Here is a 144,179-nt window from a genome sequence, read left to right as displayed (position 1 = left end):
TGGATTTGTGAAAGGGAAATCATGCTTGACAAATCTTCTGGAATTTTTTGAGGATGTTTCCAGTAAAGTGGACAAAGGAGAACCAGTTGATGTGGTATATTTGGACTTTCAGAAGGCTTTCGACAAGGTCCCACACAAGAGATTAATGTGCAAAGTTAAAGCACATGGGATTGGGGGTAGTGTGCTGACGTGGATTGAGAACTGGTTGTCAGACAGGAAGCAAAGAGTAGGAGTAAACGGGTACTTTTCAGAATGGCAGGCAGTGACTAGTGGAGTGCCGCAAGGATCTGTGCTGGGGCCCCAGCTGTTTACATTGTACATTAATGATTTAGACGAGGGGATTAAATGCAGTATCTCCAAATTTGCGGATGATACTAAGTTGGGTGGCAGTGTGAGCTGCGAGGAGGATGCTATTAGGCTGCAGAGTGACTTGGATAGGTTAGGTGAGTGGGCAAATGCATGGCAGATGAAGTATAATGTGGATAAATGTGAAGTTATCCACTTTGGTGGTAAAAAGAGAGAGACAGAATATTATCTGAATGGTGACAGATTAGGAAAAGGGAAGGTGCAACGAGACCTGGGTGTCATGGTACATCAGTCATTGAAGGTTGGCATGCAGGTACAGCAGGCGGTTAAGAAAGCAAATGGCATGTTGGCCTTCATAGCGAGGGGATTTGAATACAGGGGCAGCGAGGTGTTGCTGCAGTTGTACCGTGCCTTGGTGAGGCCACACCTGGAGTATTGTGTACAGTTTTGGTCTCCTAACTTGAGGAAGGGCATTCCTGCTATTGAGGGAGTGCAGCGAAGGTTCACCAGACTGATTCTCGGGATGGCGGGACTGACCTATCAAGAAAGATTGGATCAACTGGGCTTGTATTCACTGGAGTTCAGAAGAATGAGAGGGGACCTCATAGAAACGTTTAAAATTCTGACGGGTTTAGACAGGTTAGATGCAGAAAGAATGTTCCCAATGTTGGGGAAGTCCAGAACCAGGGGTCACAGTCTGAGGATAAGGGGTAAGCCATTTAGGACCGAGATGAGGAGAAACTTCTTCACCCAGAGAGTGGTGAACCTGTGGAATTCTCTGCTACAGAAAGTAGTTGAGGCCAATTCACTAAATATATTCAAAAGGGAGTTAGATGAAGTCCTTACTACTCGGGGGATCAAGGGTTATGGCGAGAAAGCAGGAAGGGGGTACTGAAGTTTCATGTTCAGCCATGAACTCATTGAATGGCGGTGCAGGCTAGAAGGGCTGAATGGCCTGCTCCTGCACCTATTTTCTATGTTTCTATGTTTCTATTGCCCACATCATCCCACACCTCATTCCACACCTCATTCCACACATCATTCCACACAACATTCCAAATATCATCCACTCTTCATTCCACATATCATTCCACGCATCATTCCACATCTCATTCCACACATCATTCCACACATCAATCCACACATCATTCCACACGTCATTCCACACATCATTCCGCACATCATTCCACACGGAATACCACACATCAATTCACACAACATTTCACACATCAATTCATACCTCATTCCAAACGTCATTCCACACCTCATTCCACACATTATTCTACACATCATTTGACATCATTCCACAACTCATTCCACACATCATTCCATTCATCATTCCACACATCTTTACACACATCATTCCACACATTATTCCACACCATATTCCATACCTCATTCCACACATAATTCCAAACATCATTACATACATCATTCCACACATCATTTCACCCATCATTCCACACAGCATTCCACACCTTATTCCACACATCATTCCACACCTCATTCCACAATCCATTCCACATATCATTCCACACATTATTCAACACATTATTCAACACATCATTCTGCATTTCATTCCACACCTCATTCCACGTAACATTCATCACACATTCCACACATCACTCCAGATATCATTCGACACATCATTCCACACAGCATTCCACACATCATTCCACACATAATTCCACATATCATTCGACACATCATTCCACATATCATTCCACACATCATTCCAAACATCATTCCACAATATTTCACACATAATTCCACACATCATTCCACACATCAGTCCATATCTCATTCCCACTTCATTGCACACGTCAATCCATACATCATTCCACACATCATTCCACACATCACTCCACACCTCATTCCTCATATCATTCCACACATCATTCCACACAACATTCCACAAATAATTCCAGACCTCATTCGACACATATTCCAACACATCATTCCACATATCATTCCACACAGATTCAATACATCATTCCACAACTCATTCCACACAGCATTCCACACATCATTGCCCACATCATTCCACACCTCATTCCCACATCATTCCACACAACATTCCACACGTCATTCCACACAACATTCAACACATGATTCCACACATCATTCTACACATCATTCCACACATCATTCCACACATCATTCCACCCATCATTCCACACATCATTCCACACCACATTCCACATATCATTCCACACATCATTCCACACATCATTCCACACTTCATTCCACACATCATTTATCACCGCATTCCACACATAATTTCACACATCAGTCAATATCTCATTTCACACCACATTCCACACTTCATTCCACACATCATTCCACACATCATTCCACACATCATTCCTCACCTCATTCCACTCATCATTCCACACGTCATTCAATACAGAATTCCACAAATCATTCCACACATCATTCACTCATCATACCACACATAATTCCACACAGCATTCCACACATCATTGCACACTTCATTCCACAGCTCATTCTACACCTCATTCCACACATCATTTCACACGGCATTCCACACATCATTCCACACAACTTTCCAAATAACATCCACTCTTTATTCCACATATCATTCACGCATCATTCCACATCTCATTCCACACATCATTCCACACGTGATTTCACACCTCATTCCACACCTTATTCCACAATCATTCCACACATCATTCCACACTTCATTCCACACATCATTCCACACAGCATTAGACACATCATACCCCACATCAATTCACACCTCATTCCAGACCTCATTCCACATCTCACTCCACACTTCGTTCCACACAGCCATTGCACATCTCATTCCAAACATAATTCCACGCGTCCTTCCATACATCATTCCACACATCATTCCACACATCATTCCAAACGTCATTCCACACATCATTCCACACAGCATTACACACATCATTCCACACATTATTCTACACATCATTTGACACATCATTCCACAACTAATTCCACACATCATTCCATTCATCATTCGACACATCTTTGCACACATCATTCCACACATTATTCCACACCATATTCCATACCTCATTCCACACATAATTCCAAACATCATTACATACATCATTCCACACATCATTCCACCCATCATTCCACACAGCATTCCACACCTTATTCCACACATCATGCCACACATCATTCCACACATCATTCCACATATCATTCCACACACTATTCCAAACACAATTCCACACCTCATTCCTCATAACATTTCACGCATCATTCCACATATCGTTCCACACATAATTCCACATATCATTCCACACATCATTCCGCACATCTTTCCATACTTCATTCCAAATATCGTCCACTCCTCATTCCACATCCCTTTCTCACATCATTCGACACATGATTCCATACATCATTCCACACCTGATCCCACACTTCATTCCACACAGCATTTCAAACAACTTTCCACACATTATTCCACACCTCATTCCAAACCTCATTCCACATATCATTCCACGCATCATTCCACACATCATTCCACACATCATTCCAAACATCATTACACACCTCATTCTACACATCATTCCAGACATCTATCCACACACCATTCCACACCTCATTCCACACTTCATTCCACACATCATTCCACGCATCCTTCCACATCGCATTCCACAACTCATTCCACACATCATTCCACACATCATTCCACACATCATTCCACACATCATTCCATACATCATTCCACACATTATTCCAAACATCATTCCACACCTCATTCCACATATCATTCCACGCATCACTCCACACATCATTCCACACAACATTGCACACCTCATTTCACACATCATTCCACGCGTATTTCCACGCGTCGTTCCATACATCATTCCACACATCATTCCACACATCATTCCAAACGTCATTCCACACATCATTCCACACAGCTTACACACCTCATTACACACATCATTCCACACCTCATTCCACAACCCATTCGACATATCATTCCACACATCATTCCACAGATCATTCCACACTTCATTCCACACATCATTTATCACCGCATTCCACACATAATTTCACACATCAGTCAATATCTCATTTCACACCACATTCCACACTTCATTCCACACATCATTCCACACATCATTCCACACATCATTCCTCACCTCATTCCACTCATCATTCCACACGTCATTCAATACAGAATTCCACAAATCATTCCACACATCATTCACTCATCATACCACACATAATTCCACACAGCATTCCACACATCATTGCACACTTCATTCCACAGCTCATTCTACACCTCATTCCACACATCATTTCACACGGCATTCCACACATCATTCCACACAACTTTCCAAATAACATCCACTCTTTATTCCACATATGATTCACGCATCATTCCACATCTCATTCCACACATCATTCCACACGTGATTTCACACCTCATTCCACACCTTATTCCACAATCATTCCACACATCATTCCACACTTCATTCCACACATCATTCCACACAGCATTAGACACATCATACCCCACATCAATTCACACCTCATTCCAGACCTCATTCCACATCTCACTCCACACTTCGTTCCACACAGCCATTGCACATCTCATTCCAAACATAATTCCACGCGTCCTTCCATACATCATTCCACACATCATTCCACACATCATTCCAAACGTCATTCCACACATCATTCCACAGAGCATTACACACATCATTCCACACATTATTCTACACATCATTTGACACATCATTCCACAACTCATTCCACACATCATTCCATTCATCATTCGACACATCTTTGCACACATCATTCCACACATTATTCCACACCATATTCCATACCTCATTCCACACATAATTCCAAACATCATTACATACATCATTCCACACATCATTCCACCCATCATTCCACACAGCATTCCACACCTTATTCCACACATCATGCCACACATCATTCCACACATCATTCCACATATCATTCCACACACTATTCCAAACACAATTCCACACCTCATTCCTCATAACATTTCACGCATCATTCCACACATCGTTCCACACATAATTCCACATATCATTCCACACATCATTCCGCACATCTTTCCATACTTCATTCCAAATATCGTCCACTCCTCATTCCACATCCCTTTCTCACATCATTCGACACATGATTCCACACATCATTCCACACCTGATCCCACACTTCATTCCACACAGCATTTCAAACAACTTTCCACACATTATTCCACACCTCATTCCAAACCTCATTCCACATATCATTCCACGCATCATTCCACACATCATTCCACACATCATTCCAAACATCATTCCACACCTCATTCTACACATCATTCCAGACATCTATCCACACACCATTCCACACCTCATTCCACACTTCATTCCACACATCATTCCACGCATCCTTCCACATCGCATTCCACAACTCATTCCACACATCATTCCACACATCATTCCACACATCATTCCAAACATCATTCCACACCAAATTCCACATATCATTCCACGCATCATTCCACACATCATTCCACACATAATTCCACATATCATTCCACACATTATTCGACACATCATTCCTCACATCATTCCACACTTCATACCACACAACATTCCTCACCTCATTTCACTCATCATTCCACACTTCATTCCACACAACATTCCTCAACTCATTTCACTCATCATTCCACACATCATTCAATACATAATTCCACATATCATTCCAAACATCATTCCACACATCATTCCACTCTTCATTCCACACATCATTCCTCACCTCATTCCACTCATCATTACACACATCATTCAATACAGCATTCCACATATCTTTCCACACATTATTCCACACATCATTCCACACATCATTCCACACGTCATTCCACACTGCATTACACACATCATTCCACACATCAATTCACATCTCATTCCACACCTCATTCCTCATCTCATTCAACACTCATCATTACACACATCATTCAATACAGCATTCCACATATCTTTCCGCACATTATTCCACACATCATTCCACACATCATTCCACACAGCATTCCACACATCATTGCACACACCATTCCACAGCTCATTCCACACCTCATTCCACACATCATTTCACACAGCATTCCACACAGCATTCCACACATTCCAAATATCATCCTCTCCTCATTCCACTTATCATCCACGCATCATTCCACATCTCATTCCACACATCATTCCTCACATCATTCCACACATCATTCCACACATCATTCCAAACGTCATTCCACATATCATTCCAGACAGCATTACACACCTCATTACACACATCATTCCACACCTCATTCCACAACCCATTCCACATATCATTCCACACATCATTCAACACATCATTCCACACATCATTCTAACCTTCATTCCACACATCATTCTACCCTTCATTCCACACATCATTCCACACATCATTCCACACATCAGTCCATGCCTCATTGCACACTTCATTCCACACATCATTCCACATAACATTCCACACAACATTCCACACATCATTCCAGATATCATTCAATACATCATTCCACACATCATTACACACATCAGTCCACAACATTTCACACATCATTCCACACATCATTCAACACATCAGTCCATACCTCATTCCATACATCATTCCACACATTATTCCACACAACATTCAACACATCATTCTAGACATCATTCCACACATCATTCCACATAACATTCCTCACATCATTCCACACATCATTCCACACATCATTCCCCACGTAATTCCAGAAGTCCTTCCAATCAACATTCCACACATCATTCGACACATCATTCTACACATCATTCTTTACATCATTCTACACAACATCATTCTACACAACATTCTACACGTCATTCGACACAGCATTCTACACATCATTCTGCACATCATTCTGCACAACTTCATTCGACACATCATTCTGCACAACTTCATTCGTCACATCATTCTACACAACATTATTCTACACATCATTCGACACATAATTCTACAAATCATTCTACTGATCATTCTACATCATTCTACACATCATTCCACTGAACATTCTACTCATCATTCTAAACATCATTCTACGCAACATAATTCTACACATCATTCTACACATCATTATACACATCATTCTACACATCATTCTACACATTATTCTAAACATCATTCAGCACGTCATTCTACACATCATTTTACACATCATTCTGCACAGCATTGTACACGTCATTCTACACAACATTCTACACATCATTCTGTACATCAATGTACTGATCATTCTACACATCATTCTAAACATCATTCTACACAACCACATTCTACACATCATTCTACACATCATTCTACACATCATTCTACACAGCATTCTACAAATCATTCTAGACATCATTCGACATATCATTCTACACAACTTAATTCGACACATCAATCTACACAACATTATTATCCACTTCATTCTACACATCATTCTGTACATCAATGTACTGATCATTCTACACATCATTCTAAACATCATTCTACACAACCACATTCTACACATCATTCTACACATCATTCTACACATCATTCTACACATCTTTCTCCACATCTTTCTACACATCATTCTACACATCATTCTACACATCATTCTGCACGTTATTCTACAAATCATTCCACACATCATTCTACACAACATCTTTCTACACATCATTCTACACATCATTCTGCACTTCATTGTACACATCATTCTACACATCATTCCACACATCATTCTACGCAACATCTTTCTACACATAATTCTACACATCATTCCACACATCATCCGACACAACTTACTACACATCATTCTACACATCATTCTGCACATCATTCTACACATCATTCTACACATCATTCTACACATCATTCCACACATCATTCGACACAACTTACTACAAATCATTCTACACATCATTCTACACTTCATTCTACACATCATTCTGCGCATCATTCCACACATCATTCGACACAACATCATTCTACACAACTTCATTCTACACATCATTCTACACGTCATTCTACAAAACATTATTATATACATCATTCTACACAGCATTCTACAAAACATCATTCTACACATCATTCTGCACAGTATTCTACATATCATTCCATACATCAATCGACACATCATTCTACACATCATGCTATACATCATTCCACACAACATCATTCTACACAGCATTCTACACGTCATTCTACACAGCATTCTACAAATCATTCTAGACATCATTCGACATATCATTCTACACAACTTCATTCGACACATCAATCTACACAACATTATTCTCCACTTCATTCTACACATCATTTTGTACATCAATGTACTGATCATTCTACACATCATTCTAAACATCATTCTACACAACATCATTCTACACATCATTCTACACATCATTCTACACATCATTCTACACATCTTTCTCCACATCTTTCTGCACATCATTCTACACATCATTCTACACATCATTCTGCACGTTATTCTACACATCATTCCACACATCATTCTACACAACATCTTTCTACACATCATTCTACACATCATTCTGCACTTCATTATACACATCATTCCACACATCGTTCTACGCAACATCTTTCTACACATCATTCTACACATCATTCCACACATCATCCGACACAACTTACTACACATCATTCTACACATCATTCTGCACATCATTCTACACATCATTCTACACATCATTCTACACATCATTCCACACATCATTCGACACAACTTACTACAAATCATTCTACACATTTTTCTGCACGTCATTCTACACATCATTCTACGGGTCATTCGACACATCATTCCACACATCATTGTACACAACATCATTCTACACATCATTCTACACCATTCCGCACATCATTCCACACAACTTCATTCGACACATCATTCTACACAACATTATTCCACACATCATTCTACACGTCATTCTGCACATCATTCTACTGATCATTCTACACATCATTCGACACATCATTCTACACAACATCATTCTCTACATCATTTTACACATCATTCTACACATCATTCTACACATCATTCTGCACATCATTCTACACATCATTCTACACACTATTCTACACATCATTCTACACATCATTCCTCACATCAATCGACACATCATTTTACACATCATTCTACACAGCATTCAACACATCATTCTAAACATCATTCTGCACATCACTGTACACATCATTGTACACATCATTCTACACATCATTCTACACAACATCATTCTACACATCATTCTACACATCATTCTACACATCATTTTACTCGTCATTCTACACAACATTATTATATACATCATTCGACACATCATTCTACACAGCATTCCACACGTCATTCTACACAGCATTCTACAAATCATTCTCGTCATCATTCGACACATCATTCTACACAACTTCATTCGACACATCATTCTACACATCATTCTATACATCAATCTACTGATCATTCTATACATCATTCTAAATATCATTCTACACAACATCATTCTACACATCATTCTACACACCATTCTACACATCATTCCACACATCATTCTGCACGTCATTCTTCACAGCATTCTACACATCATTCTGCACATCATTGTACACATCATTCTGCACAACATCATTCCTCACATCATTCTACACATCATTCTACACAGCATTCTACACATCATTCTGCAAATCATTGTATACATCATTCTGCACATCATTCTACACAACATCATTCTACACATCATTCTACACACCATTCTACACTTCATTCTACACAACATTCTGCGCATCATTCCACACATCATTCGACACAACATCATTCTACACAACATCATTCTACACATCATTCTACACGCCATTCTACACAACATTATTATATACATCATTCTACACAGCATTCTACACAACATCATTCTGCAAATCATTCTATATATCATTCCATACATCATGCGAAACATCATTCTACACATCATTCTACACTTCATTCTACACATCATTCTGCGCATCATTCTGCACATCATTCCACACAACATCATTCTACACAACATCATTGTACACATCATTCTACTCGTCATTCTACACAACATTATTATATACATCATTCTACACAGCATTCTACACAACAACATTCTTCACATTATTCTGCACCTCATTCTACATATCATTCCTACATCATTCGACACATCATTCTACACATCATTCTATACATCATTCTACACATCATTCTATACATCATTCTACACAACATCATTCTACACAGCATTCTGCACGTCATTCTACACAGCTTTCTACACATCATTCTGCACAGTATTCGACACATCATTCTGTACAACAATGTGCAGATCATTCTACACATCATTCTATACAACATCATTCTACACATCATTCTACACATCATTCTACACATCATTCTACTCATCATTCTGCACATCATTCGACACATCATTCAACACATCATTCTACAGATCATTCTACACATCAATCCAGACAACATCATTCTACACAACATCATTCTGCACATCATTATACACGTCATTCTACACAACATTATTCTACACATCATTCTACACAGCATTCTAGATATCATTCTTCACATCATTCTACACAACATCTTTCTACACAGCATTCTGCACATCATTCAACATATCATTCTACACATCATTTTACACATCATTCTACACAACATCATTCTACACAGCATTCTACACATCATTCTACACATTTCTCTGCACAACTTCATTCGACTCATTATTCTACACAACATTATTCTACACATCATTCTACACATAATTCTAAACATCATTCTACACAACTTAATTCTACACATCATTCTACACATCATTCTACACATCATTCTAAACATCATTCTAAACATCATTCAGCACGTCATTCTACACATCATTTTACACATCATTCTGCACATCATTCTACACATCATTCTGCACATCATTCTAATCATCATAGAAACATAGAACCATTGAAAATAGGTGCAGGAGTAGGCCATTTGGCCCTTCTAGCCTGCATCGCCCTTCAATGAGTTCATGTGTGAACATGAAACTTCAGTACCCTATTCCTGCTTTCTCACCATACCCCTTGATTCCCCTAGTAGTAAGGGCTTCATCCAACTCCTTTTTGAATATATTTAGTGAATTGGCCTCAACAACTTTCTGTTGTAGAGATTTCCACAGGTTCACCACTCTCTGGGTGAAGAAATTCATCTTCATATCGGTCCTAAATGGCATCCCCATTATCCTTAGACTGTGTCCCCTGGATCTGGACTTCCCCAACATTGGGAACATTCTTCCTGCATCTAACCTGTCTAACCCCGTCAGAATTTTAAACGTTTCTATGAGGTCCCCTCTCATTCTTCTGAACTTCAGTGAATACAAGCCCAGTTGATCCAGTATTTCTTGATCGGTCAGTGCCGCCATCCCGGGAATCAGTCTGGTGAACCTTCGCTGCACTCGTTCAATAGCAAGAATGTCCTTCCTCAGGTTAGGAGACCAAAACTGTACACAATACTCCAGGTGTGGCCTCACCAAGGCCTTGTACAATTGTAGCAACACCTCCCTGCCCCTGTACTCAAATCCCCTCGCTATGAAGGTCAACATGCCATTTGCTTTCTTAACCGCCTGCTGTACCTGCATGCCAACCTTCAATGACTGAGGTACCATGACACCCAGGTCTCTTTGAACCTCCCCTTTTCCTAATCTGTCACCATTCAGATAATAGTCTGTCTCTCTGTTTTTACCACCAAAGTGGATAACCTCACATTTATCCACATTATACTTCACCTGCATGCATTTGCCCACTCACCTAACCTATGCAAGTCGCTCTGCACCCAACTTAGTGTCATCCGCAAATTTGGAGATATTACATTTAATCCCCTCGTCTAAATCATTAATGTACAGTGTAAACAGCTGGTGCCCCAGCACAGAACCTTGCGGTACCCCACTTGTCAAATCCTGCCATTCTGAAAAGTCCCCATTTACTCCTAGTCTTTGCTTCCTGTCTGACAACCAGTTCTCAATCCATGTCAGCAAACTACACCCAATCCCATGTGCTTTAACTTTGCACATTAATCTCTTGTGTGGGACCTTGTCGAAAGCCTTCTGAAAGTCCAAATATACCACATCAACTCGTTCTCCCTTGTCCACTCGACTGGAAACATCCTCAAAATATTCAAGAAGATTTGTCAAGCATGATTTCCCTTTCACAATTCCATGCTGACTTCGATCTATCATATTACCTCTTTCCAAATGCACTGCTATGACATCCTTATAATTGATTCCATCATTTTACCCACTACCGATATCAGGCTGACCGGTCTATAATTCCCTGTTTTCTCTCTCCCTCCTTTTTAAAAAAGTGGGGTTACATTGGCTACCCTCCACTCCATAGGAACTGATCCAGATTCAATGTAATGTTGGAAAATGACTGTCAATGCATCCACTATTTCCAAGGTCACCTGCTTAGGTACTCTGGGATGCAGTCCATCAGGCCCTTGGGATTTTTCGGCCTTCAATCCCATCAATTTCCCCAACACAGTTTCCCGTTAAATAAGGATTTCCCTCAGTTCCTCCTCCTTACTAGACCCCCCGACCACTTTTATATCCGGAAGGTTGATTTGTGTCCTGCTCAGTGAATACCGAACCAAAGTACTTGTTCAATTGGTCCGCCATTTCTTTGTTCCCCGTTATGACTTCTCCTGATTCTGACTGCAGGGGACCTACGATTGTCTTTACTAACCTTTTTCTCTTTACATATCTACAGACATTTTGCAATACGTCTTAATGTTCCCTTCAAGCTTCTTCTCGTACTCCATTTTCCCTGCCCTAATCAGACCCTTTGTCCTCCTCTGCTGAGTTTTAAATTTCTCCCAGTCCCCGGGTTCGCTGCTATTTCTGGCCAATTTGTATGCCACTTCCTTGGCTTTAATGCTATCCCTGATTTTCTTGATAGCCACCCTTGAGCCACCTTCCCTTTTTTATTTTTATGCCAGACCGGAAAGCACAATTGTTAGAATTCATCCATGCGGTATCTAAATGTCTGCCATTGCCCATCCACAGTCAACCCCTTCACTATCATTCGCCAATCTATCCTAGCCAATTCACGCCTCATAACTTCAAAGTTACCCTTTTTTAAGTTCTGGACCATGGTCTCTGAATTAATTGTTTCATTCTCCATCCTAATGCAGAATTCCACCATATTATGGTCACTCTTCCCCAAGGGGCCTCGCTCAACGAGATTGCTAATTAATTCTCTCTCATTGCACAACACCCAGTCCAAGATGGCCTCCCCCCTAGTTGGTTCCTCGACATATTGGTCTAAAAAACCATCCCTTATGCACTGCTGGAAATCCTCCTCCACCGTATTGCTTCCAGTTTGGTTAACCCAATCTATGTGCATATTAAAGTCACAATGTGCATATTAAAGTACTTGTTCAATTGGTCCGCCATTTCTTTGTTCCCCGTTATGACTTCCCCTGATTCTGACTGCAGGGGACCTACGTTTGTCTTTACTCTTTACATATCTACAGAAACTTTTGCAGTCCGTCTTAATGTCCCCTGCAAGCTTCTTCTCGTACCCCATTTTCCCTGCCCTAATCATGTAAACAACATTATTCGACACATCATTCGACACATCATTCCACACAACATCATTCTACACATCGTTCAACACATCATTCGACACAACATTCTACACATCATTCTACACATCATTCTGCACGGCATTCTGCACTCATTCTACAGATTATTCTACATATCATTCCACACAACATCATTCTGCACAACATCATTCTACACATCATTGTACACGTCATTCTACACAACATTATTCTACACATCATTCAAAACATCATTCTACACATCATTCTACACATCATTCTAAACATCATTCTGCGCGTCATTCTACACATCATTTTACACATCATTCTGCACATCAATGTACGCATCATTCTGCACATCATAATACACATCATTCTACACATCATTCTACACAGCATCATTCTACACATCATTCTACACATAATTCAACATATCATTCGACACAACATTCTACATCATTCTACCCAGCATTCTACACATCATTATACACATCATTCGACACATCATTCTGTTCAACTTCATTCGTCACAGCATTCTACACAACATTATTCTACACATATTCGATACATTATTCTACAAATCATTCTACTGATCAGTCTACACATCATTCTACACATCATTCTGCTGATCATTCTACACATCATTCTACACATCATTATTCTACGCATCATTCTACACAGTATTCTACAGATCATTCTACACATCATTCCACACAACATCATTGTACACAACATCATTCTACACATCATTTTACACGTCATTCTACACAACATTATTCTACACATCATTCGACACAGCATTCTACGCAAAATCATTCTACACATCATTCTGCACAGCTTTCTACATATCATTCGATACATCATTCGACACATAATTCTACACAACATCATACTACATAGCATTCCACAGGTCATTCTACACAGCATTCTACAAATCATTCTAGACATCATTCGACTTATCATTCTACACAACTTCATTCGACATATCATTCTACACAACATTATACTACACTTCATTCTACACATCATTCTATACATCATTCTACTGATCATTCGACACATCATTCTAAACATCATTCTACACAACATCATTCCACACAACATTCTACACAGCATTCTACACATCATTCTACACATCATTCTGCACAACATTCTACACATCATTCTGCACGACATTCTAAACATCATTCTAAACATTATTCTGCACATCATTCTACATGTAATTCTACACATCATTCTACAAATCATTCTTCATAACATCATTCGACACATCATTCTACACATCATTCCACACATCATCCGTCACAACATTCTACACAACATTCTGCACATCATTCTGCACTTCATTCGACACATCATTCTACAGATCATTCTACTCAGCATTCTACACAACATAATTCTACACATAATTCTACACATCATTCTACACATCAATCTACACATCAATCTACACAACATTATTCTGCACATCATTCTACACATCATTCTACACATCATTCTACTCATCATTCTACAAATCATTCTAAACATCATTCTACACATCATTCCACACATCATTCGACACAACATTCTACAAATCGTTCTACCATCATTCTGCACATCATTCTACACGTCATTCTGCACATCATTCTACACATCATTCTGCACATCATTCTACACATCATTCTGCATATCATTCTACACATCATTCTACGCAACATCATTCTACACATCATTCCAGACATTATTCCACACATCATTCGCAACACTTTCTACACATCTTTCTACACATCATTCTGCACATCATTCTACACATCATTCTACAGATCATTCTACACATCATTCCGCACAACATCATTCTACACAACTTCATTGTACACATCATTGTACATGTCATTCTACACAACATTATTCTACACATCATTCGACACAGCATTCTATGCAACACCATTCTACACATCATTCTGCACAGCATTCTACATATCATTCGATACATCATTCGACATATCATTCTACACATCATTCTATACATCATTCTGCTGATCATTCGACACATCATTCCAAACATCATTCTACACAACATTATTCCACACAACATTCTACACAGCATTCTAAACATCATTCTACACATCATTCTGCACATCATTCTACACATCATTCTGCACAACATTGTACATTTCATTCTATACATCATTCTGCATATCATTCTAAACGTCATTCTACACATCATTCCACACATCATCCGACACAACATTTTACACATCATTCTACACATCATTCTGCACATCATTCTACACATCATTCTACAGATCATTCTACACATCATTCTACACTACATCATTCCACAGAAAATCATTCTACATGTCATTCTACACGACATCATTCTACACATCATTCTACTGCTCATTCTACACATCATTCTACACATCAATCAACACTACATTATTCTGCATATCATTCTACACATCATTCTACACATCATTCTACTTACCATTCTACACATCATTCTAAACATCATTCTAAGCAACATCATTCTACACATCATTCTACACATCATTCCACACATCATTCGACACACCATTCTACAAATCATTCAACACATCATTCTACACAGCATTCTACACAACATAATTCTACACATCATTCTACACAGCATTCTACACATCATTCTAATGCTCATTCTACACATCATTTTACACATCATTCTATACATCATTCTGCACAAAAACATTCTACACATCATTCTACACATCATTCTACACATAATTCTCCACATAATTCTACACATCATTCTGCACATCATTCTGCACAACATTCTACACATCATTCTACACATCATTCTACACATCATTCTTCACATCATTCTACACAACATCTTTCTACACAGCATTCTGCACATCATTCCACACATCATTCTACACAATATTATTCTTCACATCATTCTGCACATCATTTGATACATTATTCTACTGATCATTCTACACATCATTCTAAACATCACTCCACACATCATTCGACACACCATTCTACAAATCATTCTACACATCATTCTACACAGCATTCTACAAATCATTCTACACATCATTCTACACAGCATTCTACACAACATTATTCTCCACATCATTCTACGCATCATTCGATACATCATTCTACTGATCATTCTACACATCATTCTACACGTCATTCTACACATCATTCTACACATCATTCTGCGCATCATTGTACATATCATTCCACACATCATTCTACACGTCATTCTGCACAACATTATTCTGCACATAATTCTTCACTGCATTCTACACAACATCATTCTACACATCATTCTGCACAGCATTCCACATATAATTCCACACATCAATCGACACATCATTCTACACATCATTCTATACATCATTCTACGAAACATCATGCTACACAGCATTCTACACAGCATTCTACAAATCATTCTACACAACATCATTCCACACAAATTCTACATATCATTCTACACAGCATTCTACACATCATTCGACACATCAGTCGACACATCAGTCGACACTTCATTCTGCACATCATTCTACACATCATTCTGCACGTCATTCTTCTCATCATTTTGCACATCATTCTATACAACATCATTCGACATAACATTCTATACATCATTCTACACATCATTCTAAACTACATCATTCAACACATCATTCTACACATCATTCCAGACATCATTCGACACAACATTGTACAAATAATTTTACACAGCATTATGCACATCATTCTACACATCATTCTGCACATCATTCTACACATCATTCGACGCAACATCATTCTACACATCATTCCACACATCATTCCACACATCATTCGACACAACTTTCAACACATCTGTCCACACATCATTCTGTACATCATTCTACACATCATTCTACAGATCATTCTACACATCATTCCGCATAACATCATTCAACACAACATCATTCTACACATCATTGTACACGTCATTCTACACAACATTATTCTACACCTCATTCTGCAGAGCATTCTACACAACGTCATTCTACACATCATTCTGCACATCATTCGACATATCATTCCATGGATCATTCGACACATCATTCTACACATCATTCTATGCATCATTCTATGCATCATTCTCCACAAAATCATACTACACAGGATTCTACACCTCATTCTGCCCAATATTCTACACATCATTATTCACATCATTCGACACGTCATTCTGTTCAACTTCATTCGACACATCATTCTACACAACATTATTCAACACATCATTCTACACATCATTCTACAAATCATTCTCCTGGTCAGTCAACACATCATTCTACACATCATTCTACTGATCATTCTACACATCATTCTACACATCATCATTCTACACATCATTCTACACGTCATTCGACACAACATTCTACACATCATTCTGCACATCTTTCTGCACATCATTCGACACATCATTCTACAGATCATTCTACACATCATTCTACACATCATCATTCTACACATCATTCTACACGTCATTCAACACAACATTCTACACATCATTCTGCACATCTTTCTGCACATCATTCTCCTGGTCAGTCAACACATCATTCTACACATCATTCTACTGATCATTCTACACATCATTCTACACATCATCATTCTACACATCATTCTACACGTCATTCGACACAACATTCTACACATCATTCTGCACATCTTTCTGCACATCATTCTACACATCATTCTACAGATCATTCTACACATAATTCCACACAACATCATTCTACACAACATCATTCTACATAACATTAATCTGCACATCATTCTACACATCATTCTACAAATCATTCTCCCGATCAGGCTACACATCATTCTACACATCATTCTACTGATCATTCTACACATCATTCTACACATCATCATTCTACACATCATTCTACACGTCATTCTACACGTCATTCTACACATAATTCTGCACATCATTCTGCACATCATTCTACATGTCATTCTTCACATCATTCTACACATCATTTTATACATCATTCGACACAAGATCATTCTATACATCATTCGACACAATATTCTACACATCATTCTACACATCATTCGACACATCATTCTACAATTAATTCTACTCATCATTCCACACAACATCATTGTACACAACAGCATTCCACACATCATTCTACACATCATTCTTCACAACATTATTCTACACATCATTCTACACAGCATTCTACACATCATTCTGCACAGCATTATACATATCATTCCTTACATCATTCGACACATCATCCTCCACATCATTCTATGCATCATTCTACACAACATCATACTAAACAGCATTCTACACGTCATTCTACAAATCATTCTAGACATCATTCTACGCATCATTCTACACATCATTCTGCACATCATTCTACACATCATTCTAAACATCATTCTACAAATCATTCTACAAAACATCATTCGACACATCATTCTGCACAACATTCTACAAATCATTCTACACATCATTCTGCACTTCATTCTACACATCATTCTACACATCATTCTACAAATCATTCTACAAATCATTCGACAAAACATCATTCGACACATCATTCTACACATCATTCCACATGTCATCCGACACAACATTCTACACGTCATTCGACACATCATTCTGCAAATCGTTCTACACATCATTCTACAGATCATTCTACACATCATTCCACACAACTTCATTCTACACATCATTCTACATGTCATTCTGCACAACATTATTCTACACATCATTCTACACATCATTCTACACAGCATTCTGCAGATCATTTGCAAATCATTCTGCACAGCATTGTACACATCATTCCACACAACATCATTCTACAAATCATTATGCACATCATTCTACACAACATCATTCTACAAAGCATTCTACACATCATTCTACACATGATTCTTACATCATCCTGCACATCATTCTACACAGCATTCAACAAATCATTCTGCACATCATTCTACACATCATTCGACACATCATTCTACACATCATTCTGCACCTCATTCGAAACATCATTCTACACATCATTCGAAACATCATTCTACACAACATCATTCCACACAACATTCTACACAGCATTCTACACATCATTCTATACATCATTCGGCACATCAGTCGACACTTCATTCTGCACATTATTCTACACATCATTCGACACATCATTCTGCACAACATCATTCTACACAACATTCTACACATCATTCTACACATCATTCTTCACATCATTCTACACATCATTCTTCACATCATTCTACACAACATCTTTCTATGCAGCATTCTACACATCATTCTACACATCATTCCACACAACATTATTCTACACATCATTCTACACATCATTCGATACATCATTCTACTGTTCATTCTACACATCATTCGAAACATCATTATACACAACATTTTACACATCATTCTACACATCATTCTACACATCATTCTTCACATCATTCTAAACAACATCTTTCTACACAGCATTCTACACTTCATTCTACACATCATTCGACACGTCATTCCACACATCATTCGACACAACATTCTACACATCATTCTGCACATCTTTCTGCACATCATTCTACACATCATTCTACAGATCATTCTACACATAATTCCACATAACATCATTCTACACAACATCATTCTACATATCATTCTCCACGACGTTCTACACAACGTTATTCTACACATTATGCTACACAGCATTCTAAACAACATCATTCTACACATCATTCTACTGCTCATTCTGCACATCATTCTACACATCAATCTGCACATCATAATTCTACACATCATTCTACACATCATTCTACTCAACATTCTACTGATCATTCTACACATCATTCTACTGATCATTCTACACATCATTCTACGCAACATCATTCTACACATCATTCTACACATCATCCTACACATAATTCTACACATCCTTCTGCCCATCATTCTACACATCATTCTACTGATCATTCTCCACATCATTCTAAATATCATTCTAAACAACATCATTCTATACATCATTCTGCACATCATTCTGCACATCAATCTGCACATCATAATTCTACACAACATTCTACAAATCATTCTACACATCATTCTGCACATCATTCTACACAGCATTCTGTACATCATTCTACACATCATTCTGAGCAACAATCATTCTACACATCATTCCACACATTATTCCACACATCATTTGACACAACTTTCTACACATCTTTCTACACATCATTCTGCACATCATTTTGCACATCATTCTACACATCAATCTGCACATCATAATTCTACACAACATTCTACAAATCATTCTACACATCATTCTGCACATCATTCTACACAGCATTCTGCACATCATTCTACACATCATTCTGAGCAACAATCATTCTACACATCATTCCACACATTATTCCACACATCATTTGACACAACTTTCTACACATCTTTCTACACATCATTCTGCACATCATTTTGCACATCATTCTACACATCATTCTACACACCATTCTGCACAGCATTCGACACAACATCATTCTACACGTAATTCTGCACATCATTCTGCACATTATTCTACACGTCATTCTGCCCATCATTCTACACATCATTCTACACATCATTCTACTGATCATTCTTCACATCATTCTAAATATCATTCTAAACAACATCATTCTACACATCATTCTACACATCATTCCGCACAACATCATTCTACACAACATCATTCTACACATCATTGTACACGTCATTCTACACAAGATTATTCTACACATCATTCTACACAGCATTCTACACAACATAATTCTACACATCATTCTACACAGCATTCTACACATCATTCTACTGATCATTCTACACATCATTCAACACATCATTCTATACATAATTCTGCACAAAATCATTCTGCACATCATTCTACACATCATTCTACACATAATTCTACACATAATTCGACACATCATTCTGCACATCATTCTACACAACATTCTACACATCATTCTACACATCATTCTACACATCATTCTTCACATCATTCTACACAACATCTTTCTATGCAGCTTTCTACACATCATTCTACACATCATTCCACACAACATTATTCTACACATCATTCTACACATCATTCGATACATCATTCTACTGTTCATTCTACACATCATTCGAAACATCATTATACACAACATAATTCTACACATCATCCGACACATCATTCAACACATCATTCTACACATCATTCTGCACATCATTCTACTCAACATTTTAGACATCATTCTACACATCATTCGACACATCATTCTTCACATCATTCTAAACAACATCTTTCTACACAGCATTCTACACATCATTCTACACATCATTCCACACAACATTATTCTACACATCATTCTACACATCATTCGATACATCATTCAACTGATCATTCTACACATCATTGTAAACATCATTCTACACAACATAATTCTACACATCATTCGACACATCATTCTACACATCATTCTACACATCATTCTACACTTCATTCTAAACATCATTCTGCACATCATTCTACACATCATTCTACACATCATTCTACACATCATTCTACACGTCATTCTACACATCATTCAACATATCATTCGACACAACAATCTACACATCATTCTACACATCATTCTGCACAACATGCTACACATCAATCTACAGATTATTCTACACATCATTCCACACAACATCAATCTACACAACTTCTTTCTACACATCATTCTACACGTCATTTTGCACAACATTATTCTGCACATAATTCTACACAGCATTAAACACAACATCATTCTACACATCATTCTGCACAGCATTCTACATATAATTTCATACATCATTCGACACATCATTCTACACATCATTCTAAACATCTTTCTACGAAACATCATGCTGCACAGCATTCTACACAGCATTCTACAAATCATTCTAGACATCATTCTACACATCATTCTAAACATCATTCTACACAATCATTCTGCACATCCTTCTACACATCATTCTGCACGACTTCATTCGACACATCATTCGACACAACATTATTCAATACATCATTCTACTCATCATTCTAAACAACGTCATTCTACACATCATTCTACACATCATTCCACACTTCATTCGACACAACATTGTACAAATCATTTTACACATCATTATGCACTGCATTCTACACATCATTCTGCAGATCATTCTTCACATCATTCGACGCAAAATCATTCTACACATCATTCCACACATCATTCCACTCATCATTCCACACAACTTTCAACACATCTGTCCACACATCATTCTGCACATCATTCTACACAACATCATTCTACACATCATTATACACGTCATTCTACACAACATTATTCTACACAGCATTCTACACGGAATTCTACACAACATAATTCTACAAATCATTCTGCACATCATTCGACATATCATTCCATGCATCATTCGGCACATCATTCCACACACCATTCTATATATCATTCTACACAACATCATTCGACATAGCATTCTACACCTCATTCTACCCAGCATTCTACACATCATTCTACACATCATTCTACAAATCATTCTACTGATCAGTCTACACATCATTCTACACATCATTCTACACATCATCATTCTACACATCATTCTACACGTCATTCTGCACATCATTCTACACATCATTCGACACAACATCATTCTACACATCATTCGACACTATATTCTGCACATAATTCTACACATCATTCTGCACATCATTCTGCACATCATTCTACAATTAATTCTACTCATCATTCCACACAACATCATTGTACACAACAGTATTCATCACATTATTCTACACGTCACTCTGCACAACATTATTCTACACATCATTCGACACAGCATTCTACAAATCATTCTGCACAGCATTCTACATATCATTCCGTACATCATTCGACACCTCATTCCACACATCATTCTATGCATCATTCTACACAACATCATACTACACAGCATTCTACACGTTATTCTACAAAGCATTCTACAAATCATTCGAGACATCATTCGACGCATCATTCTACACAACTTCATTGGACATTCCATTCTACACAACATTATACGACAATTCATTCTACATATCATCCTACATATCATTCTACTGATCATTCTACACATCATTCTAAACATCATTCTAAACAACATCATTCCACACAACATTCTACACAGCATTCTAAACGTTATTCTACACATCATTCGACACATCATTCGACGCATCAGTCGACATATCAGTCGACACTTCATTCTGCACATCATTCTACACATCATTCTGCACATCATTCTACACATCATTCTACACATCATTCTGCACATCATTCTACACATCATTCTACACATCATTCTACAAATCATGCTGCAAATCATTCCACACAACTTCAGTCGACACATCATTCTACACATCATACCACACATCATCCGACACAACATTCTACACATCATTCGACACATCAGTCTGCACATCGTTCTACACATCATTCTACAGATCATTCTACACATCATTCCACGCAACATCATTCAACACATCATCATTCTACACATCATTCTGCACGTCATTCTACACAACATTATTCTACACATCATTCTACACAGCATTGTACACAACATCATTCTACACATCATTCTACTGCGCATTTTATACATCATTCTACACATCAATCTACACAACATTATTCTACACATCATTCTACACATCATTCCACACAACATTATTCTACACATCATTCTACACATCATTCGATACATCATTCTACTGTTCATTCTACACATCATTCGAAACATCATTATACACAACATTCTACACATCATTCTGCACATCATTCTACTCAACATTTTAGACATCATTCTACACATCATTCGACACATCATTCTTCACATCATTCTAAACAACATCTTTCTACACAGCATTCTACACATCATTCTACACATCATTCCACACAACATTATTCTACACATCATTCTACACATCATTCGATACATCATTCAACTGATCATTCTACACATCATTGTAAACATCATTCTACACAACATAATTCTACACATCATTCGACACATCATTCGACACAACAATCTACACATCATTCTACACATCATTCTGCACAACATGCTGCACATCAATCTACAGATTATTCTACACATCATTCCACACAACATCAATCTACACAACTTCTTTCTACACATCATTCTACACGTCATTTTGCACAACATTATTCTGCACATAATTCTACACAGCATTAAACACAACATCATTCTACACATCATTCTGCACATCATTCTACACATCATTCTACACGTCATTCTACACATCATTCAACATATCATTCGACACAACAATCTACACATCATTCTACACATCATTCTGCACAACATGCTACACATCAATCTACAGATTATTCTACACATCATTCCACACAACATCAATCTACACAACTTCTTTCTACACATCATTCTACACGTCATTTTGCACAACATTATTCTGCACATAATTCTACACAGCATTAAACACAACATCATTCTACACATCATTCTGCACAGCATTCTACATATAATTTCATACATCATTCGACACATCATTCTACACATCATTCTAAACATCTTTCTACGAAACATCATGCTGCACAGCATTCTACACAGCATTCTACAAATCATTCTAGACATCATTCTACACATCATTCTAAACATCATTCTACACAATCATTCTGCACATCCTTCTACACATCATTCTGCACGACTTCATTCGACACATCATTCGACACAACATTATTCAATACATCATTCTACTCATCATTCTAAACAACGTCATTCTACACATCATTCTACACATCATTCCACACTTCATTCGACACAACATTGTACAAATCATTTTACACATCATTATGCACTGCATTCTACACATCATTCTGCAGATCATTCTTCACATCATTCGACGCAAAATCATTCTACACATCATTCCACACATCATTCCACTCATCATTCCACACAACTTTCAACACATCTGTCCACACATCATTCTGCACATCATTCTACACAACATCATTCTACACATCATTATACACGTCATTCTACACAACATTATTCTACACAGCATTCTACACGGAATTCTACACAACATAATTCTACAAATCATTCTGCACATCATTCGACATATCATTCCATGCATCATTCGGCACATCATTCCACACACCATTCTATATATCATTCTACACAACATCATTCGACATAGCATTCTACACCTCATTCTACCCAGCATTCTACACATCATTCTACACATCATTCTACAAATCATTCTACTGATCAGTCTACACATCATTCTACACATCATTCTACACATCATCATTCTACACATCATTCTACACGTCATTCTGCACATCATTCTACACATCATTCGACACAACATCATTCTACACATCATTCGACACTATATTCTGCACATAATTCTACACATCATTCTGCACATCATTCTGCACATCATTCTACAATTAATTCTACTCATCATTCCACACAACATCATTGTACACAACAGTATTCATCACATTATTCTACACGTCACTCTGCACAACATTATTCTACACATCATTCGACACAGCATTCTACAAATCATTCTGCACAGCATTCTACATATCATTCCGTACATCATTCGACACCTCATTCCACACATCATTCTATGCATCATTCTACACAACATCATACTACACAGCATTCTACACGTTATTCTACAAAGCATTCTACAAATCATTCGAGACATCATTCGACGCATCATTCTACACAACTTCATTGGACATTCCATTCTACACAACATTATACGACAATTCATTCTACATATCATCCTACATATCATTCTACTGATCATTCTACACATCATTCTAAACATCATTCTAAACAACATCATTCCACACAACATTCTACACAGCATTCTAAACGTTATTCTACACATCATTCGACACATCATTCGACGCATCAGTCGACATATCAGTCGACACTTCATTCTGCACATCATTCTACACATCATTCTGCACATCATTCTACACATCATTCTACACATCATTCTGCACATCATTCTACACATCATTCTACACATCATTCTACAAATCATGCTGCAAATCATTCCACACAACTTCAGTCGACACATCATTCTACACATCATACCACACATCATCCGACACAACATTCTACACATCATTCGACACATCAGTCTGCACATCGTTCTACACATCATTCTACAGATCATTCTACACATCATTCCACGCAACATCATTCAACACATCATCATTCTACACATCATTCTGCACGTCATTCTACACAACATTATTCTACACATCATTCTACACAGCATTGTACACAACATCATTCTACACATCATTCTACTGCGCATTTTATACATCATTCTACACATCAATCTACACAACATTATTCTACACATCATTCTACACATCATTCCACACAACATTATTCTACACATCATTCTACACATCATTCGATACATCATTCTACTGTTCATTCTACACATCATTCGAAACATCATTATACACAACATTCTACACATCATTCTGCACATCATTCTACTCAACATTTTAGACATCATTCTACACATCATTCGACACATCATTCTTCACATCATTCTAAACAACATCTTTCTACACAGCATTCTACACATCATTCTACACATCATTCCACACAACATTATTCTACACATCATTCTACACATCATTCGATACATCATTCAACTGATCATTCTACACATCATTGTAAACATCATTCTACACAACATAATTCTACACATCATTCGACACATCATTCGACACAACAATCTACACATCATTCTACACATCATTCTGCACAACATGCTGCACATCAATCTACAGATTATTCTACACATCATTCCACACAACATCAATCTACACAACTTCTTTCTACACATCATTCTACACGTCATTTTGCACAACATTATTCTGCACATAATTCTACACAGCATTAAACACAACATCATTCTACACATCATTCTGCACAGCATTCTACATATAATTTCATACATCATTCGACACATCATTCTACACATCATTCTATACATCTTTCTACGAAACATCATGCTGCACAGCATTCTACACAGCATTCTACAAATCATTCTAGACATCATTCTACACATCATTCTAAACATCATTCTACACAATCATTCTGCACATCCTTCTACACATCATTCTGCACGACTTCATTCGACACATCATTCGACACAACATTATTCAATACATCATTGTACTCATCATTCTAAACAACGTCATTCTACACATCATTCTACACATCATTCCACACTTCATTCGACACAACATTGTACAAATCATTTTACACATCATTATGCACTGCATTCTACACATCATTCTGCAGATCATTCTTCACATCATTCGACGCAAAATCATTCTACACATCATTCCACACATCATTCCACTCATCATTCCACACAACTTTCAACACATCTGTCCACACATCATTCTGCACATCATTCTACACATCATTCTACAGATCATTCTACACATTACTCCGCACAACATCATTCTACACAACATCATTCTACACATCATTATACACGTCATTCTACACAACATTATTCTACACAGCATTCTACACGGAATTCTACACAACATAATTCTACAAATCATTCTGCACATCATTCGACATATCATTCCATGCATCATTCGGCACATCATTCCACACATCATTCTATATATCATTCTACACAACATCATTCGACATAGCATTCTACACCTCATTCTACCCAGCATTCTACACATCATTCTACACATCATTCTACAAATCATTCTACTGATCAGTCTACACATCATTCTACGCATCATTCTACACATCATCATTCTACACATCATTCTGCACGTCATTCTGCACATCATTCTACACATCATTCGACACAACATCATTTTACACATCATTCGACACTATATTCTGCACATAATTCTACACATCATTCTGCACATCATTCTGCACATCATTCTACAATTAATTCTACTCATCATTCCACACAACATCATTGTACACAACAGCATTCTTCACATTATTCTACACGTCACTCTGAACAACATTATTCTACACATCATTCGACACAGCATTCTACAAATCATTCTGCACAGCATTCTACATATCATTCCGTACATCATTCGACACCTCATTCCACACATCATTCTATGCATCATTCTACACAACATCATACTACACAGCATTCTACAAGTTATTCTACAAAGCATTCTACAAATCATTCGAGACATCATTCGAAGCATCATTCTACACAACTTCATTGGACATTCCATTCTACACAACATTATACGACAATTCATTCTACATATCATCCTACATATCATTCTACTGATCATTCTACACATCATTCTAAACATCATTCTAAACAACATCATTCCACACAACATTCTACACAGCATTCTAAACGTTATTCTACACATCATTCGACACATCATTCGACGCATCAGTCGACATATCAGTCGACACTTCATTCTGCACATCATTCTACACATCATTCTGCACATCATTCTACACATCATTCTGCACAACATTCTACACATCATTCTACACATCATTCTGCACATCATTCTACACATCATTCTACACATCATTCTGCAAATCATGCTGCAAATCATTCTACACAACTTCAGTCGACACATCACTCTACACATCATACCACACATCATCCGACACAACATTCTACACATCATTCGACACATCAGTCTGCACATCGTTCTACACATCATTCTACAGATCATTCTACACATCATTCCACGCAACATCATTCAACACATCATCATTCTACACATCATTCTGCACGTCATTCTACACAACATTATTCTACACATCATTCTACACAGCATTCTACACAACATCATTCTACACATCATTCTACTGCGCATTTTATACATCATTCTACACATCAATCTACACAACATTATTCTACACATCATTCTACACATCATTCTACACATCATTCTACTGATCATTCTACACATCATGCTACAAGTCATTCTACACAGCATTATTCTACACATCATTCTACACTGCATTGCACATAACATCATTCGACACATCATTCTACTGATCATCTACACATCATTCTACACATCATTCTACACATCATTCTACACATCATTCTACATAACATTCTACACATCATTCTACACATAATTCTAAACATCATTCGACATATCATTCTGCACATCATTCTATACATCATTCCACACAACATTATTGTACACAACATCATTCTACACATCATTCTACACGTCCTTCTACGCAACATTATTCTACACATCATTCTACACAGCATTCTACGCAACAGCATTCTACATATCATTCTGCACAGCATTCTACATATCATTCCATACATCATTCGACATATCATTCTGCACATCATTCTATACATCATTCCACACAACATCATACTACACAGCATTCTACACGTCATTCTACACAGCATTCTACGAATCATTCTAGACATCATTCGACGCATCATTCTACACAGCTTCATTCGACATATCATTCGACACAACATTATACTACACTTCATTCTACACATCATTCCACACATCATTCTACTGATCATTCGACACATCATTCTAAACATCATTCTACACAACATCATTCCACACATCTTTCTATACGTCATTCTACACGTCATTCTACACAACATTATACAACACATCATTCTACACAGCATTCTACACAACATCATTCTACACATCATTTTACTGCTCATTCTACACATCGTTCTAGACATCAATCGACACATCATCATTCTACATATCATTCTGCACAACATTCTACACAGCATTCTACACATCATTCTACTGATCATTCTACACATCATTCAACACATCATTCTATACATAATTCTGCACAAATTCATTCTACACATCATTCTACACATCATTCTACACATAATTCTACACATAATTCTACACATCATTCTGCACATCATTCTACACAACATTCTACACATCATTCTACACATCATTCTACACATCATTCTTCACATCATTCTACACAACATCTTTCTATGCAGCTTTCTACACATCATTCTACACATCATTCCACACAACATTATTCTACACATCATTCTACACATCATTCGATACATCATTCTACTGTTCATTCTACACATCATTCGAAACATCATTATACACAACATAATTCTACACATCATCCGACACATCATTCAACACATCATTCTACACATCATTCTGCACATCATTCTACACAACATTTTACACATCATTCTACACATCATTCTACACATCATTCTTCACATCATTCTAAACAACATCTTTCTACACAGCATTCTACACATCATTCTACACATCATTCCACACAACATTATTCTACACATCATTCTACACATCATTCGATACATCATTCAACTGATCATTCTACATATCATTCTAAACATCATTCTACACAACATAATTCTACACATCATTCGACACATCATTCTACACATCATTCTACACATCATTCTGAACATCATTCTGCACATCATTCTACACATCATTCTACACATCATTCTACATATCATTCTACACGTCATTCTACACATCATTCAACATATCATTCGACACAACAATCTACACATCATTCTACACATCATTCTGCACAACATGCTACACATCAATCTACAGATTATTCTACACATCATTCCACACAACATCAATCTACACAACTTCTTTCCACACATCATTCTACACGTCATTTTGCACAACATTATTCTGCACATAATTCTACACAGCATTAAACACAACATCATTCTACACATCATTCTGCACAGCATTCTACATATAATTTCATACATCATTCGACACATCATTCTACACATCATTCTATACATCTTTCTACGAAACATCATGCTGCACAGCATTCTACACAGCATTCTACAAATCATTCTAGACATCATTCTACACATCATTCTAAACATCATTCTACACAATCATTCTGCACATCCTTCTACACATCATTCTGCACGACTTCATTCGACACATGATTCGACACAACATTATTCAACACATCATTCTACTCATCATTCTAAACAACGTCATTCTACACATCATTCTACACATCATTCCACACTTCATTCGACACAACATTTTACAAATCATTTTACACATCATTATGCACTGCATTCTACACATCATTATTCTACACAGCATTCTACACGGAATTCTACACAACATAATTCTACAAATCATTCTGCACATCATTCGACATATCATTCCATGCATCATTCGGCACATCATTCCACACATCATTCTATCTATCATTCTACACAACATCATTCGACACAGCATTCTACACCTCATTCTACCCAGCATTCTACACATCATTCTACACATCATTCTACAAATCATTCTACTGATCAGTCTACACATCATTCTACACATCATTCTACACATCATCATTCTACACATCATTCTACACGTCATTCTACACATCATTCTACACATCATTCTGCACATCATTCTGCACAATTCTACATGTCATTCTTCACGTCATTCTACGCATCATTTTACACATCATTCGACACAACATCATTCTACACATCATTCGACACTATATTCTGCACATAATTCTACACATCATTCTGCACATCATTCTGCACATCATTCTACAATTAATTCTACTCATCATTCCACACAACATCATTGTACACAACAGCATTCTTCACATTATTCTACACGTCACTCTGCACTACATTATTCTACACATCATTCGACACAGCATTCTACAAATCATTCTGCACAGCATTCTACATATCATTCCGTACATCATTCGACACCTCATTCCACACATCATTCTATGCATCATTCTACACAACATCATACTACACAGCATTCGACACGTTATTCTACAAAGCATTCTACAAATCATTCGAGACATCATTCGACGCATCATTCTACACAACTTCATTTCACATTCCATTCGACACAACATTATACGACAATTCATTCTACATATCATCCTGCATATCATTCCACTGATCATTCTACACATCATTCTAAACATCATTCTAAACAACATCATTCCACACAACATTCTACACAGCATTCTAAACGTTATTCTACACATCATTCGACACATCATTCGACGCATCAGTCGACATATCAGTCGACACTTCATTCTGCACATCATTCTACACATCATTCTGCACATCATTCTACAGATCATTCTGCACAACATTCTACACATCATTCTACACATCATTCTGCACATCATTCTACACATCATTCTACACATCATTCTACATATCATGCTGCAAATCATTCTACACAACTTCAGTCGACACATCATTCTACACATCATACCACACATCATCCGACACAACATTCTACACATCATTCGACACATCATTCTTCACATCGTTCTACACATCATTCTACAGATCATTCTACACATCATTCCACGCAACATCATTCAACACATCATCATTCTACACATCACTCTACACGTCATTCTACACATCATTCTACACATCATTCTGCACATCATTCTGCACATCATTCTACATGTCATTCTTCACGTCATTCTGCGCATCATTTTACACATCATTCGACACAACATCATTCTACACATCATTCGACACTATATTCTGCACATAATTCTACACATCATGCTGCACATCATTCTGCACATCATTCTACAATTAATTCTACTCATCATTCCACACAACATCATTGTACACAACAGCATTCTTCACATTATTCTACACGTCACTCTGCACAACATTATTCGACACATCATTCGACACAGCATTCTACACATCATTCTGCACAGCATTCTACATATCATTCCGTACATCATTCGACACCTCATTCCACACATCATTCTATGCATCATTCCACACAACATCATACTACACAGCATTCTACACGTCATTCTACACAGCATTCTACAAATCATTCTAGACATCATTCGACGCATCATTCTACACAGCTTCATTCGACATATCATTCTACACAACATTATACTACACTTCATTCTACACATCATTCCACACATCATTCTACTGATCATTCGACACATCATTCTAAACATCATTCTACACAACATCATTCCACACATCTTTCTATACGTCATTCTACACGTCATTCTACACAACATTATACAACACATCATTCTACACAGCATTCTACACAACATCATTCTACACATCATTTTACTGCTCATTCTACACAACATTCTAGACATCAATCGACACATCATCATTCTACATATCATTCTGCACAACATTCTACACAGCATTCTACACATCATTCTACTGATCATTCTACACATCATTCAACACATCAGTCTATACATAATTCTGCACAAAATCATTCTACACATCTTTCTACACATCATTCTACACATAATTCTACACATAATTCTACACATCATTCTGCACATCATTCTACACAACATTCTACACATCATTCTACACATCATTCTACACATCATTCTTCACATCATTCTACACAACATCTTTCTATGCAGCTTTCTACACATCATTCTACACATCATTCCACACAACATTATTCTACACGTCATTCTACACATCATTCGATACATCATTCTACTGTTCATTCTACACATCATTCGAAACATCATTATACACAACATAATTCTACACATCATCCGACACATCATTCAACACATCATTCTACACATCATTCTGCACATCATTCTACACAACATTTTACACATCATTCTACACATCATTCTACACATCATTCTTCACATCATTCTACACATCATTCTATACATCATTCTGCACATCATTCCACACATCATTCTACACATCATTCTACATATCATTCTACACGTCATTCTACACATCATTCAACATATCATTCTGCACAACATGCTACACATCAATCTGCAGATTATTCTACACATCATTCCACACAACATCAATCTACACAACTTCATTCCACACATCATTCTACACGTCATTTTGCACAACATTATTCTGCACATAATTCTACACAGCATTAAACACAACATCATTCTACACATCATTCTGCACAGCATTCTACATATAATTTCATACATCATTCGACACATCATTCTACACATCATTCTATACATCTTTCTATGAAACATCATGCTGCACAGCATTCTACACAGCATTCTACAAATCATTCTAGACATCATTCTACACATCATTCTAAACATCATTCTACACAATCATTCTGCACATCCTTCTACACATCATTCTGCACGACTTCATTCGACACATCATTCGACACAACATTATTCAATACATCATTCTACTCATCATTCTAAACAACGTCATTCTACAGATCATTCTACACATCATTCGACACTTCATTCGACACAACATTGTACAAATCATTTTACACATCATTATGCACTGCATTCTACACATCATTCTGCAGATCATTCTACACATCATTCGACGCAAAATCATTCTACACATCATTCCACACATCATTCCACTCATCATTCCACACAACGTTCAACACATCTGTCCACACATCATTCTGCACATCATTCTACACATCATTCTACAGATCATTCTACACATTACTCCGCACGACATCATTCTACACAACATCATTCTACACATCATTATACACGTCATTCTACACAACATTATTCTACACAGCATTCTACACGGAATTCTACACAACATAATTCTACAAATCATTCTGCACATCATTCGACATATCATTCCATGCATCATTCGGCACATCATTCCACACATCATTCTATATATCATTCTACACAACATCATTCGACATAGCATTCTACACCTCATTCTACCCAGCATTCTACACATCATTCTACACATCATTCTACAAATCATTCTACTGATCAGTCTACACATCATTCTACACATCATTCTACACAACATCATACTACACAGCATTCTACACGTTATTCTACAAAGCATTCTACAAATCATTCGAGACATCATTCGACGCATCATTCTACACAACTTCATTGGACATTCCATTCTACACAACATTATACGACAATTCATTCTACATATCATCCTACATATCATTCTACTGATCATTCTACACATCATTCTAAACATCATTCTAAACAACATCATTCCACACAACATTCTACACAGCATTCTAAACGTTATTCTACACATCATTCGACACATCATTCGACGCATCAGTCGACATATCAGTCGACACTTCATTCTGCACATCATTCTACACATCATTCTGCACATCATTCTACACATCATTCTACACATCATTCTGCACATCATTCTACACATCATTCTACACATCATTCTACAAATCATGCTGCAAATCATTCCACACAACTTCAGTCGACACATCATTCTACACATCATACCACACATCATCCGACACAACATTCTACACATCATTCGACACATCAGTCTGCACATCGTTCTACACATCATTCTACAGATCATTCTACACATCATTCCACGCAACATCATTCAACACATCATCATTCTACACATCATTCTGCACGTCATTCTACACAACATTATTCTACACATCATTCTACACAGCATTGTACACAACATCATTCTACACATCATTCTACTGCGCATTTTATACATCATTCTACACATCAATCTACACAACATTATTCTACACATCATTCTACACATCATTCCACACAACATTATTCTACACATCATTCTACACATCATTCGATACATCATTCTACTGTTCATTCTACACATCATTCGAAACATCATTATACACAACATTCTACACATCATTCTGCACATCATTCTACTCAACATTTTAGACATCATTCTACACATCATTCGACACATCATTCTTCACATCATTCTAAACAACATCTTTCTACACAGCATTCTACACATCATTCTACACATCATTCCACACAACATTATTCTACACATCATTCTACACATCATTCGATACATCATTCAACTGATCATTCTACACATCATTGTAAACATCATTCTACACAACATAATTCTACACATCATTCGACACATCATTCTACACATCATTCTACACATTATTCTACACATCATTCTACACATCATTCTAAACATCATTCTGCACATCATTCTACACATCATTCTACACATCATTCTACACATCATTCTACACGTCATTCTACACATCATTCAACATATCATTCGACACAACAATCTACACATCATTCTACACATCATTCTGCACAACATGCTGCACATCAATCTACAGATTATTCTACACATCATTCCACACAACATCAATCTACACAACTTCTTTCTACACATCATTCTACACGTCATTTTGCACAACATTATTCTGCACATAATTCTACACAGCATTAAACACAACATCATTCTACACATCATTCTGCACAGCATTCTACATATAATTTCATACATCATTCGACACATCATTCTACACATCATTCTATACATCTTTCTACGAAACATCATGCTGCACAGCATTCTACACAGCATTCTACAAATCATTCTAGACATCATTCTACACATCATTCTAAACATCATTCTACACAATCATTCTGCACATCCTTCTACACATCATTCTGCACGACTTCATTCGACACATCATTCGACACAACATTATTCAATACATCATTGTACTCATCATTCTAAACAACGTCATTCTACACATCATTCTACACATCATTCCACACTTCATTCGACACAACATTGTACAAATCATTTTACACATCATTATGCACTGCATTCTACACATCATTCTGCAGATCATTCTTCACATCATTCGACGCAAAATCATTCTACACATCATTCCACACATCATTCCACTCATCATTCCACACAACTTTCAACACATCTGTCCACACATCATTCTGCACATCATTCTACACATCATTCTACAGATCATTCTACACATTACTCCGCACAACATCATTCTACACAACATCATTCTACACATCATTATACACGTCATTCTACACAACATTATTCTACACAGCATTCTACACGGAATTCTACACAACATAATTCTACAAATCATTCTGCACATCATTCGACATATCATTCCATGCATCATTCGGCACATCATTCCACACATCATTCTATATATCATTCTACACAACATCATTCGACATAGCATTCTACACCTCATTCTACCCAGCATTCTACACATCATTCTACACATCAATCTACAAATCATTCTACTGATCAGTCTACACATCATTCTACGCATCATTCTACACATCATCATTCTACACATCATTCTGCACGTCATTCTGCACATCATTCTACACATCATTCGACACAACATCATTTTACACATCATTCGACACTATATTCTGCACATAATTCTACACATCATTCTGCACATCATTCTGCACATCATTCTACAATTAATTCTACTCATCATTCCACACAACATCATTGTACACAACAGCATTCTTCACATTATTCTACACGTCACTCTGAACAACATTATTCTACACATCATTCGACACAGCATTCTACAAATCATTCTGCACAGCATTCTACATATCATTCCGTACATCATTCGACACCTCATTCCACACATCATTCTATGCATCATTCTACACAACATCATACTACACAGCATTCTACAAGTTATTCTACAAAGCATTCTACAAATCATTCGAGACATCATTCGAAGCATCATTCTACACAACTTCATTGGACATTCCATTCTACACAACATTATACGACAATTCATTCTACATATCATCCTACATATCATTCTACTGATCATTCTACACATCATTCTAAACATCATTCTAAACAACATCATTCCACACAACATTCTACACAGCATTCTAAACGTTATTCTACACATCATTCGACACATCATTCGACGCATCAGTCGACATATCAGTCGACACTTCATTCTGCACATCATTCTACACATCATTCTGCACATCATTCTACACATCATTCTTCACATCATTCTACTGATCATTCTACACATCATTCAACACATCAGTCTATACATAATTCTGCACAAAATCATTCTACACATCTTTCTACACATCATTCTACACATAATTCTACACATAATTCTACACATCATTCTGCACATCATTCTACACAACATTCTACACATCATTCTACACATCATTCTACACATCATTCTTCACATCATTCTACACAACATCTTTCTATGCAGCTTTCTACACATCATTCTACACATCATTCCACACAACATTATTCTACACGTCATTCTACACATCATTCGATACATCATTCTACTGTTCATTCTACACATCATTCGAAACATCATTATACACAACATAATTCTACACATCATCCGACACATCATTCAACACATCATTCTACACATCATTCTGCACATCATTCTACACAACATTTTACACATCATTCTACACATCATTCTACACATCATTCTTCACATCATTCTACACATCATTCTATACATCATTCTGCACATCATTCCACACATCATTCTACACATCATTCTACATATCATTCTACACGTCATTCTACACATCATTCAACATATCATTCTGCACAACATGCTACACATCAATCTGCAGATTATTCTACACATCATTCCACACAACATCAATCTACACAACTTCATTCCACACATCATTCTACACGTCATTTTGCACAACATTATTCTGCACATAATTCTACACAGCATTAAACACAACATCATTCTACACATCATTCTGCACAGCATTCTACATATAATTTCATACATCATTCGACACATCATTCTACACATCATTCTATACATCTTTCTATGAAACATCATGCTGCACAGCATTCTACACAGCATTCTACAAATCATTCTAGACATCATTCTACACATCATTCTAAACATCATTCTACACAATCATTCTGCACATCCTTCTACACATCATTCTGCACGACTTCATTCGACACATCATTCGACACAACATTATTCAATACATCATTCTACTCATCATTCTAAACAACGTCATTCTACAGATCATTCTACACATCATTCGACACTTCATTCGACACAACATTGTACAAATCATTTTACACATCATTATGCACTGCATTCTACACATCATTCTGCAGATCATTCTACACATCATTCGACGCAAAATCATTCTACACATCATTCCACACATCATTCCACTCATCATTCCACACAACGTTCAACACATCTGTCCACACATCATTCTGCACATCATTCTACACATCATTCTACAGATCATTCTACACATTACTCCGCACAACATCATTCTACACAACATCATTCTACACATCATTATACACGTCATTCTACACAACATTATTCTACACAGCATTCTACACGGAATTCTACACAACATAATTCTACAAATCATTCTGCACATCATTCGACATATCATTCCATGCATCATTCGGCACATCATTCCACACATCATTCTATATATCATTCTACACAACATCATTCGACATAGCATTCTACACCTCATTCTACCCAGCATTCTACACATCATTCTACACATCATTCTACAAATCATTCTACTGATCAGTCTACACATCATTCTACACATCATTCTACACATCATCATTCTACACATCATTCTACACATCATTCTACACATCATTCTACACATCATTCTACAAATCATGCTGCAAATCATTCTACACAACTTCAGTCGACACATCATTCTACACATCATACCACACATCATCCGACACAACATTCTACACATCATTCGACACATCATTCTGCACATCGTTCTACACATCATTCTACACATCATTCGATACATCATTCAACTGATCATTCTACACATCATTGTAAACATCATTCTACACAACATAATTCTACACATCATTCGACACATCATTCTACACATCATTCTACACATCATTCTACACTTCATTCTAAACATCATTCTGCACATCATTCTACACATCATTCTACACATCATTCTACACATCATTCTACACGTCATTCTACACATCATTCAACATATCATTCGACACAACAATCTACACATCATTCTACACATCATTCTGCACAACATGCTACACATCAATCTACAGATTATTCTACACATCATTCCACACAACATCAATCTACACAACTTCTTTCTACACATCATTCTACACGTCATTTTGCACAACATTATTCTGCACATAATTCTACACAGCATTAAACACAACATCATTCTACACATCATTCTGCACAGCATTCTACATATAATTTCATACATCATTCGACACATCATTCTACACATCATTCTAAACATCTTTCTACGAAACATCATGCTGCACAGCATTCTACACAGCATTCTACAAATCATTCTAGACATCATTCTACACATCATTCTAAACATCATTCTACACAATCATTCTGCACATCCTTCTACACATCATTCTGCACGACTTCATTCGACACATCATTCGACACAACATTATTCAATACATCATTCTACTCATCATTCTAAACAACGTCATTCTACACATCATTCTACACATCATTCCACACTTCATTCGACACAACATTGTACAAATCATTTTACACATCATTATGCACTGCATTCTACACATCATTCTGCAGATCATTCTTCACATCATTCGACGCAAAATCATTCTACACATCATTCCACACATCATTCCACTCATCATTCCACACAACTTTCAACACATCTGTCCACACATCATTCTGCACATCATTCTACACAACATCATTCTACACATCATTATACACGTCATTCTACACAACATTATTCTACACAGCATTCTACACGGAATTCTACACAACATAATTCTACAAATCATTCTGCACATCATTCGACATATCATTCCATGCATCATTCGGCACATCATTCCACACACCATTCTATATATCATTCTACACAACATCATTCGACATAGCATTCTACACCTCATTCTACCCAGCATTCTACACATCATTCTACACATCATTCTACAAATCATTCTACTGATCAGTCTACACATCATTCTACACATCATTCTACACATCATCATTCTACACATCATTCTACACGTCATTCTGCACATCATTCTACACATCATTCGACACAACATCATTCTACACATCATTCGACACTATATTCTGCACATAATTCTACACATCATTCTGCACATCATTCTGCACATCATTCTACAATTAATTCTACTCATCATTCCACACAACATCATTGTACACAACAGTATTCATCACATTATTCTACACGTCACTCTGCACAACATTATTCTACACTTCATTCGACACAGCATTCTACAAATCATTCTGCACAGCATTCTACATATCATTCCGTACATCATTCGACACCTCATTCCACACATCATTCTATGCATCATTCTACACAACATCATACTACACAGCATTCTACACGTTATTCTACAAAGCATTCTACAAATCATTCGAGACATCATTCGACGCATCATTCTACACAACTTCATTGGACATTCCATTCTACACAACATTATACGACAATTCATTCTACATATCATCCTACATATCATTCTACTGATCATTCTACACATCATTCTAAACATCATTCTAAACAACATCATTCCACACAACATTCTACACAGCATTCTAAACGTTATTCTACACATCATTCGACACATCATTCGACGCATCAGTCGACATATCAGTCGACACTTCATTCTGCACATCATTCTACACATCATTCTGCACATCATTCTACACATCATTCTACACATCATTCTGCACATCATTCTACACATCATTCTACACATCATTCTACAAATCATGCTGCAAATCATTCCACACAACTTCAGTCGACACATCATTCTACACATCATACCACACATCATCCGACACAACATTCTACACATCATTCGACACATCAGTCTGCACATCGTTCTACACATCATTCTACAGATCATTCTACACATCATTCCACGCAACATCATTCAACACATCATCATTCTACACATCATTCTGCACGTCATTCTACACAACATTATTCTACACATCATTCTACACAGCATTGTACACAACATCATTCTACACATCATTCTACTGCGCATTTTATACATCATTCTACACATCAATCTACACAACATTATTCTACACATCATTCTACACATCATTCCACACAACATTATTCTACACATCATTCTACACATCATTCGATACATCATTCTACTGTTCATTCTACACATCATTCGAAACATCATTATACACAACATTCTACACATCATTCTGCACATCATTCTACTCAACATTTTAGACATCATTCTACACATCATTCGACACATCATTCTTCACATCATTCTAAACAACATCTTTCTACACAGCATTCTACACATCATTCTACACATCATTCCACACAACATTATTCTACACATCATTCTACACATCATTCGATACATCATTCAACTGATCATTCTACACATCATTGTAAACATCATTCTACACAACATAATTCTACACATCATTCGACACATCATTCTACACATCATTCTACACATTATTCTACACATCATTCTACACATCATTCTAAACATCATTCTGCACATCATTCTACACATCATTCTACACATCATTCTACACATCATTCTACACGTCATTCTACACATCATTCAACATATCATTCGACACAACAATCTACACATCATTCTACACATCATTCTGCACAACATGCTGCACATCAATCTACAGATTATTCTACACATCATTCCACACAACATCAATCTACACAACTTCTTTCTACACATCATTCTACACGTCATTTTGCACAACATTATTCTGCACATAATTCTACACAGCATTAAACACAACATCATTCTACACATCATTCTGCACAGCATTCTACATATAATTTCATACATCATTCGACACATCATTCTACACATCATTCTATACATCTTTCTACGAAACATCATGCTGCACAGCATTCTACACAGCATTCTACAAATCATTCTAGACATCATTCTACACATCATTCTAAACATCATTCTACACAATCATTCTGCACATCCTTCTACACATCATTCTGCACGACTTCATTCGACACATCATTCGACACAACATTATTCAATACATCATTGTACTCATCATTCTAAACAACGTCATTCTACACATCATTCTACACATCATTCCACACTTCATTCGACACAACATTGTACAAATCATTTTACACATCATTATGCACTGCATTCTACACATCATTCTGCAGATCATTCTTCACATCATTCGACGCAAAATCATTCTACACATCATTCCACACATCATTCCACTCATCATTCCACACAACTTTCAACACATCTGTCCACACATCATTCTGCACATCATTCTACACATCATTCTACAGATCATTCTACACATTACTCCGCACAACATCATTCTACACAACATCATTCTACACATCATTATACACGTCATTCTACACAACATTATTCTACACAGCATTCTACACGGAATTCTACACAACATAATTCTACAAATCATTCTGCACATCATTCGACATATCATTCCATGCATCATTCGGCACATCATTCCACACATCATTCTATATATCATTCTACACAACATCATTCGACATAGCATTCTACACCTCATTCTACCCAGCATTCTACACATCATTCTACACATCATTCTACAAATCATTCTACTGATCAGTCTACACATCATTCTACGCATCATTCTACACATCATCATTCTACACATCATTCTGCACGTCATTCTGCACATCATTCTACACATCATTCGACACAACATCATTTTACACATCATTCGACACTATATTCGGCACATAATTCTACACATCATTCTGCACATCATTCTGCACATCATTCTACAATTAATTCTACTCATCATTCCACACAACATCATTGTACACAACAGCATTCTTCACATTATTCTACACGTCACTCTGAACAACATTATTCTACACATCATTCGACACAGCATTCTACAAATCATTCTGCACAGCATTCTACATATCATTCCGTACATCATTCGACACCTCATTCCACACATCATTCTATGCATCATTCTACACAACATCATACTACACAGCATTCTACAAGTTATTCTACAAAGCATTCTACAAATCATTCGAGACATCATTCGAAGCATCATTCTACACAACTTCATTGGACATTCCATTCTACACAACATTATACGACAATTCATTCTACATATCATCCTACATATCATTCTACTGATCATTCTACACATCATTCTAAACATCATTCTAAACAACATCATTCCACACAACATTCTACACAGCATTCTAAACGTTATTCTACACATCATTCGACACATCATTCGACGCATCAGTCGACATATCAGTCGACACTTCATTCTGCACATCATTCTACACATCATTCTGCACATCATTCTACACATCATTCTGCACAACATTCTACACATCATTCTACACATCATTCTGCACATCATTCTACACATCATTCTACACATCATTCTGCAAATCATGCTGCAAATCATTCTACACAACTTCAGTCGACACATCACTCTACACATCATACCACACATCATCCGACACAACATTCTACACATCATTCGACACATCAGTCTGCACATCGTTCTACACATCATTCTACAGATCATTCTACACATCATTCCACGCAACATCATTCAACACATCATCATTCTACACATCATTCTGCACGTCATTCTACACAACATTATTCTACACATCATTCTACACAGCATTCTACACAACATCATTCTACACATCATTCTACTGCGCATTTTATACATCATTCTACACATCAATCTACACAACATTATTCTACACATCATTCTACACATCATTCTACACATCATTCTACTGATCATTCTACACATCATGCTACAAGTCATTCTACACAGCATTATTCTACACATCATTCTACACTGCATTGCACATAACATCATTCGACACATCATTCTACTGATCATCTACACATCATTCTACACATCATTCTACACATCATTCTACACATCATTCTACATAACATTCTACACATCATTCTACACATAATTCTAAACATCATTCGACATATCATTCTGCACATCATTCTATACATCATTCCACACAACATTATTGTACACAACATCATTCTACACATCATTCTACACGTCCTTCTACGCAACATTATTCTACACATCATTCTACACAGCATTCTACGCAACAGCATTCTACATATCATTCTGCACAGCATTCTACATATCATTCCATACATCATTCGACATATCATTCTGCACATCATTCTATACATCATTCCACACAACATCATACTACACAGCATTCTACACGTCATTCTACACAGCATTCTACGAATCATTCTAGACATCATTCGACGCATCATTCTACACAGCTTCATTCGACATATCATTCGACACAACATTATACTACACTTCATTCTACACATCATTCCACACATCATTCTACTGATCATTCGACACATCATTCTAAACATCATTCTACACAACATCATTCCACACATCTTTCTATACGTCATTCTACACGTCATTCTACACAACATTATACAACACATCATTCTACACAGCATTCTACACAACATCATTCTACACATCATTTTACTGCTCATTCTACACATCGTTCTAGACATCAATCGACACATCATCATTCTACATATCATTCTGCACAACATTCTACACAGCATTCTACACATCATTCTACTGATCATTCTACACATCATTCAACACATCATTCTATACATAATTCTGCACAAATTCATTCTACACATCATTCTACACATCATTCTACACATAATTCTACACATAATTCTACACATCATTCTGCACATCATTCTACACAACATTCTACACATCATTCTACACATCATTCTACACATCATTCTTCACATCATTCTACACAACATCTTTCTATGCAGCTTTCTACACATCATTCTACACATCATTCCACACAACATTATTCTACACATCATTCTACACATCATTCGATACATCATTCTACTGTTCATTCTACACATCATTCGAAACATCATTATACACAACATAATTCTACACATCATCCGACACATCATTCAACACATCATTCTACACATCATTCTGCACATCATTCTACACAACATTTTACACATCATTCTACACATCATTCTACACATCATTCTTCACATCATTCTAAACAACATCTTTCTACACAGCATTCTACACATCATTCTACACATCATTCCACACAACATTATTCTACACATCATTCTACACATCATTCGATACATCATTCAACTGATCATTCTACATATCATTCTAAACATCATTCTACACAACATAATTCTACACATCATTCGACACATCATTCTACACATCATTCTACACATCATTCTGAACATCATTCTGCACATCATTCTACACATCATTCTACACATCATTCTACATATCATTCTACACGTCATTCTACACATCATTCAACATATCATTCGACACAACAATCTACACATCATTCTACACATCATTCTGCACAACATGCTACACATCAATCTACAGATTATTCTACACATCATTCCACACAACATCAATCTACACAACTTCTTTCCACACATCATTCTACACGTCATTTTGCACAACATTATTCTGCACATAATTCTACACAGCATTAAACACAACATCATTCTACACATCATTCTGCACAGCATTCTACATATAATTTCATACATCATTCGACACATCATTCTACACATCATTCTATACATCTTTCTACGAAACATCATGCTGCACAGCATTCTACACAGCATTCTACAAATCATTCTAGACATCATTCTACACATCATTCTAAACATCATTCTACACAATCATTCTGCACATCCTTCTACACATCATTCTGCACGACTTCATTCGACACATGATTCGACACAACATTATTCAACACATCATTCTACTCATCATTCTAAACAACGTCATTCTACACATCATTCTACACATCATTCCACACTTCATTCGACACAACATTTTACAAATCATTTTACACATCATTATGCACTGCATTCTACACATCATTCTGCAGATCATTCTACACATCATTCGACGCAAAATCATTCTACACATCATTCCACACATCATTACACACATCATTCCACACAACTTTCAACACATCTGTCCACACATCATTCTGCACATCATTCTACACATCATTCTACAGATCATTCTACACATTATTCCGCACAACATCATTCTACACAACATCATTCTACACATCATTATACACGTCATTCTACACAACATTATTCTACACAGCATTCTACACGGAATTCTACACAACATAATTCTACAAATCATTCTGCACATCATTCGACATATCATTCCATGCATCATTCGGCACATCATTCCACACATCATTCTATCTATCATTCTACACAACATCATTCGACACAGCATTCTACACCTCATTCTACCCAGCATTCTACACATCATTCTACACATCATTCTACAAATCATTCTACTGATCAGTCTACACATCATTCTACACATCATTCTACACATCATCATTCTACACATCATTCTACACGTCATTCTACACATCATTCTACACATCATTCTGCACATCATTCTGCACAATTCTACATGTCATTCTTCACGTCATTCTACGCATCATTTTACACATCATTCGACACAACATCATTCTACACATCATTCGACACTATATTCTGCACATAATTCTGCACATCATTCTGCACATCATTCTGCACATCATTCTACAATTAATTCTACTCATCATTCCACACAACATCATTGTACACAACAGCATTCTTTACATTATTCTACACGTCACTCTGCACTACATTATTCTACACATCATTCGACACAGCATTCTACAAATCATTCTGCACAGCATTCTACATATCATTCCGTACATCATTCGACACCTCATTCCACACATCATTCTATGCATCATTCTACACAACATCATACTACACAGCATTCGACACGTTATTCTACAAAGCATTCTACAAATCATTCGAGACATCATTCGACGCATCATTCTACACAACTTCATTTCACATTCCATTCGACACAACATTATACGACAATTCATTCTACATATCATCCTGCATATCATTCCACTGATCATTCTACACATCATTCTAAACATCATTCTAAACAACATCATTCCACACAACATTCTACACAGCATTCTAAACGTTATTCTACACATCATTCGACACATCATTCGACGCATCAGTCGACATATCAGTCGACACTTCATTCTGCACATCATTCTACACATCATTCTGCACATCATTCTACAGATCATTCTGCACAACATTCTACACATCATTCTACACATCATTCTGCACATCATTCTACACATCATTCTACACATCATTCTACAAATCATGCTGCAAATCATTCTACACAACTTCAGTCGACACATCATTCTACACATCATACCACACATCATCCGACACAACATTCTACACATCATTCGACACATCATTCTTCACATCGTTCTACACATCATTCTACAGATCATTCTACACATCATTCCACGCAACATCATTCAACACATCATCATTCTACACATCATTCTACACGTCATTCTACACATCATTCTACACATCATTCTGCACATCATTCTGCACATCATTCTACATGTCATTCTTCACGTCATTCTGCGCATCATTTTACACATCATTCGACACAACATCATTCTACACATCATTCGACACTATATTCTGCACATAATTCTACACATCATGCTGCACATCATTCTGCACATCATTCTACAATTAATTCTACTCATCATTCCACACAACATCATTGTACACAACAGCATTCTTCACATTATTCTACACGTCACTCTGCACAACATTATTCGACACATCATTCGACACAGCATTCTACACATCATTCTGCACAGCATTCTACATATCATTCCGTACATCATTCGACACCTCATTCCACACATCATTCTATGCATCATTCCACACAACATCATACTACACAGCATTCTACACGTCATTCTACACAGCATTCTACAAATCATTCTAGACATCATTCGACGCATCATTCTACACAGCTTCATTCGACATATCATTCTACACAACATTATACTACACTTCATTCTACACATCATTCCACACATCATTCTACTGATCATTCGACACATCATTCTAAACATCATTCTACACAACATCATTCCACACATCTTTCTATACGTCATTCTACACGTCATTCTACACAACATTATACAACACATCATTCTACACAGCATTCTACACAACATCATTCTACACATCATTTTACTGCTCATTCTACACAACATTCTAGACATCAATCGACACATCATCATTCTACATATCATTCTGCACAACATTCTACACAGCATTCTACACATCATTCTACTGATCATTCTACACATCATTCAACACATCAGTCTATACATAATTCTGCACAAAATCATTCTACACATCTTTCTACACATCATTCTACACATAATTCTACACATAATTCTACACATCATTCTGCACATCATTCTACACAACATTCTACACATCATTCTACACATCATTCTACACATCATTCTTCACATCATTCTACACAACATCTTTCTATGCAGCTTTCTACACATCATTCTACACATCATTCCACACAACATTATTCTACACGTCATTCTACACATCATTCGATACATCATTCTACTGTTCATTCTACACATCATTCGAAACATCATTATACACAACATAATTCTACACATCATCCGACACATCATTCAACACATCATTCTACACATCATTCTGCACATCATTCTACACAACATTTTACACATCATTCTACACATCATTCTACACATCATTCTTCACATCATTCTACACATCATTCTATACATCATTCTGCACATCATTCCACACATCATTCTACACATCATTCTACATATCATTCTACACGTCATTCTACACATCATTCAACATATCATTCTGCACAACATGCTACACATCAATCTGCAGATTATTCTACACATCATTCCACACAACATCAATCTACACAACTTCATTCCACACATCATTCTACACGTCATTTTGCACAACATTATTCTGCACATAATTCTACACAGCATTAAACACAACATCATTCTACACATCATTCTGCACAGCATTCTACATATAATTTCATACATCATTCGACACATCATTCTACACATCATTCTATACATCTTTCTATGAAACATCATGCTGCACAGCATTCTACACAGCATTCTACAAATCATTCTAGACATCATTCTACACATCATTCTAAACATCATTCTACACAATCATTCTGCACATCCTTCTACACATCATTCTGCACGACTTCATTCGACACATCATTCGACACAACATTATTCAATACATCATTCTACTCATCATTCTAAACAACGTCATTCTACAGATCATTCTACACATCATTCGACACTTCATTCGACACAACATTGTACAAATCATTTTACACATCATTATGCACTGCATTCTACACATCATTCTGCAGATCATTCTACACATCATTCGACGCAAAATCATTCTACACATCATTCCACACATCATTCCACTCATCATTCCACACAACGTTCAACACATCTGTCCACACATCATTCTGCACATCATTCTACACATCATTCTACAGATCATTCTACACATTACTCCGCACAACATCATTCTACACAACATCATTCTACACATCATTATACACGTCATTCTACACAACATTATTCTACACAGCATTCTACACGGAATTCTACACAACATAATTCTACAAATCATTCTGCACATCATTCGACATATCATTCCATGCATCATTCGGCACATCATTCCACACATCATTCTATATATCATTCTACACAACATCATTCGACATAGCATTCTACACCTCATTCTACCCAGCATTCTACACATCATTCTACACATCATTCTACAAATCATTCTACTGATCAGTCTACACATCATTCTACACATCATTCTACACATCATCATTCTACACATCATTCTACACATCATTCTACACATCATTCTACACATCATTCTACAAATCATGCTGCAAATCATTCTACACAACTTCAGTCGACACATCATTCTACACATCATACCACACATCATCCGACACAACATTCTACACATCATTCGACACATCATTCTGCACATCGTTCTACACATCATTCTACAGATCATTCTACACATCATTCCACGCAACATCATTCAACACATCATCATTCTACACATAATTCTACACGTCATTCTACACATCATTCTACACATCATTCTGCACATCATTATGCACATCATTCTGCATGTCATTCTTCACGGCATTCTACGCATCATTTTACACATCATTCGACACAACATCATTCTACACATCATTCGACACTATATTCTGCACATAATTCTACACATCATGCTGCACATCATTCTGCACATCATTCTACAATTAATTCTACTCATCATTCCACACAACATCATTGTACACAACAGCATTCTTCACATTATTCTACACGTCACTCTGCACAACATTATTCTACACATCATTCGACACAGCATTCTACACATCATTCTGCACAGCATTCTACATATCATTCCGTACATCATTCGACACCTCATTCCACACATCATTCTATGCATAATTCTACACAACATCATACTACACAGCATTCTACACGTTATTCTACAAAGCATTCTACAAATCATTCGAGACATCATTCGACGCATCATTCTACACAACTTCATTGGACATTCCATTCTACACAACATTATACGACAATTCATTCTACATATCATCCTACATATCATTCTACTGATCATTCTACACATCATTCTAAACATCATTCTAAACAACATCATTCCACACAACATTCTACACAGCATTCTAAACGTTATTCTACACATCATTCGACACAACATTCGACGCATCAGTCGACATATCAGTCGACACTTCATTCTGCACATCATTCTACACATCATTCTGCACATCATTCTACACATCATTCTGCACAACATTCTACACATCATTCTACACATCATTCTGCACATCATTCTACACATCATTCTACACATCATTCTACAAATCATGCTGCAAATCATTCTACACAACTTCAGTCGACACATCATTCTACACATCATACCACACATCATCCGACACAACATTCTACACATCATTCGACACATCATTCTGCACATCGTTCTACACATCATTCTACAGATCATTCTACACATCATTCCACGCAACATCATTCAACACATCATCATTCTACACATCATTCTGCACGTCATTCTGCACAACATTATTCTACACTTCATTCTACACAGCATTCTACACAACATAATTCTACACATCATTCTACTGCGCATTTTATACATCATTCTACACATCAATCTACACAACATTATTCTACACATCATTCTACACATCATTCTACACATCATTCTACTGATCATTCTACACATCATGCTACAAGTGATTCTACACAGCATTATTCTACACATCATTCTACACTGCATTGCACATAACATCATTCGACACATCATTCTACTGATCATCTACACATCATTCTACACATCATTCTACACATCATTCTACACATCATTCTACATAACATTCTACACATCATTCTACACATAATTCTAAACATCATTTGACATATCATTCTGCACATCATTCTATACATCATTCCACACAACATTATTGTACACAACATCATTCTACACATCATTCTACACGTCCTTCTAGGCAACATTATTCTACACATCATTCTACACAGCATTCTACGCAACAGCATTCTACATATCATTCTGCACAGCATTCTACATATCATTCCATACATCATTCGACATATCATTCTGCACATCATTCTATACATCATTCCACACAACATCATACTACACAGCATTCTACACGTCATTCTACACAGCATTCTACAAATAATTCTAGACATCATTCGACGCATCATTCTACACAGCTTCATTCGACATATCATTCTACACAACATTATACTACACTTCATTCTACATATCATTCCACACATCATTCTACTGATCATTCGACACATCATTCTAAACATCATTCTACACAACATCATTCCACACATCTTTCTATACGTCATTCTACACGTCATTCTACACAACATTATACAACACATCATTCTACACAGCATTCTACACAACATCATTCTACACATCATTTTACTGCTCATTCTACACATCATTCTAGACATCAATCGACACATCATCATTCTACATATCATTCTGCACAACATTCTACACAGCATTCTACACATCATTCTACTGATCATTCTACACATCATTCAACACATCATTCTATACATAATTCTGCACAAAATCATTCTACACATCATTCTACACATCATTCTACACATAATTCTACACATAATTCTACACATCATTCTGCACATCATTCTACACAACATTCTACACAACATTCTACACATCATTCTACACATCATTCTTCACATCATTCTACACAACATCTTTCTATGCAGCTTTCTACACATCATTCTACACATCATTCCACACAACATTATTCTACACATCATTCTACACATCATTCGATACATCATTCTACTGTTCATTCTACACATCATTCGAAACATCATTATACACAAAATAATTCTACACATCATCCGACACATCATTCAACACATCATTCTACACATCATTCTGCACATCATTCTACACAACATTTTACACATCATTCTACACATCATTCTACACATCATTCTTCACATCATTCTAAACAACATCTTTCTACACAGCATTCTACACATCATTCTACACATCATTCCACACAACATTATTCTACACATCATTCTACACATCATTCGATACATCATTCAACTGATCATTCTACACATCATTCTAAACATCATTCTACACAACATAATTCTACACATCATTCGACACATCATTCTACACATCATTCTACACATCATTCTAAACATCATTCTGCACATCATTCTACACATCATTCTACACATCATTCTACATATCATTCTACACGTCATTCTACACATCATTCAACATATCATTCGACACAACAATCTACACATCATTCTACACATCATTCTACACAACATGCTACACATCAATCTACAGATTATTCTACACATCATTCCACACAACATCAATCTACACAACTTCTTTCTACACATCATTCTACACGTCATTTTGCACAACATTATTCTGCACATAATTCTACACAGCATTAAACACAACATCATTCTACACATCATTCTGCACAGCATTCTACATATAATTTCATACATCATTCGACACATCATTCTACACATCATTCTATACATCTTTCTACGAAACATCATGCTGCACAGCATTCTACACAGCATTCTACAAATCATTCTAGACATCATTCTACACATCATTCTAAACATCATTCTACACAATCATTCTGCACATCCTTCTACACATCATTCTGCACGACTTCATTCGACACATCATTCGACACAACATTATTCAATACATCATTCTACTCATCATTCTAAACAACGTCATTCTACACATCATTCTACACATTATTCCACACTTCATTCGACACAACATTGTACAAATCATTTTACACATCATTATGCACTGCATTCTACACATCATTCTGCAGATCATTCTACACATCATTCGACGCAAAATCATTCTACACATCATTCCTCACATCATTCCACTCATCATTCCACACAACGTTCAACACATCTGTCCACACATCATTCTGCACATCATTCTACACATCATTCTACAGATCATTCTACACATTATTCCGCACAACATCATTCTACACAACATCATTCTACACATCATTATACACGTCATTCTACACAACATTATTCTACACAGTATTCTACACGGAATTCTACACAACATAATTCTACAAATCATTCTGCACATCATTCGACATATCATTCCATGCATCATTCGGCACATCATTCCACACATCATTCTATATATCATTCTACACAACATCATTCGACATAGCATTCTACACCTCATTCTACCCAGCATTCTACACATCATTCTACACATCATTCTGCACATCATTCTACACATCATTCTACACATCATTCTACAAATCATGCTGCAAATCATTCTACACAACTTCAGTCGACACATCATTCTACACATCATACCACACATCATCCGACACAACATTCTACACATCATTCGACACATCATTCTGCACATCGTTCTACACATCATTCTACAGATCATTCTACACATCATTCCACGCAACATCATTCAACACATCATCATTCTACACATCATTCTACACGTCATTCTACACATCATTCCACACATCATTCTGCACATCATTCTGCACATCATTCTACATGTCATTCTTCACGTCATTCTACGCATCATTTTACACATCATTCGACACAACATCATTCTACACATCATTCGACACTATATTCTGCACATAATTCTACACATCATGCTGCACATCATTCTGCACATCATTCTACAATTAATTCTACTCATCATTCCACACAACTTCATTGTACACAACAGCATTCTTCACATTATTCTACACGTCACTCTGCACAACATTATTCTACACATCATTCGACACAGCATTCTACACATCATTCTGCACAGCATTCTACATATCATTCCGTACATCATTCGACACCTCATTCCACACATCATTCTATGCATCATTCTACACAACATCATACTACACAGCATTCTACACGTTATTCTACAAAGCATTCTACAAATCATTCGAGACATCATTCGACGCATCATTCTACACAACTTCATTGGACATTCCATTCTACACAACATTATACGACAATTCATTCTACATATCATCCTACATATCATTCTACTGATCATTCTACACATCATTCTAAACATCATTCTAAACAACATCATTCCACACAACATTCTACACAGCATTCTAAACGTTATTCTACACATCATTCGACACATCATTCGACGCATCAGTCGACATATCAGTCGACACTTCATTCTACACATCATTCTACACATCATTCTGCACATCATTCTACACATCATTCTGCACAACATTCTACACATCATTCTACACATCATTCTGCACATCATTCTACACATCATTCTACAAATCATTCTGCAAATCATTCTACACAACTTCAGTCGACACATCATTCTACACATCATACCACACATCATCCGACACAACATTCTACACATCATTCGACACATCATTCTGCACATCGTTCTACACATCATTCTACAGATCATTCTACACATCATTCCACGCAACATCATTCAACACATCATCATTCTACACATCATTCTGCACGTCATTCTGCACAACATTATTCTACACTTCATTCTACACAGCATTCTACACAACATCATTCTACACATCATTCTACTGCGCATTTTATACATCATTCTACACATCAATCTACACAACATTATTCTACACATCATTCTACACATCATTCTACACATCATTCTACTGATCATTCTACACATCATGCTACAAGTCATTCTACACAGCATTATTCTACACATCATTCTACACTGCATTGCACATAACATCATTCGACACATCATTCTACTGATCATCTACACATCATTCTACACATCATTCTACACATCATTCTACACATCATTCTACATAACATTCTACACATCATTCTACACATAATTCTAAACATCATTTGACATATCATTCTGCACATCATTCTATACATCATTCCACACAACATTATTGTACACAACATCATTCTACACATCATTCTACACGTCCTTCTCGGCAACATTATTCTACACATCATTCTACACAGCATTCTACGCAACAGCATTCTACATATCATTCTGCACAGCATTCTACATATCATTCCATACATCATTCGACATATCATTCTGCACATCATTCGATACATCATTCCACACAACATCATACTACACAGCATTCTACACGTCATTCTACACAGCATTCTACAAATCATTCTAGACATCATTCGACGCATCATTCTACACAACATCATTCCACACATCTTTCTATACGTCATTCTACACGTCATTCTACACAACATTATACAACACATCATTCTACACAGCATTCTACACAATATCATTCTACACATCATTTTACTGCTCATTCTACACATCATTCTAGACATCAATCGACACATCATCATTCTACATATCATTCTGCACAACATTCTACGCAGCATTCTACACATCATCCTACTGATCATTCTACACATCATTCAACACATCATTCTATACATAATTCTGCACAAAATCATTCTACACATCATTCTACACATCATTCTACACATAATTCTACACATAATTCTACACATCATTCTGCACATCATTCCACACAACATTCTACACATCATTCTACACATCATTCTACACATCATTCTTCACATCATTCTACACAACATCTTTCTATGCAGCTTTCTACACATCATTCTACACATCATTCCACACAACATTATTCTACACATCATTCTACACATCATTCGATACATCATTCTACTGTTCATTCTACACATCATTCGAAACATCATTATACACAACATAATTCTACACATCATCCGACACATCATTCAACACATCATTCTACACACCATTCTGCACATCATTCTACACAACATTTTACACATCATTCTACACATCATTCTACACATCATTCTTCACATCATTCTAAACAACATCTTTCTACACAGCATTCTACACATCATTCTACACATCATTCCACACAACATTATTCTACACATCATTCTACACATCATTCGATACATCATTCAACTGATCATTCTACACATCATTCTAAACATCATTCTACACAACATAATTCTACACATCATTCGACACATCATTCTACACATCATTCTACACATCATTCTAAACATCATTCTGCACATCATTCTACACATCATTCTACACATCATTCTACATATCATTCTACACGTCATTCTACACATCATTCAACATATCATTCGACACAACAATCTACACATCATTCTACACATCATTCTGCACAACATGCTACACATCAATCTACAGATTATTCTACACATCATTCCACACAACATCAATCTACACAACTTCTTTCTACACATCATTCTACACGTCATTTTGCACAACATTATTCTGCACATAATTCTACACAGCATTAAACACAACATCATTCTACACATCATTCTGCACAGCATTCTACATATAATTTCATACATCATTCGACACATCATTCTACACATCATTCTATACATCTTTCTACGAAACATCATGCTGCACAGCATTCTACACAGCATTCTACAAATCATTCTAGACATCATTCTACACATCATTCTAAACATCATTCTACACAATCATTCTGCACATCCTTCTTCACATCATTCTGCACGACTTCATTCGACACATCATTCGACACAACATTATTCAATACATCATTCTACTCATCATTCTAAACAACGTCGTTCTACACATCATTCTACACATCATTCCACACTTCATTCGACACAACATTGTACAAATCATTTTACACATCATTATGCACTGCATTCTACACATCATTCTGCAGATCATTCTACACATCATTCAACGCAAAATCATTCGACACATCATTCCACACATCATTCCACTCATCATTCCACACAACGTTCAACACATCTGTCCACTCATCATTCTGCACATCATTCTACACATCATTCTACAGATCATTCTACACATTATTCCGCACAACATCATTCTACACAACATCATTCTACAAATCATTATACACGTCATTCTACACAACATTATTCTACACAGCATTCTACACGGAATTCTACACAACATAATTCTACAAATCATTCTGCACATCATTCGACATATCATTCCATGCATCATTCGGCACATCATTCCACACATCATTCTATATATCATTCTACACAACATCATTCGACATAGCATTCTACACCTCATTCTACCCAGCATTCTACACATCATTCTACACATCATTCTGCACATCATTCTACACATCATTCTACACATCATTCTACAAATCATTCTACAAAGCATTCTACAAATCATTCGAGACATCATTCGACGCATCATTCTACACAACTTCATTGGACATTCCATTCTACACAACATTATACGACAATTCATTCTACATATCATCCTACATATCATTCTACTGATCATTCTACACATCATTCTAAACATCATTCTAAACAACATCATTCCACACAACATTCTACACAGCATTCTAAACGTTATTCTACACATCATTCGACACATCATTCGACGCATCAGTCGACATATCAGTCGACACTTCATTCTGCACATCATTCTACACATCATTCTGCACATCATTCTACACATCATTCTGCACAACATTCTACACATCATTCTACACATCATTCTGCACATCATTCTACACATCATTCTACACATCATTCTACAAATCATGCTGCAAATCATTCTACACAACTTCAGTCGACACATCATTCTACACATCATACCACACATCATCCGACACAACATTCTACACATCATTCGACACATCATTCTGCACATCGTTCTACACATCATTCTACAGATCATTCTACACATCATTCCACGCAACATCATTCAACACATCATCATTCTACACATCATTCTACACGTCATTCTACACATCATTCTACACATCATTCTGCACATCATTCTGCACATCATTCTACATGTCATTCTTCACGTCATTCTACGCATCATTTTACACATCATTCGACACAACATCATTCTACACATCATTCGACACTATATTCTGCACATAATTCTACACATCATTCTGCACATCATTCTGCACATCATTCTACAATTAATTCTACTCATCATTCCACACAACATCATTGTACACAACAGCATTCTTCACATTATTCTACACGTCACTCTGCACAACATTATTGTACACATCATTCGACACAGCATTCTACACATCATTCTGCACATCATTCTACAAATCATTCCGTACATCATTCGACACCTCATTCCACACATCATTCTATGCATCATTCTACACAACATCATACTACACAGCATTCTACACGTTATTCTACAAAGCATTCTACAAATCATTCGAGACATCATTCGACGCATCATTCTACACAACTTCATTGGACATTCCATTCTACACAACATTATACGACAATTCATTCTACATATCATCCTACATATCATTCTACTGATCATTCTACACATCATTCTAAACATCATTCTAAACAACATCATCCCACACAACATTCTACACAGCATTCTAAACGTTATTCTACACATCATTCGACACATCATTCGACGCATCAGTCGACATATCAGTCGACATTTCATTATGCACATCATTCTACACATCATTCTGCACATCATTCTACACATCATTCTGCACAACATTCTACACATCATTCTACACATCATTCTGCACATCATTCTATACATCATTCTACACATCATTCTACAAATCATTCTGCAAATCATTCTACACAACTTCAGTCGACACATCATTCTACACATCATACCACACATCATCCGACACAACATTCTACACATCATTCGACACATCATTCTGCACATCGTTCTACACATCATTCTACAGATCATTCTACACATCATTCCACGCAACATCATTCAACACATCATCATTCTACACATCATTCTGCACGTCATTCTACACAACATTATTCTACACATCATTCTACACAGCATTCTACACAACATCATTCTACACATCATTCTACTGCGCATTTTATACATCATTCTACACATCAATCTACACAACATTATTCTACACATCATTCTACACATCATTCTACACATCATTCTACTGATCATTCTACACATCATGCTACAAGTCATTCTACACAGCATTATTCTACACATCATTCTACACTGCATTGCACATAACATCATTCGACACATCATTCTACTGATCATCTACACATCATTCTACACATCATTCTACACATCATTCTACACATCATTCTACATAACATTCTACACATCATTCTACACATAATTCTAAACATCATTCGACATATCATTCTGCACATCATTCTATACATCATTCCACACAACATTATTGTACACAACATCATTCTACACATCATTCTACACGTCCTTCTACGCAACATTATTCTACACATCATTCTACACAGCATTCTACGCAACAGCATTCTACATATCATTCTGCACAGCATTCTACTATCATTCCATACATCATTCGACATATCATTCTGCACATCATTCTATACATCATTCCACACAACATCATGCTGCAAATCATTCTACACAACTTCAGTCGACACATCATTCTACACATCATACCACACATCATCCGACACAACATTCTACACATCATTCGACACATCATTCTGCACATCGTTCTACACATCATTCTACAGATCATTCTACACATCATTCCACGCAACATCATTCAACACATCATCATTCTACACATCATTCTACACGTCATTCTACACATCATTCCACACATCATTCTGCACATCATTCTGCACATCATTCTACATGTCATTCTTCACGTCATTCTACGCATCATTTTACACATCATTCGACACAACATCATTCTACACATCATTCGACACTATATTCTGCACATAATTCTACACATCATGCTGCACATCATTCTGCACATCATTCTACAATTAATTCTACTCATCATTCCACACAACATCATTGTACACAACAGCATTCTTCACATTATTCTACACGTCACTCTGCACAACATTATTCTACACATCATTCGACACAGCATTCTACACATCATTCTGCACAGCATTCTACATATCATTCCGTACATCATTCGACACCTCATTCCACACATCATTCTATGCATCATTCTACACAACATCATACTACACAGCATTCTACACGTTATTCTACAAAGCATTCTACAAATCATTCGAGACATCATTCGACGCATCATTCTACACAACTTCATTGGACATTCCATTCTACACAACATTATACGACAATTCATTCTACATATCATCCTACATATCATTCTACTGATCATTCTACACATCATTCTAAACATCATTCTAAACAACATCATTCCACACAACATTCTACACAGCATTCTAAACGTTATTCTACACATCATTCGACACATCATTCGACGCATCAGTCGACATATCAGTCGACACTTCATTCTACACATCATTCTACACATCATTCTGCACATCATTCTACACATCATTCTGCACAACATTCTACACATCATTCTACACATCATTCTGCACATCATTCTACACATCATTCTACAAATCATTCTGCAAATCATTCTACACAACTTCAGTCGACACATCATTCTACACATCATACCACACATCATCCGACACAACATTCTACACATCATTCGACACATCATTCTGCACATCGTTCTACACATCATTCTACAGATCATTCTACACATCATTCCACGCAACATCATTCAACACATCATCATTCTACACATCATTCTGCACGTCATTCTGCACAACATTATTCTACACTTCATTCTACAAAGCATTCTACACAACATCATTCTACACATCATTCTACTGCGCATTTTATACATCATTCTACACATCAATCTACACAACATTATTCTACACATCATTCTACACATCATTCTACACATCATTCTACTGATCATTCTACACATCATGCTACAAGTCATTCTACACAGCATTATTCTACACATCATTCTACACTGCATTGCACATAACATCATTCGACACATCATTCTACTGATCATCTACACATCATTCTACACATCATTCTACACATCATTCTACACATCATTCTACATAACATTCTACACATCATTCTACACATAATTCTAAACATCATTTGACATATCATTCTGCACATCATTCTATACATCATTCCACACAACATTATTGTACACAACATCATTCTACACATCATTCTACACGTCCTTCTCGGCAACATTATTCTACACATCATTCTACACAGCATTCTACGCAACAGCATTCTACATATCATTCTGCACAGCAATCTACATATCATTCCATACATCATTCGACATATCATTCTGCACATCATTCGATACATCATTCCACACAACATCATACTACACAGCATTCTACACGTCATTCTACACAGCATTCTACAAATCATTCTAGACATCATTCGACGCATCATTCTACACAACATCATTCCACACATCTTTCTATACGTCATTCTACACGTCATTCTACACAACATTATACAACACATCATTCTACACAGCATTCTACACAATATCATTCTACACATCATTTTACTGCTCATTCTACACATCATTCTAGACATCAATCGACACATCATCATTCTACATATCATTCTGCACAACATTCTACGCAGCATTCTACACATCATTCTACTGATCATTCTACACATCATTCAACACATCATTCTATACATAATTCTGCACAAAATCATTCTACACATCATTCTACACATCATTCTACACATAATTCTACACATAATTCTACACATCATTCTGCACATCATTCCACACAACATTCTACACATCATTCGACACATCATTCTACACATCATTCTTCACATCATTCTACACAACATCTTTCTATGCAGCTTTCTACACATCATTCTACACATCATTCCACACAACATTATTCTACACATCATTCTACACATCATTCGATACATCATTCTACTGTTCATTCTACACATCATTCGAAACATCATTATACACAACATAATTCTACACATCATCCGACACATCATTCAACACATCATTCTACACACCATTCTGCACATCATTCTACACAACATTTTACACATCATTCTACACATCATTCGATACATCATTCAACTGATCATTCTACACATCATTCTAAACATCATTCTACACAACATAATTCTACACATCATTCGACACATCATTCTACACATCATTCTACACATCATTCTACACATCATTCTACATATCATTCTACACGTCATTCTACACATCATTCAACATATCATTCGACACAACAATCTACACATCATTCTACACATCATTCTGCACAACATGCTACACATCAATCTACAGATTATTCTACACATCATTCCACACAACATCAATCTACACAACTTCTTTCTACACATCATTCTACACGTCATTTTGCACAACATTATTCTGCACATAATTCTACACAGCATTAAACACAACATCATTCTACACATCATTCTGCACAGCATTCTACATATAATTTCATACATCATTCGACACATCATTCTACACATCATTCTATACATCTTTCTACGAAACATCATGCTGCACAGCATTCTACACAGCATTCTACAAATCATTCTAGACATCATTCTACACATCATTCTAAACATCATTCTACACAATCATTCTGCACATCCTTCTACACATCATTCTGCACGACTTCATTCGACACATCATTCGACACAACATTATTCAATACATCATTCTACTCATCATTCTAAACAACGTCGTTCTACACATCATTCTACACATCATTCCACACTTCATTCGACACAACATTGTACAAATCATTTTACACATCATTATGCACTGCATTCTACACATCATTCTGCAGATCATTCTACACATCATTCGACGCAAAATCATTCTACACATCATTCCACACATCATTCCACTCATCATTCCACACAACGTTCAACACATCTGTCCACTCATCATTCTGCACATCATTCTACACATCATTCTACAGATCATTCTACACATTATTCCGCACAACATCATTCTACACAACATCATTCTACAAATCATTATACACGTCATTCTACACAACATTATTCTACACAGCATTCTACACGGAATTCTACACAACATAATTCTACAAATCATTCTGCACATCATTCGACATATCATTCCATGCATCATTCGGCACATCATTCCACACATCATTCTATCTATCATTCTACACAACATCATTCGACACAGCATTCTACACCTCATTCTACCCAGCATTCTACACATCATTCTACACATCATTCTGCACATCATTCTACACATCATTCTACACATCATTCTACAAATCATCCTACAAAGCATTCTACAAATCATTCGAGACATCATTCGACGCATCATTCTACACAACTTCATTGGACATTCCATTCTACACAACATTATACGACAATTCATTCTACATATCATCCTACATATCATTCTACTGATCATTCTACACATCATTCTAAACATCATTCTAAACAACATCATTCCACACAACATTCTACACAGCATTCTAAACGTTATTCTACACATCATTCGACACATCATTCGACGCATCAGTCGACATATCAGTCGACACTTCATTCTGCACATCATTCTACACATCATTCTGCACATCATTCTGCACATCATTCTGCACAACATTCTACACATCATTCTACACATCATTCTGCACATCATTCTACACATCATTCTACACATCATTCTACAAATCATGCTGCAAATCATTCTACACAACTTCAGTCGACACATCATTCTACACATCATACCACACATCATCCGACACAACATTCTACACATCATTCGACACATCATTCTGCACATCGTTCTACACATCATTCTACAGATCATTCTACACATCATTCCACGCAACATCATTCAACACATCTTCATTCTACACATCATTCTACACGTCATTCTACACATCATTCTACACATCATTCTGCACATCATTCTGCACATCATTCTACATGTCATTCTTCACGTCATTCTACGCATCATTTTACACATCATTCGACACAACATCATTCTACACATCATTCGACACTATATTCTGCACATAATTCTACACATCATTCGACACTATATTCTGCACATAATTCTACACATCATTCTGCACATCATTCTGCACATCATTCTACAATTAATTCTACTCATCATTCCACACAACATCATTGTACACAACAGCATTCTTCACATTATTCTACACGTCACTCTGCACAACATTATTCTACACATCATTCGACACAGCATTCTACACATCATTCTGCACATCATTCTACATATCATTCCGTACATCATTCGACACCTCATTCCACACATCATTCTATGCATCATTCTACACAACATCATACTACACAGCATTCTACACGTTATTCTACAAAGCATTCTACAAATCATTCGAGACATCATTCGACGCATCATTCTACACAACTTCATTGGACATTCCATTCTACACAACATTATACGACAATTCATTCTACATATCATCCTACATATCATTCTACTGATCATTCTACACATCATTCTAAACATCATTCTAAACAACATCATCCCACACAACATTCTACACAGCATTCTAAACGTTATTCTACACATCATTCGACACATCATTCGACGCATCAGTCGACATATCAGTCGACACTTCATTATGCACATCATTCTACACATCATTCTGCACATCATTCTACACATCATTCTGCACAACATTCTACACATCATTCTACACATCATTCTGCACATCATTCTATACATCATTCTACACATCATTCTACAAATCATTCTGCAAATCATTCTACACAACTTCAGTCGACACATCATTCTACACATCATACCACACATCATCCGACACAACATTCTACACATCATTCGACACATCATTCTGCACATCGTTCTACACATCATTCTACAGATCATTCTACACATCATTCCACGCAACATCATTCAACACATCATCATTCTACACATCATTCTGCACGTCATTCTACACAACATTATTCTACACATCATTCTACACAGCATTCTACACAACATCATTCTACACATCATTCTACTGCGCATTTTATACATCATTCTACACATCAATCTACACAACATTATTCTACACATCATTCTACACATCATTCTACACATCATTCTACTGATCATTCTACACATCATGCTACAAGTCATTCTACACAGCATTATTCTACACATCATTCTACACTGCATTGCACATAACATCATTCGACACATAATTCTACTGATCATCTACACATCATTCTACACATCATTCTACACATCATTCTACACATCATTCTACATAACATTCTACACATCATTCTACACATAATTCTAAACATCATTCGACATATCATTCTGCACATCATTCTATACATCATTCCACACAACATTATTGTACACAACATCATTCTACACATCATTCTACACGTCCTTCTACGCAACATTATTCTACACATCATTCTACACAGCATTCTACGCAACAGCATTCTACATATCATTCTGCACAGCATTCTACTATCATTCCATACATCATTCGACATATCATTCTGCACATTATTCTATACATCATTCCACACAACATCATACTACACAGCATTCTACACGTCATTCTACACAGCATTCTACAAATCATTCTAGACATCATTCGACGCATCATTCTACACAGCTTCATTCGACATATCATTCTACACAACATTATACGACACTTCATTCTACACATCATTCCACACATCATTCTACTGATCATTCGACACATCATTCTAAACATCATTCTACACAACATCATTCCACACATCTTTCTATACGTCATTCTACACGTCATTCTACACAACATTATACAACACATCATTCTACACAGCATTCTACACAACATCATTCTACACATCATTTTACTGCTCATTCTACACATCATTCTAGACATCAATCGACACATCATCATTCTACATATCATTCTGCACAACATTCTACACAGCATTCTACACATCATTCTACTGATCATTCTACACATCATTCAACACATCATGCTATACATAATTCTGCACAAAATCATTCTACACATCATTCTACACATCATTCTACACATAATTCTACACCAAATTCTACACATCATTCTGCACATCATTCTACACAACATTCTACACATCATTCTACACATCATTCTACACATCATTCTTCACATCATTCTACACAACATCTTTCTATGCAGCTTTCTACACATCATTCTACACATCATTCCACACAACATTATTCTACACATCATTCTACACATCATTCGATACATCATTCTACTGTTCATTCTACACATCATTCGAAACATCATTATACACAACATAATTCTACACATCATCCGACACAACATTCAACACATCATTCTACACATCAGTCTGCACATCATTCTACACAACATTTTACACATCATTCTACACATCATTCTACACATCATTCTACACGTCATTCTACACATCATTCAACATATCATTCGACACAACAATCTACACATCATTCTACACATCATTCTGCACAACATGCTACACATCGATCTACAGATTATTCTACACATCATTCCACACAACATCAATCTACACAACTTCTTTCTACACATCATTCTACACGTCATTTTGCACAACATTATTCTGCACATAATTCTACACAGCATTAAACACAACATCATTCTACACATCATTCTGCACAGCATTCTACATATAATTTCATACATCATTCGACACATCATTCTACACATCATTCTATACATCTTTCTACGAAACATCATGCTGCACAGCATTCTACACAGCATTCTACAAATCATTCTAGACATCATTCTACACATCATTCTAAACATCATTCTACACAATCATTCTGCACATCCTTCTACACAGCATTCTCACGACTTCATTCGACACATCATTCGACACAACATTATTCAATACATCATTCTACTCATCATTCTAAACAACGTCATTCTACACATCATTCTACACATCATTCCACACTGCATTCGACACAACATTGTACAAATCATTTTACACATCATTATGCACTGCATTCTACACATCATTCTGCAGATCATGCTACACATCATTCGACGCAAAATCATTCTACACATCATTCCACACATCATTCCACTCATCATTCCACACAACATTCAACACATCTGTCCACACATCATTCTGCGCATCATTCTACACGTCATTCTACAGATCATTCTACACATTATTCCGCACAACATCATTCTACACAACATCATTCTACACATCATTATACACATCATTCTACACAACATTATTCTACACAGCATTCTACACGGCATTCTACACAACATAATTCTACAAATCATTCTGCACATCATTCGACATATCATTCCATGCATCATTCGGCACATCATTCCACACATCATTCTATATATCATTCTACACAACATCATTCGACATAGCATTCTACACCTCATTCTACCCAGCATTCTACACATCATTCTATACATCATTCTACAAATCATTCTACTGATCAGTCTACACATCATTCTACACATCATTCTACACATCATCATTCTACACATCATTCTACACGTCATTCTACACATCATTCTACACATCATTCTGCACATCATTCTGCACATCATTCTACAATTAATTCTACTCATCATTCCACACAACATCATTGTACACAACAGCATTCTTCACATTATTCTACACGTCACTCTGCACAACATTATTCTACACATCATTCGACACAGCATTCTACATATCATTCCGTACATCATTCGACACCTCATTCCACACATCATTCTATGCATCATTCTACACAACATCATACTACACAGCATTCTACACGTTATTCTACAAAGCATTCTACAAATCATTCGAGACATCATTCGACGCATCATTCTACACAACTTCATTGGACATTCCATTCTACACAACATTATACGACAATTCATTCTACATATCATCCTACATATCATTCTACTGATCATTCTACACATCATTCTAAACATCATTCTAAACAACATCATTCCACACAACATTCTACACAGCATTCTAAACGTTATTCTACACATCATTCGACACATCATTCGACGCATCAGTCGACATATCAGTCGACACTTCATTCTGCACATCATTCTACACATCATTCTGCACATCATTCTACACATCATTCTGCACAACATTCTACACATCATTCTACACATCATTCTGCACATCTTTCTACACATCATTCTACACATCATTCTACAAATCATGCTGCAAATCATTCTACACAACTTCAGTCGACACATCATTCTTCACATCATACCAAACATCATCCGACAATACATTCTACACATCATTCGACACATCATTCTGCACATCGTTCTACACATCATTCTACAGATCATTCTACACATCATTCCACGCAACATCATTCAACACATCATCATTCTACACATCATTCTGCACGTCATTCTACACAACATTATTCTACACATCATTCTACACAGCATTCTACACAACATCATTCTACACATCATTCTACTGCGCATTTTATACATCATTCTACACATCAATCTACACAACATTATTCTACACATCATTCTACACATCATTCTACACATCATTCTACTGATCATTCTACACATCATGCTACAAGTCATTTTACACAGCATTATTCTACACATCATTCTACACTGCATTGCACATAACATCATTCGACACATCATTCTACTGATCATCTACACATCATTCTACACATCATTCTACACATCATTCTACATAACATTCTACACATCATTCTACACATAATTCTAAACATCATTCGACATATCATTCTGCACATCATTCTATACATCATTCCACACAACATTATTGTACACAACATCATTCTACACATCATTCTACACGTCCTTCTACGCAACATTATTCTACACATCATTCTACACAGCATTCTACGCAACAGCATTCTACATATCATTCTGCACAGCATTCTACATATCATTCCATACATCATTCGAAATATCATTCTGCACATAATTCTATACATCATTCCACACAACATCATACTACACAGCATTCTACACAGCATTCTACAAATCATTCTAGACATCATTCGACGCATCATTCTACACAACTTCATTCGACATATCATTCGACACAACATTATACTACACTTCATTCTACACATCATTCCACACATCATTCTACTGATCATTCGACACATCATCCTAAACATCATTCTACACAACATCATTCCACACATCTTTCTATACGTCATTCTACACGTCATTCTACACAACATTATACAACACATCATTCTACACAGCATTCTACACAACATCATTCTACACATCATTTTACTGCTCATTCTACACATCATTCTAGACATCAATCGACACATCATCATTCTACATATCATTCTGCACAACATTCTACTCATCATTCTACACATCATTCTGCACATCTTTCTACACATCATACTACACATCATTCTACAAAAAATCATTCTACACATCATTCTACACATCATTCTACACATAATTCCACACATAATACTACACATCATTCTACACATAATTCTACACATCATTCTGCACGTCCTTCTACACATCATTCTACACATCATTCTACACATAATTCTACCCATCATTCTGCACATCATTCGACACAACATTCTACACATCATTCTACACATCATTCTACACATTATTCTTCACATCATTCTACACAACATCTTTCTAGACAGCATTCTACACGTCATTCTACATATCATTCCACACAACATTATTCTACACATCATTCTACACATCATTCGTTACATCATTCTACTGATCATTCTACACATCTTTCTAAACATCATTCTACACAACATAATTCTACACATCATTCGACACATCATTCTACACATCATTTTACACATCTTTCTACATATCATTCTACACATCATTCTACACATCATTCTACACATCGTTCAACATATCACTCGAAACAACAATCTACACATCATTCTACACATCATTCTGCACATCATTCTACACATCATTCCACAAGATTATTCTACACATCATTCCACACAACATAATTCTACACAACTTCATTCTACACATCATTCTACACGTCATTCTGCACAATATTATTCTACACATAATTCTACACAGCATTCGGCACAACATCATTCTACACATCATTCTGCATAGCATTCTACATATAATTCCATACATCATTCGACACATCATTCTACACATCATTCTACACATCATTCTACGAAACATCATGCTACACAGCATTCTACACAGCATTCTACAAATCATTCTCGACATCATTCTACACATCATGCTAAACATCATTCTACACAACATCATTCCACACAACATTCTACACATCATTCTACACAACATTCTATACATCATTCTACACATCATTCTGCACATCCTTCTTCACATCATTCTGCTCGACTTCATTCGACACATCATTCTGCACAACATTATTCAACACTTCATTCTACTCATCATTCTAAACAACATCATTCTACACATCATTCTACACATCATTCCACACATCATTCGACACAACATTGTACAAAACATTTTACACATCATTATGCACATCATTCTACACATCATTCTGCACATCATTCTACACATCATTCGAAGCAACATCATTCTACACATCATTCCACACATCATTCCACACATCATTCCACACAACTTGCAACACATCTGTCCACACATCATTCTGCACATCATTCTACACATCATTCTACAGATTATTCTACACATCATTCCGCACAACATCATTCTACACAACATCATTCTACACATCATTGTACCCGTCATTCTACACAACATTATTCTACACATCATTCTACACGGCATTCTAGACAACATCATTCGACATAGCATTCTACACCTCATTCTATCCAGCATTCTACACATCATTATACACATCATTCGACACGTCATTCTGTTCAACTTCATTCGACACATCATTCCACACAACATTATTCTACACATCATTCTACACATCATTCTCCAAATGATTCTAATGATCAGTCTACACATCATTCTACACATCATTCGACACAACATCATTCTACACATCATTCGACACAATATTCTACACATCATTCTGCACATCATTCTGCACATCATTCTGCACATCATTCTACAATTAATTCTACTCATCATTCCACGCAACATCATTGTACACAACAGCATTCTATACATCATTCTACACGTCACTCTGCACAAGTTTATTCTACACATCATTCTACACAGCATTCTACACATCATTCTACACAGCATTCTACACATCATTCTACACATCATTCTATATATCATTCTACTGGTCATTCTACACATCATTCTAAACATCATTCCAAACAACATTATTCCACACAACATTCTACACAGCATTGTACACATCATTCTACACATCATTCGACACATCATTCGATACATCAGTCGACATATCAGTCGAAACTTCATTCTGCACATCATTCTACACATCAGTGTACACATCATTCTGCACATCATTCTGCACATCATTCTGCACAACATTCTACACATCATTCTACACAACTTTCTGCACATCATTCTACACATCAATCTACACATCATTCTACAAATCATTCTACAAATCATTCTACACAACATCATTCGACACATCATTCTACACATCATTCCACACATCATCCGACACAACATTCTACACATCATTCGACACATCATTCTGCACATCGTTCTACACATCATTCTACAGATTATTCTACATATCATTCCACAGAACATAAATCAACACATCATCATTCTACACTTCATTCAACACGTCATTCTACGCAACATTATTCATCACATCATTGTACACAGCATTCTACACAACATCATTCTACACATCATTCTACTGATCATTTTACACATCATTCAACACATCAATCTACAGAACATTATTCTATACATCATTCTACACATCATTCTACACATCATTCTACTGATCATTCTACACATCATGCTACACGTCATTCTACACAGCATTATTCGACACATCATTCGACACTGCATTCCACATAACATCATTCGACACATCATTCTACTGATCATTCTACACATCATTCTACATATCATTCTAGTCATCATTCTACACATCATTCTACATAACATTCTACACATCATTCTACACATCATTCTACACATCATTCTGCGCATCATTCTACACATCATTCTACAGAACATTCGACACATCATTCCACACAACATCATTGTACACAACATCATTGTACACATCATTCTACACGTCTTTCTACACAACATTATTCTACACATCATTCTACACAGCATTCTACGCAACATCATTCTACATATCATTCTGCACAGCATTCTACATATCATTCCATACATCATTCGACATATCATTCTGCACATCATTCTATACATCATTCCACACAACATCATACTACACAGCATTATGCACGTCATTCTACACAGCATTCTACAAATCATTCTAGACATCATTCGACGCATCATTCTACACAACTTCATTCGGGTTATCATTCTACACAACATTATACTACACATCATTCTACACGTCATTCCATAAATCATTCTACTGATCATTCGACCCATCATTCTAAACATCATTCTACAAACATCATTCCACACAACATTCTACACAGCATTCTACACATCATTTTACACATCATTCGACACATCAGTCGACACTTCATTCTGCACGTTATTCTATGCAACATTCTGCACATAATTCTACACATCATTCTGCACGTCATTATACACATCATTCTACAGATCATTCTACACATCATTCCACACAACATCATTCCACGCAACATCATTCTACACATCATTCTACACGTCATTCTACACGTCATTCTACACAACATTATTCAACACATCATTCTACACAGCATTCTACACATCATTCGATACAGCATTCTACTGATCATTCTACACATCATTCTAATCATCATTCTACACAACATAATTCTACACATCATTCGACACATCATTCTACACATCATTCTAAACATCATTCTGCACATCATTGTACACATCATTCTACACATCATTCTACAGATTATTCTACACATCATTCCACACAACATCATTCCACACAACTTCATTCTACACATCATTGTACACGTCATTCTGCACAGCATTATTCTACACATAATTCTACACAGCATTCGACACAACATCATTCTACACATCATTCTGCACAGCATTCTACATATAATTCCATACATCATTCGACACATCATTCTACACATCATTCTACACATCATGCTACGAAATATCATGCTACACAGCATTCTACACACCATTCTACATATCATTCTAGACATCATTCTACACATCATTCTAAACAGCATTCTACACAACATCATTCCACACAACATTCTACACATCATTCTACACAGCATTCTACACATCATTCTACACATCATTCTGCACGTCATTCTACTCATCATTCTGCGCATCATTCTACACAACATCATTCGACACAACATTCTATACTTCATTCTACACATCATTCTGCACATCCTTCTACACAGTATTCTGCACGACTTCATTCGACACATCATTCTACACAACATTATTCAACACTTCATTCTACTCATCATTCAAACAACATCATTCTACGCATCATTTTACACATCATTCCACACATCATTCGACACAACATTGTACAAATCATTTTACACATCATTATGCACGTCATTCTACACATCATTCTGCATATCATTCTACACATCATTCGACGCAACATCATTCTACACATCATTCCACACATCATTCCACACATCATTCCACACAACTTTCAACGCATCTGTCCACACATCATTCTGCACATCAATCTGCACATCATTCTACAGATCATTCTACACATCATTCCGCACAACTTCATTCGACACAACATCATTCTACACATCATTGTACACGTCATTCTACACAACATTATTCTACACATCATTCGACACGACATTCTGTTCAACTTCATTCGACACATCATTCTACACAACATTATTCTACACATCATTCTACACATCATTCTACAAATCATTCTACTGATCAGTCTACACATCATTCTACACATCATTCTATACATCATCATTCTACACATCATTCTACACGTCATTCTACACATCATTCTACACATCATTCTGCACATCATTCTGCACATCATTCTACATGTCATTCTTCACATCATTCTACACATCATTTTACACATCATTCGACACAACATCATTCTACACATCATACGACACAATATTCTACACATCATTCTACACATCATTCTGCACATCATCCTGCACATTATTCTATAATTAATTCTACTCATCATTCCACACAACATCATTGTACACAACAGCATTCTATACATCATTCTCCACGTCACTCGACACAACATTATTCTACACATCATTCGACACAGCATTCTACACATCATTCTGCACAGCATTCTACATATCATTCCGTACATCATTCGGCACATCATTATACACTTCATTCTATGCATCATTCTACACAACATCATACTACAAAGCATTCTACACGTCATTCTACACAGCATTCGACAAATTATTCGAGACATCATTCGACGCTCCATTCTACACAACTTCATTGGACATTCCATTCTACACAACATTATTCGACAGTTCATTCTACACATCATTCTATATATCATTCTACTGATCATTCTACACACCATTCGAAACATCATTCGAAACAACATCATTCCACACAACATTCTACACATCATTCGACGCATCAGTCGACATATCAGTCGACACTTCATTCTGCACATCATTCTACACGTCATTCTACACATCATTCTGCACATCGTTCTACACATCATTCTACACATCATTCTACAAATCATTCTACAAATCATTCTACACAACATCATCTGACACAACATTCTACACATCATTAGACACATCATTCTGCACATCGTTCTACACATGATTCTACAGATGATTCTACATATCTTTCCACACAACATCATTCAATACATCATCATTCTACACATCATTCTACACGTCATTCTACACAACATTATTCTACACGTTATTCTACACATCATTCGTTACATCATTCTACTGATCATTCTACACATCATTCTAAACATCATTCTACACATCATTCTAAACAACATTCTAAACATCATTCTGCACATCATTGTACACATCATTCTACACATCATTCCACACAACATTCTACACAGCATTCAACACATCATTTTACACATCATTCGACACATCAGCCGACACTTCATTCTGCACATTATTCTACACAACAGTCTACACATAATTCTAACCATCATTCTACACATCATTCCACACAACATCATTCCACGCAACATCATTCTACACATCATTCTACACATCATTCTACACATCATTCTACTGCTCATTCTACACATCATTCTCGACATCAATCTACACATCATCATTCTACACTTCATTCTACACATCATTCTACTGATCATTCTACACATAATACGACACATAATTCTACACATCATTCTACACGTCATTCTACACAACATTCTACACATCATTCTACACATCATTCTACACATCATTCTTCTCATCATTCTACACAACTTCATTCTACACAGCATTCTACACTGCATTCTACACATCATTCTTCACATGATTGTACACAACATCCTTCTACAAAACATTCTACACATCATTCTACACATCATCCTGCACATCATTCTGCACAGCATTCTACAAATCATTCTGCACTTTATGCTACACATCATTCTACACATCATTCTGCACATCATTCTACAAATCATTCTGCACAACATTCTGCACATCATTCTACACATCATTCTGCACATCTTTCTACACATCATTCTACACATCATTCTACAAATGATTCTATACAACATCATTCGACACATCATTCTACACATTATTCCACACATCATCCGAAACAACATTCGACACATCATTCTACACAACATTATTCTACACATCATCCTGCTCAGCATTCTACACAACATCATTCTACACATCATTCTACTGCTCATTCTACACATTATTCTACACATTAATCTAGACAACATTATTCTACACATCATTCTACACTTCATTCTTCACATCATTCTACTGATTATTGTGCACATCATTCTACACATCATTCTACACATCATTCTGCACATCATTCTACACAGCATTCTACACATCATTCTTCACATCATTCGACACATCATTCTACACAACATCATTCTACACTACATTCTACACATCATTCCACACATTATTCCACACATCATTCTGCACATGATTCTACACATTAATCTACACATCATTCTACTCAACATTATTCTACACATCATTCTACACAGCATTCTACACATCATCATTCTACACGTCATTCTGCACATTATTCTACACATCATTCTACACTTCATTCTAAACATCATTCTACACATCATTCTACACATCATTTTGCACAGCATTCTACACATCATTCTACACATCATTTTGCACAGCATTCTACACATCATTCTACACATCATTCTCACATCATTCTACATATCATTCTGCACGTTATTCTGCACGTTATTCTACAAATCATTCCACACATCATTCTTCACAACATCATTCGACACATCATTCTACACATCATTCTACACATCATACTACACATAATTCTACACATTATTCTAGATATAATTCCACACATCATTTAACTCATCATTCTACACATCATTCTACACATCATTCTACACATCATTCTACACATCATTCTGCACAGCATTCTACACATCATTCTACACATCATTCTATACATCAATCAACACATCATATTACACATCATACTACACATTATTCGACAGATCATTCGACACATCATTCTACACATCATTCTGCACATCATTCGACACATCATTCTACAAATAATATTGCACAACATCATTCGACACAACTTCATTCTACACATCATTCTACACGTCATTCTGCACAACATTATTCTACACATCATTCTACACAGCATCCTACACAACATCATTCTACACATCCTTCTGCACAGCATTCTATATATAATTCCATACATCATTCGACACATCATTCTACACATCATTCTATACATCATTCTACGAAACATCATGCTGCACAGCATTCTACACAGCATTCTACAAATCATTCTAGACATCATTCTACACATCATTCTAAACATCATTCTACACAACATCATTCGACACATCATTCTACACATCATTCCACACATCATCCGACACAACATTCTACACATCATTCTACACATCATTCTGCACGTCGTTCTACACATCATTCTACAGATCATTCGACACAACATTCTATACATCATTCAACACATCATTCTGCACATCCTTCTACACATCATTCTGAACGACTTCATTGGACACATCATTCCACACAACATTATTCTACACATCATTCTACACATCATAATATACATCATTCTACTGATCATTCTACACATCATTCTGAACATCATTCCAAACAACATCATTCTACACTTCATTCTACACATCATTCCACACATCATTCGACACCACATTCTGCAAATCATTTTACACATCATTATGCACATCATTCTACACATCATTCTACACATCATTCTGCACATCATTCTGCACATCATTCTACGCAACATCATTGGACACATCATTCCACACATCATTCCACACATCATTCGACACAACTATCTACACATCTGTCTACACATCATTCTGCGCATCATTCTACACATCATTCTTCTGATCATTCTACACATCATTCCGCACAACATCATTCTACACATCATTCTGCACATCATTCTACACAACATCATTCTGCACATCATTCTGCAGGTCATTCGACATATCATTCCATGCATCATTCGACACATCATTCCACACATCATTCTATACATCATTCTACACAACATCATTCTACACAACATCATTCTACATAGCATTCTACACCTCATTCTACCCAACATTCTAGACATCATTATACTCATCATTCGACACGTCATTCTGTTCAACTTTATTCGACACATCATTCTACACAACATTATTCCACTCATCATTCTACACATCATTCTACAAATCATTCTACAGATCAGTATACACATCATTCTGCACATAATTCTACTGATCATTCTACACATCATTATTCCACACATCATTCTTCACATCATTCTACACATCATTCTACACATCATTCGACACAACATCATTCTGCACATCATTCGACGCAACATTATTCTACACATCATTCCACACAACATTCTACTCATCATTCTACACATCATTCTGCAAGTCATTCTACACATTATTCTACAATTAATTCTACTCATCACTCCACACAACATCATTGTACACAAGATCATTCTACACATCATTCTACACAATATTATTCTACACATCATTCTGCACAGCATTCTACACATCATTCTGAACAGCATTCTACTTATCATTCCGTACATCATTCGACAAATCATTCCACACATCATTCTGTGCATCATTCTACACAAAATCATTCTACACATCATTCTACACGTCATTCTACACAGCATTATTCTACACATCATTCTACACAGCATTCTACAAATAATTCTAGACATCATTCGACGCATCATTCTACACCAATTCATTCGACATACCATTCTGCACAACATTATTCGACACTTCATTCCACACATCATTCTATATATCATTCTACTGATCATTCTACACATCATTCTAAACAACATTCTAAACAACATCATTCCACACAACATTCTACACAGCATTCTACACATCATTCTACACATCATTCGACACATCGTTCGACACATCAGTCGACACATTAGTCGACACATCAGTCGGCATGTCATTCTGCACATCATTCTGCACATCATTCTACACATCATTCTGCACATCATTCTACACATCACTCCACACATTATTCCACACATCATTCTGCACATGATTCTATACATGAATCTACACATCATTCTACTCAACATTATTCTACACATCATTCTACACAGCATTCGACACAACATCATTCTACACGTCATTCTGCACATTATTCTACACATCATTCTACACTTCATTCTAAACAGCATTCTACACATCATTCTACACATCGTTTTGCACAGCATTCTACACGTCATTCTACACATCATTCTCACATCATTCTACATATCATTCTGCACGTTATTCTGCACGTTATTCTACATATCATTCTACACATCATTCTTCACAACATCATTCGGCACATCATTCTACACATCATTCTACACATCATTCTACACATAATTCTACACATTATTCTAGATATCATTCCACACATCATTCTACACATCATTCTACACGTCATTCTAAACAACATTCTACACATCATTCTACACATCTTTCTACACATCATTCTTCTCATCATTCTACACAACTTCATTCTACACAGCATTCTACACTGCATTCTACACATCATTCTTCACATGATTGTACACAACATCCTTCTACAAAACATTCTACACATCATTCTACACATCATCCTGCACATCATTCTGCACAGCATTCTACAAATCATTCTGCACATTATGCTACACATCATTCTACACATCATTCTGCACATCATTCTACAAATCATTCTGCACAACATTCTGTACATCATTCTACACATCATTCTGCACATCTTTCTACACATCATTCCACACATCATTCTACAAATCATTCTATACAACATCATTCGACACATCATTCTACACATTATTCCACACATCATCCGAAACAACATTCTACACATCATTCTACACAACATTATTCTACACATCATCCTGCACAGCATTCTACACAACATCATTCTACACATCATTCTACTGCTCATTCTACACATCATTCTACACATTAATCTACACAACATTATTCTACACATCATTCTACACATCATTCTTCACATCATTCTACTGATTATTGTGCACATCATTCTACACATCATTCTACACATCATTCTGCACATCATTCTACACAGCATTCTACACATCATTCTTCACATCATTCGACACATCATTCTACACAACATCATTCTACACTACATTCTACACATCATTCCACACATTATTCCACACATCATTCTGCACATGATTCTACACATGAATCTACACATCATTCTACTCAACATTATTCTACACATCATTCTACACAGCATTCTACACATCATCATTCTACACGTCATTCTGCACATTATTCTACACATCATTCTACACTTCATTCTAAACATCATTCTACACATCATTCTACACATCATTTTGCACAGCATTCTACACATCATTCTACACATCATTTTGCACAGCATTCTACACATCATTCTACACATCATTCTCACATCATTCTACATATCATTCTGCACGTTATTCTGCACGTTATTCTACAAATCATTCTACACATCATTCTTCACAACATCATTCGACACATCATTCTACACATCATTCTACACATCATACTACACATAATTCTACACATTATTCTAGATATAATTCCACACATCATTTAACTCATCATTCTACACATCATTCTACACATCATTCTACACATCATTCTACACATCATTCTGCACAGCATTCTACACATCATTCTACACATCATTCTATACATCAATCTACGCATCATATTACACATCAGACTACACATTATTCGACACAACTTCATTCTACACATCATTCTACACGTCATTCTTCACAACATTATTCTACACATCATTCTACACAGCATCCTACACAACATCATTCTACACATCCTTCTGCACAGCATTCTATATATAATTCCATGCATCATTCGACACATCATTCTACACATCATTCTATACATCATTCTACGAAACATCATGCTGCACAGCATTCTACACAGCATTCTACAAATCATTCTAGACATCATTCTACACATCATTCTATACAACATCATTCCACACTACATGCTGCACTTCATTCTACACATCATTATACACATCATTCTACACATCATTCTACAAATCATTCTACAAATCATTATACACAACATCATTCGACACATCATTCTACACATCATTCCACACATCATCCGACACAACATTCTACACATCATTCTACACATCATTCTGCACGTCGTTCTACACATCATTCTACAGATCATTCGACACAACATTCTATACATCATTCAACACATCATTCTGCACATCCTTCTACACCTCATTCTGAACGACTTCATTGGACACATCATTCCACACAACATTATTCTACACATCATTCTACACATCATAATATACATCATTCTACTGATCATTTTACACATCATTCTGAACATCATTCCAAACAACATCATTCTACACATCATTCTACACATCATTCCACACATCATTCGAAACCACATTCTGCAAATCATTTTACACATCATTATGCACATCATTCTACACATCATTCTACACATCATTCTGCACATCATTCTGCACATCATTCTAAGCAACATCATTGGACACATCATTACACACATCATTCCACACATCATTCGACACAACTATCTACACATCTGTCTACACATCATTCTGCGCATCATTCTACACATCATTCTTCTGATCATTCTACACATCATTCCGCACAACATCATTCTACACATCATTCTGCACATCATTCTACACAACATCATTCTGCACATCATTCTGCAGGTCATTCGACATATCATTCCATGCATCATTCGACACATCATTCCACACATCATTCTATACATCATTCTACACAACATCATTCTACACAACATCATTCTACATAGCATTCTACACCTCATTCTACCCAACATTCTAGACATCATTATACTCATCATTCGACACGTCATTCTGTTCAACTTTATTCGACACATCATTCTACACAACATTATTCCACTCATCATTCTACACATCATTCTACAAATCATTCTACAGATCAGTATACACATCATTCTGCACATAATTCTACTGATCATTTTACACATCATTATTCCACACATCATTCTTCACATCATTCTACACATCATTCTACACATCATTCGACACAACATCATTCTGCACATCATTCGACGCAACATTATTCTACACATCATTCCACACAACATTCTACTCATCATTCTACACATCATTCTGCAAGTCATTCTACACATTATTCTACAATTAATTCTACTCATCACTCCACACAACATCATTGTACACAAGATCATTCTACACATCATTCTACACAATATTATTCTACACATCATTCTGCACAGCATTCTACACATCATTCTGAACAGCATTCTACTTATCATTCCGTACATCATTCGACAAATCATTCCACACATCATTCTGTGCATCATTCTACACAAAATCATTCTACACATCATTCTACACGTCATTCTACACAGCATTATTCTACACATCATTCTACACAGCATTCTACAAATAATTCTAGACATCATTCGACGCATCATTCTACACCAATTCATTCGACATACCATTCTACACAACATTATTCGACACTTCATTCCACACATCATTCTATATATCATTCTACTGATCATTCTACACATCATTCTAAACAACATTCTAAACAACATCATTCCACACAACATTCTACACAACATTCTACACATCATTCTACACATCATTCGACACATCATTCGACACATCAGTCGACACATTAGTCGACACATCAGTCGGCATGTCATTCTGCACATCATTCTGCACATCATTCTACACATCATTCTGCACATCATTCTACACATCACTCCACACATTATTCCACACATCATTCTGCACATGATTCTACACATGAATCTACACATCATTCTACTCAACATTATTCTACACATCATTCTACACAGCATTCGACACAACATCATTCTACACGTCATTCTGCACATTATTCTACACATCATTCTACACTTCATTCTAAACAGCATTCTAACCATCATTCTACACATCGTTTTGCACAGCATTCTACACGTCATGCTACACATCATTCTCACATCATTCTACATATCATTCTGCACGTTATTCTGCACGTTATTCTACATATCATTCTACACATCATTCTTCACAACATCATTCGACACATCATTCTACACATCATTCTACACATTATTCTAGATATCATTCCACACATCATTCTACACATCATTCTACACATCATTCTACACATCTTTCTACACATCATTCTACACATCATTCTGCACAGCATTCGACACATCATTCTACACATCATTCTATACATCAATCTACACATCATATTACACATCATACTACACATCATTCGACAGATCATTCGACACATCATTCTACACATCATTCTGCACATCATTCGACACATCATTCTACACATAATTCTGTACATCATTCTACGAAACATCATGCTACACAGCATTCTACACAGCATTCTACAAATCATTCTTGACATCATTCTACACATCATTCTACACAACATCATTGCACACTACATGCTGCACTTCATTCTACACATCATTATACACGTCATTCTACACATCATTCTACAAATCATTCTACAAATCATTCTACACAACATCATTCGACACATCATTCTACACATCATTCCACACATCATCCGACACAACATTCTACACATCATTCTACACATCATTCTGCACATCGTTCTACACATCATTCTACACATCATTCGACAAAACATTCTCTACATCATTCAACACATCATTCTGCACATCCTTCTACACATCATTCTGCACGACTTCTTTCGACACATCATTCCACACAACATTATTCATCACATCATTCTGCACATCATAATATACATCATTCGACACATCATTCTACACATCATTCTGCACATCATTCGACACATCATTCTACACATAATTCTGGACATCATTCTACGAAACATCATGCTACACAGCATTCTACACAGCATTCTACAAATCATTCTTGACATCATTCTACACATCATTCTACACAACATCATTGCACACTACATGCTGCACTTCATTCTACACATCATTATACACATCATTCTACACATCATTCTACAAATCATTCTACAAATCATTCTACACAACATCATTCGACACATCATTCTACACATCATTCCACACATCATCCGACACAACATTCCACACATCATTCTACACATCATTCTGCACATCGTTCTACACATCATTCTACACATCATTCGACAAAACATTCTATACATCATTCAACACATCATTCTGCACATCCTTCTACACATCATTCTGCACGACTTCTTTCGACACATCATTCCACACAACATTATTCTACACATCATTCTGCACATCATAATATACATCATTCTACACATCATTCCACACATCATTCCACACATCATTCGACACAACATTCTGCAAATCATTTTACACATCATTATGCACATCATTCTACACATCATTCTACACATCATTCTGCACATCATTCTACACATCATTCTACGCAACATCATTGGACACATCATTCCACACATCATTCCACACATCATTCGACACAACTATCTACACATCTGTCTACACATCATTCTGCGCATCATTCTACACATCATTCTACTGATCATTCTACACATCATTCCGCACAACATCATTCTGCACAACATCATTCTACCCATCATTCTACACAACATAATTCTACACATCATTCTGCACATCATTCTACACAACATCATTCGACATAGCATTCTACACCTCATTCTACCCAGCATTCTACTCATCATTATACAAATCATTCGACACGTCATTCTGTTCAACTTTATTCGACACATCATTCTACACAACATTATTCCACTCATCATTCTACACATCATTCTACAAATCATTCTTCACATCATTTTACACATCATTCTACACATCATTCGACACAATATCATTCTGCACATCATTCGACACAACATTATTCTACACATCATTCGACACAACATTCTACTCATCATTCTACACATCATTCTGCACATAATTCTACTGATCATTCTACACATCATTCTACACATCATCATTCCACACATCATTCTCCACATCATTCTACATGTCATTCTTCACATCATTTTACACATCATTCTACCCATCATTCGACACAACATCATTCTGCACAACATTCGACACAACATTATTCTACACATCATTCGACACAACATTCTACTCATCATTCTACACATGATTCTGCACATCATTCTACACATCATTCTACAATTAATTGTACTCATCGCTCCACACAACATCATTGTGCACAAGATCATTCTACACATCTTTCTACACAATATTATTCTACACATCATTCTACACAGCATTCTACACATCATTCTGAACAGCATTCTACTTATCATTCCGTACATCATTCGACAAATCATTCCACACATCATTCTATGCATCATTCAACACAACATCATTCTACACATCATTCTACACGTCATTCTACACAGCATTATTCTACACATCATTCTACACAGCATTCTACAAATCATTCTTTACATCATTCGACGCATCATTCTACACAACTTCATTCGACATACCATTCTACACAACATTATTCTACACTTCATTCTACACATCATTCTATATATCATTCTACTGATCATTCTACACATCATTCTAAACATCATTCTAAACAACATCATTCCACACAACATTCAACACAGCATTCTCCACATCATTCTACACATCATTCGACACATCAGTCGACACATTAGTCGACACATCAGTCGGCACTTCATTCTGCACATCATTCTGCACATCATTCTACACGTCATTCTGAACATCATTCTACACATCATTCTGCACAACATTCTACACATCATTCTACACATCATTCTGCACAACATTCTACACGTCATTCCACACGTCATTCTACACAACATTATTCTACACATCATTCTGCACAGCATTCTACACAACATCATTCTACACGTCATTCTACACATTATTCTACTAATCATTCTACACATCATTATACACGTCATTCTACACAGCATTATTCTACACATCATTCCACACTGCATTCACCATAACATCATTCTACACATCATTCTACTGGTCATTCTACACATCATTCTACACATCATTCTACACATCATTCTGCTCATCATTCTACACATCATTCTACACGTAATTACACACATCATTCGACACATCATTCTGCATATCATTCTACACATCATTCTACAGATCATTCTACACATCATTCTACACAACAAAATTCTACACATCATTCTGCACATCATTCGACATATCATTCCATGCATCATTCGACACATCATTCCACACACCATTCTATACATCATTCCACACAACATCATTCTACATAGCATTCTACACCTCATATTACCTAGCATTCTACACATCATTATACACATCATTCGACACGTCATTCTGTTCAACTTCATGCGACACATCATTCTAGACATCATTCTACAAATCATTCTACTGATCAGTCTACACATGGTTCTGCACATCATTCAACTGATCATTCTGCACATCATTCTACACATCATCATTCCACACATCATTCTGCACATCATTCTACATGTCATTCTTCACATCATTCTACACATCATTCTACACATCATTCGACACAACATCATTCTACACATCATTCGACACAACATCATTCTACACATCATTCGACACAACATTCTACAAATCATTCTACACATCATTCTGCACATCATTCTACACATCATTCTACAATTAATTTTACTCATCACTCCACACATCATCATTGTACACAAGATCGTTCCACACATCATTCTTCACTTCATTCTACACATCATTCTACACATAATTCTACACATCATTCTACAAATCATTCGACAAATCATTCTACACAACATCGTTCGACACATCATGCTACACATCATTCCACACATCATCCGACACAACATTCTACACATCATTCTACACATCATTCTGCACATCGTTCTACACGTCATTCTACAGATCATTCTACACATCATTCCACACAACATCATTCCACACAACATCATTCTACACATCATTCCACACGTCATTCTACACAACATTATTCTATACATCATTCGACTGATCATTCTACACCTCATTCCACACGTCATTCTACACAGCATGATTCGACACATCATTCCACACTGCATTCCACATAACATCATTCTACACATCATTCTACTGATCATTCAACACATTATTCTCCACATCATTCGACACAACATCATTCGACACATCATTCGACACAACATCATTCTACACATCATTCGACACAACATTCTATACATCATTCCACACATCATTCTGAACATCAGTCTACACATCATTCCACACGTCATTCTACACAACATTATTCTACACATCTTTTTACACAGCATTCTACACAACATCATTCTACACGTCATTCTACACATAATTCTACTGATCATTCTACACATCATTCTACACGTCATTCTACACAGCATTATTCTACACACCATTCTACACTGCATTCAACATAACATCATTCTACACATCATTCTACTGATCATTCTACACATCATTCTACACATCATTCTACACATCATTCTACATATCATTCCATACATCATTCTACACATAATTCCACACATCATTCTTAACATCATTCTGCACATCATTCTACACATCATTCTACAGTTCATTCTACACATCATTCCACGCAACATCATTTTACACAACATCATTCTACACATCATTCTACACAACATAATTCTACACATCATTCTGCACATCATTCTGCACAACATAATTCTACACATCATTCTGCACATCATTCGACATATCATTCCATACATCATTCGGCACATCATTCCACACATCATTCTATACATCATTCTACACAACATCATTCTACATAGCATTCTACACCTCATTCTACACAGCATTCTACACATCATTATACACATCATTCGACACGTCATTCTACACAGCATTATTCTACACATCATTCTACACAGCATTCTACAAATCATTCTGGACATCATTCGACGCATCATTCTACACAACTTCATTCGACATACCATTCTACACAACATTATTCGACACTTCATTTTACACATCATTCTATATATCATTCTACTGATCATTCTACACATCATTCTACACATCATTCTACACATCATTTTACTCATCATTCTACACGTCATTCTACACATCATTCTACATATAATTCCACACATCATTCTTAACATCATTCTGCACATCATTCGACACAAAATCACACTGCACATCATTCTGCAAATCATTCTACACTTTAATCTACACATCATTCCACACAACATTCTACACATCATTCTGCACAACATTCAACACGTCATTCTGCACATCATTCTACACAACATCACACTGCACATCATTCTGCAAATCATTCTACACTTTAATCTACACATCATTCCACAAATCATTCTACACATCATTCTACAAAAAATCATACTGCACATGATTCTGCACATCATTCTACACAAATTTCTACACAACCTTCTTCAAATCATTCTAAACAACATCATTCTACACAACATTCTACACATCATTCTCACATCATTCTACATATCATTCAACACGTTATTCTGCACTTTATTCCAAATATCATTCGACACATCATTCTACACATAATTCTACACATCATTCTAGATATCATTCGACACATCATTTCACTCATCATTCTACAAATCATTCTACACATCATTCTGCACAGCGTTCTACACATCATTTTACACATCATTCTGTACATCAATCTACACATCATATTACACATCATACCACACATCATTCGACAGATCATTCGACACATCATTCTACACATCATTCTGCACATCATTCGACACATCATTCTACACAACATCATTCTACTCAACATTCTACACGTCATTCTACACATTATTCCACACATCATTCTGCACATGATTCTACACATCATTCTACACATCATTCTACACAACTTCATTCTGCACATCATTCTATGCTTCATTCTACGCAACATCATTCTACACGTCATTCTGCACGTCATTCTGCACATTATTCTACACATCATTCTACACATCATCTTCTACACATCATTCTACACGTTATTCTGCACATCATTATACACATCATTCTATACAGCATTCTCCACATCATTCTACACATCATTCTATACATCATTCTGCACAACATCATTCGACACATCATTCTACAGATCATTCTACACAACTTTATTCGACACATCATTTTACACTACATTATTATAAACATATTTGTACACAACATCAATCGACACATCATTCTACACAGCATTCTACACATCATTCTACAAATCATTCTTCACATCATTCTGCACATCATTCGACACATCATTCTACACATCATTCGACACATCATTATACACTACATTCTACACATCATTCGGTACATCATTCTGCATATCATTCTACACATCATCATTCCACACATCATTCTACACATCATTCGAAACAATCAATCTACACATCATTCTACACTTCATTCTACACATCAATCTGCACATCATTCTACAGATCATTGAATCTACACATCATTCTACACATCATTCTATACATCATTCTCCAAATCATTCGATACATCAATGATTCTTCTGATCATTCTACACATCATTCTACACATTATTCATTTTACACATCATTATACACACCATTCTGCACATCATTCTGAAAATCATTCTGCACATCAATCTGCATATCATTCATTCGACACATCATTCGACACATCATTCTTCACATCATTCGACCTGATATCATTCTACACATCATTTGATACAATCAATCTGCACATCATTCTACACTTCATTCTACACATCAATCCACACATCATTCTACAGATCATTTAATCTACACATCATTCCACAAATCATTCTATACATCATTCTACACATCATTCTACATATCATTCTACACATCAATCTACACGTAATTATACACTTCATTCATTCTACACATCATTGCAAACATTATTCGACACAACATTCTACACATCATTATAAACATCATTCTACACTGCATTCTGCACATCACTCGGTACATCATCCTACACAACATTCTGCACATCAATCTACACACCATTCTACGCATCATTCATTCTACACATGATTCTACACATCATTCTGCACATGATTCTAAACATCATTCTGCACATCATTCCACACATCATTCTACACATCATTCATTCTGCACATCATTCATTCTACACATCATTCTACACATCATTCTACACTTCATTCTGCATGTCATTCATTCTACATATCATTCTACACATCATTCTCCACATCATTCTGCACATCATTATACACATCATTCTACACTTCATTCTGCACATCATTCTGCACATCATTCTGCACATCTTTCTACTCATCATCATTCTACACATCATTCTACAAATCAATCTACACATCATATTATACACATCATTCTACACATCAATCCGCACATCATTCTACACATCATTCTACACATCAATCTACACATCATTCTGCAGATCATTGATTCCACACATCATTCTACACATCATTCTACACATCATTCTAAACATTATTCCACACGTCATTTTACACATCATTCTACAAATCATTCATTCTACACATCATTACACACATCATTCTACACATCATTCACTCTCGTCATCACTCTACATATCATTCTACAAATCATTCTAAACATCATTCATTCTACACATCATTCATTCTACACATCATTCTTTACATCATTCGAAACGTCATTATGCACATCTTTCATTCTACACATCATTCTACACATCAGTCTACACATCATTCTACACATCATTATACACATCATTCTACAAATCATTCTACACATTATTCGAGACAACATTCTGCACTTCTTCTAGATATCATCATTCTACACATCCTTCTACAATTCATTGCACACATCATTTTGCAAATCATTCTACACAGCAATATACACATCAATCGATACTTCATTTATTCTTAACATCATTCTACACATCATTCTACACATCAATCTACGCGTAATTCTATACATCATTCATTCTACACATAATTGTGCGCATCATTCTACACATCACTCTAGACATCATTCGACACATTATTGAATCTTAACATCATGCTAAACATAATTCGACACAACATTCTGCACGTTATTATACACATCATTCGACACTTCATTCTGCACATCACTCGATACATCATCCAACACATCATTCTACACATCATCATTCTACACATCATTCTACACTTAATTCTGCACATCATTCTACACATCATTCTACACATCATTCTAAACATCATTCATTCTGCACATCATTCTGCACATCATTCTACACGTCATTCTGCACATCATTCTACACATCATTCCACACACCATTCGACGCATCATGCTACACATCATTCATTCTACACATCATTCATTCTACACATCATTCATTCTACACATCATTCGACACATCATTCTACACTTCACTCTGAACATCATACATTCTACACATCATCCTACTCATCATTCTACACATCATTCCACACATCATTATACACATCATTCTACACATCATTCTACACATCATTCGGTACATCATTCTGCACATCATTCTGCACATCATCGTTCTACACATCATTCTACACTTTATTCTACACATCATTCTACAAATTATTCTACACAACAATCTACACATCAATCTACACATCATTCATTCGACGCATCATTCGACACATCATTCTACACATCATTCCACATGATATCATTCTACACATCATTCGAAACAATCAATCTACACATCATTCTACACTTCATTCTACACATCAATCTGATCATCAGTCTACAGATCATTGAATCTACACATCATTCTACACATCATTCTATACATCATTCTCCAAATCGTTCGATACATCGATGATTGTTCTGATCATTCTACACATCATTCTACACATTATTCATTCTACATATCATTATACACACCATTCTGCACATCATTCTGAACATAATTCTGCACATCATTCTACACACCAATCTACACGTAATTCTACACATCATTCTACACACCATTCTACACATCATCATTCTACACATCATTCTCAACATCATTCTACACATCATTCTAAAACATCATTTTACACATCATTCTACACTTCATTCTACACATCATTCTACACACCGTTCTACACAACATCATTCTACACATCATTCCACACTTCATTCTACACATCATTCTACACATCATTCCACACATCATTCGAAACATCATTCTACACATCATTCTACACATCATTCTACACTTTATTCTACACATCATTCGACACAACATTCTGAACAACATCATTCTACACATCATTCTACACAACTTCATTCTACACATCATTCTACAACATATCATTCACCACATCATTCTGCCCATCATTCTACACATCATTCTACACATCCTTCTACAAATCATCATTGTACACATCGTTATACATATCATTCTACTCGTCATTCTACATATCATTCGATACATTATTCTACACAACATCACTCAACACATCATTCTCCACGTCATTCCACACATCATTGTACACATCATTCTACACACCATTCTCAACAACATCATTCTACACATCATTCTACACTTGATTCTACACTTTATTCTTAACATTATTCTACACATCATTCTGCAAAACATCATTCTAGACATCATTCGACACATCATTCTACACATCATTCTACACACCATTCTACACATCATTCTGCACAACATCATTCCAAACATAATTCTATACATCATTCTAAACATCATTCTTCACAACATCAATTTACTCATCGTTCTCACATTATTCTACACATGTTTCTACACGTTATTCTACACTTCATCTACACATCGTTCGACACAACATTCTAAACAACATCATTCTACATATCATTCTACACATCATTCTACACATCATTCTACACAGCTTCATTCCACACATCATTCTACACAACATCATTCTCCACATCATTCTGCACATCATTTTACACGTCATTCTACTCATCCTTCTACAAATCAGCATTGTACACATCATTATAAAGATCATTCTACTCATCATTCTACACATCATTCGACACATCATTCTACACAACATCACTCCACACATCATTCCACACAATATCATAGACACATCACACCTCACAACATCATTCTACACATCATTCGACACATCAATCTGCAAATCATTCTATACATCATTCTACACATCATTTTGCACATCATACTACACATCATTCTACACATTATTCTACACATCATGCTACACATCATCCTACACAACATCATTCCACACATCATTCTACACATCGTTCTGCACATCATTCGACACAACATCATTCTACACATCATTTTAAATATCATTCTACACGTCTTTCTAAAACATCATTCTGTACATCATTCCAAACAACATCATTCTACACATCATTCTACACATTATTCTGCACATCCTTGTACAAATCATCATTGTAATAATCATTATACACATCATTCTACTCGTCATTCTACACATCATTCGACTCATGATTCTACACGAATTAACTATACACATCTTTCTAAACATCATTCTACACATCATTCCACACATCATTCTACACATCATTCTACACAGCATTACACACATCATTCTGCACATCATTCCTCACAACATCATTCTACATATCATTCGACACATCATTCCGCACATCATTCTACACATCATTCTACACAACATGATTCTACACAACATGATTTTACACATCATTCCACATATCATTCTACACATCATTCTACACATTATTATACACATCATTGTGCAAAACATCATTCTACACATCATTCCACATATCATTCTACACATCTTTCTACACATCATTATACACATTATTCGACACATCATTCTACACGAATTAACTACAAACCTCATTCTGCACATCATTCTACACATCATTCCACGCATCATTCTACACATCATTCTACACATCATTCTACACCAATCATTCTACACATCATTCGACACATCATTCTGCACATCATTCTACACATCATTCTACACAACATGATTATACACCTCATTCTACACATCATTCTACATTATCATTCTACATTTCATTCTACACGACATCATTCTACATATCATTCTGCACAACATCATTCTCCACATCATTCTACACATCATTGTACACATCATTCCACACATTATTCTACACATCATTCTACACATCATTCCACACATCACTGTGCACATCATTCCACATATCATTCTACACATCTTTTTGCACTTCACTTGACACATCATTCTGCACAACATTCTAAACAACATCATTCTACACATCATTCTGCACATCATTCTACACAACAACATTCTACAAATCATTCTGCGCAACATCATTCTCCACATCATTCTACACATCATTCCACACATCATTCTGCACATCATTCTACACAACATCATTCTACACATCATTCGACACATCATTCTGCACGTCATTCTACACTTCACTCTACGCATCATTCATTCTACACATCTTTCTTCTCATCATTCTACACATCATTTTACATATCATTCTATACATCATTAATTCTACACATCATTATACACATCATTCTTCACTTCATTCTACACATCATTCTACACATCATTCTACACATCATTCAACACATCATTCATTCCACACATCATTCTACCATTATTCCACACATCATTCATTCTACACATCATTCTACACATCATTCGATACATCATTGTACACATCATTCTGCACGTCATCATTCTGCACATCATACATTATACCCATCATTCTGCACATCATTATACACATCATTCTACACGTCATTCCACACATCATTCTTTCTACACTTCAATTTCACTTCATTCTCCAGATCATTCTAAACAGCATTCCATACATCATTCTACACATCATTCTACACGTCATCATTCTACACATCATTCATTATAACCATCATTCTACACATCATTATACACACCATTCTGCACATCATTCTACACATCATTCTACACATCATTCGACACAACATCATTCTACACATCATTCAACACATCATTCTGCTCATCACTCTACATATTATTCTACACATCATTCTACACATAATTCTAAACATCATTCTAAACAACATCATTCTACACATCATTCTACACAACATCATTCTACACATCATTATAAAACATCATTTTGCACATCATTCTACACATCATTCTGCACAACATCATTCTACACATCATTCTACACATCATTCTGCACAGCGTTCTACACATCATTCTACACATCATTCTGTACATCAATCTACACATAATATTAAACATCATACCACACATCATTCGACAGATCCTTCGACACATCATTCTACACATCATTCTGCACATCATTCGACGCATCATTCTACACAACATCATTCTACTCAACATTCTACACATCATTCTACACATTATTCCACACATCATTCTGCACATGATTCTACACATCATTCTACACATCATTCGACACATCATTCTGGAGATCATTCTTCACATCATCATTCTACACATCATTCTATACATCATTCTACACATCAGTCGAAACATCATTCGACACATCATACCACATAGCATTCTACACATCATTCTGCACGTCATTCTGCACAGCATTGTACACATCATTATAGAAAACATCATTCTACACACCATTCTGCACTTCATTCTACACATCATTCTGCACATCATTCTACACATCCTTCTACACTTGATTCTACACCTCATTCTACACATCATTCTACACATCATTCCACACAACAAAACTACACAACATTCTCCAAATCCATCTACACAACATTCTACGCATCATTGTACACATCATTCCACACATTATTCTACACATCATTCTACACATCATTCCACACATCACTGTGCACATCATTCCACATATCATTCTACACATCTTTCTGCACTTCACTCGACACATCATTCTGCACATCATTCTACACAACATCATTCTACAAACCATTCTGCGCAACATAATTCTCCACATCATTCTACACATCATTCCACACATCATTCCACACATCATTCTGCACATCATTCTACACAACATCATTCTACACATCATTCGACACATCATTCTGCACGTCATTCTACACTTCACTCTACGCATCATTCATTCTACACATCTTTCTTCTCATCATTCTACACATCATTTTACATATCATTCTATACATCGTTAATTCTACACATCATTATACACATCATTCTTCACTTCATTCTACACATCATTCATTCAACACATCATTCGACACATCATTCAACACATCATTCATTCCACACATCATTCTACCATCATTCCACACATCATTCATTCTACACATCATTCTACACATCATTCGATACATCATTGTACACATCATTCTACACGTCATCATTCTGCACATCATACATTATACCCATCATTCTGCACATCATTATACACATAATTCTACACGTCATTCCACACATCATTCTTTCTACACTTCAATTTCACTTCATTCTCCAGATCATTCTAAACAGCATTCCATACATCATTCTACACATCATTCTACACGTCATCATTCTACACATCATTCATTATCACCATCATTCTGCACATCATTATACACACCATTCTACACATCATTCTACACATCATTCTACACATCATTCGACACAACATCATTCGACACATCATTCAACACATCATTCTGCTCATCACTCTACATATTATTCTACACATCATTCTACACATAATTCTAAACATCATTCTAAACAACATCATTCTACACATCATTCTACACAACATCATTCTACACATCATTATAAAACATCATTTTGCACATCATTCTGCACATCATTCTGCACAACATCATTCTGCACATCATTCTACACATCATTCTAGATATCATTCAACACATCATTTCACTCATCATTCTACACATCATTCTACACATCATTCTGCACAGCGTTCTAAACATCATTCTACACGTCATTTTGTACATCAATCTACACATCATATTACACATCATACCACATATCATTCGACAGATCATTCGACACATCATTCTACACATCATTCTGCACATCATTCGACACATCATTCTACACAACATCATTCTACTCAACATTCTACACATCAGTCTACACATTATTCCACACATCATTCTGCACATGATTCTACACATCATTCTACACATCATTCGACACATCATTCTGGAGATCATTCTTCACATCATCATTCTACACATCATTCTATACATCATTCTACACATCAGTCGACACATCATTCTACACATCATTCCACATAGCATTCTACACATCATTCTGCACATCATTCTGCACAGCATTGTACACATCATTATAGACAACATCATTCTACACACCATTCTGCACTTCATCCTACACATCATTCTGCACATCATTCTACACATCCTTCTACACTTGATTCTACACCTCATTCTACACATCATTCTACACATCATTCCACACAACAAAACTAAACAACATTCTCCTAATCCATCTACACCACATTCTACACATCATTCTACACAACTTCATTTTACACGTCATTCTCTAAATCATTCGACACAACATCATTCTACACATCATTCTTCACATCATTCCACACAGCATCCTAAACATCATTCTTCACATCATTCCAAACAGCATTCTACACATCATTCTACACATCACTCTACATATCATTCTACTCGTCATTCTACACTTCTTTCTACATAACATTATACACATCATTCTACACAACATCATTCTACACATCATTCTACACATCATTCCACACATCATTCAACACGTCATTCCGCACATCATTCTACACAACATCAATCTACACATCATTCTACATAAAATTCTACACATCATTCTACACATCATTATACACATCATTCTACACAACATCATTCTACACATCATTCCACACTTCATTCGACACATCATTCTACACATCGTTCGACACATCATCATTTAACACATCATTCTTCACACTATTATTCCACACATCATTCTGCACATCATTCTAGTCATCATTCTACACATCATTCTACACCTCATTATAGACATCAATCTACAGTGCTTTGTACACATCATTCCACACAACATCATTCTGCACATCATTCTACACTTCATTCTGCGCATCATTCTGCACATCATTGTACACAACATCATTCTACACATCATTCCACACTTAATTCTACACATCATTCAACACATCATTCGAGACATTATTTTACACATCGTAATTCTACACATCATTCTCAACAACATTATTACACACATCATTCTACACATCATTCTACTGATCAATCTACACGTCATTCTACACCTCATTCTGCACATCATTCTACACATCATTCTACACATCATTCTACACATAATTCTACACTTCATTCTTCATATCATTCCACACATCATTCTACACATTATTCCATACAACATTCGACACAACATTCTACACATCATTCTACACATCATTCTGCACATCATTCTACACATCATTCCACACAACATCATTTTACACAACATCATTCTACACATCATTCCACGCATCATTCTACACAACATTATTCTGAACATCATGCTACACAGCATTCTACACAACATCATTCTACACATCATTCTACACATCATTCTGCACATCATTCTACACAACATCACACTGCACATCATTCTGCAAATCATTCTACACTTTAATCGACACATCATTCTACACAACATTCTACACATCATTCTGCACAACATTCTACACATCATTCTGCACATCAGTCTGCACATCTTTCTACACATCATTCTACACATCATTCTTCAAATCATTCGACACAACATCATTCGACACATCATCCGAAACAACATTCTACACATCATTCTGCACAACATTATTCTACAAATCATTCTTCACAGCATTCTACACAACGTCATTCTACACTTCATTCTACTGCTCATTCTACACATCATTCTCGACATCAATCTACACAACATTATTCTGCACATCATTCTACACATCATTCTACACATCATTTAACAAAAAATCATACTACACATCATTCTACACATCTTTCTACACATAATTCTACACATAATTCTACACATCATTCTACACATGATTCTGCACATCATTCTACACAAATTTCTACACAACCTTCTTCAAATCATTCTAAACAACATCATTCTACACAACATTCTACACATCATTCTCACATCATTCTACATATCATTCAACACGTTATTCTGCACTGTATTCCAGATATCAGTCGACATATCATTCTTCACAACCTCATTCGACACATCATTCTACACATCAGTCTACACATCATTCTACACATCATTCTAGATATCATTCGACACGTCATTTCACTCATCATTCTACACATCATTCTACACATCATTCTGCACAGCGTTCTAAACATCATTCTACACATCATTTTGTACATCAATTTACACATCATATTACACATCATACCACACATCATTCGACAGATCATTCGACACATCATTCTACACATCATTCTGCACATCATTTGACACATCATTCTACACAACATCATTCTACTCAACATTCTACACATCATTCTACACATTATTCCACACATCATTCTGCACATGATTCTACACATCATTCTACACATCATTCTACACAACTTCATTCTGCACATCATTCTATGCTTCATTCTACGCAACATCATTCTACACGTCATTCTGCACGTCATTCTGCACATCATTATACACATCATTTTATACAGCATTCTCCACATCATTCTACATGTCATTCTATACATCATTCTGCACAACATCATTCTACAGATCATTCTACACAACTTTATTCGACACATCATTTTACACTACATTATTATAAATATATTTCTACACAACATCAATCGACACATCATTATACACTACATTCTACACATCATTCGGTACATCATTCTGCATATCATTCTACACATCATCATTCCACACATCATTCTACACATCATTCGAAACAATCAATCTACACATCATTCTACACTTCATTCTACACATCAATCTGCACATCATTCTACAGATCATTGAATCTACACATCATTCTACACATCATTCTATACATCATTTTCCAAATCATTCGATACATCAATGATTCTTCTGATCATTCTACACATCTTTCTGCACATTATTCATTTTACACATCATTATACACACCATTCTGCACATCATTCTGAACATCATTCTGCACATCATTCTATACATCAATCTGCACGTAATTCTACACATCATTGTACACACCATTCTACACACCATCATTCTACACATCATTCTAAACATCATTCTACACATCATTCTAAAACATCATTTTACACATCATTCTACACTTCATTCTACACATCATTCTACACACCATTCTACACAACATCATTCTACACATCATTCTAAACATCATTCTACACATCAATCTAAAACATCATTTTACACAATATTCTACACTTCATTCTACACATCATTCCAAACTTCATTCTACACATCATTCTACACATCATTCCACACATCATTCGAAACATCATTCTACACATCATTCTACACATCATTCTACACATTGTTCTACACAACATCATTCTAAACATCATTCTGCACAACATCATTCTCCACATCATTCTGCACATCATTCTACACATCATTCTACACATCATTCGACAAATCATCATTGGATATATAATTATGCACATCATTCTACTCGTCATTCTACACATCATTCGACACATCATTTTACACAAAGTCACTCAACACATCATTATTCACATCATTCTACACATCACTCTACACATCATTCTACACATCACTGTACACATCATTCCACACATCATTGTGCACATCATTCTACACTTAATTCTATACAACATCATTCAACACATTCTACACAACATGATTGTACACATCTTTCTACACATCATTATACACATCATTCTGCAAAACATCATTCTATACATCATTAAAAACATCATTCTACACATCATCCTAAAATATAATTCTAAACATCATTCTACACTTCATTCTATACATCATCCTACACATCATCTAACACATCATTCTACACATCATTCTAAACAACATCATTCCACACATCATACTACATATCATTCTACACATCATTCTACACATCATTCTGCACATCCTTGTACAATTCATCATTGTATACATCATTATACACATCATTCTACTCGTCATTCTACACATCATTCCACACATCATTCTAAACAACATGATTATACACATCATTCTACACATCATTCCACATAACATTCTGCACATCTTTCTACACATCATTATCCACATCATTCGGCACATCATTCTACACGAATTAACTATACACATCATTCTACTTATCATTCTACACATCATTCTACACATCATTCTACACATCATTCTACACAACATCATTCTGCTCATCATTCGACACATGATTATGCACATCATTCTACACATCATTCTACACAACATCATTCTAAACATCATTCTGCACAACATCATTCTCCACATCATTCTGCACATCATGCTACACATCATTCTAAACATCATTCGACAAATCATCATTGTATATATAATTATGCACATCATTCTACTCGTCATTCTATACATCATTCCACACATCATTCTAAACAACATGATTATACACATCATTCTACACATCATTCCACATAACATTCTGCACATCTTTCTACACATCATTATACACATAATTCTGAAAAACATAATTTTGCACAACATTCCCCATATGATTCTACACATCTTTCTACATATCATTATACACATCATTCGACACATCATTCTACACGAATTAACTATACACATCATTCTACTCATCATTATTCACATCATTCCACACATCATTCTGCACATCATTCTGCACAACTTCATTCTGCTCATCATTCGACACATGATTCTGCAAATCATTCTACACATCATTCTACACAACATTATTATACACATCATTCTACACATCATTCCACATATCATTCGACACATCTTTCTGCACAACATTCTAAACAACATCATTCTACACATCATTCTACACAACATTGTTAGCGTTTGTGTTTTCTCAGAAGAATCACTCAACACTCAGAGTCGGTTCCAATGCTGATGCGGCCTTCATTACGCTTAGCGGGGAGGAAATCACAATACTGAGTCCAGGTTTCTCTCCACAGAACAAAGGGTTACATTCACTTTTATATGTTTCACAACAGTTACAAACAGTTTACTACAGTAACACAGCCCATCACGGCTGGACACAAGCCAATCACAACGATTATAGATTACACATAGGTTCTTTTAACCCAATAGAATTCCCCTTATGTCTCAGAAACCATGTGTTCGTCTCTTGTCAGCTTGGGCTGATTGATATAGGTTCTCTCACTAGTTCTTTCTTCTTGGAGAAATAATTAGTTTATAACCTTGTTTACAGGAGATGGGTTCTCTTATCTCTTTCTTCCTGGGGAATTAATTGGTTTATGGCCTTGAATACGGGAGATGGGTTCTCTCCTCAATATTGTTATCCTGCATCCAAGGCATTCCTATAGTGGGCCTCACAGTGTTATTGCTCGGTCATTGAACATTCAACAGTTCACAGCTTGACTAACTGATTTCCCATCATGCCTGGGCAGTCATTTTATGTGTGGCCACTTTAAACTTATATGCGTTTAGATATATCTAGCAGGTGCCTTATGCCTAGTATTCTGGTATATTTTAAAGGTGCCTACCTCCTACAACAACTCCCCCTTTCTGGAAAGGGACTCGTCCTAGTCCCCTTTTAATCGACCATTCGCCCTTTATTAGATGTTGTGCACGGCCCGGTACTCCCTGCCTCAACGTGCTGGCCATTCACGCGGTTTCAGGAGTCCCGGTTGCTTAAATCGAATTGACAAAGGCCAAATCCTCCTGCCCCCTTATAAAACAGGCTTGTTTTGTATCCGGTGAACGGTGATTTGTCCGTCTTCGTTGTGCGTGGTGTCTGCATGCCTGGCAGGCCATTACGCCCCATGTTATTGCTAAGATCAATTGTATTCCGACCAGTATGTGTGAAATAATTCGAAACCATGGGTGGATGTTCACATTTATTCCTCAGTCCCAGACCTTTCTCCACCAACTCTGACTTTGTAAGTCTACATCGATATCTTCTTCCAGTTCTTTGATTTTAGTTTGCAGTTGGTGATAGAGTTTTACCGATTGACCCACTCTGAGCCTCAACTCTCGTAATACTTCGGTTAGATGTGGGATAGGGACCTGATCTGGCTGGTCATAATCCTGTAAATGATCATGGAGCTGATCAGTTACTTCAATAACTTCAGACTTCCGGCGCCTAACCTGGGTGATGTGCGCTTGCCCGATCGCGACAGGTCGCAGTGGTGTAAAGCTAAGGTTTGGCTGCGGTATAGGGCACTGCATGTCATCATACTGGTATGAACGCTATGTGGTAGAGACGCAGTATCTTCCCCTCCCTCCGTTGCCTGCCCTCGCGAAGTGCATGTGTGCGGGCACTATTTCTAGTACACACCCGTCGGTTCGGTTAAACCCGCACTCGTCTAGCTCACCTCGGCCCACCGGGTGAGGGCATACTGTGATTTCCCCCCTTTGCTTGCAATCTGCTAGGGAAATCCCGGTAAGTATGTTGTTTCGACGATGGCAGAGGTAGTGGTCAGGTAGTAGCGTATGGACAAATTTTCCCGTATTACTCCGATATTCTCCAGTTGGTATAGGGGGAACGGCCCTGAGTCCTGCGTAGCTATCGGGATCATCAGGACTATCCCTATCTCGGCAGTCCTACCCATCTGGCAATCTGGAATTGCTGCGTATACTCGGGTCAGTCCCTTCAGAATACAATTATCCAGTGCCCCCCTTTGGTTCGCCAACTGAGCTAAATGTGAACTGTCTATCCAATCGGGTACTTCCCAGCGTTGGATCTGGTCGAGGTTGTGGCGGATCTGTCCCACCATCCACAGACCATAAGCGTGACAGAGTTGCCCCTGTCTTTGCTTTTCTGTATCTTCCTGTTCTCTATCAATGAGGTGATTGATGGTTCTGGCGTGAGCTTCCATGACTGAGATGCCATCCAGCTGGATTTTGGCACCCTCCTTTCCTAGGTTGGCTTGGTCTTCCTCGTTTTGCTCCACCCTCTCCAATAACCCCTTCATCACCCCTCTAAGCTGTTCCACCCTCTCATTTAATCCTTGTATGTCTATCGAGTTCACTACGGAGGTCCCTGTATTGAAAACGGTAGCAACATCATTAACTATTTCCCTCTTCATCCTGGGGGCTAACCCCTGTCCCCGGAACCTACTGGCACCCATTGCATCGGAAGCCTGCTGCATTACAACATTACTTAATATATTGTACATCTTCCTTGACTGTTCTGTACAGTATTCCGGCATCTGGATGCCTGAAATATTGATCAGAACAGGCACAATTTCATGTTTAACATTATCATACAACAGTTCCCCCTCGTTGTACATTACAATCTCATTCTCTGGTCCCTTCGTAGTTATGGGACATTGCAGTTCCTCGGGCAATGTAGTGATTCTTATGGGGCGCGGTGTCGGAGGGGGTGAGAAACATGCATTCAATAATATTGCAGCCGCCCCGCCTCCTCGTAATACCTACACAGCCCCATTCCCTTCTTGCGGATGACTGATTGCTGGGATTGTACCGGAGGCGCGCAAATTATGCCGAACGTACATTCATCCCTCCGTTTAATGCATCTGTTCCTTATACCCGTGGAGCACTGTACACATACTCTTATTCTTATTAGGATTCTTATTAGGATTCACTTGTAACCATGCATTAAAATAAGTCCTGTCCTTGCTCCAGTCCTTGGCTGCTGGGATGCACATTCCGTCCGTTAAATTAAACAAGACTCCACAGTTCATGTAGTTGTTTATTTCCAGCGTGCTCTGCTGTCCGTCGGTGTTGCCCAGGGTACGTGCATGTCGCAGGGCTATCCATATTACGAGTAGCGCCGTTCGTATTCCCATTCCGGTATGTATTATCTGTAATTTTAAACAGACGGCCTGGTCGTCACCAGGGGTTAAGTTTTTTGCTCTACGAGTGTCCCTGTCACCCTGCAAAATCAGAAGAACAAGGTTATAATCGAACCATTTCGAGCTGAATCTGTAGGGCGTGCGCCCATGTCTTTACCCACTTAAATATTACCCAAACTCCTATTATGACCAAGGCCAAAGCTATTCCTCCAAACATCGCTGTCTGCTTTACCGTTAGGTTGGGTTTGTGGACTACACCTACCCACCGTGGGTTACATTGGCTCTATTGTCAGAGGTGATGCTGCTATGGCTGCGCACTGCACTATCCGTCTAGTCCCGTTATCTCTTCCAGCCTGTTTATATTAGCTTTTAACTCTTCAATTTGTTTTATGAGTATCTATTTCTTTATTGTATCAGGCAACTATTATTACATAAGCTAGTTCTGTTTTTATTTTTGTTTCCTCTGTTAGGTGAGTCTTTTTTTTCCTATTAAGAAATCCAAATTAATAATGTTCAGTATAAAACGGCTGTCAATGGAAAGGGTTAACTCCTTTCTAGGTTTGTAAGAAGACCTAATGTCATTACGTGACTTCACGTAATCATCTGACAAAAAGTCTTTGTGCCTTCAAAACTGGCTTCGAAATTAGGAATCCGTTAAAAACAGCATAAATCATGAGACTAAACTCCAATGTATTCTTAACTTTTAATTCAAGTACTTGCCAAAGAATTTTTTTTAAAAATTGTTTTAAAACAAGACCACACATACAATAGCAATTTTGTTTACTGAAATTCAATTCTGTTTTTTTTTTATTTCTCTCTTTCTCCTCGTTACCTTCAAAACCCTCCTGCTTGTTAGACTGTTCGGGACTTTTTTTGATAAATACTGTCCATTTTGGAAATCTTTTCAAACTGCATTGAAATGTTTTCATAATTTAAAATTCGAATCCATGTAGAGTGTTTTTTACTCATTCCAATTTTTTTTTCCTTCTAATTAAACCAATATCTTTTTCACAGCAAACATCAACGAGTATTTAGTAAGTTATGTCTTTTTCCATTTAGTCCGTTGCATCTTTTTTTTCTTTCTTCAAATTAGGTTTTTTATTTTACATGGAGGGTTCGTAACTCCATAAAGTTGTTAATTTAAAAACATTTGTTTACTTTCAAAGTGGCGTCTTTATCTTTTTCTTTTTCTCCATAACTGGAATGGAGTCCAGCTTTGAGAGTTTGAGGGCTGCCTTTCGTTATCTCAAAATCCTCTAGTTTCAAAGTCGTTACGAAAGCTTGCTGTTTTTAACATTTTCCAAATGTCCTTTTACACCTTCGCAGATAGCTCGTCACTCGCCCAGAAGTTTGACCTGATCAGATTTCATTTAATAATTTTTTTTTGAATCCACCTCAGTATTTTCTGTGCCTTCTCTGAATATCTGAAAATCCCAATTCAAACTTTGTAATTTCAATCTTTATTTAAAACTTTTTTTTTTTTGCCAGAAGCTCTTTTTTTTTAAAGCATTCTTCATCTCATTCCGAGACGAAATTTATGTCTTTCAACCCAATCAATCATTGCATGTTTTCTTTCGGCAAGTAAGTGAGCATGTCAAATAAATCTTTTGCTCAACAAACCTATCCTTTATTTGTTTATTTTCCTAGCTCCGTAACTTATCATCCGAATAAATCCACACCTGCGTTTCTAACTTAAATGTCTTAAAACTTCCCACATACAGGACAACATTACAAAGGGTTAAAAAAAGACTTTCACTCTGTTTCTAAAATGAACAGACACTTGCATTCCTCTTCCAACCAGGCTTTCGAACCATGAAAACATAATAAATTAATTCTGCAGTCAAAAATCACACACACTTCTCACTCAACGACATTTACAAAAGTCTCTCTTCTTGTTTTGGCCGGCTCTATTTTTGGATCCATGACCTTTCAGGGAATTCATAGTTTTATCTAAATAATTCCTCACAAAACTAGTTCCTGAGGATTCCACCCTGCTTTAATCATTTTTTCGATTAGCTTCTTTTGTTTTTCCGCCAGGTGGCGGGTAGGTGACCCTTCTGGTCCTCACTCGAGTTTACTTGTTTTCATTGCCATTCCTGGGTTGAACTAGTACCGTTAGGAATCTACTCTCAGAGGTCCGCTTTCTTTCTAGCGCGACTTGTAGTAAACTGTCTCTTGGCTACTGTCAGGTCACAAGTTCTGCTGTTACACAAACTTATACAATTCTTAAAAACGCGTTTAAGCAATTCCCGCAGTGCTCTACGTATCCATAACGACTACCTACCACCGCTCGGCCCGTTGGTCCGACCCTGTTCACAGGTTTGGATTCCGTTAGCCGCTGTACATCGCTTGGTTCTACCCCGGGGTATTTCAAATTACACTACTGGGTCCGGAATATGTCTCTCGGTATTACGATCCCACGGTCTAAGTGTGTTCCCTACGCCTACTTGGTTCCTGGCCGTCACGTGGGACAAAAGTCCTCTTAATTCAGGCTCAGGTTGGGCGTTTGAGATATTAGACCGTCTCCTCGTGTCGATCAACCAGCTTCCACCTTCCGCACCCTTTACACTTAAAAATCGTTTTTTTTTATACTCACCCGGGTTTTTCCAAGGGCGTCAAGCGACTCCGGGAAATCCAGTCGACTACGCCAGTGTTAGCGTTAGTGCTTTCTCAGAAGAATCACTCAACACTCAGAGTCGGTTCCAATGCTGATGCGGCCTTTATTACGCTTAGCGGGTAGGAAATCACAAGACTGAGTCCAGGCTTCTCTCCACAGAACAATGGGTTACATTCACTTTTATATGTTTCACAACAGTTACAAACAGTTTACTACAGTTACACAGCCCATCACGGCTGGACACAAGCCAATCACAACGATTATAGATTACATATAGGTTCTTTTAACCAATAGAATTCCCCTTATGTCTCAGGAACCATGTGTTCGTCTCTTGTCAGCTTGGGCTGATTGATATAGGTTCTCTCACTAGTTCTTTCTTCTTGGAGAAATAATTAGTTTATAACCTTGTTCACAGGAGATGGGTTCTCTTATCTCTTTCTTCCTGGGGAATTAATAGGTTTATGGCCTTGAATGCGGGAGATGGGTTCTCTCCTCATTATTGTTATCCTGCATCCAAGGCATTCCTATAGTGGGCCTCACAGGGTTAATGCTCGGTCATTGAACATTCAGCAGTTCACAGCTTGACTACCTGATTTCCCATCATGCCTGGGCAGCAATTTTATGTGTGGCCACTTTAAACTTATATGCGTTTAGATATATCTAGCAGGTGCGTAACGCCTAGTATTCTGGTATATTCTAAAGGAGCCTACCTCCTACAAAAACATCATTCTAAACATCATTCTGCACAACATCATTCTCCACATCATTCTGCACATCATTCTACACATCATTCTACACATCATTCGACAAATCATCATAGTATATATAATTATGCACATCATTCTACTCGTCATTCTACACATCATTCAACACATCATTTTACACAAAGTCACTCATAACATCATTCTTCACATCATTCTACACATCACTCTACACATCATTCTACACATCACTATACACATCATTCCACACATCATTGTGCACATCATTCTACACATCATTCTATACAACATCATTCTCCACATCATTCTGCACATCATTCTACACATCATTCTGCACATCATTCTACACATCATTCTGCACAACATCATTCTCCACATCATTCTGCACATCATTCTACACATCATTCTACACATCATTCGACAAATCATCATAGTATATATAATTATGCACATCATTCTACTCGTCATCCTACACATAATTCGACACATCATTCTGCACAACATCACTCGACACTTCTTACTACACATCATTCGACACTTCATTTTACACATCATTTTACACATCATTCTACACAACATCATTCGACACATCATTCGACTCATCATTCTGCACATCATTCTACACATCATTCTAAACAACATGATTATAAACATCATTCTACACATTATTCCACATATCATTCTGCACATATTTCTACACATCATTATACACATAATTCTGCAAAACATCATTCTACACATCATTCCACATATCATTCTACACATCTTTCTACACATCATTATACACATCATTCGCCACATCATTCCACACGAATTAACTATACACATCATTCTACTCATCATTCTACACATCATTCCATAAATCATTCTGTACTTCATTCTACACATCATTCCACACATCATTCTGCACATCATTCTACACAACATGATTCTGCACATCATTCTACACATTATTCTGCACAACATGATTATAGACATCATTCTATACATCATTCCACATATAATTCGACACATCTTTCTGCACAACATTCTAAACAACATCGTTCTACACATCATTCTACACGTCATTCTACACAACATCATTCTAAACATCATTCTGCACAACATCATTCTCCACAACATTCTGCACGTCATTCTACACATCATTCTGCACATCATTCGACAAATCATCATTGTATATATAATTATGTACATCATTCTACTCGTCATTCTACACATCATTCGACACATCATTTTACACAAAGTCACTCAACACATCATTTTTCACATCATTCTACAGATCACTCCACAATTCATTCTACACATCAATGTACACATCATTCCACACATCAATGTGCACATAATTCTACACATCATTCTATACGACATCATTTTACACGTCATTCTACACATCATTCTACACTTTATTCTGCACATCATTCTACACATCATTCTGCACATCACTCTACACATCATTCTACACATCATTCTGCACATCATTCGACACAACATCATTCTACACATCATTCCAAACTTCATTCTACACATCATTCTCCAACATCATTTTACACATCATTCTACACTTCATTCTACACATCATTCTACACAACTTCACTCGACACATCATTCTACACATCATTCTACACTTCATTCTACACATCATTCTACACATCATTCTAAACATCATTCTACATATCATTCTGCACAACATCATTCTGCACATCATTCTACATAACATTCTACACATCATTCGACACATCATTCTACGCATCATTCGACACATCATTTTACAGATTATTCTGCACATCATTCTACACAACATCATTCTATACATCATTCTACAAATCATTCGACACATCATTCAACACATCATTCTACACAACTTTCTCACATTATTCTCCACTTCATTCTACATATCACTCCACACAACATTCTAAACAACATCATTCTACACATCATTCTACACATCATTCTCCACATCATTCAGCACAACATCATTATGCACATCATTCAACACATCATTCTACACATCATTCGACAAATCAACATTGTACATATAATTATGCACATCATTCTACTCGTCATTCTACACATCATTCTACACAACGTAAATCAACACATCATTCTTCACATCATTCTACACATCACTCTACACATCATTCTACACATCACTGTACACATCATTCCACACATCATTGTGCACATCATTCTACACATCATTCTATACAACATCATTCTACACATCATTCTACACGACATTCTATCCATCATTGTACACAACTTCATACTACAAATCATTCCACACAACATCATTCTCCACATCATTCTGCACATCATTCTACACATTATTCTAAACATAAGTCTACACATCATTCTACACAACATCATTCTACACATCAATTTCGACATCATTCTACACATCATTATACACAACATCATTCTACACATCATTCTACACTTTATTCTACACACCATTCTACACAACATCATTTTGCTCATCATTCGACCCATGATTCTGCACATCATTCTACACATGATTCTGCACAACATGATTATAGACATCATTCTACACATCATTCCACATATAATTCGACACATCTTTCTGCACAACATTCTAAACAACATCATTCTACACATCATTCTACACATCATTCTACACAACATCATTCTAAACATCATTCTGCACAACATCATTCTCCACATCATTCTGCACATCATTCTACACATCATTCGACACATCATTCGTCAAATCATCATTGTATATATAATTATGTACATCATTCTACTCGTCTTTCTACACATCATTCGACACATCATTTTACACAAAGTCACTCAACACATCATTATTTACATCATTCTACACATCACTCTACACATCATTCCACACATCACTGTACACATCATTCCACACATCATTGTGCACATCATTCTACACATCATTCTGCACAACTTCAGTCTACACATCATTCTTCACATCATTCTAAAACATCATTCTGCACATAATTCGACACATCATTCTGCACATCAGTCTACACATCATTCTGCACATCATTCTACACATCATTCGACACAACATCATTCGACACATCATTCTAAACATCATTCTACACATCATTCTCCAACATCATTTTACACATCATTCTACACTTCATTCTACACATCATTCTACACAACTTCACTCGACACATCATTCTACACATCATTCTACACTTCATTCTACACATCATTCTACACATCATTCTAAACATCATTCTACACATCATTCTAAAACATCATTCTGCACATCATTCTACACATCATTCTACACATCATTTTACACATTATTCTACACATCATTCTCCACATCATTCTCCACATCATTCTACACAACATCATTCTGCACATCATTCTGCACAACATCATTCTCCACTTCATTCTGCATATCATTCAACACATCATTCTACACATCATTCGTCAAATCAACATTGTACATATAATTATGCATATCATTCAACTCGTCATTCTACACATCATTCGACACATCATTCTACACAACGTAACTCAACACATCATTCTTCACATCATTCTACACAACGTAACTCAACACATCATTCTTCACATCATTCTACACATCACACTACACATCATTCTACACATCACTGTACACATCATTCCACACATCATTGTGCACATCATTCTACACATCGTTCTATATAACATCATTCTACACATCATTCTACACATCATTCTATCCATCATTATACACAACTTGATACTACAAATCATTCCACACAACATCTTCCTCCACATCATTTTGCACCTCATTCTACACATCATTCTGAACATCATTGTACACATCATTCTACACAACATCATTCTACACGTCAATCTCGACATCATTCTACAGATAATTCTACACAACATCATTCTACACTTTATTCGACACATAATTCTACACAACATCATTCTACACATCATTCTACACTTCATTCTAAAATATCATTCTGCACATCATTCTACATATCATTCTGCACATCACTCTACACATCATTCTTCACATCATTCCACACATCATTCTACATATCATTCAAAGAACATCATTCTACACCTCATTATACACATCATTCAACACATCATTCTACACAGCATCACTCTGCACATCATTCTACACATCATTCTACACATCACTCGACACATCATTCTGCACAATATCATTCTGCACATCATTCTAAAACATCATTCCAAACAACATCATTCTACACATCATTCAAAACAATATCATTCTACACATCATTCTACACATCGTTCGACACATCATTCTGCAAATCATTCTACACATCATTCTGCACATCATTCTACACATCACTCTACTCATCATTCTACACATCATTCGACACATCATTCGACACATCATGCTAAACCACATCATTCTGCACATCATTCTACATATCATTCTGCTGAATGTCATTCTAAACTTCATTCTACACATCATTGTGCACATCATTCTACACAACATCAATTTACACATTATTCTCACATCATTCTAAACATCTTTCTACACGTTATTCTACACCATTCGACAGATCATTCTTCACATCATTCATTCTACACATCAATTTACACGTCATTCTACACATCATTCTACACTTAATTCAACACATCTTTCGACACATCATTCAACACATCATTCAATCCACACATCATTCTACCATCATTCCACACATCATTCATTCTACTCATCATTCTACACATCATTCGATTCATTATTCTACACATCATTCTATACGTCATCACTCTACACATCATACATTATACCCATCATTCTGCACATCATTATACACATCATTCTACACTTCATTCCACACCTCATTCATTCTACCCATCAATTTAAACATCATTCTACACATCATTCTACACATCATTCATTCGACACATCAATCTGCACAATATCATTCTGCACATCATTCTACACATCATTCTACACAACATGATTATACACATCATTCTACACATCATTCTACACATCATTCTACACAACATAATTCTACACATCATTCTAAACATCATTCTAGACAACATCATTCCACACATCATTCGGCACATAATTGTACATATCATACTACACATCATTCTACACATCATTCTAAACAATATCATTCTACACATCATTCTACACATCATTCGACACATCATTCTGCAAATCATTCTACACATCATTCTACACTTCATTCCACACCTCATTCATTCTACCCATCAATTTAAACATCATTCTACACATCATTCTAAACATCATTCATTCGACACATCAATCTGCACAATATCATTCTGCACATCATTCTACACATCATTCTACACAACATGATTATACACATCATTCTACACATCATTCGACACATCATTCGACACATCATTGCTAAACAACATCATTCTATACATCATTCTTAATCATTCTACACATCTTTCGACACATTCTTCTACACATCATTCTGCACATCATTCTACACAACATCAATTTACACATCATTCTCACATCATTCTACACATATTTCTACACATTATTCTGCACATTATGCTGCACATCATTCGACAGATCTTTCGATACATCATTCTGTACATCATTCTACAAATCATCATTCTCCATATCATTCTACACATCATTCTACCCAAAATTCCACACATCATTCTACACATCATTCATTCGACACATCATTCTACACGTCATTCTGCACATCATTCATTCTACACATCATTCTTCACATCATTCTACACATCATTCTACATATCATTCTATATATCAATCATTCTACGCATCATTAATTCTACACATCATTATACACATTATTCATTCTACACATCATTTTACACTTCATTCTGCACATCATTCTACACTTAATTCAACACATCATTCGACACATCATTCTACACTTCATTCATTCCACACATCATTCTATACATCAATCGAGACATCATTCTACACATCATTCTACACGTCATCATTCTACACATCATACATTATACCCATCATTCTACACATCATTATACACATCATTCTACACTTCATTACACACATCATTCATTCTACACATCAATTTCACATCATGCTGCAGATCATTCTACACATCATTCGAGACATCATTCTACACATCATTCTACACTTCATCATTCTACACATCATACATTATAACCATCATTCTGCACATCATTATACACATCATTCTACACTTCATTCCACACCTCATACATTCTACACATCAATTTAAACATCATTCTCCACATCATTCTGCACATCATTCATTCTACTCATCACTGTACACATCATTCGATACATCATTCTACAAATCATTCCACACGTCATCATTCTACACATCATACATTATACCCATCATTCTACACATTATTATACACATTATTCTACACTTCATTCCACACATCATTCATTCGACACATCATTTTCACATCATGCTCCAGATCATTCCACACATCATTCGATACATCATTCGACACATTATTCTACACGCCATCATTCTACACATCATTCGTAATACCCATCATTCTACACATCATTACACACATCATTCTACACTTCATTCCACACATCATTCATTCCACCCATCAATTTAAACATCATTCTACACTTCATTCTTCTCATCTTTCATTCTACACATCATTCTACACTGCATACTATACATCTTTCATTCTACATATCAATTTACACATCATTCTATACATCATTCTACACTTAATTCAACACATCATTCGACACATCATTATACACATCATTCATTCCACACATCATTCTACCATCATTCTACACATCATTCATTCTGCACATCATTCTACAGATCATTCGATACATCATTCTACACATCATTCTACACGTCATCAATGTACATATCATACATTATATGCATCATTCTACAATCATTATACACATCATTCTACACGACATTCCACACATCAGTCATTCTACACATCAATTTCACATCATTCTCCAGATCATTCTAAACATCATTCGATACATCATTCTACACATCATTCTACACGTCATCATTCTACACATCATTCAATTATAACCATCATTCTACACATCATTGTACATATCATTCTACACTTCATTCCACACATCATTCATTCTACCCATCAATTTAAACATCATTCTACACATCATTCTTCACATCTTTCATTCTACACCTCATTCTACACGTCATTCTGCACATCATTCATTCTACACATCATTCTACACATCATTCTACACATCATTCTATACATCAATCATTCTACAGATCATTATTTCTACACATCATTTTACACATCATTCTACACTTCATTCTACACATCATTCATTCTACACATCAATTTACACTTCATTCCATCAATCATTCTACACTTAATTCAACACATCATTCGACACATCATTCAACACAGCATTCATTCCAAACACCATTCGACCATCATTCCACACATCATTCATTCTACTCATCATTCTACACATCATTCTACACATCATTCGACACATCATTCTACACATCATTCCGCACATCATTCTACACATCGTTCTACACATCATTCGACACATCATTCTACACATCATTCCGCACATCATTCTACACATCGTTCTACACATCATTCTACACATCATTCTACACATCATTCGACACATCGTTCTACACATCATTCTGCAGATCATTCTACACATCTTTCTGAACATCATTCTGCACATCATTCTACACATCATTCGACACATCGTTCTACACATCATTCTGCAGATCATTCTACACATCTTTCTGAACATCATTCTGCACATCATTCTACACATCATTCTACATACTCTACATATCATTTTACATTTTAATCTACACAACATTCCACACATCAGTCTACACAACATTCTACACATCATTCTGCACATCATTCTACACATCATTCTGCACATCATTCTGCATGTCTTTAATTCAACATTTCATTCTACTCATCATTCTGCACATCATTCTACACATCTTTCTACACATCATGCTACACATCAGTCTGAACATCATCCGACACATCATTCTACACATCATTCTGCACATCATTTTACACATAAGTCTGCACATCATTCTACACAACATGCTACACAATTTTCTACACATCATTCGACACGTTATTCTGCAGATCATTCTACACATCATTCTGCACATCATTCTGCACATCATTCAACACATCATTCTACACATCAATCTACACAACATTCTACACATCATTCTACACATCATTCTGCACATCATTCTGCACAACATTCTACACAACATTCTTCACGTAATTCTACACATCATTCTACACATCTTTCCACACATCATCATTTTACACATCAGTCTACACATCATTCTACACCTCATTCTGCATATCAATCTACAGATCAATCTACACATCTTTCTACACATCATTCTACACATCATTCGACACATCATTCAACACGTCATTCTACACATCATTCTACACATCATTCTACACATCATTCATTCTACACATCATTCTACACATGATTCATTCTGCACATCATTCGATACATTATACTACACATCATCCATTCTACACATCATTCTTCACATCATTCTACACATAATTCCACACATCAATCTACACACCATTCCACACATCATCATTGTACACATCATTCTACACATCATTCATTCTACACATCATTCTACACATCATTCTATACATCATTCATTCAACACATCATTCCACACATCATCCATTCTACACGTTCATTCCACACATCATACTACATATCATTCACTCTACACATCATGCTGCACATCAATCTACACATCATTCTACACATCATTCTTCACATCATTCTGCACATCATTCTACACATCATTCGACACATCATTCCACATATCATTCATTCTGCACATCATTCTACACATCATTCTTCACATCATTCTACACGTCATTCTACACATCATTCTACATATCATTCACTCTACACATCATGCTGCACATCATTCTGCACATCATTCTACACATCATTCTTCACATCATTATGCACACCATTCTGCACATCATTCGACACATCAGTCAACATATCATTCATTCAACACATCATTCTCCACTTCATCCATTCTACACATCAGACTACATTTCATTCCACACATCATTCTACACATCATTCTACACATCATTCTATACATCATTCTACACACCTTGCTACACATCATTCTGCACATCATTCTTCACACCATTCTAAACTTCATTCTACACAGCATTCCACACATCATCATTCTACTCATCATTCTACACATCATTTTAAACATCATTTTGCACATCATCCTACACATCTTTCTACACATCATCATTCTACACATCATTTCCACACATCATTCTGCACATCAATCTGCACATCATCATTCTACGCATCAGTCTACACATCATACTACACATCAGTCTGCACAACCTTCTGCACAACATTCTGCACATTATTCGACACATCATCCTACACGTAATTCTCCACATCATTCATTCAACACATCATTCAACACATCATCCATTCGACACATTATTCCACATATCATTCCACACATCATTCTGCACATCATTCATTCTATACATCATTCATTCTACACATCATTATATACATCATTCTACACGTCATTATGCACATCAGCATTCCACACATCATTCATTCTACACATCATTCTACACATCATTCTACACATCATTCTACATATCATTCTACAAATCAATCTACACATCATTCAACACGTCATTCTACACATCATTCTACACGTCATTCTACACATCATTCATTCTACACATCATTCTACACATCATTCTACACATGATTCTACACTTCATTCGACGCATCATCCATTTTACACATCATTCTACACATCATTCTCCACAACATTCTACACATCATTGTACACGTGATTCTACACATCATTCTACACATCATTCTGCACGGCATTTTACACATCAATCTGCACATATTTCTTCACATCATTCTGCATGTCATTCTTCACTTCATTCTACACATAATTACACACATCATTCAACACACCATTCCACACATCATCATTGCACACATCATTCTACACATCATTCTACACATCATTCCATACATCATTCTACACATCATTCTACAGATCATTCCACACAATTCTGCACATCATTCTGCACATCATTCTATACATCATTCTAAACATCATTCTGCACATCATTATACACTTCAGTCCATACACCATCATTCTACACATCATTCTGCACATCATGATTCGACACATCATTCTACACATCATCATTCCACACATAATCATTCTACACATTATTCTACACATCATTCTACATATAATTCTAGACATCATTCTGCACGTCATTCTACACGTCATTCTACACATCATTCTACATATCATTCTACACATCATTCATTCTACACATCATTCGTCACATCATTCTTTAAATAATAATACACGTCATCCTACACATGATTCTACACATCATTCACTCTACACATCAATCTGCACATCATTATGCACACCATTCTACACATCATTCTACAAACCATTCTACATATCATCCATTCAACACATCATTCTGCACATCATCCATTCTACACATCATTCTACACAACATACTACACAACATTCTACCCATCATTCTACACATCATTCTACACATCATTCTACACTTCATTTATGCTTCACATTATTCTCCACATCATTAATTCTACATATAATTCTATACATCATTCTACATATCATTCTACTCATCATTCTTCACATCATTTATTCAACACTTCATTCTACACATCATACATTCTACAGATCATTCTACATATCATTCTACACATTATTCTACACATCATTCTACAAGTTATTCTAGACATCATTCTACACATTATTCTACACGTCATTCTACATTTCATTCTACACATCATGCATTCTACACATCATTCGTCACATAATTCTTCAACTTATTATACACGTCATTCTACTCATGATTCTACACATCATTTTACTCTACACATCAATCTACACATCATTATACACAACATTCTACACATCATTCGCCAAACCATTCTACATATCATCCATTCATCACATCATTCTACACATCATCCATTCTACACATCGTTCTACACAACATACTACAGAACATTCTACACATCATTCTACACATCATTCTATACATCATTCTACACATCATTCTACACATCATTCCGCACATCATACGACACATCATTCTGCACATCTTTCTTCACATCATTCATTCAACACATCATTCTACACATCATCCATTCTAAACATCATTCTACACATCATACTACACAACATTCTAGACATCACTCTACACATCATTCTATAAATCATTATACACATCATTCTACACATCATTCTGCACATCATTCGACACATCATTCTACATATCATTCTGCACATCATTCTGCAAGTCATTCTGCACATCAATCGACACAACATTCTACACATCAGTCTACCCATCATTCTACACATCATTCTGCACATCATTCTACACATCATTCTGCACATCATTCTGCATGTCATTCATTCTACATATCATTCTGCACATCTTTCATTCTACTCATCATTCTGCACATCATTCTGCACATCTTTCTACACATCATGCTGCACATCAGTCGGAACATCATCCGACACATCATTCTACACCTCATTCTGCACATCATTCTACACATAAGTCTGCACATCATTCTACACAACATGCTACACAATTTTCTACACATCATTCGACACATTATTCTGCAGATCATTCTACACATCATTCTGCACATCATTCTGCACATCATTCTACACATCATTCCACATACTCTACATATCATTTTACATTTCATTCTACGCAACATTCCACACATCAGTCTACCCATCATTCTGCACATCATTCTGCACATCATTCTACACATCATTCTGCATGTCATTCATTCTACATTTCATTCTGCACATCTTTCATTCTACTCAACATTCTGCACATCATTCTACACATCTTTCTACACATCATGCTACACATCAGTCTGAACATCATCCGACACAGCATTCTATACATCATCCTGCACATCATTCTACACATAAGTCTGCACATCATTCTACACAACATGCTACACAATTTTCTACACATCATTCGACACATTATTCTGCAGATCATTCTACACATCATTCTGCACGTCATTCTGCACATCATTCTACACATCATTCTACATACTCTACATATCATTTTACATTTCATTCTACACATCATTCTACAGATCATTCTTTCCATCATTGTCCACATCATTCTACACATCATTCTGCACATCATTCTACACATCATTCTACACATCATTCTAAACACCATTCTACTCATCAGTCTGAGCAGCATCCTACACATCATTCTACACATCATTCTGCACATCATTCTGCACAACAGTCTGCACGCTAGTCTACACATCATTCTGCACATCATTCTGCACATCATTCTACACATCAATCTACACATCATTCAACACATCAGTCTGAACATTATCCGACACGTCATTCTACACATCATTCTACACATCAATCTACACATCAGTCTGCACGTCATTCAGCACAACATTCTGCACGTTATTCTACACATCATTCAACACGTAATTTTGCACATCATTCTACACGTCATTCGACACATCATTCTGCACATCATTCTGCACAACATTCTACAAATCATTCTGCACATCATTCTGCACAACATTCTGCACAACATTCTTCACGTAATTCTAAACATCATTCTACACATCTTTCCACACATCATCATTTTACACATCAGTCTTCACATCATTCTAAACCTCATTCTACACATCAGTCTGAACATAATCGTACACAACAGTCTACACATCATTCTATAAATCAGTCTGCACATCATCATTCCACACTTCATTCTACACATCAGCTTTCCACACATCATTCATTCTACACATCTTTCTACACATCATTCTACACATCATTCGACACATCATTCAACACGTCATTCTACACATCATTCTACGCATCATTCTACACATCATACTATACATCTGTCTGCACATCCTCATTTCACACTTCATTCCACACATCATCCATTCTACACATCATTCTACACATCATTCTGCACATCATTCTACACATCATTCTACAAATCATTCTATGCATCATTCGACACATCATTCTACACATCATTCTGCACATCATTCGACACGTCATTCTACATATCATTTGAACATCATTCTGCAAATCATTCTGCACATAATCCTGCACATCATTCTACATATCACTCTACAGATCATTCTACACGTCAATCTGCACCTCATTTTGCATATCATTCATTCTATACATTATTCTACACATCATTCATTGTACACATCATTCTACACATCATTCTACATATCATTCTACACATAATTCTACACATCATTCGCAACAGCATCCTACACATCATTCTACATAACATTCTACACATCATTCATTCTTCACTTATTCTGCATATCATTCATTCTACACATCATTCCATACATCATTCTACACATCATTCTACACATAATTCTTCACATCATTTATTCAACACTTCATTCTACACATCATACATTCTACAGATCATTCTACATATCATTCTACACATCATTCTACATATCATTCCACGAATCATTTTACACATCATTCTACACCGTATTCTACACATCATTCTACAAGTCATTCTAGACATCATTCTACACAATATTCTACACGGCATTCTACATATCATTCTACACATCATTCATTCTACACATTATTCGTCACGTCATTCTTCAAATAATTCTACACGTCATTCTACACATGATTCTACACATCATACACTCTACACATCAATCTACACATCATTCTACACAACATTCTACACATCATTCTACAAACCATTCTACATATCATCAATTCAACACATCATTCTACACATCATCCATTCTACACATCATTCTACACAACATACTACACAACATTCTACACATCATTCTACACATCATTCTATACATCATTCTACACATCAGTCTACACATCATTCTGCACATCATTCGACACGTCATTCTACACATCATTCTTCACATCATTCATTCAACACATCATTCTACACATCATCCATTCTAAACATCATTCTACACATCATACTACAGAACATTCTAGACATCATTCTACACATAATTCTATAAATCATTCTACACCTTATTCTACACATCATTCTGCACATCATTCGACACATCATTCTACATATCATTCTGCACATCATTCTGCAAATCATTCTGCACATCAATCGACACAACATTCCACACATCCGTCTACAAATCATTGTACATATCATTCTGCACTTCATTCTACACATCATTCTGCACATCATTCTGCATGTAATTTATTCTACATATCATTCTGCACATCTTTCATTCTACTCATCATTCTGCACATCATTCTACACATCTTTCTACACATCATGCTACACATCAGTCTGAACATCATCCGACACATCATTCTACACATCATTCTGCACATCATTCTACACATAAGTCTGCACATCATTCTACACAATATGCTACACAATTTACTACACATCATTCGACACATTATTCTGCAGATCATTCTACACATCATTCTGCATGTCTTTCATTCTAAATGTCATTCTGCACATCTTTCATTCTACTCATCATTCTGCACATCATTCTACACATCTTTCTACACATCATGCTACACATCAGTCTGAACATCATCCGACACATCATTCTACACATCATCCTGCACATCATTCTACACATAAGTCTGCACATCATTCTCCACAACATGCTACACAATTTTCGACACATCATTCGACACGTTATTCTGCAGATCATTCTACACATCATTCTGCACATCATTCTGCACATCATTCTACACATCATTCTACACATCATTCTGCACATCATTCTACATATCACTCTGCACATCATTCTACACATCATTCTACATATAATTCTAAACACCATTCTACACATCAGTCTGAGCACCATCCTGCACATCATTCTACACATCATTCTACACGTTATTCTGCGCATCATTCTGCACATCATTCTACACATCATTCTACATATCTACACATTATTCCGCATATCGTTCTCCACATCATTCTGCATATCATTCATTCTACACATCATTCTACACACCATTTATTCTACACATCATTCTAAACACCATTCAACACATTAGTCTGAACATTATGCTACACATCATTCTACACATCATTCTACACATCAATCTACACATCAGTCTGCACGTCATTCTGCACAACATTCAACACGTTAATCTACACATCATTCAACACGTAATTTTACACATCATTCTACACAACATTCTACACATAAATCTACACATCATTCTGCACATCATTCTGCACAACATTCTACACAACATTCTTCACATAATTCTACACATCATTCTACACATCTTTCCACACATCATCATTTTACACATCAGTCTACACATCATTCTGCACCTCATTCTGCATATCATTCTACAGATCAATCTACACATCTTTCTACACATCATTCTACACATCATTCTACACATCATTCTACACATCATTCATTCTACACATCATTCTACACATGATTCATTCTGCACATCATTCTATACATCATTCTACACATCATCCATTCTACACATTATTCTTCACATCATTCTACACATAATTCCACACATCAATCTACACACCATTCCACACATCATCATTGTACACATCATTCTACACATCATTCATTCTACACATCATTCTACACATCATTCTATACATCATTCATTCAACACATCATTCCACACATCATCCATTCTACACATCATTCTACATATCATTCCACACATCATTCTACACGTTCATTCTAAACATCATACTACATATCATTCACTCTACACATCATGCTGCACATCAATCTACACATCATTCTTCACATCATTCTGCACATCATTCTACACATCATTCGAAGCATCATTCTACATATCATTCATTCTACACATCATTCTACAGGTCGTTCTAGACATCATTCTACACATCATTCTTCACATCATTATGCACACCATTCTGCACATCATTCGACATATCAGTCAACATATCATTCATTCCACACATCATCACTCCATACATCATCATTCTACACATCATTCTACACATGATTCTGCACATCAATCTGCACATCATCATTCTACGCATCATTCTACACATCATTCTACACATCATTCTACACCTCATTCTCCACATCATTCATTCTACACATCATGCTACACATCGGTCTGCACGTAATTCTCCACATCATTCATTCAACACATCATTCAACACATTATCCATTCGACACATTATTCCACATATCATTCCACACATCATTCTGCATACCATTCCACGCATCATTTTACACATCATTCTGCACATCATTCTACACATCATTCATTCTACACATCATTCTACACATCAGTCTGCACAACCTTCTGCACAACATTCTACACATTATTCGACACATCATTCTACACGTAATTCTCCACATCACTCTACACATCATTCTACACATCATTCTACACATCATTCTACACGTCATTCTGCACATCATTCTACACGTCATTCTGCACATCATTCTGCACATAATTCTACACGACATTCTACGCAACATTCTACACATCATTCTGCACATCTTTCCACACATCATCATTTTACACATCAATCTACACCTCATTCTGCACCTCATTCTACACATCCGTCTGCACATCATCATTCCACACATCATTCTACACATCAGCATTACACACATCATTCATTCTACACATCATTCTACACATCATTCTACATATCATTCTACAAATCAATCTACACATCATTCAACACGTCATTCTACACATCATTCTACACGTCATTCTACACATCATTCATTCTACACATCATTCTACACATGATTCATTCTACACATCATTCTGTACATCAGTCTACACATCATTCTACACATGATTCTACACATCATTTATTCAACACTTCATTCTGCGCATCATCCATTTTACACATCATTCTACAAATCATTCTCCACAACATTCTACACATCATTGTACACATGGTTCTACACATCATTCTACACATCATTCTGCACGGCATTTTACACATCAATCTGCACATATTTCTTCACATCATTCTGCACGTCATTCTTCACATCGTTCTACACATAATTACGCACATCATTCAACACAGCATTCCACACATCATCATTGCACACATCATTCTACACATCATTCATTCTACACATCATTCTGCATATCATTCCACACATCATTCTACACATCATTCTACACATCATTCCACACATCATTCCACACATCATTCTACAGATCATTCCACACATAATTCTACACATCAATCTGCCAATCATTCTACTCAACATTCTACACATCATTCTGCACATCATTCTGCACATCATTCTATACATCATTCTAAACATCATTCTGCACATCATTATATACTTCAGTCCATACACCATCATTCTACACATCTTTCTGCACATCATGATTCGACACATCAATCTACACATCATCATTCCACACAAAATCATTCTACACATTATTCTACACATAATTCTACACATGATTCTACACATCATTATACAAGTCATTCTACACGTCATTCTACACATCATTCTACATCTCATTCTACACATCATTCATTCTACACATCATTTTACACATCATTCATTCTACACATCAGTCTATACATCATTCCACACGTTATTCTACGCATCATTCATTCAACACATCATTCCACACATCATACATTCTACACATCATTCCACACATCATTCTGCATATTATTCCATGCATCATTTTACACATTATTCTACACATTCTTCTACACATCATTCTACACGTCATTCTACACATCATTCTACATATCATTCACTCTACACATCATGCTACACACCATTCTGCACATCATTCTACACATCATTCTACACGTCATGCTACACGTCATTCTACACATCATTCATTCTGCACATCATTCGACACATAACTTTTCACATCATTCTGCACGTCATTCTCTTCATCATTCTACACAACATGCACTCTCCACATCAATCTACACAACAAACTAAACATCATTCTACACATCAGTCGACACATCATTCTTCATATCATTCATTCAACACATCATTCTACACTTCATGCATTCTATACATCATTCTACACATCTTGCTACATATCATTCTGCACATCATTCGACACATAATTCTACACATCATTCTACACAGCATTCCACACATCATCATTGTACACATCATGTCACACATCTTTCATTCCACACATCATTCTTCATATCATTCTAAACATCATTCTACACATCATTCTACACATCATTCCACACATCATCATTGTACACATCGTTTCACACATCATTCATTCGACACATCATTCTACACATTATTCTACACATCATTATACACATCATTCTACATATCATCATTCAACAAATCATCGTTCTACACATCAATCTACACATCATTCTACACATCATTCTACACATCATTCTACACATCATTCTACACATCATTCTACATATTATTCTGCACATCAGTTTGCATCTCATTCTGCACATCATTCGACACGTAATTCTACACATCTTTCGAGACAACATCCGACACATCATTCTGCACATCATTCTACACATCATTCTGCACATCATTCTGCACATCATTCTACACATCATTCTGCACATAATTCTACACATCATTCTACACATCATTCCAGACATCATCATTCTACACATCATTCTTCACATCATTCTACACATTATTCTGCACATCATTCTGCACGTCATTCTACACATCATTCTGCACGTAATTCTACACATCATTCTACACATCATTCCAGACATCATCATTCTACACATCATTCTTCACATCATTCTACACATTATTCTGCACATCATTCTACAGATCATTCTACACAACAGTCTGAACATCATTCTACATATCAGTCTGCACATCATTCTACACATCATTCTGCACATCATTTTTCACGTAATTTTACACATCATTCTACACCACGCTACACAACTTTCTACATATCATTCTACACATCATTCCACACATCATTCGACACATCATTCTGCGCATCATTCTGCACATCATTCTGCACAACATTCTGCACATCATCATTCGACACCTCATTCACCATATCTTCATTCGACACATCATTATTCCACAAATCATCATTCTACACATCATTCTACATATCATTCTACACATCATTCGACACATCATTCTGCACATCATTCTACACATCATTCTACACATCATTCTACACATCATTCCAGACATCATCATTCTACACATCATTCTTCACATCATTCTACACATTATTCTGCACATCATTATACACATCATTCTGCAGATCATTCGACACATCAGTCTGAACATCATTCTGCATAACAGTCTGCACATCATTCTACACATCATTCGACACATAATTCTGCGCATCATTCTGCACATCATTCTACACTTCATTCTGCACATCATCATTCTACACATCATTCACCACATCTTCATTCTACACATCATTATTCCACACTTCATCATTCTACACATCATTCTACATATCATTCTGCACACCATTCGACACATCATTCTGCACATCATTCTACACATCATTCTGCACATCAACTACTCATCATTCGATACGTAATTCTACTCATCACTGTACACATCATTCTACACATCATTCTACACATCATTCTACACATCACTCTGTACATCACTCTGTACATCATTCTAGACTTCATTCTACACATCATTCTACACATCACTCGACACATCAGTCTGAACATCATACTACACGTCATTCTACACTTCATTCCACACATCAGTCTGCACGTCATTCTACAGATCATTCTACACATCATTCTACACATCATACTACACATCATTCTACACATTATTCTGCACATCATTCGACACATCATTCTGCACATCATTCTGCACATCATGCTACACATAATTTTACACATCATTCTACACATCATTCCATACATCATCATTCTAGACATCATTCTTCACATCATTCATTGTACACATCATGCCACACAACATTCTACACATCATTCTAAACATCATTCTACACATCATTCTACACATCATTATACACATCATTCTACATATCATTCTACACATCATTCTGCATATCATTCTACACATCATTCTACAGATCATTCTACACATCAGTCTGAACATCATTCTACATATCAGTCTGCACATCATTCTACACATCATTCTACACATCATTCTGCACATCATTTTTCACGTAATTTTACACATCATGCTACACCACGCTACACAGCTTTCTACATATCATTCTACACATCATTCCACACATCATTCGACACATCATTCTGCGCATCATTCTGCACATCATTCTGCACAACATTCTGCACATCATCATTCGACACCTCATTCACCATATCTTCATTCGACACATCATTATTCCACAAATCATCATTCTACACATCATTCTACATATCATTCTACACATCATTCGACACATCATTCTGCACATCATTCTACACATCATTCTACATATCATTCTACACATCATTCCAGACATCATCATTTTACACATCGTTTTCACATCATTCTACACATTATTCTGCACATCATTATACACATCATAGAAACATAGAAACATAGAAAATAGGTACAGGAGTAGGCCATTCGGCCCTTCTAGCCTGCACCGCCATTCAATGAGTTCATGGCTGAACATTCAACTTCAGTACCCCATTCCTGCTTTCTCGCCATACCCCTTGATCCCCCTAGCAGTAAGGACCTCATCTAACTCCTTTTTGAATATATTTAGTGAATTGGCCTCAACAACTTTCTGTGGTAGAGAATTCCACAGGTTCACCACTCTCTGGGTGAAGAAGTTCCTCCGCATCTCGGTCCTAAATGGCTTACCCCTTATCCTTAGACTGTGACCCCTGGTTCTGGACTTCCCCAACATTGGGGACATTCTTCCTGCATCTAACCTGTCTAACCCCGTCAGAATTTTATATGTTTCTATGAGGTCCCCTCTCATTCTTCTGAACTCCAGTGAATACAGCCCAGTTGATCCAGTCTTTCTTGATAGGTCAGTCCCGCCATCCCGGGAATCAGTCTGGTGAACCTTCGCTGCACTCCCTCAATAGCAAGAATGTCCTTCCTCAGGTTAGGAGACCAAAACTGTACACAATACTCCAGGTGTGGCCTCACCAATGCCCTGTACAACTGTAGTAACACCTCCCTGCCCCTGTACTCAATTCCCCTTGCTATGAAGGCCAACATGCCATTTGCTTTCTTAACCGCCTGCTGCACCTGTATGCCAACCTTCAATGACTGATGTACCATGACACCCAGGTCTCTTTGCACCTCCCCTTTTCCTAATCTGTCACCATTCAGATAATAGTCTGTCTCTCTGTTTTTACCACCAAAGTGGATAACCTCACATTTATCCACATTATACTTCATCTGCCATGCATTTGCCCACTCACCTAACCTATTCAAGTCGCTCTGCAGCCTCACAGCATCCTCCTCGCAGCTCACAGTGCCACCCAACTTAGTGTCATCCGCAAATTTGGAGATACTACATTTAATCCACTCATCTAAATCATTAATGTACAGTGTAAACCTCATTCTACAGATCATTCTACACATCAGTCTGAACATCATTCTGCATAACAGTCTGCACATCATTCGACACATCATTCGACACATCATTCTGCGCATCATTCTGCACATCATTCTACACTTCATTCTGCACATCATCATTCTAAACATCATTCACCACATCTTCATTCTACACATCATTATTCCACACATCATCATTCTACACATCATTCTACATATCATTCTGCACACCATTCGACACATCATTCTGCACATCATTCTACACATCATTCTGCACATCAACTACTCATCATTCGACACGTAATTCTACTCATCACTGTACACATCATTCTACACATCAATCCGTACACCATTCTAGACTTCATTCTACACATCATTCTGCACATCATTCTACACATCATTCTACACATCACTCGACACATCAGTCTTAACATCATACTACACGTCATTCTACACAACATTCTACACTTCATTCCACACATCAGTCTGCACATCATTCTACAGATCATTCTACACATCATTCTACACATCATACCACAAATCATTCTACACATTATTCTGCACATCATTCGACACATCATTCTGCACATCATTCTGCACATCATTCTACACATAATTTTACACATCATTCTACACATCATTTCAGACATCATCATTCTACACATCATTCTTCACATCATTCATTCTACACATCATGCCACACAACATTCTACACATCATTCTAAACATCATTCTACACATCATTCTACACATCATTATACACATCATTCTACATATCATTCTACACATCATTCTGCATATCATTCTACACATCATTCTACACATCATTCTACATATCAGTCTGCACATCATTCTACACATCATTCTACACGTCATTCTGCACATCATTCTACACGTAATTCTACACATCATTCTACAACACTCCACACAACATTCTACACACCATTCTACACATCAGTCCACACATGATTCGGAGATCATTCTGCGCATCATTCTGCACATCATACTACACATCATTCTACACATTATTCTGCACATTATTCTACACATCATTCTGCACATCATTCTGCACATCATTCTACACATAAGTTTACACATCATTCTACACATCATTCCAGACATCATTATTCTACACATCATTCTTCACATCAGTCATTCTACACATCATTCCACACAACATTCTACACATCATTCTAAACATCATTCTACACATCATTCTACACATCATTATACACATCATTCTACATATCATTCTACACATCATTCTGCATATCATTCTACACATCATTCTACACATCATTCTACATATCAGTCTGCACATCATACTACACATCATTCTCCACGTCATTCTGCACATCATTCTACTGGTAATTCTACACATCATTCTACACCACACTACACAACATTCTACACATCATTCTGCACATCATTCCACACATCATTCGACAGATCATTCTGCGCATCATTCTGCACATCATTCAACACATCATTCTACACATCATTCTACACATCATTCTACACATCATTCTGCACTTCATTCTACACTAATTCTACTCATCATTCTACACCACTCTACACAACATTCGACACATCATTCTACACGTCATTCCACACATCATTCGACAGATCATTCTGCGCATCCTTCGACACATCATTCTACACAACACTGTACACATCTGTCTGAACATCATACTACACATCATTCATTCTGCACATAATTCTACACATCATTCTGCACATCATTCTAAACATCATTCTACACAACATTCTACACATCATTCTACACATCATTCTACACATCATTCTACATATCATACTACACATCATTCTACACATCATTCTACACATCATTCTACACATCATACTACACATCATTCTACACGTTTTTCTACACATCATTATACACATTGTTCTGCACATCATTCTGCACATCATTCTACAAATCAATCTACACATCATTCTACACATCATCATTCTACACATCATTATCCATATCATCATTCGACACATATCATTCTACACATCAATCTACACATCATTCTACACATCATTATACACATCATTCTACATATCAGTCTGCACATCATACTACACATCATTCTCCACGTCATTCTGCACATCATTCTACTGGTAATTCTACACATCATTCTACACCACACTACACAACATTCTACACATCATTCTGCACATCATTCCACACATCATTCGACAGATCATTCTACGCTTCATTCTGCACATCATTCAACACATCATTCTACACATCATTCTACACATCATTCTACACATCATTCTGCACTTCATTCTACACGTAATTCTACTCATCATTCTACACCACTCTACACAACATTCGACACATCATTCTACACGCCATTCCACACATCATTCGACAGATCATTCTGCGCATCCTTCGACACATCATTCTACACAACACTGTACACATCTGTCTGAACATCATACTACACATCATTCATTCTGCACATAATTCTACACATCATTCTGCACATCATTCTAAACATCATTCTACACAACATTCTACACATCATTCTACACATCATTCTACACATCATTCTACATATCATACTACACATCATTCTACACATTATTCTACACATCATTCTACACATCATACTACACATCATTCTACACGTTTTTCTACACATCATTATACACATTGTTCTGCACATCATTCTGCACATCATTCTACAAATCAATCTACACATCATTCTACACTTCATCATTCTACACATCATTATCCATATCATCATTCGACACATATCATTCTACACATCAATCTACACATCATTCTAAACATAATTCTGCACATTATTCTGCACCTCATGCTACACATCATTCTACATATTATTCTGCACATCATTTTGCATGTCATTCTACACATCATTCTACACATCATTCTACTCATCATTCGAGACAACATCCGACACATCATTCTACACATCATTTTAAACATCATTCTACACAACATTCTACAGATCATTCTGCATATCATTCCACACATCAGACACATCATTTCTGCACATCATTCTCCACATCATTCTGCACATCATTCTGCACATCATTCTAAACATCATTCTACACAACATTCTACACATCATTCTACACATCATTCTACACATCATTCTATACATGATACTACATATCATTCTACACATTATTCTACACATCATTATACACATTCTTCTGCACATCATTCTGCACATCATTCTACACATCAATCTGCACATCATTCTACACGTCATTCTATACATAATTCTACACTTCATTCTGCACATCATTCTACACATCATTATTCGACACATAATCATTCTACACATCAATCTACACATCATTCTAAATATAATTCTGCACATCATTCTACGCATCATACTACACATCATTCTACATAATATTCTGCACATCATTCTGCATGTCCTACTGCACATCATTCGACACTTAATTATACACATCATTCCACACATCATTCGAGAAAACATCCGACACATCATTCTGCACATCATTCTACACATCAGACACATCATTCTACACATATTGTCTGCACATAATTCTACACTTCATTCTGCACATTATTCTACACATAATTCTACACATCATTCTACACACCATTCTACACATCATTCATTCCACACGTCATTCTAAACATCATTCTCCAAATTTTTCTGCACATCATACGAGACATCATTCTATACATCATTCTACACATCATCATTCTTCACATCATTCATTCTACACATCATTCTACACATCATTCTTCACATCATTCATTCTACACATCATTCAACACAACATTCTACACATCATTCTGAACATCATTCTACACATCATTCTAAACATTATTCTGCACATCATTATACATATGATTCTACATATCATTCGACACATCATTCTGCATATCATTCTATACAACATTCTACACAGCATTCTACACATCATTCTATACATCAGTCTGAACATCATTCTACATATCAGTCTGCACATCATTCTAAACATCATTCTACACATCATTCTGCACATCATTCTACACATCATTCCAGATATCATCATTCTACACATCATTCTTCACCTTATTAATTCTACACATCATTCTACACAACATTCTACACCACTCTAAACAACATTCTACACATCTTTCTACACATCATTCCACACATCATTCGACACATCATTCTGCGCATCATTCTGCACATCATTCTACACATCATTCTGCACATCATCATTCTACACATCATTCTCCACATCTTCATTCTACACATCATCATTCCACACATCATCATTCTACACATCATTCTACACATCAATCTACACAACATTCTACTCATTATTCTACACGTCATTCTATACATAATTCTACACTTCATTCTGCACATCATTCTACAAATCATTCTGCACATCATTCGAAACATCATTCTGCACATCATTCTACTCATCATTCGACACGTAATTCTACACATCGTTCTACACATCCTTCGATACATTATTCTGCACATCACTTTACACATCTGTCTGAAACTCATACTACACATCCTTCGTATTGCACATAATTCTACACATCATTCTGCACATCATTCTACACATCATACTACGCATCATTCTACACATTATTCTACACATCATTATACGGATCATTCTACATATCATCCTACACATCATTCTGCACATCATTCTAAACATCATTTTAAACATCATTCCACACAACATTCTACAGATCATTTCTGCACATCATTCTCCACATCATTCTACACATCATTCTGCACATCATTCTACACATCATACTACATATCATTCTACACATTATTCTACACATCATTATACGGATCATTCTACATATCATCCTACACATCATTCTGCACATCATTCTAAACATCATTTTCAACATCATTCCACACAACATTCTACAGATCATTTCTGCACATCATTCTCCACATCATTCTACACATCATTCTGCACATCATTCTACACATCATACTACATATCATTCTACACATTATTCTACACATCATTATACACATTCTTCTGCACATCATTCTGCACATCATTCTACACATCAATCTACACATCATTCTACATATAATCATTATACACATCATTATACATACCATTATTCGACACATCATTCTACACATCAATCTACACATCATTCTAAATATAATTCTGCACATCATTCTACACATCATACTACACATCATTCTACATATTATTCTGCACATCATTCTGCATGTCCTTCTGCACCTCATTCGACACTTAATTATACACATCATTCCACACATCATTCGAGACAACATCCGACACATCATTCTGCACATCATTCTACACATCAGACACATCATTCTACACATATTTTCTGCACATAATTCTACACTTCATTCTGCACATCATTCTACACATAATTCTACACATCATTCTACACACCATTCTACACATCATTCATTCCACACGTCATTCTAAACATCATTCTCCGCATTTTTCTGCACATCATACTACACATCATTCTATACATCATTCTACACATCATCATTCTTCACATCATTCATTCTACACATCATTCTACACATCATTCTACACATCATTCTGCACATCATTCATTCTGCCCATCATTCCCCACATCATTATAAACATCATTCTACACATCATTCTACACATCATCATTCTACACATCATCATTCTACACATCAATCACTCTTCACATCAATCTGCACGTCATTCTACACATCATTCATTCCACACATCGTTATTCTCATCATTCTTCACGTCATTCTAAACATCATTCTCCACAACATTCTAAGCAGCAATCATTCTGCACCTAATTCTACACCTCATTCTACACAGAATTCGATACATCATTCTACACATCATTCTACACATCATTCTACATATCAGTCTGCACATCATACTACACATCATTCTACACATCATTCTACACATCATTCTACACGTAATTCTACACATCATTCTACACATCATTCCAGACATCATCATTCCACACATCATTCGACACATCATTCTGCGCATCATTCTGCACATCATTCTACACATCATTCTGCACATCATCATTCTACACATCATTCTCCACATCTTCATTCTGCACATCATCATTCCACACATCATCATTCTTCACATCATTCTACACATCAATCTACACAACATTCTACTCTTCATTCTACACGTCATTCTATACATAATTCTACAAATCATTCTGCACCTCATTCGAAACATCATTCTGCACATCATTCTACTCATCATTCTACACGTAATTCTACACATCGTTCTACACATCCTTCGATACATTATACTGCACATCACTTTACACATCTGAATGAACATCATACTACACATCATTCGTTTTGCACATAATTCGACACATCATTCTGCACATCATTCTACACATCATACTTCGCATCATTCTACACATTATTCTACACATCATTATTCAGATAATTCTACATATCATTCTACACATCATTCTGCACGTCACTTTAAACATCATTCTACCCGACATTCTACAGACCATTCTGCACATCATTCTACACATCATTCTACACATCATCATTCTACACATCATTCAACACATGCTTCATTCTACCATCATTCTACACATCATTCTACACGTCATTCTAAACATCATTCGACACATCATTCGTTTTGCACTACTTTCTATACATCATTCTACACATCATGCATTCCACTCATCATTCTACAGTTCATTCTACCCTTCATTCAACACATCACTCATTCTACACATCGATCTGCACAACTTTCTAAACATCATTCTATACATCATTCTACACATCATTCTGCACATTATTCTGCACATAAAACATTCTACACATCATTCGACACATCATTCTGCACATCATTCTACACATCATTCTACACATCATTCGACACATTCGATGCATCATTATACATATCATTCTACACATCATCATTCTACACATTATTCTACACACATTCTACACATCATTCTACACATCATTCATTCCACACATCATTCTACACATCATTCTCCGTATTATTCTGCACATCATACTACACATCATTCTACTCGTCAATCCACACATGATACTACACATCTTTCTACACATCATTCTACACCTCATTCTACACTTCATTCATTCTACACATCATTCTACACATCATCATTCTTCACATCATTCATTCCATACATCATTCTACACATCATTCTGCACATTATTCTACATATAATTAATTCTACACATCATTCTGCTCAACATTCTACACGTCATTCTGCACATCATTCATTCCACACATCATTTTACACGTCATTCGACACATCATTCATTCTACACATCATTCTACACATCATTCCACACATCATTATACACATCATTCTAAACATCATTCGACACATTCGGTACTTCATTGTACACATCATTCTACACATCATCATTCTACACATTATTCTACACATCATTCTACACATAATTCTACACATCATTCTACACATCATTCTACACATCATTGAATCGACACATCATTCTACACTTCATTCCACACATCATTCTACACATCATTCTACACATCATTGATTCTTAACATCATACTAAACAAAATTCGACACAACATTCTACACTTCTTAATACACATCATTCTACACTTCATTCTACACATCAGTCGATACTTCATCCTACACATTATTCTTCACATCATCATTCCACACATCATTCGACACTTAATTCTGCACATCATACTACACATCAATCTACACATCAATCTACATATCTTCCATGCTACACATCATTCTACACATCATTCGATACATCATTCTACACATCATCATTCTGCACATCATTGTACACATCAATCTACACATCATTATACACATCATTCTACACTTCATTCTACACATCACTCGATACATCATCCTACACATCATTCTACACAGCATCATACAGCACATCATTCTACACATCATTCTACATATCATTCTACACATCATTCATTCTACATATCGTTCTACACAACATTCTACACATCATTCTACACTACATTCGACACATCATTCTACACGTCATTTGACGCAACTTTCTACACATCCGTCTACACATCATTCCAAACATAATTCTACACATTATTCATTCTACTCATCATTCTACACATCATTCTACACATCATTCTACACTTCAATCTACACATCATTCTAAACATAATTGATTCTTAACATCATACTAAACATAATTCGACACAACATTCTACACATCATTATAAACATCATTCTACACTTCATTCTACACATCACTCGGTCCATCAGCCTACAAAACATTCTACACATCATTATACACAACATTCTACACTAAATTCTACACATCAATCTACACACCATTCTACACATCATTCATTCTACACATGATTCTACACATCATTCTGCACATGATTCGACACATCATTCTGCACATCATTCTATACATCATTCTACACATCAGTCATTCTGCACATCATTAATTCTACACATCATTCTACACATCATTCTACACTTCATTCTGCATATCATTCATTCGACATATCATTCTACACATCATTCTCCACATCATTCTGCACATCATTCTGCACATCATTCTACGCATAATCATTCTACACATCAGTCTGCACATCAATCTACACATCATTCTAAACATCATTGATTCTTCATATCACACTAAACATAATTCGACACAACATTCTACACATCATTATAAACATTATTCTACACTTCATTCTACACATCCCTCGGTACATCATCCTACACAACATTCTACACATCATTATACACATCATTCGACACTTCATTCTACACATCAATTTATACACCATTCTACACATCATTCATTCCACACATGATTCTACACATCATTCTGCACATGATTCTACACATCATTCTGCACATCATTCTAAACATCATTCTACACATCATTCATTCTGCACATCATTCATTCTACACATCATTCTACACATCATTCTACACTTCATTCTACATATCATTCATTCTACATATCATTCTACACATCATTCTCCACATCATTCTACACATCATTCTGCACATCATTCTTTCCATCATTCTGCACGTCATTCTACACATCATCATTCTACACATCATTCTGCACTTCATTCTACACATCATTCTACAAATCATTCTACTCATCATTCTACACATCATCATTATACACATCATTTGCACATCAATCTACACATCATTTTACACATCATTCTACAAATCATCATTCTGCACATCATTCTACACATCAATCTACACATCATTATACACATCATTCTACACTTCATTCTACACATCACTCGATACATCATCCTACACATCATCCTACACATCAGTCTACACATCATCATACAGCACATCATTCTACACATCATTCTACATATCATTCTACACATCATTCATTCTACATATCGTTCTACACAACATTCTACACATCATTCTACACTACATTCGACACATCATTCTACACATCATTTGACGCAACTTTCTACACATCCGTCTACACATCATTCCAAAAATAATTCGACACTTTATTCATTCTACTCATCATTCTACACATCATTCTACACATCCGTCTACACATCATTCCAAACATAATTCTACAGCATGATTAATTCTACTCATCATTCTCCACATCATTCTACACATCATTCTACAGACCAATCTACACATCATTCTAAACATAATTGATTCTTAACATCATACTAAACATAATTCGACACAACATTCTACACATCATTATAAACATCATTCTACACTTCATTCTACACATCACTCGGTCCATCAGCCTACACAACATTCTACACATCATTATACACATCATTCTACACTGAATTCTACACATCAATCTACACACCATTCTACACATCATTCATTCTACACATGATTCTACACATCATTCTGCACATGATTCGACACATCATTCTGCACATCATTCTATACATCATTCTACACATCATTCATTCTGCACATCATTAATTCTACACATCATTCTACACATCATTCTACACTTCATTCTGCACATCATTCATTCGACATATCATTCTGCACATCATTCTACACATCATTCTACACTTCATTCTGCATATCATTCATTCTACACATCATTCTGCACATCATTCTCCACATCATAGTACACATGATTATCCACATCATTCTACACATCATTCTGCACATCATTCTTTCCATCATTCTGCACATCATTCTACACATCATCATTCTACACATCATTCTACATTTCATTCTACACATCATTCTACAAATCATTCTACACATCATTCTACACATCGTCATTGTACACATCATTCTACACATCAATCTACACATCATTTTACACATCATTCTACACATCAATCTACACATCAATCTACATTTCTTCCATGCTACACATCATTCTACACATCATTCGATACATCATTCTACACATCATCATTCTGCACAAAATTCTACACATCAATCTACACATCATTATACACATCATTCTACACTTCATTCTACACATCACTCGATACATCATCCTACACATCAGTCTACACATCATCATACAGCACATCATTCTACACATCATTCTACATATCATTCTACACATCATTCATTCTACATATCGTTCTACACAACATTCTACACATCATTCTACACTACATTCGACACATCATTCTACACATCATTTGACGCAACTTTCTACACATCCGTCTACACATCATTCCAAACATAATTCGACACTTTATTCATTCTACTCATCATTCTACACATCATTCTACACATCCGTCTACACATCATTCCAAACATAATTCTACAACATGATTAATTCTACTCATCATTCTCCACATCATTCTACACATCATTCTACAGACCAATCTACACATCATTCTAAACATAATTGATTCTTAACATCATACTAAACATAATTCGACACAACATTCTACACATCATTATAAACATCATTCTACACTTCATTCTACACATCACTCGGTCCATCAGCCTACACAACATTCTACACATCATTATACACATCATTCTACACTGAATTCTACACATCAATCTACACACCTTTCTACACATCATTCATTCTACACATGATTCTACACATCATTCTGCACATGATTCGACACATCATTCTGCACATCATTCTATACATCATTCTACACATCATTCATTCTGCACATCATTAATTCTACACATCATTCTACACATCATTCTACACTTCATTCTGCACATCATTCATTCGACATATCATTCTACACATCATTCTCCACATCATTCTGCACATCATTCTGCACATCATTCTACTCATCATCATTCTACACATCATTCTGCACATCAATCTACACATCATTCTCAACATCATTGATTCTTCACATCATACTAAACATAATTCGACATAATATTCTACACATCATTATAAACATCATTCTACACTTCATTCTACACATCACTCGGTACATCATCCTACACAACATTCTACACATTATTATACACATCATTCTACACTTCATTCTACACATCAATCTACACACCATTCTACACATCATTCATTCCACACATGATTCTACACATCATTCTGCACATGATTCTAAACATCATTCTGCACATCATTCTAAACATCATTCTAAACATAATTCATTCTGCACATCATTCATTCTACACATCATTCTACACATCATTCTACACTTCATTCTG

Source organism: Pristiophorus japonicus, unplaced genomic scaffold, assembly GCF_044704955.1.
Source record: "Pristiophorus japonicus isolate sPriJap1 unplaced genomic scaffold, sPriJap1.hap1 HAP1_SCAFFOLD_66, whole genome shotgun sequence".
Taxonomy (NCBI): Eukaryota; Metazoa; Chordata; class Chondrichthyes; family Pristiophoridae; genus Pristiophorus; species Pristiophorus japonicus.
This window is presented reverse-complemented; position numbering follows the sequence as displayed.